The 127,294-nt window shown below is 45.0% G+C and overlaps 1 protein-coding gene across 1 annotated transcript; it reads right to left on the bottom strand.

Annotated features, from left to right (window-relative positions):
- Nucleotides 1-6,844: 6,844 nt before the first annotated feature.
- Nucleotides 6,845-69,315, bottom strand: EEPD1 (endonuclease/exonuclease/phosphatase family domain containing 1). Its single transcript, XM_079947598.1, has 7 exons — nt 67,586-69,315; nt 29,069-29,120; nt 19,603-19,713; nt 17,754-17,888; nt 16,726-16,858; nt 8,095-8,289; nt 6,845-7,323 (listed from the first exon to the last, which is right to left on the bottom strand). Exons 1-7 carry the CDS (start codon nt 68,434-68,436, stop codon nt 7,124-7,126), a joined length of 1,677 nt encoding a protein of 558 aa, XP_079803724.1. The 5' UTR covers nt 68,437-69,315; the 3' UTR covers nt 6,845-7,123.
- Between the last annotated feature and the right edge of the window lie 57,979 nt (nt 69,316-127,294).

The raw sequence follows: 127,294 nt of genomic DNA, 5'->3' as shown, positions 1-127,294 counted from the left end.
GACTTTCAAGGCTCAAGGAAATCCGTGCTTCTTAGCTGTGGCAATTGGAAGACTGCCTTGGAAAACCAGGACACTACAGGCAGCCTGGCTCCATGGGATGCAACTCTGGCCATAGTTTATAATCTTTATTCTGCATGTATACCCTTCAAAGGTCTGGTTGGGATCCGTTGGAACGTTCCAATAGTAGGTGGTGCAAAGATTAGGTTGTGTGAAAGTTCACAGGACAGTTGCAATAGTATGGTCCTGTTGACGTCAATGATTTTCCCCCCATATGCATTTCAATAACGGTGGAGTATATGTGAAATGGTAAAAAGTGCTTTCTCCCATTGTTCATAATACTCCATTAGAGAGCTCCGTAAGAGGATTTCTCACATATTTCAACACATTTTTTGAGCGTGCATCAAGAGGAAATAGGGAAGGAGAGTGTTTGAAATTGGATTTTCTTACAGTAAGATGCAGGTATCACAGATCATTACAATTCTGCCGAGCAAAATATCCATTTTCTCTACAGTGGTGCCTCGCAAGACGAAATTAATCCGTTCCGTGAGGCTCTTTGTATAGCGGTTTTTTCGTCTTGCGAAGCAAGCCCATTGATAGCTTAGCGGATTAGCGCTATTAGCGGTTTAGCGGCTTTTAGCGGATCAGCTGATAAGCAGCTTAGGGCTTAGGAAAAGGGGGGGGGAGGGAAAAAACCCTGCAGGAACTCGCAAGACATTTTCGTCTTGCGAAGCAAGCCCATAGGGAAATTCGTTTTGCGAAGTGCCTCCAAAACGGAAAACCCTTTCGTCTAACGGGTTTTCCGTCTTGCGAGGCGTTCGTCTTGCGGGGCACCACTGTATTGTGAAAATGCTTCATTGGCCATTAATCCATACAGGAAACGTGCAGATATATAAAGATATGTAATTCCTGGCCCTTATATGTATAATGCTTTTCTCAATACAGATATAACTTCATCGGCAGTGGCACAACCTTCCTTAGCAATTAATTTTCTACCTGCCAGGTACAACTGCTGGTTTCATCAGTTTAGCACCTCCTAGGTGCAGCCCCCAACTCCATCTGTTCTGCCTTTACACCAGCAGTCCCTCACCCTTAAAAAAAAATAACTGGCTCCTTTCCTTTGTTTACTGATCATTATATTGCCCTTTAGTAAGACCTGCCTCTGTGAAGCTTCTGTTCATGTTGCTGATGCTGGATGAAGGCATATCCTCATGCAGGACCAACAGCCGGAGTGGCCAGGGGTGGGGGCAGGAAGCAACAGGAAGTGCTCAGGATCCATCAAAAGCATTTTGGTGCTCAGGACCCATCTACAAGCACCATAAAGGCAGAACACATTTCTCTTCTGCATGTCCAGATCGCTCAAGTACCACAATGCCGTTTTTGTTTCTAAAAAAAAAAAGGTTTTCAATATATGAGGAACCCCAGAGGAATACAGTAGGGTAGAATCTCCAAATCCTTCCATTCTTCTACAGAGTTGCTTGCATATTTTTTTTTTTTTTAAAAAAAGACTGGAACTCATTGATGCAATAATGGCATAACCACCCACCATGAATTCAAGCACTGTGAAGACCACTCCTGTTTTAAAGTTATAAAAATTGGCTTATAATCTTATAGCCTGTCATGAAAATCTCATTTATCATCGGCAATGGAAAAAATTGAATATTTTCCAATTTAATAATATACGTTGAGCTAGATGCCTGGACGTAGTATTCTGCAATGGGGTGATGAAGTACAATTTTTAACCAAAATATTTTACAAAACATGGGCCTAGAACACATATGGCAGCCTCAATTTTCTATTCTTAATACAGTTTCTGTCTTTCATTCATTGAATTCAAGAGACTCCTCTTGCTGTAAGTGCATCTAACTCTCATACAGACGGTTCTGTTTTGAACAGATTCCTATTCCCCACAGCTGTTAGCTTTCATGTCTGCGTAAATCAGCTCCATAACTTAGTGGATGTCACATGGCCATACGATTAACACAAGTTAACACATCAGCAGCCTTATACATGTATTAATCAAAGGAACAGAGCCTCCACATCAGTATTTACTGGGTTTTTATAGCCATGTGGGCAATAGGTTGCAGGATATTGTACCAGAAGTTACAGCGCAGAGCATTAGTAACTTCATAGTATGCCGGGGTAACAACTTGAATGATAACATGTTTAGCGCATTAGCGGTTTGTACACTCCTGCCTCCTTGGATATTTACCGAATATGTTGATGTATAATTTTAATACAAAAGCCTTTGTCTCGAGAAGATTACTGAGTACTGTAAATAGCCGCAACAGTAATTATCTGTATTTCAACCAGCACAATGGTTCCTGTATACTATTTGTACCTACCTAAACCTTAGCTACACGAGGTGGATTCACACATTCATGTGCTGTACCTGATCTGTGGTCTTTTCTGTAGCATAGTTGCTGTTAACTTCTAAACAATTGTATACTGCCCCTCGTTTTAAAAAATCAAGAGCTGTTTACAACAATTAATTGCACATGTGGCAATGTGTTGCTGTTTATGGCACAGGCAGAAATCATCCTCATAAGACAAAACAGAATAACTATAGTACATAAAGGTGCAAACCCTGTGTTCTGTCAATGCGGTCATCTTATTTGCAGTCGACAGCGAGCCTTACCAAAAATTGCTAGTGCCATTTAAATGCTTACTATTCACTTCACATTATTCCTAACGTGTTACGATTAGTTCAGTGCAAGTCACAATTCTTGAAGTCAGCAAATCACTTGCCCAGCAAAAAAACCCCCACCTCAGGCGATTTTTCCAGCACCAATGTTGTTATATAAAGTGCTGTAGATTTGTAATGGTGCTTTTGTAAACCTTTTGGGATTTTTAAAAATTGTGACAACCTGTTGTTAAGTTCCAAAATAAATAAGGGTTGTATTGTATGTGTACGGGTCTCACCAGAAATTCTCACGCTGTTTACTTATAATTGACAAGACATCTTTGCTATTAGATCTGTAGCTCCTCTAAAATTTAATGGGGGGAAAACTTCAGAGTTTCAATAAAGAGAGCAATTATACCTGCGTTTTATTGGTGGAGAAACCTTATACTGCTAACTCAATGACAAGTGTCTCTAATAATAATAATAATAATAATAATAATAATAATAATAATAATATACCCTGCCCATCTGTCTGGGTTTCCGCAGCCACTCTCCGTACTCTTTACCAACAACAGCTGCCCTGTCATCTCTGCTTCATTCAAACATACAAATATGTCTCAGCAGCAAGTTTATTTCAGGCCACCTTAGTGCTTTGGTCCCCTGGGTGGCTATTGATTGATAAAAAATTAAATGAGTCTTAAGTACCAGCTATATGCCCTCGTCTGGATGAGCCCTCATCCCAAAACATGCTAAACCAGATCTGGTTAAGACTGATCTTCAGCAGAAGCTACGCAGTAGTAGAAAATAGTACAAGTTTCAGCTAAAAGAAATAGGTTCAGGTGTTGGCTCTGTGGAATTTGGAGATGTTCCTGATGAAGATTGAGGCTGATCCAACATAGTCGGAGTCTTTATATCCCTGATGGGTGTTGTAGTTCAACAGCATCTGTGGAGGACCAAAGGTTTCCCCGGCCTGCTTTAAAGAGTAAAAAGTTTTGGGTGGGATGGTGGCCCAATTCCGATTCCAAAAGGGCTGAGCTGTCACTTGGTAGCACTTTGCGGAAAAGCCTTATCTCAGACTCCAGCCACGGCAAATTCAGAGGCTGTAAAACCTCATGGGCCGAAATATCCTAGCTTGAGAGAAGCGTGGCCTGAGTTTCTTGCAGAATAATTTAGGTTATAACTCCATGTACAGTGGTACCCCGCAAGACGAACGCCTCGCAAGACTGAAAACCCGCTAGATGAAAGGGTTTTCCGTTTTGGAGGCGCTTCGCAAAACGAATTTCCCTATGGGCTTGCTTCGCAAGACGAAATGTCTTGCGAGTTCCTGCGGGTTTTTTCTCCTTTTTTCTCCTTTTCCTAAGCCGCTAAGCCGCTTATCAGCTGATCCGCTGATAAGCCGCTTAACAGCTGATCCACTAAAAGCCGCTAAACCGCTAATAGCGCTAATCCGCTAAGCTGTCAATGGGCTTGCTTCGCAAGACGAAAAAACCGCTATATGAAGAGCCTCACGGAACGGATTAATTTTGTCTTGCGAGGCACCACTGTATGCCAAATTCGCAAGTCCCTTACCTCACAAAGAATGTTGCTTCATGTTTCTAAAGCCTTTTAACAGAATATTTCAAGAGGAAAAATAATAATTGTGTTTGAAATGCTTTAAAACAAAACAATTTAGCCTCACATCCTGCCCCACTCTGAAATCTGAAATGGATTCTCTTGCCGGTTATCTAAAGCCTTTGGCCTGCTAATCTGTCATGCTTTCGCTTCATTTCAAGACATGAATCCTTTTCTATGAATATTCTCATCCGGTGTGTATCAGAAAGCATATTCGATTTTTCACAGGACCAAACCACCTACGACAGAAAGTTGGTTGTAGCTGCTCAAAAATGAAAAATGGGATGGATTAGAAAGGCAGATGAATACAAATGAAATGACAGGAACTAGTCCCACAAGCCTATGATTTCTGGGTGGCTGGTCCTAGGGGCTGTAGGATGTTTTAAATCTTCCCCTCTAGGGGCAGACACAGTGGTCTGACAACACAGCACTCCTCCATGCTACTATGAAAATATCTGCAGTTTTCAGAACTCTAGAGGCTGGTGGGAGCCTTGCCAAGGGAGATGTGGCGGTATGAGGGAGCAAGATCGGGAGGTGTGGATCTGAAGGATTCATAGCCTTCCAGGTCCCCTGACATGCATCCAAACCAGAGGGACAACCACACCAGACTGTCAGGAGCTTGTCCTACACTCGAGTAGGACCCTGGCAGAGACACATGCCCAACTGGCATGTTCTCTCCCTCCTAGTCGATCGTTCGGGAGCTTCAAAAGCTTTCTTCAGCCAGAACATCACAGCGACCAATGCCAACAGACATCGGCACACTTAGGGATCCACAGAGTCTTCGCAGCTTGTGTGACGGACCTCAGCAACTCAGCATTTTGGCTAATCAACTTTATTTACATATACATGAGCACTGCAACATGGCTCCCTCTCTCTCTAGTATCAGACAGCAAAGAGAGAAAACAAAGGACAATAGCGAAATGAGCACCGCACCCCATAGTCGCCTTTGACTGGACTTAACCATCCAAGGGGTCCTTTACCTTTACCTTAGTAATTTAGGAAGGAAAGTCTCTCATATGTCTCCAAGTTACTTTGCTAGAAAAGCTTCCGTTTTACCAAAATGGAAAAATCTTATCTTGGTGTATGGTTTTAACAGGAAGTTATTAGTCTGCAGATCTAAACACAAGGCTGTATTCTCAGCACCCTTACAAACCATTTTTGCATACCTGCCACTGATGGACATCTGAAGTGCATGCGTATCCAAAATATATTTTGTTGTTTTGCTTTTAAAATTTATCAGCTATGTTTCTAGAAGAACAGTGATATTCCGTGAAGTGAAATATGAAGTCAGAAGAACATTTCAGTAACACACAGTAAAAAGCATAGGGCAAATATTTATTTTCAAACAAGTCTTCACTTGCTTCCTATAATAAACAGATCAGGAACGGCTCTGGTGAGCTTGATTAGGAAAGAAACTTCAGAGGGCTGAGATCACTCAGGACCATTTTCCCCCATCAGTAAAACATGCTGTAGAAGAATCAAAGACCAAAGTTTCCAGTGTGAAACTTAGGAAAACTCTGGAGTTCAAATAAGTGAAGCTTCCTCCAAATGAGCCCTTTCCATTCAGGCCATTTTAATCTTGTGTTTATAAACTGTGTTTATGGAAGACAATCTTACTCGGCTACGAGTGATCACCAAAGAAGACTACAGGAATAATTCTGGAGGAGGTTAAGGGGTGATATGATAGCCATGTTCAAATATATAAAAGGATGTCACATAGAGGAGGGAGAAAGGTTGTTTTCTGCTGCTCCAGAGAAGCGGACACGGAGCAATGGTTCCAAACTACAAGAAAGAAGATTCCACCTAAACATTAGGAAGAACTTCCTGACAGTAAGAGCTGTTCGACAGTGGAATTTGCTGCCAAGGAGTGTGGTGGAGTCTCCTTCTTTGGAGGTCTTTAAGCAGAGGCTTGACAACCATATGTCAGGAGTGCTCTGATGGTGTTTCCTGCTTGGCAGGGGGTTGGACTCGATGGCCCTTGTGGTCTCTTCCAACTCTATGATTCTATGATTCTATGGAGTAGTATATTTACGCAGAGATCAATACTTTTGAAACATGCAGGTATTTTTCAAATGTTATGGTTTCAGCTATATAAAATAACAGCTTGCAGATGAGCTCTTATGAAAGCCTAAGTTCATTGGTGAAAGTTTATCCTTTTCCTTACAATGCCATACATGCTCTGGAGCAGGCACCCCCAAACTCAGCCTCCAGATGTTTTGGGACTACAACTCCCATCATCCCTAGCTAACAGGACCAGTGGTCAGGGATGATGGGAATTGTAGTCCCAAAACATCTGGAGGGCCGAGTTTGGGGCTGCCTGCTCTGGAGGGCTTGACTGGATAGATAACAGCTATTCAGGTTTCAGTTTCGCATGTAGATGGAACAAGTTTTTAGAGCAATCGCTTAAGCCAAGCTGCAGACTTGTGTGTTTCCTATTTTGTGAATACTCCCAACACATGTAAGTGATAGGATAGCAAACAGACAGTATTCACTACTCTATTTATCACTGAAATATACTACATATGCTATAAATTAATCTGCCCTTTCATGGGCTTCTCTTTATCTGTTATTGTGTGACATTTCATTAGAAATCAGAGAGGGAGATCATGACTGTACAGTATTAAAAAGTGCATTTTATTTGGAGTTGTCAGGTATCCAAGCACATCCGTGTCCACCAAGTCCCCGTAAAAAGTCACAAAACACAAAAGATGGGATACCCTAAAACATCCATTAAGGGACACAGAGGTGGGAATGGAAAAGGGAGATGTTAAAAGCAGAAGCTGATTCTTTTTAAATGAGAAAAAAGGCAGTTCTGGTTCACTGTCAGGCCTTGAGCAAAGGAATCTTCTGACCACCCCTTCTAGGGAAGGGCGTGGTTTGCATTTTCTTTCATCATCGCTCATGTTTTGCATTTGAGTCGCTGCATTCCACTATCACGCCATTTCCGTTCCGTGTTGTCTCCTTTCTGTTCCAGTCCCTCTCGGTGTAAAATTCAGCTAACACAGGGCAATGGCTTGAAGCAACTCCACCCCACGACCAGTTATCAGGGATCCAGGGGTTCGTAAGACCTTCTCTCACAACTGCCCAATGACCTGTGTAAAGAATAGTTTACAGAGGAGAAAGATAGGAGTGAATACTTGGGGGTAACCACCAATGGCATAAAGCAAAGGGTCTGGAATATGAATGTTGACCTTTGAGTGAATATATTTTAGGAGCATCTAATGGCTTTGCACCTAACTAGTTCCTCGGAGGACCACGAGGACACTCATGAAAACTGCTCATGCATTCAGAAGAAGATCATAAAGTGATAGAAAATAAAAAACCAACCCCCCAAAATGAGTGTATCACTGTTTCTTCTGCCTATAAAGGCATCTCCTAAAGGCAACTAATGCATTTCTTTAAAAATCAAGAGGAAATAGTACATTTCTAGGCACTCTTAAAAGTGACGTTTCTAATCTTTGTGGCCCTGAAGGAAGTCTTGACATAGGTAAACGTGTAAATTAAGGAGAGATGGGAATCTGCAAACATGGGGAAATATGTAGAAACAGACCCAGAGGAGCTGGGATGAGTTTCAGATCCCAGTTGTGTGCACGCTATTTTTATAAAGAGACAAATCTCTGCTTCATATGTTTAGTCCAACAAAAACAGATCAAACTCTGCAAACATACACCAATAATGAACATTGTATATGTCGCTTGTGAAGTGTAAAATAGGCTAGGAGAAGTTGACATGAAATTTGCCACTTAACAAGCCACATACAACCTTTTTGGCTATCAATCCAACCATTGTCATACACAATAAGGTCTTAAAAAATAATAATCAAAGCTTGATATTTTAAACTTCCTCCCAAAACGAAACCTTACCAGTGAAAACCTTTTTCAAGCTACGGCTGATCCAGATGTTATCCACGGACTTGGAGCCCTGAGGGTTCTTTGTGCTGATGTTTGTAAATGTGCTGGCGGGGACCAGAGGATGGAACTTCTCCTTTTTCAAGAGGTCGTGGTCGCTACTTTCGGGGGCTTGACTGAAGTCGCCTAAAATGATCATGTCTTTTTCTCCTAGGAGTGCGGAGAGCAAAAATAAATACATGAAGAGTTAAGTGATAGGATTGTGGAGGATGTCAAGAAAGCAGCTGTATCCTTGGTCCAGGACCTTTATTCCTCAGACTCTGTTTAAGGGTTGCTCGATCTTCTGGGTTCCTCAAGAAGCGGGTTAGACTAGGCCTACAACAGGAGTAGGAAGGTTGTAGTTTTCTAGGTGCTGCTGCACTGGGCAATGCTCGTTGGGTCTGCTGGAGTCCAACAGATTTCCCATGCCTGGCCCACAAAATACCCTCCCATTCTCTTATTCTTCTACCCTCAACTGCTCAAAGGTCTCTCCAACTCGGCCCATTTTTTCGTGTTGCTCCCCTGAGCATGAAACTTTTTCTGGGACTGTGGGTGTGAGGCCACCAACTCATCCATCAGATCTCTCCACAAAATCCACCTTTCCCCCAGCAAGACCTCCAGCTTCTAGCCTGCTGTTGTTACGTATTAATCATATTCCACATAGGTCTGAAGGCGATGTACCAAAAAACAGCCAAGAAGCCGTTAATGAGAGTGCAAAAAGTAACAGAAGGTGGATTTAAAAACGAAGACTCTGTGGACACTCATGGCAGAGGCCTATTTGTCCACCTGGGAAAGCCTGTGGGAGCAAAAATGTCCTTTCTGGAAAGTACAGATATTGGGCATTGTCACAACCTGACAGCAATTCTGCTCCACAGAACAGGGGCAGCTACGCTTCGGTGGGGCGTTCACATCTACAGTGGTTGCAGACCTCCCAAGTGTCCCTATTTTCCAGGGACAGTCCCAAATTTACAGAAGCTGTCCTGGTTTCTGATTTGATCCTGGAATGTCCCACTTTTCCTTAGGACGTCCCTATTTTCATTGGAGAAGTGTTGGAGGGTATGGAGTTATCTGACCCCCAAATCATCTGAAGGCAGCCCTGTACAGGGAAGCTTTTAAAAAAAGTTTAATGTGTTGTTATGTCTTTATATGTGTTGGAAGCACCCCAGTGTGGCTGGGGCAATCTAGTCTGTTGGGTGGGGTATAAATATTATTATTATTATTATTATTATTATTATTATTATTATTATTGAATAGAACATCAATATTTTCATCAGAAAAATGTTGGGAGGCTCCATGTGGTTGCTCCAAGACTTCATCAAGAACCAGTTTTATGTAGACCTTTAACCATCTACAATGCTATAAAAGAACAATAAGCTTCCATTTCCCAACTTTTAGATTGGTTTGACAGGTCTCATCACTAAAGTGTGCTTTGTACACCTCTAAGAACCAAACCTCTAAGAATATAAAAACTGTGGGACTTCCATTCTTGTTCCAAGTTACACAGGCCGCAAACACACCATACATGACCCCCCCCCCCAAAGCATGGGAACTGTAGTTTGCCTTATGGGACTACTATCCCCAGCAGTATAGTTCCCATGATTCTTTGGGATGTACGGTGTACACACACCATAGTTAGCTGAAGCCATGTATCCAAATAGCTCTTGACAAAGATCTGCTGAAATACTGTATGTCAGTTGATCAATTGCCCAACAAGCCCCTGAATTTTTAAGACAGACAGACAGACAGACAGACAGACAGACAGACAGACAGACAGACAGACACACACACACACACACACACACACACACATATCATCCTAACAGTGCAATCTACTCAAAAGTAGTCCCATTAAGCTTTATGGGGCTTCCTCCCTGGAAGGTGGGTATTGGATTGCAACCTGTGTGGCTCAACTCTCCTGTTTCAATTTATGGTGTCCCATGTGACCATACAGAGAATACATATTTTTAAAAATTCCCTCCAAAGGAGCACCACACATTGAAGACGTTTAAGAGTCAACTTTCTAGTAGCTACTTCTTCAATGCTTAAAACAACGTTGTCATAAATATTTGTAAGCTTCCTATAACTAAATACCTTTGGTATATCATTTTATACTTATTTTGCCTTTAGATTTCGACAGGATATATCTTTGCTAAATTTCTGTGTATAACTCCGTTCCTCCAACTGCAACACTGCGGCTGAATTCTAAGTGAGCCTGCTTTGTTTAAACTTGATCTTTCTGTATAATCTGTTGCCAACCATCTTTTCCCCCTCCGAGTTTCTTCATTTGTTCTGGGAGTTGACAGCGCTGGCCTTCTGCCTGGCAAGATGGAGCCTCATGCTCAGCTCCCAGACAACTCCAAACGACAAGCTCAATAAGGATGCCGAGCTGACAAAAACCAGAGCCTCAAAATTCGATGAACGTCCGTAATTAACATGCTAAGAATCCATAATACTGTGCATTGTGAAATGCACCCACGCAATGCAAATACTGACTTCTGCTCGCATGATACCAGGTGGCAAAGACTATTAGGTGCCTGTTTCGGAGGAAATTTATTGCTTTTTGAGCAGGATATATTTTTAGAATATCTCCTGTTGATTCATAAGGCTACAGGGGGAGTTAGGATGAAGGGCTGTAGCTCAGCGCTGAGAACAGCTGCTTTGCACACAGAAGGTGTCTGGTTCAAGCTCTAGCATCTCCCCATAGGGCAGGAGAAAGACGGCTGCCAGCCTGTTTCTGCAGCCACCTGCTGCCAGTCAGAGAAGCCAGTACATACTGAGCTCAGTTCAAGGCAGCTTCCTACGTTTCTGCTGCTATGCAGGCCTTCAACCAGCAGAGGGTGCTCCTATTCAACAGCACTATCTAGTATTACAAGAGCACAGCCATGCCATTGTAAACCTAGAGCTGCTTCAAATGCAAAAACTTCCAACGCCGATTGCATTTCTGTGCAGGCGGGAAGCATGCAAACCCTATTCAGATTTCTACAGGTGGCAAAACACACCTCTCTGTGTGCATGGGGTGCACGCTGCGAAATAAGAAGAATGTACAAAAATCCCTGCTGAATGCAACCAAACCTAAACCCAGGCCATAGCTGTCAACTTACAGATTTGAAAATAAGGGACCAGCAGCCTCGAAAATAAGGAATCAGCAGCCAAAAAAAAAAAAAAAAAAGGGATTTTCCTTAGCTTATACAGAAATCCGGCACTGATGGAGCCAGGCTGCTTTGGCTGCCACTGACTGTGTTTTGCAGGGGGTCGGACTAGATGATCCCAAGGGTCTACAACTCCAACCAAAGAAGAGGGGGAGACAAAACTGATGAACGACGTCGAGATGGCAAAGCTTACAGGCAGAATTAGAAACCAGGAAGAGGACCTCTTTAATAAAGAATGGGGAAAGGTTATAATTTAGTTGAAAAGCTATTGTAAAGAGTTACATACATTGGTAGGATTGACAGAAAACTTGTACAGTGGTGCCTCGCAAGACGAAATTAATCCGTTCCGCGAGTCTCTTTGTCTTGCGGTTTTTCCGTCTTGCAAAGCACGGCTATTAGCGGCTTAGCGGCTATTAACAGCTTAGCGGCTTAGCAGCTATTAGCGGCTTAGCGGCTATTAACGGCTTAGCGGCTATTAACGGCTTAGCGGCTTTAAGAAAAAGGAAACAAACTCGCAAGAACTCGCAAGACGTTTCGTCTTGCGAAGCAAGCCCATAGAGAAATTCGTCTTGTGGAACGACTCAAAAAACAGAAAACTCTTTCGTCTTGCGCCTTTTTCGTCTTGCAAGGCATTCGGCTTGCGAGGTACCACTGTAGTAAAAATTTGAACTATGGATGGACAAATAATTTATAAAAATAGAGCTATGAAAGGGATGCAAAGGAGGAAATCACTACATTATGCTCCACTGGTTGGAGGGTATGCTAAGCAACGCGTCAGGGCTGCCGTGGTCCTGGCGCGAGGAGTTCCATCAGCCCTTCCCCACCTGAGAGGGAGGGAGGCAGAGAGACTCTCGCCCACGCCGCCCGCGAGCCCAGCATGAGGCGGTTGTGGCGCTGTGGCGGCCGCTGAAGCACTGCCCTTCTGTCTCCCTCCCCATCCCCTCCTCTTCCTCCTCCCTCAGGCTGTCTCCTCAGCCACCGCCGCTTCCGTCTCCGTCTTCCCCTGGCAGCGCGGCGGAAGTCTCGCAAGAGAGGGGCTGCCTGCCTGCCCACCCGCCGCCACCCATCTCCTCATGACGCGCCCATGAGGGGGAAAAGGGAGAGACGGAGATGCGGCAGCTTGTGTGCGTACTCTCTCTCGCGGCAGCGGACCCCGAGCCGCTGCTTCCCTCCCGAGCCGGGTGAGCATGAAACCCAGGAAATGTAAGGGACATCATCAATAAGGCACAGCAGTGGGACACGTCGCTGGGGTAAGGGAGTTTCCCGCCAAATAAGGGATGGTTGACAGCTATGCCCCAGACTTGCATCTCTCTGCCCAGAGCGGCCAATGAAATGTCCATGAGAAGTCCAGAAACAGTAGGACAACTCCCCTCTCTGCATCCCACCTCTGTTCCTGCAGACAGTACACAGTCATAACTACAAACCACGGATAGCCTTACACTGCACTCCTTTTGGTTATCCTTTCCTGGACCTTTTCCAGCTCTAAATATCATTTCTGAGACACAGTGGCTGGAACCGTCCACTGTATTCCAAGTGTGCTCACGCTATACTTGCTACAAAGGCATTATGACGCCGCTCGTTTTATTTCTGACAGGTATGCGATTGCCACATGGGATTAAACTGTGCTTTCCAATACGGTTGGGCTTCTGTAGTCTAATCTTCCAATGTAAATATCCATCCAAAATTATTCTACTACAAAGTAAGACCAATGGGGAAGCCAGGGGGCGGAGGGGGGAACTAAGAAAAAAGAAATCAGTATTTGACTAAGGACCAGCAGGTAAGAGATTTGTCAATATCACATGGTCTGGTAAATATCCTATTGTCACAACACAGAGTCTTGAAAAGATCACAAAGATGTTAAATGAAAAGCGAAGGCACATAGCGGTTTTCAAACGATATGCACCCATTGCCTTTTCGCCTTCACAGTCTATAGGGCACCCATCATTTCATCTTAGGTTGGCTCCTCCTCAGTCGTTTTTTTTAAATTGTTTTAAAGGGAAAAAAGTGCTGGGACTCAGCATTAATTTGTTACAGTAAGTGTCACAATTTAAACATTTTGCAGGGGGAGCTGCTGGTACATTGTTGCCATAAGCAAAGGTAAAGGGACCCCTGACCATTAGGTCCCATGGGGTTGCGGCGCTCATCTCGCTTTATTGGCCGAGGGAGCCAGCGTACAGCTTCCGGGTCATGTGGCCAGCATGACTAAGCCGCTTCTGGCAAACCAGAGGAGCGCACGGAAACGCTGTTTACCTTCCTGCCGGAGTGGTACCTATTTATCTACATGCACTTTGACGTGCTTTCGAACTGCTAGGTTGGCAGGAGCAGGGACCAAACAATGGGAGCTCACCCCGTCGCGGGGATTTGAACCGCCAACCTTCTGATCAGCAAGTCCTAGGCTCTGTGGTTTAACCCACAGCGCCACCCGCGTCCCTTAAGTACCACCCCCTTTAAAAGTTCTGCTCCTCCTAACTCTAACCATGCACACCATTTGGCAATAGCAACTCCACATCCAACATGAGGCATGTAACGTGTGTGGAAATAATCAAGCAACATAAAGTATTTGTTTTCCAAGGTACCACGTCATCCTTGGGCCCCCCAAAAAGAGATCCCATCTCTCTGGGCTGTCAGATTAGACCAGGCATAGGCAAACTCGGCCCTCCAGATGTTTGGGGACTACAACTCCCATCATCCCTAGCTAACAGGACCAGTGGTCAGGGATGATGGGAATTGTAGTCCCAAAACATCTGGAGGGCAGAGTTTGCCTATGCCTGGATTAGACCGTTGAAGTTCTTGATGCTCCCCTACAAATGGGGTCTCAAGGTAAGGCTTGCCTTCATTGGAATTGGAGGTGGGTGAAATACAGAGTTCTTCGACACTGTAGGAGACTAATCAGATTAGAAAAAAAGATGTGGTTCCTCTTCTCTGGTCACTGATTGGGATCAGCTCCATCATATTTGATCAGATCTGGGCTGGCTCTTAGTAACAGCCAGTGTGGCCAAATTGATACACCTGGCTGACAGAAGGAGAGGTGGCTTTGTGGTGCATAAACGTATTATGTGACCCAGTCAGATGGGTGGAATATTTAGACATTAGCCAGAATAGCAGGGGGTTGGGGGCAAGGGCCCAAGGGGGGTGCAGGGGGTAGCTGCCCCCAATCCACAAATATTATTGAAAAGCATTGAAAGTGCTAAATTATCAGAGGTTCTGGATCACCACCCCCAGCAGGAGCCTGCTCCCCGCAATGTCCTATTGACAGTGGACTTTTACCTGTGATTTCCCAAGAAAAGCTCAGCAACTTTGATTGCCTAAAAAATGCTGAACAACCTTGGCCCCCCAAAAAATCCTGGCTACGTCCACCGGGGGGGGGGGGCAGCCACAAAATTGGGAGCAACCACCCTGCCCTGGGAATGTGAAAACAGGAAAGCATTTAAGCTAACTCGTTTCAATGTTCTCCCCTCAGCTATTTAAATAATTTTATTTAATTTCAAGATTTAAGCGCATTCCAGATCTGAAACGGGTATGTCCGTGTTATAGTGAAGAGTTAGAAATTGTACCAGGCGTGTTACTACAGTGTAATTTTTATAAATCGCCCTCACTGTATGGAATCAAACATTTTGCTTTTGGAAACTGAAGGTCTGTGGAATACAAATAAATTTGACTCCAGCTCTTGGGTGGGGGATGACAACTTGAAAATGCAACTTTGCAACCACCATCGCGCTAAGCGCCACTGTAGTCAGTGCAACTTTCTTCTGAGTAAATACACTTTGGACAGCGTTGAAAACCTCACAAACCTCAGAATGTTGCTGAGAGTGCTTCCATTTAACAGAAAGGACATTACTATTTTCAACTCCATTTGAACCAGAAAGAAATCAATACTTGCCTAATGGAGAAGAGAAAAACAATTCTGGGATCTGTTTTCTAACTTTAAAATAAATGTTAAAAAAAACACAACACAACACCAAAGGAGGTAGGCACTAATTAAATTGTGACACAGCGTACTTGACTTCAGCTCCAGCAGCTTCAGTCTTTCAAAGTATTGCTGAGTCCAAATCAGATCTGCAGAACTTTCTATACTTCCCGCTAAAAAAATATCACAACAGGGTAATCAAATCCAGCAAAACACAACTGATGCCTCGTAATTAAAAACAAAAATGACAAGTTGAGTATTTGTTAGCTGTACTCTTCACACACCTCTTCTGAAACTGGAGATGGGTGTTGATTCAGAATATTTTAAGCCGCTGACCTTGGAAAATTGAGCTAAGTCATCCAACATTTTTGGCCTTTGTTAAAGAGTAAACAAAAGTGCTGGTCACTCCTGTCCCCCAACAGAGGCCCAAGGGCTACATTTAACTACGGTGAAATCAGGATGGCTTTCCAGAATCTATATGCATCTAACTTAGCAGATTCAAGGTAAAAAAAAAGGGAATAGTTTAATTGCAATTGCTTATCAAAACTGTCATTGACAAGCACCATTTTGAAAAACCATTCTATCTTTTCCCTAACACTGGGGGGATGCTATTTTTAAAATGATGCCTCCTAAGACACATGGGTTTGCCATCTAAAAAGGAATACAACTTTTTTTTTTTTTTTTTGGAACAACTGTTCCTTCACATATTCAAATTTTATGCACATTTAATCAATGAATTGACTGCAATGTATGTGATTCATTGACTGGCTTTTTAAACTGGATACCAGTCTACTTGATGTAGGTCTTCTGATGATGCCAAAATGTCATCTCCCAGGTATTCCCAGGGACGCGGGTGGCGCTGTGGTTTAAACCACTGTGCCGCTTGGGCTAGCTGATCGGAAGGTCGGCGGTTCAAGTCCCCATGAAGGGGTGAGCTCCCATTGTTCAGTTCCAGCTCCTGCCAACATAGCAGTTTGAAAGCACATCAAAGTGCAAGTAGATAAATAGGTACCACTCTGGTGGGAAGGTAAACGGTGTCTCCATGCACTGCTCTGGTTTCACCAGAAGTGGCTTAGTCATGCTGCCCACCTGACCCAGAAAAACTGTCTGTGAAAGCGGACAAACGCCGGCTCCCTCAGCCAGTAAAGCGAGATGAGCGCTGCAACCCCAGAGTCATTCACGACTGGACTTAACTGTCAGGGGTCCCTTTACCTTTACCTTTAGGTATTCCCTACAAATCCAGCCTGCAAAAGGTAAAACATCTGATTGCAGGGGCTGTTTGGATCCAGCCTGCAAATGGGCAACTTCTAAAGGGCCTTGTGTCAAAAAAGCACCCCTCGCCGGGGAACTATTGTGGCATATGAAACTGCTGAGAATTGACACAGCTTTTGAAAATAAACAGTGCAATTCTGTGCATATCTACTCAAAAATAAATCCCACTTAACAGGTAAGTGTGTGCAGATTGCAGCTTAAGTAGATGAAGAGTCCCATCTGCTAGTTTTTATTGTTTTTAAGCAAACTGGTTGACGTTGAAGAAAAACACGGCCTTACCTTTCAGTGTTTCCTGCAGCGTCTGTGCAAAGGCTGCTAATTTATGACTATCGTGGTTTTTCACAGCATTTTCTCCCACTGAGGGCAAAGGCGTCAGATGAAGGTTAACCAGAGTTAGGTCATTCAATCCGACCTGGACAGGTGCAAGCAATGCGTTAGTATTAATTACATTTATTTGTTGCTTACTGCATAAAATGTCTTGAAGGAAATGCGGCAAGAGTGTCGGCAGCCACAAAACTCTGTCATCTAAGTTTCAAGAAAACTGCTTTTTGTGCCCAGTTATGACATGCACACACATTTGAATAACCCAGATTTGCTCCCTTAAGAAAGACGCCCTCAGACATCGATGCCAAACTTCAAACACAGCACCTTTAAAAAACATTCCCTTATTCACATTCACCCACCAGCAGTTACTATCAAGATGACCATCCCATATGTACAAAGAGACAAGTGTATTATTAAGCAATCAAAAGTAAATGGTTGTTCTGTTTGTACATATATGAGAAATGATATACAGTGGTACCTTGGTTTATGAACTTAATCCGTTCCGGAAGTCCATTCTTAAACCGAAACCGTTCTTAAACCGAGGCGCACTTTCCCTACTGAGGCCTCCCGCCACTGGTGCCCTTCCACCATTCGGATTCCGTTCTTAGACCGAGGTAAAGTTCTCAAAATCCCGGTTTTGCAGAATTTGTAAACCAAATCTTTCTGAAACAGGACTGTTTTTAAACCGAGGTACCACTGTATACTAATAACAATCTCCATTCTCCAGCATTGGCATCGATTTCTGGCGAGATCTTGTGAGATTTCACAGAAGTCACATGAGATCTCAATGGAACCTGCCGCCATGGCGCAACCCAGGTATGGGTTTGCCTCAAGCGGTGAAACAGGATGTGCCGCCCTTGGCTTGCGTTGACAGACCTTTGACCAAGCATGGCGCTTGAATTCTTCCCTCAAGGATGTAATGCAACTGAGAACATGCCCATGCTCTCGATTTCTTTCACTCAAGAACTTTTGCGCACCATTACCTTGAAATGTGCGACGTAAGGGTGAGGATACGTCTGCCTCCCATTGCCATTGGTGGGGGGGTTCTCATGGGAGATGGCATCCTTCAACTCTACCCCTGCTGTTGTGTCCCACAGGAAGCCAGAATATTCTACGCACTGAGAGGCAAAAGAAAGACAATCTGATATTCAAAAATATATAGATCCACTCACACTCTGATCCTTTCCTTTCCCCTCAGCCCGCTTAACAATGAGTTTCCAAAAATGAACTGAATTGACAGCAAGGATTAGTTGGGCATCCATAGCTGAATCCATGTACTGAATTTGTGGGTGGTATCTACTCTTAGTAAGGTAAAGGTAAAGGTAAAGTTACCCCGGACCATTAGGTCCAGTCGTGACCGACTCTGGGGTTGCGGTGCTCATCTCGCTTTATTGGCTGAGGGAGCCGACGTACAGCTTCCGGGTCATGTGGCCAGCATGACTAAGCCGCTTCTGGCGAACCAGAGCAGCGCACAGAAACGCCGTTTACCTTCCCGCCGGAGCGGTACCTATTTATCTACTTGCACTTTGATGTGCTTTCAAACTGCTAGGTTGGCAGGAGCTGGGACCAAGCAACGGGAGCTCACCCCATTGCAGGGATTCGAATTGCCAACCTTCTGATTGCCAAGTCCTAGGCTCTGTGGTTTAACCCACAGTGCCACCCGCGTCCCATCTACTCTTAGTAGACCCATTTAAATTTATGGACTTACATTAGCTGTATCTATTAACCTCAATGGGTCAACTCTGAGTAGGAGAGTGCTTACAACTGTAATCAGGGTGTTTGGGGTTTTTGTGTGTGTAAATGTATGCTTTTATTACCATCTCCAGAAGGACACCACATATTTATAATGTTATATTTACAATTCAACAGGATATCCTCTTATGCGCAGGTACTTTTTAATAGTTGTTTTCACATTGTCAGTGAGCCACTAGATTAGTCGTTTCGAAACCCATAAACAAATAAATATACTGTCTGGGTTTGTGGCTAGCAGGGACATTATACGCACAAATACATTTTATATTTAAAACGCATTGACAATAAAACTCTTTGCTTTCCTGGCACAAAACTTGCTGCAGTCGGACAGAAATAAGCATTTCCAAAATCAATAACAAGGTCCAGGAGAAAAGCCAGTTATGAGTAGTCAGCTCAAAGCAGAACTGAAATGCAGTCCTTGGCAAAAACAAAAACCATAGAAGCTTTTTGCTCAAAACAAGGGGTAGCTATGTCCTCAGCTGGACAAAAACACAATGTTATGGAAAGGTCACGGCATGCAGACTAGAGTACCGTATTTTTCGCCCTATAGGATGCACTTTTTCCTCTCCAAAAATTAAGGGGAAATGTGTGTGCGTCCTATGGAGCGAATGCAGGATCCTTGGCTTCAGCGATAGCGACGTGAAGCCTCCAAAGCGCAGAGGGAGTGCTCCCTCCGTGCTCTGGAGGCTTAGCGTTGCTTTCGCTGAAGCCTGGAGAGCGAGAGGGGTCAGTGCGCACCGACCCCTCTCGTTCTCCAGGCTTCAGGGATAGCCGCCTTAAGCCTGCGGAGCGCAGCGTGAGTTCCCGCTGCGCTCCGCAGGCTTTCGGTTCCTTTCGCTGAAGCCAGGAGAGTCTTGCTCTCCCGGCTTCAGCGAAAGGAACCCGAAGCCTGCAGAGCTCAGCGGGAACTCACGCTGCGCTCCGAAGGCTTCAGGGATAGCCACCAAGACACAAGTCAAGACAGCCACCGGGATTCCCCCGGCAGCCCCGAGAAGCTCTGGGAGAAGTTCTGATTTCCCCCTCTAAAAGCTAGGTTCACCTTATGGTCCGGTGCGCCTTATGGAGAGAAAAATACAGTACCTTGTGAGGCTGGCCTGAGGGCTTCTCGGAAACCGCTGTCTTCCAGCATCCTCGAGGGCCCTTCCATTTCCGGATGTTTGGCAGGGTTGGCTGGTTCAACTCCATGCAAAACTATAAAGGGACCAAGCAAACAAATAACAGCCATTACATATGGGGATACCTATCTTGTGAGAGAGGAGAGGATTAGCCCAGGCTACCTGGTGAAGAATATTCCCAAAAGCTTCATTTTTTTAGCTGGCTCACATCCCTTTTCTCCGTGCGCAATTTTTTCAGCATTGCTATCTTACGTTCGGCATTGCAGACCTTCATGTTGAAAGCAAACGGATAGCCTTTAAAATTGCCTTGATTTGCAAATTAACAGGAGGCCAAACCGTTTAAGGAAAATAAATAGGTGTAACAAAAGCTACAGGGGAGCGGGGAAGGAAGGAAGGCTTCACAGCAAGAGCATCAACGTCAGGGTTTTTTTTAAAATAAAAAACCCCCGATTCAACAAAATTCAAAACACTGGGGAGAAGAATAAAGCAACAAAGGCAACTCTACAGTTTTTCAGTGAAGCGGCGCTGCTTTATGCCAGGTAGAATGCCAGACTGAGGATTGTGACAAGACCTGCACAATCAGAACAAGCCGAAGAATAAAGCGTCTGTTATTTAAAATAAAAATGAAAATGAAAATGAATGCCCTCTCCATAGGAAGAGGAGCTGGCTAGTCTCCCTAGTGTTTCAGTCCAGGCTCTCTCTTTTTAAATTAAATTTTATTTAACATACCGTATTTTTTGCTCTATAAGACTCACTTTTTCCCTCCTAAAAAGTAAGGGGAAATGTGTGTGTGTCTTATGGAGCAAATGCAGGCTGCGCAGCTATCCCAGAAGCCAGAACAGCAAGAGGGATCGCTGCTTTCACTGCACAGCGATCCCTCCTGCTGTTTTGGCTTCTGGGATTCAGAATATTTTTTTTCTTGTTTTCCTCCTCCAAAAACAAGGTGCGTCTTATGGTCTGGTGCGTCTTATAGAGAGAAAAATACAGTAATTATTACAAAATACAAGCAAAATACATACAAATACATACATACATATATTTTTCAGATAAGCACACATATATAAAAAAGAACAAAAAAGAAAAATGAAAGAAAAGAAAAAGAAAAAATAAGAAGAAAAATTGGAAGAAGTTCTTCCAAATTTATTCTACAAATCTCAATAATAAAATTTCACTGATTGACTTCCATCGCTTACACTGCACTTCCTATATACATTTTAAGCAAATATGTATTTGTTATTCTGTATTTCCCCCCGTATTGTTTCTGGATTATATTTTTTGGTTTTTGTCTTATCAAATCAGTCAGCTTTGCTAATTCCAAGTATTCACATAATTTATTCAGCCATTCTTCTTTGCTTGGAACGTAATTCCAGGCTCATGCTCTCTGAACATCCCACCTGACCCTTTTTAAAAAGAGCTGGCTGCTAGCATATTGCGTATTGCTGACTGGGCTCAAAAATGGGTTTCTCAGTTAAGTCAGGAGGAGTCAGTGCTAAATGTTAGCCGCTATATTTCTAGTACCCATTTCTGGCAACATAAACCAAAGTCACCTCTCTTCTTAAGTCTGATAACCAGGACCGGGTTTATGCTGAACCAAAAGCTACCAATAAAAAATATAGACCTGGATTTCTCCTTTATTCACGTAAAGGGGGGGGGGGATTTCCACCAACTCCTGCCTTCACCTGGAGCCCCTCCCACAGCATATTCTACCCCATTCCCAAGGGCCCTCCAACTTTCAGAAGCCGATTTTCAAGGAGACCGCAGAGCAAAGAGAAAGAAAGGCTGAAAAGCACAGTTTCATGAATTGTGTTTTGTTGGTGGGAGGAAAGCAAGGATGCAAGCCAAGGTGAGAATTACTGGAATATTGTCATTAATGTACAGTGTGCTTTACACACAACGACACAACAAAGGAAAACATGTTCCTGCCCCAAAGATGTGTTGTCTGTTCTGTCCTATCCCATAATTGACGTGCAGTGCTAATGTTGATGGCTCCAAAAATAAAATAAAATAAAACATCTTGGAAAAATGATACAGGGACACATACTGGCACATCCTGAACTCTGTGAGGCAATGCTAGACATCCTTGGGAGTTACACTCAGCAGCAGTTTAGATCAGCATCGCTGACGCATTTCTGAACTTCAGGAGAGATTGTCGGCTGTTACAAAGTGAAATCTGCAGCCCTCCTGCACAAGAAGCATTGGCAGATTCAGGGAAACCTCAAAGTTTGTAGAAATAGCCCCCCCCCAAAAAAAAAACCATGGCAAAGGAAGCTGCGGGGAGCAGGGAATAAAAACAGCTCCATAAGAACTCATTCATTCATTCATTTATGCTTTTTAACAGCTTATTATTACAGCACATACACACACACGACACTTAGAAAACAAACTACAAAAGAAAACACAAAACAAATGATAAACATATATCCATAAATCCACAAGTATCTGCACACAGACTTACGTTATCCAATCTTTAATTCTTATTCTATTCTAATAAGACTTCCTCCCTCCTCAACGCGGGTCTGATTTTAAACTCGATAAACTGTTTCTTTCTCATTTCGTCTTTTCTACCCTTCTCTGTATGTTGTATTTGTAAACCGTAATTTGTTTTGCAAAAATAATTCGAAGCAAGTCCAGGTTTTAATTTGAGGGCACTGGTTTTCTTTAAATAATCTCTATATGTTCCCCACTCTTTTTGAATTTTTTGTTTAGACTTTCCCCTAACTGCATCCGTCATTTTTGCCAACTGAAGGTAATCAAATAATCTTTCTTGCCACTCTTTTTTCGTTGGCACTGTTTCACTTTTCCAGTTTTTTTTTGTTTTTTTTTGCAATTAGTATTCTTGCTGCGGATGAGCCCCATAAGAACTCAATAGTGTGGAATGCCAGGAGACAAGGAGGTAGAAGATTGAAAGTTAAGAGCAAGTCTTTGATTCTGTCGCCCCCAAACTCCTTCAGCCACACACTCAATGTAACACGCATGCCACTCGTCACCCCTCTAATATTTAATGGTTTTATGGTGCACAGAACAAAAGAAACATATTTGAGATAAGGCAGCTCCGTTGTAAATGGGAAAAGGGAATGTCTTTATCTTTATGGTGCAGGTGCCTGAAAAAGCATCCCAGAATACAAACCAAGAGACATTTGACTGCTTTCTCTCTCTCTCTCTCTCTCTCTCTCACCATCTGTCACTACCATGAAGCGCACTGACGGGCTAAACATCCAAAGACACTGGTCTGAACAACAGGCTGGCAATTTTGAAAAAAAATGGAGACCGGTTTGCTCACACTGAATGGAGAACGAAAGATGAATCGACGGATCCAGAAAAGAACATCTATTTCTGTCAGACAATATCAAAAGAGACTTTGATAGCTGTTTCTTAGCAGCAAAGAAAACTCCTTTTCAAATACCCTGTTAGGGAAATTTTTAATAGGATGTTCTTATTGTCAGAGGCCAGGATAGAGAAAGCGCGACAAAAGGAACTTTGGCTGTGTGGTTGGCTGGCATGCCAAAGGCCTCGTGTTCAACTCCTGCCAACTCCAGCTGAAATGATTGGGTAGCAGGTGATGCCAAACACCTTTCTGCCCGAGACCCTGGAAGGTCACTGCCAGGCAGGGTAGACAATAAGGGGCTAGATGGACAAGACTTTGACCACTTAGACCAGACGCAGCCAAAGTGGTGCCCTGGTTGGATGGCAAATCTCACCCTCCCTGATTATTAGCCAGGCTACCTGAGTCTGAGATGGAGCCCATTGGATCCGGAGAGTAAAATATTGATTAGTCCTTTCTAGACTATTAAAGCAGTTCTCAGAAAAGAAAAAGCTGACGGTCCTTTGTCCACCCCAAGATGGCTTTTTCCTAGCCAGCTGGAAAGCACAGACTTTTGTTTTCTTGGCTGGCTATATTCCAAATGCCAAAGTGTTCTTTGCCAGTTCTTACCCAACGCCTTTGCTATTTTATAGCCATCAACCATCGAAAGTCATTAAAGAAAGATCTTTCACTGCTAGATACACAAGAGCCTAGAGATGGCTATGTTTTCTCTTGATATCACACAATGGCACTCCTCTTATAATATCCTCGCATTTGTCATGCCCGGTGCAGTGAAGGTCAATATGACCTGACTTTACTCTTTATTTGCTTGTACACGTCTTGAGGTTCAAGCCTTAAATTAAAAGTGGGAGATTTATGTAGGCATTTGCAACGATGCAATTTCCTTGGGTCAACTGGGTTTAATTAATTTCAATTCGCTTCAACTTTGATAAACCAGCAAATTGCAGAAATCAAAGACAATGTGTACTCATTCGGTTAGTTTTGGCTGGATGACTAAACAATTAATCTTGGCTAGATGGAACATGCAAGCTAAGTGAATTACACAAGGCTGATGAGAGCATTTGCAATGTTTGCAAACTTTGAAGTTTTTCCTCATGTACTGCAATTTTTAAAAATTTGTTCTGTAATTTCTGCAGGAAAACTCACTCTCTTTCTCAGATAGGTACAAGAGGAAGGATTCCAGAGCTAATGCCAGTCATCTGCTGAAGAACAAGTTGGAAGTTCAACTCTTTAAGATCTCAGCTGAACTAGGGACAAGCTATGTTGTGTGGTTACTATACTGGGAGCCCTTTAGTTTAGAAAAACGGTGAGTAAGTCAGGAAATTGTAGAAGTGCAATTTTCCCCTCCATGTTATGGGGAAAGTGGATGGAAAGAAAATTTTCTCCCTTGTTCATAATGTAATAAGAATTTTAAAGTCTTAGATATATATTAAATGTTCACAAATGTACCAAGCAAACATAAATATATAAACCACATGTCTGCAGCAGCACAGGAAGACGGTCCTGAAACCATTTTGACTCCCAAGCTGACCAAATGTTTCTCTGCAAGGAGGGAGGAGGTGAAAAAAAAACCTTCCTTATTACAGGAATGTAGTAATCACCATTTCAAAGGATAACAGACTACCAGGAAAGGCAATCAGATAAGACATTATCAGATAACCTGCCAGACAGGAGATAAACAATGCACTCAGATTTCTGTTGTAGACCGCCCTTTCTGTGATGTAGGTATGATGTATCTGGGGGGTGGTCTTGAGCTACACCCTTTTCTGTGATATAGGTATGATGTTTCTGGGGGGTGGTCTTGGGTTACACCCCTTCTGTGATATATGTATGATGTATGGAGGGGTTGTCTTGAGCTCCAGGGCAGGGAATTTAAAATGTCTATATAAGGCCTTGTGCGCCATGGTTCGAGGTCCTCCTCCTTTCCTGCATGTGAGGGGAGCACCCTGTTGCAACAGATCAGTAAAGATCAGGCTTACTAGCTGCTTTGTTTCTCAATATTCTCTGGTTGGCCTCAGTTATTTTCTCCTACCAATAGGGAACCCACGTAAGGACTCTATACGGGCTCTTGGATACCCAATAAGGGAAAAAGGGCAGGTTTTTATTGTTTACAACAATAAGACTAGAACTTAAGGTCATTCAATGCAACACAACGCTGCAAGATTACGTGCAAAAAGTACTTCTCCTCTGGTTGGCATGACACAGTAAGCCAAACCATTGTTTACCAGGAGGGTGCAACTGTATAGGCTCCTCTTCGCTCTTCCTGAGTCCTTTGTACTTCCACCCTGCACCAAGCTAAGCCACGCTTTTGCTTAGCATATGGTCCAAACCTGGGCTTGTCCTTAAGCTCTCTCTTCACGACATACCCTGTCTGCATTATAAATACAATATATTTGTGAAGAAGACTGAGAAGCTGCCTAATCAGTCATTTTGTCCTTCCTGAGTGAAAGATGGTCACAAAACAAGGCTGGGAAAAGGAAAACCCTAGACTGGAAGTATCCCTGAGAATTGCTTCCGACAAATGAAAGTTTCAGTATAATTTCCCTCACAGTGAGGTGAGTGAAACCTAACGCAACGAGTCAACTTGAGCTCTCCGGTCAACTGTGATTCCGCTTCATATCTTTCTTGCTTTTTTGCATTTGGCATTCAACGGTTTGTTAAGCCTGAGACACATGCTTCAGCCTCGCTCGGTGAAACCTGCTTGGTCAGAAACACCCACAATAAAGGAGGGAAATTGTCTGGCTCCTGTAAAAGGTGCTGCTGCGACAACTGGCTGACAGACAGGCAACGGCTCTTCAAAGCAGTTACAACTATTGGCTTCTTCTGCCTGTTTGCTTTGGCAAATGTCGTTGTCAGTTCCAGCCACTGACCTCAGGGGCGATGAACTGAGAGGACATACTTTCCAAGGCTGTGTACAATTCAAAGTGTTGGTGCTGACCTTTAAAGCCCTAAATGGCCTCGGTCCAGTATATCTGAAGGAGCGTCTCCTCCCCCATCGTTCTGCCCGGACACTGAGGTCCAGCTCCGAGGGCCTTCTGGCGGTTCCCTCACTGCGAGAGGCCAAGTTGCAGGGAACCAGGCAGAGGGCCTTCTCGGTGGTGGCGCCCGCCCTGTGGAATGCCCTCCCATCGGATGTCAAGGCGATGGACAACTACCTGACATTCAGAAAACATCTGAAGGCAGCCCTGTTCAGGGAGGTTTTTAATATGTGACATTTTAGTGTATTTTTCATCTCTGTTGGAAGCCGCCCAGAGTGGCTGGGGAAACCCAGCCAGATGGGCGGGGTACAAATAATAAATTATTATTATTATTATTATTATTATTATTATTATTAAATAACACTGCTTCCCTTAACGAATTATGGGCACTGTACTTTGCAGAGGGTTGCTGGTTCACTGTAACTCTGTGAAGGGAAAACTACAGTGCCCAGAATTCTTTGAGGGAAAGATGTGCTTTAACAGTATAGAGTGTATGCAGTCCAAGTCCAGATTTGGCTATGTGAGTCGATAGCTCCAGCTGGCTCTGATTCCATTTAGCCTTGATGAACTCTTAGAAAAAGGAGTCGTTGGAAGACCAAAGAGAAGACAGTGATCACTTGGGGCGTGGGGGGAAGCACTTAAAAGCAGAGGTGGGGTTGAATGGAGAAGGCTTCTGTGGCTAGGAGATGCTAACTCATACCTACCATACTTTTCCGTGTATAAAACTATGTTATTATCTTTTAAAATCATGCTAAAAAGTGGGGATCGTCTTATACATGGGTAGTGCATAAGGTGGACGTTTGATTGGTTGCTGCTGCGGCTGTCAGTGGCTATTGTGCGTGTCATTCGTTGCTGCGACAATGGTTGATGTTGATTGGTCGACACGTGCAGGTGAGAAATTTTGGGCACCCCCCCCCCAAAGCTCAAAAACTCTGGGCAATCCTTCCCAAAAGAAGCTCAACAACTTTGCGCCATCTCCCCCCATTTTCTGAAATTTCATGGGGGGGACGTCTTATACACAGAAAAGTACAGCGCATTTAAGTTTTAAAGAAAAGCCGCAAAAAAATCAATTATTGTGGCAATAAAGCCTTGCTATGCACCAGTTCCCTTTCCCAAAGTTATTTATCTGTGCATGAATATATATGTTACACACAAGCATGCTGCGTGTGCAGAAAAAGTTACATGTTCTCTCAAAGAACTGCCAGGGCTTTGGCACTTTTGAGTCCGTAGAAAGGAGGAGTGTTATTTGGGCAGGGTATCGCTCTCTCTTCTGCTTAATAGTCATCGCATGAACAGTCTGCTTTGCTGTGAAAGTGATTTAGGACTAACAAAGATAACAATGGGTTTAATCACGATGAAACACTGATCTGGCTGAAATGTATGGAAGTTGATGTGCCGAGGGGACAAGAAAGCCACTGAGAGCGCATTTGTCGAATCTGTTATGTTCTATGCCAGACATGGGAGAAAGAAATGTTCCCTCAGAGCGAGGAAGCTGCGAAATCCATCCATCCTAAACTTGTTTTCACATGTCTATATTTTGTTAGGCGAAGGACAGAAAGCCAGCCAAACGATACAAAATAAGTTTTCGAAACTTTGCAAAAGACGCGCGCGCACACCCCAGTTCGTATATAAACGAATATACATTTATATTATACGCCGGCTCCCTCGGCCAATAAAGCGAGAGGAGCGCCGCAACCCCAGAGTCCTCTGTGACTGGACCTAATGGTCAGGGGTCCCTTTACCTTTACCCCGCCCATCTGGCTGGGTTTCCCCAGCCACTCTGGGCGGCTTCCAACAGAATATTAAAATACAATAGTTTATCACACATTAAAAGCTTCCCTAAACAGGGCTGCCTTCAGATGTCTTCTAAAAGTCTGGTAGTTGTTTTTCTCTTTGACATCTGGTGGGAGGGCGTTCCACAGGGAGGGTGCCACTACCGAGAAGGCCCTCTGCCTGGTTCCCTGTAACTTGGCTTCTCGCAGTGAAGGAACCGCCAGAAGGCCCTAGGAGCTGGACCTCAGTGTCTGGGTAGAACAATGTGGGTGGAGACGCTCCTTCAGGTATACTGGGCCGGGGCATAAGAATGAACCAAATTTCCTCTGGCACTGGCTGCATTCAGGTGTCATGCTAAACCATTGTTTAGCACTACAACAGTAAGTCTCAACAAGCCTTGAGGTTGTGCACTGTCTCCTCCCATCTGGCACAGCTATCAGAAGGAGATTAGTAATTTAGATTAACTACGGGACGCAGGTGGCGCTGTGGGTTAAAGCCTCAGCGCCTAGGACTTGCCGATTGAAAGGTCAGCGGTTTGAATCCCTGCGGCAGGGTGCGCTCCCGCTGCTCGGTCCCAGCGCCTGCCAACCTAGCAGTTCGAAAGCACCTCCGGGTGCAAGTAGATAAATAGGGACCGCTTACCAGCGGGAAGGTAAACGGCGTTTCCGTGTGCGGCTCTGGCTCGCCAGATGCAGCTTTGTCACGCTGGCCACGTGACCCGGAAGTGTCTCCGGACAGCGCTGGCCCCTGGCCTCTTAAGTGAGATGGGCGCACAACCCCAGAGTCTGTCAAGACTGGCCCGTACGGGCAGGGGTACCTTTACCTTTACCTTACAGTTTAACAGCTGGGATAGCTCAGTTGGTAGAGCCTGAGACTGTTAATCTCAGGTTCATGGATTCGAGCCCCACGTTGGGCAAAAGATTCCTACATTAGAGGGGTTGGACTAGATGACCCTCGTCATCTACAATTCTATGACTGTAACATGTTATCTGAAACTTAAACTGTGGCTATCTTAACCATGGTCTGTTGAAACAAGCCAGCTTCATAAACCATAGTTGGCCGGTTTCCACTAACCACAGTTAAGATGAACCAGTTTGTTCAGGTTCAGACAACGTCGCAAGTTGCTGCAAATCTAAAACAGAAATGAAAATGACCAAACTCCTTCTCACGGTTGCACAAAAGAGAAGAGCCCAAAGATCGCTACAGTCCATCCTTACTAGCATTATATCTGGTGCAATTTGTAGTATGAAGTGAACTGGATCCATACTATATGAATCGCAGTAGACAGGGAATCCTAGAGTTAAAGAAGAGTTGTGCTTGAAAAGATGTGTGCAAGCTCTACAAACAGGTGAAAATACCTTTTCCAGTGCATCTCTGTCCACCAGCTCCTGCACAGCCAAAAGCTTGATGCTAGAAGAGAAAAAACAGCAAAAGAAGTCATTTTAAAACCAAGTAAAAGTAGCTCCTGAAAGTCTGAAAACCCTTATATGGCATGCTAGTCAGCCATTTACAATGGTGCAGTCCCACGCAGTCATTAAATCCCCATCTATCTTGCAAAAGAATGATCTGCAAGAGCTTACGCTACTTCCCTGGACACAGCTGACTTTGACTGCTCTGATACAGTGTGCACAAGCAGGTTCTTGGCTGAGAACCCAGCTATCATACCAGAATGCTGCATGCAAGAACCAACAGAGCGAGGTGGGAGATGCTCTATTTACATCTGAAAGGCAGCTCCTTGACTGCTATGTTTGTTTGAAGAGCTGCCTTGCTAGATCAGCCAGAGGAGCAAAGTGGTGAAGCGTTTCTTTGTCAACCTTGGCTAACCAGGTGCTTCTGGGAAGTTCACAAGCAAGACGTGCAGAGGGCAAAACAACCCCTGTGATTTATCCTGAAATTCAGGTATTAATAGGTCTACCGTTTGAACCTAGAAGCTCTGTTTTGCTCTCACGGTTAATCAAAATGTATTCACCCCCTACAAATTTGCCTGATCCTTGTCTTTTGGGGTTTTTTAAAATTTATTTTTTTTTAAAAAAATTATTTAACATAATTGTTACAAAATATAAGCAAAACATATACACTTCACACATATACACTTCAAATAAGTACATATACATGAAAAAAGAAAAAAGGAAGAAAAAGAAAAAATAAGAAGAAAAATTGGAAGAATTTCTTCCAAATTTATTCTACAAATATCTCGATATGAAAATAATAAAAAAATTTCATTGACTGACTTCCATCGCTTACACTGCACTTCCTATATACATTTTAAGCAAGATTGTATCTGTTATTCCATATTTTCCCCATACAATCTCACACAAATATTCTAATCAATAAGTTTTCTAAATCTTTCATAAATCTATTCTAAACACAACCAACACCTTACATTTAATCCTTGTCTACATAAATAATCATTTAGACATTATTTCTGGATTATAGTTTTTGGTTTTTGTCTTATCAAATCAGTCAACTCTGCTAATTCCAAGTATTCGCAAGTGAAGAGTCACTCCAGCTACTGTTAACCAACAATTTTAGGGGTAATGGTTCACAAAAGCACATCATATGGTCCACAAAATCATAGACATGACGGTCAAGGGAGGAGGGCACTGCCACTGGAGTCCATAAATCTTCTCTTACATACCAGGAAACCTCTCCACCTGGCTTGGTATTGAGGGCCTGGACCTGGTGTTGGGCATAAGAGACAGACTGGGGATGCTGCTGAAGGCCATCTCTGGCACAGTGGTGGTGAACCCAGGGACAATTGGAGATGGGGGATGGAGTTGGACCAGCTTTGCCCCAGATGCCTCCCTAGGAGGGGAGCCCCCTTGGCTAAGGGGAGGGCAGCAGGGCAGCAGAGGCGGCTCCTTGGTGGGTGACACTGGGCTTGGAGTATTCAGCATTGTGGGGCTGAATACCCTTGTGGCAGCCCTCAAGGCATGTCCCTGGGATCTGGGCCTCCTCTCAGCCTGCTGGGGCCCTTCTCTGGGCTGCATTTTTCTTGGGATCCCATCTTCTCATTCCCCAGCCTACTGTGACCTTCCCTGTGGTTGTCCACTTCCAGCTTCCTGATAGCCTCTCACTTTCCTTCCTTTCCATGACATTTGCAATAGACTCAGGACACCCTGGAGGAGAAGGTACTTAGTCTGAGGCTGCTTCTAGATCCATCACCGCAGACACAGCGGTGTCCTCAGCAGCTGGGGTACTTTTTACCAGCTTGGGCTGGTAAGACAGCTAGGCTATTCCTGGATCTTGATAGTTTGACCACAGGTGTCCATGCACTGGTAGCCTCAACACTGGATTACTGCAATAGGCTCTTTATGTGGCTACTCTTGAGGTTAGTCCAGAGGCTACAGGTGCACTGGCAGAACAGCACCTAGGCTGCTTATGGAGACAGACTGACACCAGCATACAACACCTTGTTTGTGGGATCTGCATGGGCTCCCCATCTCCAGTTCTGCTTGAGAGACTGCCTTATGCCTTAAATACTCAGAAGGGCACAACAACGTGCAAGGGAGTTTCTCCTTCAAGTTCCTAACATACCAAAAGCTCGCGCCACAGTAATTTGGAGAAGGGCTTCCCCCGTTTCGTGGAACAGCATCTCTGCTCAGATAAGACAGGTGCTCACAATCTGCACTTTCCGGAAACAGCTGAAGACATTTTTTATTATTATTATTATTCAATTAGCTTTTCCAGCTGGGTGAAAAGGTTTCTGCCATAGATGTTTCTTTTATATGATTTGTAAACCCAACTTTGGTTGTTTTTCTCCTGTTTTAGAAAACTACTTTTAGTTGTTTTTATGCTAGGTTTGTAAATCACCCTAAGACTCAGCTGAAAGGCATTCCTGAATTTATAAAATACTATTAATGACAACAGCAGCTGTTATTGCATCCATTTGTCATTACCCGAATAGGCTGCTCTGTATAATTAAACCCATCTACAAAGTTGCCTAATAAAACCCCGATTGATTCTGGCAATCTTTTCTTATAATGGGTGCACGCAGATAGAGCCACATGCCCCAAAATGCTGTAGAAAGAGAAGCAGAGAGAGAGAAATGAGAGTTTGCCATTGACTTTAGCCCAACCCCTGTGCTGACTCATGAAAACACGAGGCTCGTAAAGAAGCGTAAGCACCAAGCGAGGATTTATAGCACTGCATAGGGAAGGAGAGATCGTTTATCTAAACGGCGCAAGGCAACCTGGCATCCATGGCTGGTGTAGAAAGCAGAACTGATTGGATATCCTCTGTGGTTTTTACAGGACATGCAGTGCAACTGATCTAAAAATAGGAGGCAGTTATTGCTGGCTGTCCAATAGATTACACTCCTCCAAGGGCTACAAAGGTTGACTTTAAAAAATAATAATTCTGCAATTATATTGACAGCCTTAGACAATAATCATCCACAGAACAGGCACAGTGTAGAGTCCAGAACTCAAATCCACATTGAGTTTCCAACTGGCAACTTAAGGAGGATCAGAAATTCCACCTGTGTGCCACCAGTCAACTGGGGTGAAATGGTGAGAAATGCAGGGAGACCAGTTGCACCAACAAGGAAGCCTAATATTTATTCTAGTAAGCCACAGCAGATCAGGTGGGTAACCTTTTGGCCCCTTTAAAGGCTTCTGGGTCAGGATTCCTCCGCGCTGTTCACTAATCAGAGCAACTAGCTCTCACTGCTGCCTCAGATTGCCTTGGCCTCACCTCCTAAACTCAACCGTAAGCCCAGTCTGCCAAGTTGCTGAAAGACAAGTTCATTCACACTTGGCCAGCTGGCTTCAACCCACCAAGGAACACGGTGTACCTGGAATGTACCAGAGAATCCACAGATACCCAAAGTCATTCTCGGCACAATATACTTGTTTGTTTCATCCTGGTCAGACGGACAGTTCCAAAGTTTTGACACAATGAGAACCCCTAAATTAAGGAAATCAAAGCAGCTCTCTCTGAGTACAAAATGAAGATACTTGTGTCCTGGCCTGGTACAAATGCGTTCAAGGGGAAGGAGTCAATAAGGGCCAAGAGAGAGAAGAATCCCCATTGAACTGGGAAGAACAGTGTTTTTCCCAATGTATGAAGGCAAGCAGCCTTCACACACCTGGCAGGTGCAAACATTATCTCCCAGTCTGCAAATACTTCATATCATCAGTTGTCACATGGTCATTTGCCTTTATCCACTATCAACCAGCTAATGGGAGAGGCAGGCATAGACACCTGCCAATGTTGTACCGACTGCAGAAGAGATCCTTAAACTCATTCATAAAAAGTAGGTGTAGACTTAAAAGCAACAACTGGGCTTCCTTACTGGATAACTGCAATCGGCTAACACAAGCCTATTGTCTTCCGTAGCTTTCAGGGACCAGGCTTGTAAGATTTCGTAGCCCCGTATCTGGTGGTACCAATGGCATACCATCGTCCAGAACAGAAGCTGTTCTTACAAGAAGCCACTGTATCTGCCCATCAACGAAAGGGCAGCCATTCATAGCTGAAAACGTTGCATGAGTGATGGATGAGAAAGAGATAAATCATGTCACTGAGCTTTGCATCAACGGGTAAGGGAAGAATAGAAATAAAGCCATCAGTTGGAAATATATTTTGAATATGGTGGGAAGTTTAGCAAAGGCGCCTAAGAAATTCACAATAGCCAACACAGTAACTCACTCATTTGACACTGGGAAAACAAACAAAGGCTTTCTGACAAAGATAATATATTGTCTGTGTCATGTTTCAACATGGCAACATAAAATTACTCACACATTTGTCACAATGCTAGGAGGGTTCTTAAGCCTGATAATGTATGAAGTGGAATTTGGGTTTTTTTTTCATCCATCCCTAAGTAACTTGTTCAACTGGCGATTGAGCCTGAGGTTATATGATGTCACATCAAACAATTCTTATCCCACACTTTCAAGGACATTTCCTCATCACTTTCCTTCCCGCAAAAAGCGGGGGTTGCAAGCAGGTTTGTTGTGCAACAACAGCAAATCCACTTAGAATCACCGAATCTTTAATTGAACAACATGACTTTCTCTGGATGCAATTAAACCTCTCAAAAAGTAGCAACAGTCTAGAAGCAGTTACACTCCCTGCCACACAGTTCCCATCATTTTTATTCTTCTTGGATCTTTGTTTCCATGGAAATGCAGGTTTAAAAAACCTACTGTCTCCTACACACACCCGGTAATGCAGATTGCATCAGTTAAAGAACTGAAAGTATGACTTTTTAATCCAGTACTAATAAATTTCTTCATAGCAAAAACAGGCAAAGGAGTTAACCATGACACAAGCAGTTAATATAATAAAGAGAAAAAGGAAGTTTTGGGGGGGTTTTGGGGGTGATACACTGAAGTTCAAATGAAATGGGGTGGCTTTTTGTAAGGCTGTCTGCAGCAGATGAATATTACCACTCCTTGAGTTCTTCCAACACATTTTGCCTAGGGCGGGTAGTGATGTGCTTCTCTGTCAGCTAACGAGGGATTTCTCCCATATTATACAGGCGCTGCCCATTTTGCACAGGGGCTCCATTCCCGCCTCCAGCACGTGTCAGCAGAACATGGATAAGCATTATCCCCCCCATTACATTGCCCCACGCCCTCGTTTTGCCTTTTTCCAGGTCCAAAAGGACACACGTGTCGGCTATTGCATGCCATTTGGACACACCTAAAATGGTTGCCATTTGTACTTAAACAATACCAGAAAGCCCCCAAGAATCTCTTTCTTCTGGAATTACAACAGTGCCTTATTTAACTTTGCCACAGGGAAAGCAGCACATAAGACCCCAACTATTCTGATGTTCATACTGTTATAGTTTTTTTGGCGGGGGGGCTCAAACCCTAGAAATTAATAAGTGGTAGGGTTTTGATTATTGGCGCACTGAATGGAAGGTAGGAGGCCAAGTGGAAAAGCACACACTAAGCTTCCTTCCAAGGGCCTCATCTGTGATAGAGGCATGAACGTGACAAAATGTGTTGATGGCCCATCTAAGAGGAGTCTTGGGCCGGGCAGACAGAGGGTGCCATGATGATGGGGTGTGTGTTTGAGGGGACAGGAAAAGAAAGCCTTTACAGAAAGGCATGCTGGGAAGAAGAGGGAGAGGACAAAGGGAGAGATCCATCTTGGGCAGGCTGGCTGAAGGCTGGCTGGGAAAGATGCTTTTGACTCCAGTGCTGCACTGCCATGGGGAAGAAGCCCCTCTTGAGATGACCATGCTGTAAGATCTGGACTCTCTGCATCTAAACTCAGGTGTAAATAAGTGAATAAAGCACATTTCTTGAAGCTACAACAGTCTCCGCCACACCTTCAATTCTCCAAAGGAGCACAGCCCCTGGTGAGAGCCCGGAACCCGCTGGAATCTTGCAACAGCTCGGCAAAGAGTGGGGGTGGCACCCAACTTTGGTAACTATACCTAACTACCCGCTACCCTAACTCGAACCCTCTTGAAGGATACAGAAAACAGAAGCGACTCCTTCCTCCTCTTCTTCCAAGCAGCTAAACCAAAGATCACCAACCATTCTTGGCCCATGGGAACATTTTGTTTTTCTGATTTTTGAGCATGTGCCATGGGTGCCACCCCCTTGCCCCATCAGCATGCCAAACACACACTGAATGTGCACACAAACTTCATTTTTCCAAAGGTAAAATGTTGTCGTTTAGTCGTGTCCGACTCTTCGTGACCCCATGGCCCTGAGCATACCAGGCACTCCTGTCTTCCACTGCCTCCCGCAGTTTGGTCAGACTCATGCTGGTAGCTTCGAGAACACTATCCAAGCATCTCGTCCTCTGTCGTCCCCTTCTCCTTGTGCCCTCCATCTTTCCCAACATCAGGTCTTTTCCAGGGAGTCTTCTCTTCTCATGAGGTGGGCAAAGTCTTGGAGCCTCAGCTTCACGATCTGTCCTTCCAGTGAGCACTCAGGGCTGATTTCCTTCAGAATGGATGGGTTTGATCTTCTTGCAGTCCATGGGACTCTCAAGAGTCTCCTCTAGCACCATAATTCAAAAGCATCAATTCTTCGGCGATCAGCCTTCTTTATGGTCCAGCTCTCACTTCCAAAGGTAAAATAAGAATGAGCAAACACACCAGAATTAATATGAACCTTGAAAAGCACCTCAGTGGGAAAGAGGCAGTGGGAAAGCATCCCTTTTCCAACTGAGTAGCTCTATGTACTTTTAAAGGGAGAAAACGGTAGCCACCCGAGGCTCCTCATGACCAAGGGGCAGTGACGGAAGAGGTGCGCCAGAGGCTTTATGGGTGCCAGGAGAAGAGCTCACGGGTACCCTTGCACCCACAGGCACCATTCCAGCAGCCCCTGTGCTATAAACACTAGCTGCAGGCATTGCTTTGGTTGGGTATGCCAAACTCTACAGGATAGGACAAAGTCTGCAGCAGTTTCAGTAAGCCTTAGTGCAGATAAGCAGACTTGCCACTGAGTGCAACTAGACCGCTGGCCAACTTGAGAGACGGCCGTTATGCCTCCTGGAAAGCAAAGGCAGTGTCTCCGCGACAACCTGAACATGCAGGGAACCACAGTGCCCAGGGCAAGAAATGGTGCGCTCTTAAGCAGAAGCACCCAAGTAATAAAGAAGAAAAAGAGGGATCATAAAAGCTAATTAGGAGTGCCAGAAGAGCACAATAAACTAATTTCCTGCATGTGCTGCTTGTTACGGGAGTTACATGTGTTGCATACACCTTCTAAATCAGGGGTCAGCAACCTTTTTCAGCCGTGGGCCGGTCCACTGTCCCTCAGACCTTGTTGGGGGCCGGACTATATTCTGGGGGCGGGGGAAAATGAACAAATTCCTATGCCCCACAAATAATCCAGAGATGCATTTTAAAATAAAAGGACACATTCTACTCATGTAAAAACACCAGGCAGGCCCCACAAATAACCCAGAGGTGCATTTTAAATAAAAGCACACATTCTAGTCATGTAAAACACGCTGATTCCCAAACCATCCGCGGGCTGGATTTAGAAGGCGATTGGGCCGGATCCAGCCCATGGGCCTTAGGTTGCCTAACGGTAAAGGTAAAGGGACCCCTGACCATTAGGTCCAGTCGTGACCGACTCTGGGGTTGCGGCGCTCATCTTGCTATATTGGCCGAGGGAGCCGGCGTACAGCTTCCGGGTCATGTGGCCAGTATGACTAAGCTGCTTCTGGCGAACCAGAGCAGTGCACAGAAACGCCATTTTCCTTCCCGCTGGAGCGGTACCATTTATCTACTTGCACTTTGACGTGCTTTCAAACTGCTAGTTTGGCAGGAGCAGGGACCGAGCAACGGGAGCTCACCCCATCGCGGGGATTCGAACCGCCAACCTTCTGATTGGCAAGTCCTAGACTCAGTGGTTTAACCCACAGCACCACCCGTGTGCTGTATTTAGGTTGCCTACCCCTGTTCTAAATCTTATTTCCAGCATGCAGTCTGATGAAAAGAACTGGCATTTAAAAACACATAGAATCATAGAATCATAGAGTTGTAAGAGACCACAAGGGCCATCGAGTCCAACCCCCTGCCAAGCAGGAAACACCATCAGAGCACTCCTGACATATGGTTGTCAAGCCTCTGCTTAAAGACCTCCAAAGAAGGAGACTCCACCACACTCCTTGGCAGCAAATTCCACTGTCGAACAGCTCTTACTGTCAGGAAGTTCTTCCTCATGTTTAGGTGGAATCTTCTTTCTTGTAGTTTGGAGCCATTGCTCCGTGTCCGCTTCTCTGGAGCAGCAGAAAACAACCTTTCTCCCTCCTCCATGTGACATCCTTTTATATTTGAACATGGCTATCATATCACCCCTTAACCTCCTCTTCTCCAGGCTAAACATGCCCAGCTCCCTTAGCCGTTCCTCATAAGGCATCGTTTCCAGGCCTTTGACCATTTTGGTTGCCCTCCTCTGGACACGTTCCAGTTTGTCCATGTCCTACTTGAACTGTGGTGCCCAGAACTGGACACAGTACTCCAGGTGAGGTCTGACCAGAGCAGAATACAGTGGCACTATTACTTCCCTGATATTGTTAAAGTTCTTTTGAAACAATGCATATACAGTAATCACTTTCAGCTTTTCCCGAGTTCAACATAGCTGACTCCCCACCTCATGAGCGAGCTTAGGATTCTAGCCGTGAGACCGGAGAAGATACAATGCTGGCAAGTAAAACAGGGAAGAGTCTTGGGGAGACATGTTTTGACTCCTTCAGTCCTCTGCTCAGCAGCATGAACTCCCCTTTACCTCCACGGATGGCCTCAGCTATGGTTTAGTAGATGTGCAGGCAGGCATTCCTAAGACTGCCTCCTGATTTGCAAACCATAGTTTCCAGACAGACGGCATCACACTGGAACTGGGCCTTGATCTGTCAATAGAGAATCCTTTCATAAAAACAAAATTCTAAATTCCTTTCTAATCTAACCCGTATTTGTTTGCTATTACGTGAACGGGGGGGGGGGGGGAGGATTAATCCCATCTTACTGTGCTCTAAAATAGTCTACTTGCAATTATGAAATAACCGCTCTATCGTTTTTTTAAAAGCAGGGTTTGTCCGGTTTTGCCAGACAGATTGGGGGATAACAGTCTTTGTGTGTCTTCTTACAGAGGCATTTACATTGGGTTTGGATGTGTCATTTAACTGATTAAAATAAAATAAAAATCCTCTCTATTAGAAGAGGTAAGGCCAGCATTCAAAACAAAGATCTGAAGGCCATAAAAACAATAGTTGGCTTACAACCTCCAGAAGACTGAGCATGATTATTTTGCAAATAAATAAGCTTTTCTGTTTGGCTCCTCCACTTTGTTCTTCTGAATTTCCCTTGCGGGTTACACTTTGATGCTTCTGAAATATCTTTTCCTCCCTCTGATTCTCCCTCACTGCCCCAATGGAAGGACTGGAGAGCCCTTTATTAAATTGTGTGATTTATTATTTTTAGAGGATGTGCAAATTTTGAAACACGGCCAGTGACGTCTCATCGTTCCTTCATATAAAACAAAGCTAAAAATAAAATTAAAGGGCTGTATGAGGAACTCAGGAATAGCAGGGATTGTTTCTCTTAGGAATTCACCATTTGAGGAGCTTAGTTTTGTGTGCTTGCCAAACGGCTTTAAACCCTGGAAGCAATCAAATGTAATTTAAGGTTGTCTAATTCCCTGCTTTTACAGAGCGCCTCAGCTAAATCCTAAATCCTATGGAGTCTTTCAGTGAGAAAACTTTCATCTTCTGTTAATTTTCAACAGTTTTACACTCCTTAGGCTATATTTTTGACCCACTTGCACATTACAGACTTTCAACTATATTTTCTTTTCTGTGACCTGAGTGCTGGGGACCATGACCATGAAAGGGACAGAGCGCGAAACTGCTGTTCATCTGATGCAACGTCAAGTGTGACGTTTTTCCCTGTGCATACACACTGTGGAGCCACCATCAATCAGTGCTTCCACACATATTTTCATGTGGATAACGAAACAATATAAAAATCAACTACAGCTTTATTGGTTACTAGTAGTTTCATACCTAGCACTGGCTGGGAATGCTAAGAAACAACAAAAAAACCAGTGTAGTTTTGAAAGGCTCAGTCTACGATATAGGTAGGCAAACTAAGGCCAGAGGGCCAAATCCGGCCCAATCACCTTCTCAATCCAGCCCGCGGATGGTCCAGGAATCAGCGTGTATTTACATGAGTAGAATGTGTTCTTTTATTTAAAATGCATATCTGGGTTATTTGTGGGGCATAGGAATTTGTTCACCCCCCCCAAAAAAAATATAGCTGGCCCCCAACAAGGTCTGAGGGACAGTGGACCGGCCCCCTGCTTAAAAAGTTTGCTGACCTCTGGTCTACAACCTTGATTCAAAATGGCACCCAACTGTGCCCAGACAAAGGACTCAGCTTATGAACATGTGACACCAGATGGCGCTGCAGAGCAGTGATCCATCGCCAATGGGATTTTGCATTGAGAGTTCCTATATAGTGTTTTTCCCTATAGTGTTTTTTTTTAATCAGTATAGATCCAGCCAAGGACCCAAACCTGTTCCCTGATCTCAGGAACTACCAGGCAAAGTTTGGTTACAATATCTGGAGAGGTGTCCAAATGCAGAGAGAACAAACAGACGACTTCCCAAAATATACGTCTGTAACAGCTTTTCAGTGTATTATGTATTTAACTCTATCACCAGTCCATTTCGTTGTCCCTGAGAGGGGGCAATGACAATAAAGATATTATTATATATTATTATTATTTCTCCGTTGTAATTTGTAACTGCAGGCACTTTCAAAGCCGCAATTTGTGATGGCATATGCCTTTTTCTTTTTAATGAGACCATGAACTCTTTTAGCTAGAACTTTCCAATTTTGCAAATGTCTCCCGAGTTTCATGTGGAAAGCTGCATGACTGTTAAAACCCACAATAGAGAAAATGAAGCTTGTGGCCTATACTTAGAGGACTATTCTAATTTTTAAAAACCACAAAATAAGCAATAGGACTTCTCCATTAGGAGGCAGATGTCGCCCTCCCCACAAGGAGAAGCTAGATGGTGCCATATGAAACTTCAAGCCGCAGGTCTGTTAGTAGCCAGAGCCCCACACAGACATTGCTCTGTGTACTACTGGCCAATATTGCCATGGCTTTAAATACCAAATGTCAAGTGCTTCCGATTTAAACATCAAGGACTGTCTCTCAGCTTTCTCTGTAATTCTAATCCACAGTAACATATAATTTTCTCCCAGGTCTGCAAGGAGGAAAATAGGTTGAATCGACATGGCCTTAGCCAAATGATGCCCCTTTTCTTTGTGGAGTTACACAAAGCAGGTCCTGCTAATTTTAATGTACAACACAGTGGCTCCAACTTAGGTTGCAACAAGAGGGAAAGAACAGCGATCGGCAGAGTTCTCCTATGCAAAGAAAACTCTGATGAATGGGGAGTTTCTCTCTGAGGTACACCATGGATAACCGCATTCAGAATAAATACATCTTTTGTTACATAGCTACGTTTGAAAGCCAGAGGTTCTGCAAAAATAGTTTGGGAACAACCACTAGCAATTGGGAATGTTCAAAATTGCTTCTACACAAATGCTACCTGATAAAATTGAAATTTGACGCCAGGGCACTTGGGATGTATGTATCTATAAAAAGGTAAAGGGACCCCTGACCATTAGGTCCAGTTGTGGCCGACTCTGGGGTTGCGGCGCTCATCTTGCTTTATTGGCAGAGGGAGCTGGCGTACAGCTTCCGGGTCATGTGGCCAGCATGACTAAGCCGCTTCTGGCGAACCAGAGCAGCACACGGAAACGCCGTTTACCTTCCCGCCGGAGTGGTACCTATTTATCTACTTGCACTTTGACGTGCTTTCGAACTGCTAGGTTGGCAGGAGCAGGGACCGAGCAACGGGAGCTCACCCCGTCGCAGGGATTTGAACCGCTGACCTTCGCAGGGATTTGAAGCGCCAAGCGTCGCAGCGATTTGAAGCGCCACCCATGTCCCTATTTCCCTATTTCCCAAGAGGCTATCTTTCTTGGGGTGCGGGAAGACATTTGAATATGCTTTCCCTCTCTGCAACATAAAATCCAGGAGAATATTTCATGTTTTGCTGATAGGCATATAGAAAAGAGGAATACACTTCAGAAACTGGTGGTTAGATGTCTTGTGCTAAGCCTGCCATGGGAAACTCCCTGGGCCTCTCAGACCATGCCGGTCCAAAAGTGATTGCTTTGCGTTGCTAGGCTGGCTTCCCTGCCCTCCCTTAGCTAAGCCTTCTTTTGCAGGTTAACCTCTTCTCCACAGGTACGCGGGTGCTGCTACGTTATGGTCGCTGTTGAAGGGCCGGAAAGGAATTTTCCTGTATTGGCAGGTTTTGCCTTCCCCGTAGCAAAACGTCACAACTTTGGCAGTTTCAGGTCTTGGGCAGAATTCTTTAGTCTATATTCCCTAAATGGGGGGGGGGGGTTTGAAGCGGTGACCCACGCCCCCACCTGCGGCAGCAATCCCAGGGTCCCCTGTTAAAGGGGTTGTTTTGAGGGGAGGCATTGGCCATACGCCGTTAGGTTGTCATTGCTCTCCCCTGTGACGATAGCAAAATGGTGGGGGGACTCTCTCTGCTTAAACAGACGTTCTCCAGAGCCAGCCCAATCCCCACATATCCTGGATAACCCTGATGTTCCCCAGATCCCCGGCTGGGGACTGGGATGGATAAACGCCCAATGCCTAAGCCAAGGTCTCCCTACATCTGAAATTTTTAATAAAGTTGTGGCCAAATTTTAATCCCATAACACATTGTCTTGAGGCATTATTCCACGTGGGTGTCGGGGGTCTCCGCCTGTCCGCGCAAAACTGAATCTTGCTGAGCTGTGGGAGCAAAGATCTGGCACTTTGGCTTGAAACGCTTTCGCCCTTGCTGAATGAAGTTCCCTTTATAACTTTTTACAGTATCATTGCTATGTTTGTGTAGTGATACTCCAGCATCAATATGCGTGTGTCATTCCTTTCCCACTTTGATAGGTTATCAGATTGGGCAGTCGGGAGACTCTCACCACAGGGGACTCAATCTCTTTATTACAGAGATAAATGCAGCAGTTGAACGAAGGGCAAGGTGAATGAATCATGAAAGACAACATGGAGAGCATAGGTCAGTGGACGGACTTTCCCTAGAAAGGTTTACACTACAAACTTATATTGGTTTTATATCATATCACCTTTCAGAGCTCCCTCCTAAGAATAGTGGGATTTGTAGTTTATTGGCAATGCTAAGGAATTTCTGTGCAAAGGAAGAACCCTATACCACAATCCGATTTCACTGAACTACTGTTTCCAGTATTCTCTAGAAAGAAAGAAAGAAAGAGAGGAAGAGAGGAAGGGAGGAAGGAAGGAAGGAAGGAAGGAAGGTACCCTGTTTTAGGTCTACAGTATAGATACATAGGGGGACGTGGGTGGCTAAACCACAGAGCCTAGGACTTGCCGATCAGAAGGTCGGCAGTTTGAATCCCCGCGACGGGGTGAGCTCTCGTTGCTCAGTCCCATCTCCTGCCAACCTAGCAGTTCGAAAGCATGTCAAAGTGCAAGTAGATAAATAGGTACCACTCCGGCGGGAAGGTAAATGGTGTTTCTGTGCGCTGCTCTGTTTCGCCAGAAGCGGCTTAGTCATGCTGGCCACATGACCCGGAAGCTGTACGCTGGCTTTACTTTACTCACTTTACTTACACAGGGAAATAGCACAAACACCAACTCTAGTGTGCAATTCCTATATTTACAAGATTTTATTTATTTTTGAGAAGTGGTGGAATCCATGTGGGCCTTATCACTTGATTTTGCCGATGTCACACAGCCCCATGAGCAGATTGGCAAACTGCTGCACTTGTGTAGCGCTTACTCATGCAAGTGGGAATCCCTGTCATCTGTCAGATGCAGATGTGACAGATTTCCTGCTCTCTGCACATCCTTTTATTACTTGCATGCCACACAAATCATGTGGTGGCATGTGGCAATGACTACCTGCATGGCTCAAATCAATTAGCCAACTGCAGGTATATTTATTGTGCTATGTCATTGATCATGACTAATTTGGGGGGAATGGGACCTAATTTCACTGCCTTCAAACTCTGGGAAACAAAACAGCCAGTGCCCCAACCCCAGAATCATTTTTCATTTCCCCTTGGTATGGTATGATGGCGCTCAATCTCAGCAGCTAAATCTCAGGCTTTCCTTCTGGCTCCTCTGTTTTCAGCCAGGCAGATGTTTGTTTCCAGACATTCCTGAAAAAGGAGGTAGCACTTTTCAGCAATAGTGGAGATACTCTGGATGAGAGGAAAATTATGTCTGTGATTGACACGGGCTGTGTCTTGTTGTACAGGTTATATAAAATAAAAAACATCTGTACACACAGCAAGGGAACTCCCACTGAGTGAGAGAGAAATTTCAAGTCCTGGAAAGCAATATAGTAATCAAAGGCTCAGAAGACAGAATGTAAACAAAATTCTCTCTCTTTTCTCTCTCATTTTAGGACGAAACATTTGAGATGAACTTTTTAAATTTAAGAAGGCATATCTGCCTTTCTAGAACCTCCACTGAAAGTTCATGCAACATATATGAACCACAATATATATAAACATGCCCACACAAATACAGTGGTGCCTCGCAAGACGAAATTAATTCGTTCCGCAAGTCTTTTTGTCTTGCGAGTTTTTCGTCTTGCGAAGCACGGTTTCCCATAGGAATGCATTGAAAATCAATCAATGCGTTCCTATGGAAACCGCCTTCAGACCAGGTCCGGGGACAGTCTGTCCCCCGACCTCTTCTGAAGGCCGGCGGGGGGGGGGGCGAAAGTCTTTGCTCCCCCCCGCCTGCCTTCCTGGGATAGCGGAGACTTCTCCGCTGTCCGGGGCGATCTTAAAATGCTGGCGGGCAGCAGCGCTGCCGCCCGCCAGCATTTTAAAATCGCCCCGGGACAGCGGATGAATTCCCGGACCTGTCCTGAAGGCTTGCAGTGGGAGGAGGGCTTTCCTCCCCACCGCCAACATTCAGAATGCTGTTCTGAATGTTGGCAGTGGGGAGGAAAAACCCTCCTCCCACCGCAAGCCCCGGGAACAGAGGAGAAGCCCTTCGCGCCTTGTCCTCTGTTCCCGGACCTCCCACCGCAAGCCTTAGGACAGGTTCGGGAACAGAGGAGAAGGCGCGCTGCGCTTCCCCGCTGTCTCCGGAGATTTCCCTATGGGCTTTCGTCTTGCGAAGCAAGCCCATAGGGAAATTCGTCTTGCGAAGCTGCTAAAAAATCGGAAAACCCTTTCGTCTTGCGGGTTTTTCGTTTAGCGAGGCATTCGTCTTGCGGGGCACCACTGTACTATAACTGGAGGTTTTTAGAATGGTTCCCATGCACCTCAAGGGCTCTTACCTTTTAACACAATTTACTTGCTTAAAATGTCCCAAAGATGGGTGACAACACTTAACTGAGGTTTGAACCAGCTGGGAACTTTAGAGAGCCGAACTGCCTGATGACACTGACGTTTTGCCAGAAGGGCTAGCCAAATAAGTCAAATTAAATCACCACATCATTTTACCTACTTGTTAACCCATCAACCATTTTTTCAGCAACACGACAAGGACACAGTTTTTGTCAAACCACGACCCACCCATTTATTGCAAACAGAGAATTCATTATAAATTCCTAAGTTTTAACCTGAGGTTTCCTGTTAATGATTTCTTTTTATGTCGGAGGAAGTACTACGAATTTCTCGCGAAGGAAACAAAAAATGGTGCAATGTGGCAATTGTGTGGTTTCTCTCTCTGCCTTTGCCCGGCTGTTGCTTTACCAGGCAGAACTGTAAAAACTGCCTGAGGACACTTTTCAGGCCTGTATGAACTTTGCTAAGAGTGAGTTTGTTGAACTCAAGTAACTCTAAGATGGGCAGAAATCCAGACAGACGTCTCAGAGGTTACTAGGATTCCTTGTGGAAGAAGAGGAACATGATTGTTTTGTTTCGGAACATGATTGTTTTGTTTCTAATGTACAAAGAACAATAATTTCTGAGAAGAGAAGTTCTGTGTCTGTGCCATGATAAGACAGTGTCTTCAAAAAATAAATCAAGAGTCTTCAGTTATTTTAATAACTTGAGCAACGCTAAAGGGACGATTTCTCCATAGAGCCAGGATGTTCCCCCAAGTTCTTTAGCCAAAGGGGGAAAAGCATGAACCCTTTTTTTTGACATCAAATAACCCCCCGAGTCTGCCAGTCCATTTCATTAGGCTACAAATTCCTTTTTCCTACCCAGAAAGATGGTCCATACTGTTCATTGCTATGCTGCCAACATGCTCAAATCCAGAACTCTAGTATGTTATTAGCACCGCCCTCAAATCCCTTAAAGGAAGATGTTGAAAAATCGAATTTAAGAGTCTTCTAAGCAGCATATTAAGTCTGGATGTAGGGAATACAGGTTCAAAGCCCAGCTAGAAAGTTCTTTGGATGTCCTTAGACTGAGGGATTTGCCCATATTGGAACAGAAAGTCCATCTGTTCCAACAAACCTTCCCTGACTCTTGCTATGTTTTTTTCTAGAATTTAATTCTACAAAATGGTATTTAGTTCCATTGCTCTGTATAGAAAGAGAGATACAAGTATAATATTTGTTATCTGATGTGTAAACCACTTACAGCAAGCAAAGCCAGTGTGGTACCCCCAGATCTTGTTGGACTACAATTCCCATCATCCCCGAACCAGCGGCCATGCCAGCAGTGGATGGTGGGGCAACATATGGATACCCACATTGGGTACCTCTGACTTAAGTGACTATTCTAGGAATATGCAGCATATAACTACGTGAAGCAAACAAGGATTCCCATTGGAAGTCAATCACACAGTGGGATCTGGGAGACCACCAACTGCTCCTACCCCATTGAGGGCTCAGCACCTCAGCAAAAGAGCAACAACTGCCTGGTGGTGCTTTGAGAACATCTGCCTAACACCTCAGCAACCAGGCCAGCAGTTCTTCTTTCACTGTGGTGGGGAAACACCACCTCTGTCGCCTTGGGCAGCAAGAAAATGGTTCTGTTTTATTTGGAGCAAGAGTTTCCATAGTTACACACGGCTCTTTTGCAGTGCTTGACCTCACCATGCAGCCAGCTAGACCACATATACCAGCACGCACACACCCCAGAGACCTCGCTTGATGTCCACAGGGTCTCCTCATCCTGACCAGATTAGGCTCAAAGTATTGCTGCAGCCAATTCTGTAAACCACTTTGAGGTTTCTTTTGTACAATCAAGCGGTCTAGAAACGTTATGAAATAAATAAATCAGCAATAGAATGAAGTCATGATGTGTGTTTGGTTGTGGTTGTGCGTGTGTGTGCCCACAACAGTTTTTCCGGTTTGCAAATATGCCCCTGGGCCCCAAAAAGTTGGCCACCTTAGACACACTCCCCAACCACTTCAAAATTGACCTGGCAAAGTTAGGAAATAGTGTGTGTGTGCATGTGTGAACACTGGTTCCCTTTCTGCTCAGGCCTGCCACTAACCAGACCACCCCACAATTCATGTCAAAATTGCGACACAAGAGAAACGTGTTTCCTCAAACGATTTTTTTCAATTTCAACTGCACCGAGGCAAACTGTTTGAAACAAAGCAGAGCAAAGTCCTCCATTGTCTTTACTCTGCTATTAAACAGAGACGTGATATAGAAATAATTTCCCCTTCTTCCTACTTGTAAAAGTATTAAACAAAGAAAATTTATGTTACAGATACTTAATGCGGCAGGAAAACTGGTCTTGCTGCAGCCCATTAACATAAGATGTTTACATGCGTGGGCTTGGTGGTGATGAGTGAACTCACAGCCAGTTGGTGTTAAAATCTCAGCAGGAAGAGCTGTTTTTAGATATCAAGCAACAGGGAAGGCAAATTAAAAAAGCATTGTTTTTTTAAAACAGAACAAAAGAAAGGGAAGGCCTTTTCTACAATGATTAAAATATCCTGTGGCATTTAAACCAGGATTTCCTATTTTAGGGAAATGGCACTGGGAGGGGGGAATGTTCACACAGAATAAAATTGCAGCATAGCTTTTATAAGAGAAACACTCTCTTCTGCCACAAAATCTTTAAGGACTGTAGTCATGGGTGCTCGCCCCTTGTTTCAACACCCAAGCAAGGGAAACAGAGTCTGACTTAAAAGCCTGTAGCACAAGTATGTTCACAAGCCATGGCTGGAAAGGAGGCTATGTCCTGTCAACCTTATTGGAAACTCTGCAAACCAGATAAATATTGTTGCATTCTCTGGCTACCTACAATTTATTTTTTCTTTGCAGAATAGCGAACTCAGCTGTCGAAGGGCAGGGATCTTAAAAATTGAAGGAAGATGATTTCCTAGCACTCAAAAGATGTGATTTAACTGTCGAGATCACAAGTCTCCGGTCACCACCCAACTTATCTTCTATAGGCCCAGGACACCATCTTAAATTAACCCCCAACTTTGGCAGTATGAAAACGATCACATTTCTTTCTACTTCTGCAGTCTGCCTCACAAGAGACCCAGCTGTTCAGCTGAGTAATCATTCACTGCCAGATTTTATATGGAGAAGCTGTAGTGTTTCCTCACCCAAGCAACGCTGTTCAACCCTGAAATCTGTTTTGCATCTAGCAGAGTCCAATGCAATGAGCACTCCATCGTAAGGCAGGAATGAATTGCAGACTTAGGAACTTGAGCACCATGCCCAGTGTCTTCTTTCTCCTTCATCTCACTGTTTTGTTGAACATCCAGTCTGAATAAGAACTGGAAGGCTTGCTCACTATTTTACGACATTTTAAGCCACTCACAGTGGCTGTAACCAGGATTCAATACATTTATTCGCTTTGATTGTGGGAGGCAGGGACTATTGTATGGAGGTGACAATTATTACTCACGTGTCTTTGATGTTAGTGGACTGTAAAGTACTGCAGATCTGGATTTTTTAAAATATCCAGCGCATTGTAAGGTAACTTTTTTTGCTGTGCAGGAAAGATCTATTGATTTGGCTGCAGCGGAGAGTAAGAATTCGTTGCAGTTTATCAGGCCAGGATTTTTTTTGCAGAATGGAAAACAGTTGGCAGGTTTCTTCCTTAGGGGATATTCATGTGCCACATATGAGCAAAATAGGAGGGTGAGATGAGGAGAAGGCAGGCTCCTGTGTTTCTGAGGGGCATCTGAATATTCATTTGCAAGTCTGCTGTACATCCCACCATTCTCCATCATTGACCGAACAACAACAATAGCAGCAGCAGTAGTAGCAGTCCCCGCTGTCTCCCCTTTCCCCTCTCTCACTGCTAACATTATTATCCTCCCAAGTCATAAATTGACAGTCAGCAGCTACAACAGGAGACCTCTACTGTGTTTCATTATTTGCATGAATGCTCCTGCATTCTCCTCAAGAGGAGAAATTCCATTTCGCTTGAATTCTGGTCTCTTTTTGCTGCTCTTCTAGGATATCATGAAGATGTAGGCGGGCGGGAATAATAGTGGGTAATCATTGCTCCAAGAAAGAGATTCAGAGAATGCTTAAGAAGCAATGTTCATGAAAGTTTTATCAGCATAACTACTGGCTATTAGAAAAAGAGCGGGGGGTGTTTGTGTCTGTTCAGGGCGAAGGTTTCGACAAAAAGCACAGAGCTGGAGCAAGCTTTTAGAACGCGTTCAATATTTATGCGTTTGTGGAACTGGTAAAAGGCCTCAATGTACAAGTTCCACTGAGGTCCCTTGACGATACTTGTGAAACAGACCACAGGTTGGAAGAAAATAATCAAGGCTGAGGTGGAACCAACAGCTGAGAATAACAGAATTAGGGGACCGCTTCTGTGGAAAATAACTTCCCTGTCCTGCGCACAAAAATGCCGCTCAAGCCAAGAGTGTCTGCTAAGGAAAATAACAATATTGTAAGGCAGCCCACTCCAAGCACCACAAACACATCTCTTAGTATTACAGCTCCCACAATTCTTTGGGGGAAACAGCAGAAAGGAAAGCGTTCTGAAAACAATTTAAAAGCCAGTCCTTAAAATCAATTTACCTTGGAGTAGACTCTGCCATCGAGACAATCTTGAGTAAGTTATTAAAGGTATATTTCCTTTGGCCTAAGGAGATGCTAAGTCTTGTTTCCCAATAATTGAGAAGGCTTAAAGCAATTATAAGGAACAATTCTGTTGGCATACATAATTTGCATGTATACCTGGAGGAAGTAAGAAATTACATGGCCTTTTCCAAGCTGGAAACCTGTCAGGATTGTCACAATGATAAAAGTGTTTTCATTCATACGGAGAGTGCTCGTGATTTTGTTTATACACTATTCTAGGCCAAGGAAACTCGTTCAAAATAAATACAAAAATGCTATCATCTCTCCAAAAGCATCGGTCAATACCAATCAAATTTCACTCCATGGTGCATGGATTTGCAAGAGGAGAAACAGCAAGAAGTCCTTTCGCTTTGTTCTCATTCACACATTGCTGATTCAAAAAACCTTTCTGTATTGATACCATTTTTGAAGATGAAGAAGTAAAATAAAGAGAGAAAAGTATCTTGCTCACTGACAGATCACAATGATGAAGAATCTGCGTGTGTCCTTCAGAGAAGATAGCCGGACCTCAGTGAAACAAGGCTCTGGGTTCACACTGGCTTAAAGCTTGAAAGCCTAGATCAGTGAGGGAGAAACTGTGGCCACCCCCACCAGACATTGTTGGACTCCAAATCCCATCAGTTCCAGCCAGAATGCCCAATAGTCAGGGATGATGTGAACTGCAACCCAACAACACCTGGAGGACCATAGATTTCCCATCCTTGGTTTAAAAACAGTCTAGGACTAGGTTGTCTGAAGAACTATCTGGCAAATGCCCCAGTTATTAGGATCATCACCAGAGATCCATCAGTACATCCATCTTCTCAAGAAAGGTGGCTGGCTACCAGCAACAGAAGCCTTCTCAATCGTGAACATCATCTGTGAACTTACTTCCTTTTATCCATTTACCTGGAGCCATGTTTCATGACTTTAAGGCATCAGCTTGCTTTTAATTATCTTGGTGATATTCTGAATAACATAATCTAGAAGGCCACAAGTTTTAGAATCATAGAATCATAGAATCATAGAGTTGGAAGAGACCACAAGGGCCATCGAGTCCAACCCCCTGCCAAGCAGGAAACACCATCAGAGCACTCCTGACATATGGTTGTCAAGCCTCTGCTTAAAGACCTCCAAAGAAGGAGACTCCACCACACTCCTTGGCAGCAAATTCCACTGTCAAACAGCTCTTACTGTCAGGAAGTTCTTCCTAATGTTTAGGTGGAATCCTCTTTCTCGTAGTTTGGAACCATTGCTCCGTGTCCGCTTCTCTGGAGCAGCAGAAAACAACCTTTCTCCCTCCTCTATGTGACATCCTTTTATATATTTGAACATGGCTATCATATCACCCCTTAACCTCCTCTTCTCCAGGCTAAACATGCCCAGCTCCCTTAGCCGTTCCTCATAAGGCATCGTTTCCAGGCCTTTGACCATTTTGGTTGCCCTCCTCTGGACACGTTCCAGTTTGTCAGTGTCCTTCTTGAACTATGGTGCCCAGAACTGGACACAGTACTCCAGGTGAGGTCTGACCAGAGCAGAATACAGTTTTGATACAATTCAAATGCATATTAATTGCTGCCCTTGTAATGAGTCATGAAACTGGCTTTGGGTTAATCAGAAAAGTACTCTTCATGGAACCTGGGGGAGAAGCATCCATTTGCAAACAGACAAGAATCTGTTTTGGATCTCCTTATGGCTTGGTTCCCAAGGAAAATAAGCAAAGCTTAACTGTTGCAATATCCATATATGAACAAGTGTTGTCTTAAGGATTTACACTCCCATTTCTATACTGCAAAAAAACAGAAGTCTCTAAACACAGTGAGGATTGTGCTGATGGATCCAAAGGTTCAAAACTGTAATCTCTGAACTATTTCGGCTTGTTGCTAAGTAAATATTTCAGTGCTATGCGGGTTATTTGCAGCCAAAACTGAAATATTCCACGCTGCCTGCAAGCCAGGGAGGCGTTTCAATGTAGAAGAGGGAGAGTCGGCTTTCAAAAACAGAATTGATTTGTAAATGCTGAAAATGGACCAATTTTAAAAGCTGAAGTGTCCATTAGGCTAAGCACACTACGGAGCAGGAAGTCAACCAAATCACAGTCCGTTCTTTGCGCTTTCCTCATCCCGTGAGCGCATGGAGTTGGCTCATACCAAGACCATTGGTCACGCTAGCTTAGCGGTAACTCCTCTGCCTGGCAGGGACATTGCAAGGTTTCAGGTAGAGCTCTCCCCAGGCCTGGTACCCAAGATTAACTGGAGATTATAGGAGCTGAATTATATGCACATAGAGTATGGGCTCTGCCTCTGAGCTCAAGGGCATTGGCCATATTCCACGACTAACTCTGAGTGGCTGGAGCTAGCCAACAATTTAATTTCCCACAATGCCCTCTACACAGCATCATCCGAGGCCATCATGGGAAATTAAAACAGTAGCTAAACCCAGGAGAAGCTCAGAGCCCTGAGTCAAATGGGGATTTTTAGAGGAGGAAACCCACAAATTGTCTGTATTGTTTTGTGATGTACTGGTTGGTTTTCCCCACTCCAGAGGTTCATTATAAGGTTACCAGATTTTTTTCAATGAATCCGGGGACACTTTTCAACTTCCTACTAAATAGATGGATTTTGTCAGGGGACAGATTTCTCCCAGGAAACGGGGACATCTTATTATATTATTATATTAGCCACCTTCAACACTTTGCTGTGGATCAGAAAGGCGGGATACAAATCTTAAAATAAATGAGTACAGCACTCAAAATGTGTTTGAATGACAGATTTGACAATGACATGCATTCCTTAACTGTCACCAGATCCTATGCCATTAAGTCACTACATATCTGCAGTCGTTTCTTCTTACATTATACAACAATATTGACTATGGACTGGCACAAATACTCCTCTTTCAGCTGCAGGAGCAGCTGAGTCCAGAAAGAATTTTGGTGGCTGGGCAGAGCAATTTCAGAGGCCCCAAGGCAGGCACTGACGGTGGGTCGTGCAAGGCCGCTGGGCTCCTGACCCCTGCCCAAGTACACCATGTGTTGATGCCAGCCCTGGAACCAGAAAATAAGAGAATAGAGTCAAGCAACAAGGGTGGGGCAGAAAAAGAGGGAAAATAAGCTTTCCTACATCGTTGTTGACAACAGCATGCTAGACTGGCTTCATCATAGCAATGGCATGCCCATGAATCTGGAGAAACAGGTTAGATGCCTTGCACTCATTTGAACAGCAAGACCTTAAGTATGTTAAACATTACTTTTCACAGCTAAGGTTGGCAGGTCTATTCCATAGCAACCCACAGGCTGCTTTTGAAAATAATGCTTCGTCATCTCTCAATGCATCCTCCTCCTGTATGTAGCCAGCATACATTTTCACACCTGCATTACAGGCTGATGACACCACAACTGCCCAAGTGGAATGCAACTGCTGCCGCTTCCCTGTTTAGAATTTAAGCAGTTGCCTTGCCAAGGGTTGATCATTTTTTCCAGCTTGTGGTTATAGTCACTACTGATAAATTACAGCAGTGAAATGTTTGGGTTTCAGCATAAGAGGCTAAAATATTTTTTAAAGTACAGTATTGAAGCTGAACGGGCTCTTCCAATGTTCAAAACAGATTATCATAGTGTTGGAATTGACCCCAGGGGTCATCTAGTCCAACCCCCTGCAATGCGAAACTTTCAACAAAAGTATGGTTACCAGATTTTTTCCAATGAATCCGGGAACCCTTTTTTAAATATTTTTTGAAGCTGAGTAGCAACAGGGAGTCAGTAGTGGGGATGGTGAGGCGAAAGACCCTGGGCCCAAGCACACATGCATATTGTATAAAGGTGCAAAGCCCTTCTTACGCACCCTGTGAAACATAAATGCACAGTTTTTTAAAAAACTGGGCAACGGCGCACCGCCCGTCCGTAACTCCCGAGCAGTTTCTCTGCTAGGCAAGGTGCAAAGCCCTTCTTTCGCACCCTGTGAAACATAAATATGCAGAGTTTTTAAAAACTGGACAACTGTGTGCCACCTGCCCATGACTCCAGAGCATCCCCCAAACTCCTGCCCCCTTCCCCCGTTGTTCTGACAGATTGGGGGAGGCTCGGGAGTTGCGGGCAGCCAGCCGTTGCCCAGTTTTTTTAAAAAAAACTCTGCGCATTTATGTTTCACAGGGTGCAAAGAAGGGCTTTGCATCTTGCCCGACAGAGAAACCACACGCCTTGCGCCCCTCCCGGGCAACGGCCACCCACCCGCAACTCCCAAGCCTCCCCCAATCTGTCACCTTCTGCAGTGGCAGTGGCAGTGGCAGTGGCAGTGGCAGTGAGCAGCTTCAGAAGCCAGCCAGAGCCAACTGTGTTACCAGGCTGGCTCTGGGCTGCTGAAGCTGCCGCTGCCATGTTTACTGGTGACAGATTTACAAATCTGGGAACATTTCGGGGACAGAATTTGTCCGGGGACAGATTTGCAAATCCAGGGACTGTCCCCGGGAACCGGGGACGTCTGGTAACCCTAAACTAAAGCATCCATGACAGAGGCCATCCAACCTCTGCATAAAAACCTCCGATGAGGGTGAGTCCCCAAACACCTGAGGGAGACTGTTCCCCTGTCAAACAGCTCTTACTGCCAGAAGGTTCCTCCTGATGCTTAGTCAAAATCTCCTTTCTTGTAACTTGAAGCCATTGTTTCAAATCCTGCTCTCCAGAGCAGGAGAAAACAAGCTTGCTCTGTCTTGCATGTGACAGCTCTTTAGATATTTGAAGATGGCTATCCTATCTCCATAAAGAAGGCTGATCGCCGAAGAATTGATGCTTTTGAATTATGGTGCTGGAGGAGACTCTTGAGAGTCCCCCGGAATGCAAGAAGATCAAACGTATCTATTCTTAAGGAAATCAGCCCTGAGTGCTCCCTGGAAGGACAGATCCTGAAGCCGAAGCTCCAGTACTTTGGCCATCTCATGAGAAGAGAAGACTCCCTGGAAAAGACCCCGATGTTGGGAAGGAGAAGGGGACGACAGAGGACGAGATGGCTGGACAGTGTTCTCGAAGCTACCAGCATGAGTTTGACCAAACTGCGGGAGGCAGTGGAAGACAGGAGTGTCTGGCGTGCTCTGATCCATGGGGTCACGAAGAGTCGGATACAACTAAACAACAACAATCCTATCTCCTCTCAGCCACTTCTTTACCAGGCTAAACGTACCCAACTCCCTCAACCATTTCCAGACCCTTGACCATCTTGCTTGGCGTCCTCTGCACACATTCCAGGTTGTCAACAACCTTCTTAAATTGTGGCGCCCAGAACTGGGCACGGGATTCCAGGTGTGGTCTGAACAAGGCAGAATAGAGTGGCACTGTTACTTCCCTTGATCAGAAGGGAACAATAGCTTCTGTCTAATGCAACAATTATTTCACATTAAAGATGGGGCAGATTTCTCTGTTGCAAAGGAACAGTAGTCACCATCACAATAGGGATGGGTTTGTTCCTGTAAAAAAAAAAAAAAGTCCCGTGATATAGAAGTTTTTCCACATCAGCAATTGCTGCATGTATGATGACAAGCCTCTTCAAGTTCAGAATGAGCACACAGAGCCAGCCCTGGCGAGGTCAATGACCAGGAATGACTGTGGGAAATCCTGGAACAGACCCAACCAGGCGAGAGGAGAGCGCACAACCGAGCGTGTATTTGGCAATCACAGGCATGTGATGAAAAGGGAGAAAGAAGCCTTACTACAACAATATTTCAGAGCGATCTACTCAGCTGCAGATTTAATAGACGCGTTTTTTCTTCTTCAACGAGTGAATCATTATAAGCTTCCAATTCCATTTGCATATAAAGTACAGCTCACAGAAGCACCTGGAACACCATTTTGTAGCAAAATCATCATTTTTAGCCAGAGCGGCAGTTCACAAGCAATCCATTTAACTCTTTTCAAGAATCAACAGATGAGATGCCTTGGAATTATTCTGCAATAGGGAAACACTTTTTATTTTATTTTATACATTTACTTTATTTATCAACTGCACTCAGTAAAAATAAAGTCCAGTCACAAACGACTCTGGGGTTGCGGCGCTCATCTTGCTTTATTGGCCGAGGGAGCCGGCGTACAGCCTCCGGGTCATGTGGCCAGCATGACTGAGCCGCTTCTGGCGAAACCAGAGCAGCGCATGGAAACGCCGTTTACCTTCCTGCCGGAGTGGTACCTATTTATCTACTTGCACTTTGACGTGCTTTCAAACTGCTAGGTTGGCAGGAGCTGGGACTGAACAACAGGAGCTTACCCCGTCGCGGGGATTCGAACCGCCGACCTTCTGATCGGTAAGTCCTAGGCTCAGTGGTTTAGACCACAGCACCACCATTACAAGGGACGCAGGTGGCGCTGTGGGTTAAAGCCTCAGCGCCTAGGACTTGCCGATCGAAAGGTCGGCGGTTCGAATCCCTGCGGCGGGGTGCGCTCCCGCTGCTCGGTCCCAGCGCCTGCCAACCTAGCAGTTCGAAAGCACCTCCGGGTGCAAGTAGATAAATAGGGACCGCTTACCAGCGGGAAGGTAAACGGCATTTCCGTGTGCGGCTCTGGCTCGCCAGAGCAGCGATGTCACGCTGGCCACGTGACCCGGAAGTGTCTCCGGACAGCGCTGGCCCCTGGCCTCTTAAGTGAGATGGGCGCACAACCCCAGAGTCTGTCAAGACTGGCCCGTACGGGCAGGGGTACCTTTACCTTTACCTTACCACCATTACAAATATAGGCCACCATAAAACACCCATATATATATAATTTAAAATATATACAGATAAGCAGCCATGTAAAATATGTAATAACGGGGATTTTCATTGGAGTTTCTTCCCAGTAAATCATGGGTAGGCAGTGGCGTAGCGTGGGTTGTCAGCACCCGGGGCAAGGCAAGTAATTTGCGCCCCCTAACCCATGGATTTGCGCCCCCTAACCCGTGGATTTCCCTAACCCCCAGATGTTGTGCCCGGTGCGGCCGGCCCCCCTGCACCCCCCACGCTACGCCACTGTGGCCCAGGGGCTGGATCCGGCCCAATCGCCTTCTAAATCTGGCCCATGGACGGTCTGGGAATCAGCGAGTTTTTACATGAGTAGAATGTGTGCTTTTATTTAAAATGCATCTCTGCGTTATCCCTTCAAAGTATTGTCCGGCCCCCCACAAGGTCTGAGGGACAGTGGACCGGCCCCCTGCTGAAAAAGTTTGCTGACCCCTGCGCTAAGAAATACTATCGATAACAAATCAGCGCTGCTATTCTCTGGTTTTGCTTGAGGGCATCTGGCTAGCTACTATGAGGGCCGGAGGGTGGGCTGGATGAAACTTAGGCCTGATCCAGCAGGATTCTTCTTGCTCTCTGAAAAAAAGTGTATAAGGATGCAATCCTATTCACATTGATCTGTGAATAAGGCCCCATGGAACTGACTTCTGCACTGACTTTACACTGTAAACTGCAATCCTAGGGGCCCGTTCCTGGGAGGGAGCCTCAGTTGGGACAGACTTCTGAAGAAACCTTGCACTCGATTCTGCTGTCAGGCTGCGATACAATGAACACTTCCCTTAGGGATTGAATGCCTAAGTCCTGTTAATAGTACAGGGTGCTTCCTACAAGCTTCTCCTTTTACAAAGGAACTATTCAGAGATGTTTGCCTTCACTAAAGTCATTGGATCTTAAGAGAGCAGGTAATTCTATCCTCAAGGCAACAAAGAATACGTCCTGCATCTTGAAGGAGAAGAGAGCAGAGCCCAAGAGAAAAGGAAGATCCTTCATCTATGTGACCTTACAAATAGAATTGCCCAGATTCTTTAAAAAAATTAATCAATTGTGCCGCCATATGAAACAACACATGAGGAGTTGCACTTCATACAAGTGAAGGAGAACCACAAATTAAATGCTTTATTAAGATCAAACAGGAAGAGGTCAGAAGGAGAACCAAGAGAGTATTTTTAAGAAACCTCTATGTGCAATCTTCTTACAGTAATCGGAATACTTGCAAAAGGGCAGACTGCTTTAAGGCAAAATAAACACTGTATTTTACAGAAACAGTCATTAGGGAAACGCAAAGCATGAGAAATCTATTTTTCTCTACAACTGTGTTTCATCTCCAGCAACGGTCATTCTGTTAAAAGCCTCCTCAAGCTGTCCTCACATCCTCACATGGTGTTCTGCAAGCGTGCTGTGACTATCCATTGCAGAACAGAGAAAAGTGAGTAAAGAGCAGGGGGAAATCAGATCTGTGTAACAATTGAAGTTTAAATGATACAACCTGCACTTTATATATATATATATATATAAATATTTATTGAGATTTTTTAAATACAAAATGCAAAAATAATAAACAATATGACATGAATCATAACACATTTTTCAAAAACTTCTTTGGACTCCCTCACATCTCCCACTCCCACTTACATCATTATGACCATTTTCCAGCAATTTATCATCTTGTTTACATTCTTAAATCTCGTTCAATTAATTTAATCTAATAATTCTCCAAAAGTTTTATATTTTCCTCAATCTCACTTATCGTCAAATTCAAATCTAATTCAATGGTAGGCAGTTATTTATGATCTAGCATCCTTCTTAGCCTTCTGCCAAATTACAATACTTTTGTAAATAAGTCTTGAATTTCTTCCAGTCTTCTTCAACCCTCTCTTCTCCCAGGTCTCGAATTCTACCAGTCATCTCGGCCAATTGCATATAGTCCATCAGCTGCATCTGCCACTCTTCCAGTGTGGGTAGATCTTGAGTTTTCCAGCTCTTAGCGATAAGTATCCTTGCTGCCGTTGTTGCATACATTAAAAATGTTCGGTCCTTCTTTAACACCTTCTGGCCGACAATGCCTAGATACAACCTGCACTTTGGGACTATTCCTTACTTCTAAAGTGCTCTGTATCCTTACATTTTTTCTGCTCTTGTTTCCAGGTGTAGGCCTGCCACACCAAAGCGTCCCGCTCTTGCCAGTGTTTCCACCCATTCTCTCTCGTCATTTCTCATGCCTTGAACTCCCTCCCAAACCACCAGTGCAGCAGCATCTCTCTCTCCCTTCAAATCCTTCACAGAAAAAAGGTTACGTTTTGAGCCCAGTCTTCATCTCCAACTGTGACAAATGATGCATTCGAGCCTTGCACCAGCGGTTCTCCCGCCGATGGAAGATTCTCTGTGGATTGTTGTGCCTTTGTCAACCTGCAAAAAGGCACTTTGCGGACAACTGGTTTAATGTGGACTGCACATGTCTTGAAACAGAGCTGTCCATTTGCCAGCCACAGACACCACTGCCTTAGAGCAGGGGGCGGCAAGGTTTACCTCGCCTGGGCCGGTTCATCCCTCCGTGGAGCAGACTGTGTGTGCGCCTGTGATTTCCGGCGTCGGCCTCTGCACAGACGTGATTTTCGGCATCAGCGCATGCGCAGACACGATTTCCGGTGCTGTGGAAGTGAGTCCTTGCATTGTGCTGGTTTAGCGCAGTGCGCGGGCACTCGCCAAGTGGGCGGCTCGGTTCAGGGGCGGCTCGTGGGCTGCTTAAACGACCCCCATGGGGCGCTTGTGGCCCATGGGCCTTAGGTTGCTGACCCCTGCCATAGAGGATGCAATGTGTGCTTCTGAGCATCTCCTGCTCCTTTCAGTGTAGCCATAGTCAGTTATCAGCAGCCAAACCCCTGGCATTCAGAAGCCAGACCGTTCCCACAGTGGACCGTGCCCAACTCGATCTTCTGATGGGTTCAGAACGACAAGGAGTGTTTTGAAACTGGTTAACTCACTTCAAACTGGTTTGCTTTATTTTGTTGATTTTTCATCCTTTCCTCTCAGGACCAGAGCTCCTTCCCAGGACTCAGAACAAAATAAGGGACCAAAAGCCATTATCTCCTTGACGTTATTTCCTTTTTGTGCTACAGATGTGTTCGTATGCATGCAGCCTTTGTTAAAGACATGCTAGTTCTGAGTTAGACGACTATTCTCTGGAACAGGTTGATGTTGCAAAGCATTTCCCCATAGCACAATGTCTGAGCTAAATTCCCCCTGTCGTCCGTGTTCCTAAAGAGATTATTCCTCTAAACACAGAGAAGTAGCCTAGCAGAAAGCGAGACCAGCTCGACAACAAGATGCTTTGTTCTTAAAGTCTCCCAATGAACAGGAGATGCCAAGACTGCAATGCAGAAGAGAAAGGGGGGAGAAAGAAATGCTTGAATTTTTGCAAAGCAAACCACAAGGGAAAGCAACCCTGTAATGCTGATATTGACAACGCCAGGAGGTTTCTACAACACATGAAGCACAATCCTGCTCATGTCTACTCTTATGTAACTGAGCTCAACCAAAGTTAGTGCCAGATCACGGTGTTTAGTGCTGCATCCTGAATAATCCACAAGAACATGGGAAGTTGCCTTACAATTAAGTCAGACCACTGATCCATCAGCGTTGTTTACACCCTGACTAGAGTTTTGAGACACAGGGGTCTTTCCCAGTCCTCCTGGAAGATGTTAAGGGTTGAGCCTTCTGCATGCCAAGCAGGTATTCTACCTGTTATGTACTGAGTTGAATTGGATCCAGATTGCAGCTGATTGGTCCTAGAACAATAGGATTCAGAATGCAGCAGTCTGATTGGTCCTAGAACAATAGGATTCAGAATGCAGCAGTCTGATTGGTCCTAGAACAATAGGATCCAGAATGCAGCAGTCTGATTGGTCCACAGGAGCCACCCAATCCAACTCCAGGTGGAAGTGAATCTTCAACCTGATTGGCCTACAGGAGAATCCCGGAATTAGCCAATCACGTGGGGCCCATTGTGTAAATAATGTATATAAAGCAGACATTTCGGGGGAACTTCCATTCCTTCTCACTAATATGAGCTGAATAAAGAGCATGAAATCCACACTCGACTCCGAGTATATTTCACTACCACTGAGCCACAGCCCTTGCCCCAAGAGTACGTTGAACAGAAGCTCTGCTATGCAAGCTTAGGTGCCGGCATCTGGCACAGAACTGGCTGCCTTTTCCCACCACGACAGGGCAAACCCTGCTGGCTCCAGAGGAGATGGCAGCAGCATTCCTTTCCTCCTCCCTGGTTCCTTTTGCACAGAGTAGAGGGACAAACCTAGGTTCGTTTGTCCTGGTTCCAGTTCATGGTTAAAGCAGAGAGATCTTAACCACAAGCCTGAGTTTCAAAGACGTAAGTTGCCCTGCACTGAGCAAAAAAGCCCAGAGGAAGGAACAGAGAAGCTACAGGCTCTTCTCTGCTTCCTCAGTCACAATAAGCCATACTCTATGCTTTCCAAGGTTCATGGACCACTTCAATACAGCATCCCAAGAATCTCAGACACTCTGTGCTAAAACACCAAGTCATTAGTGCTAAGGGTGAGAGAAAAAATTGGAAATGTGGAGAACCTTTTATTAAATTGCAAGGCATATTCCACTGGTTAGTTACCCAAGTTTTATATTTCCCAGCACAGATTTTTTCCCCCCAGTCTCCCATTCAGGGGTGCCAACTATAACGAAATATTATGGGGCCCCAGGTAAGCCCCGCCCAGCATAATCGATCACATGACACGGTGCACACACACCATTTGAATGGCAATGCCCATCAACTTGGGGGGCCCTGGCCCCCTCAAATATTTTATTGTGTTGGCTAAAGCCCCCACAGACCCTAGGAGTTGGCAGAATGTATTCAGAGTACAGCATGATTCTGTGTTTCGACACAGGGAAATCTGAAGGGTTGTTCTAAGTGTTTGTGTTTCCAGATTATCAGGGTTCCCACCTGCAACGCAGCTTCTAAGTGCATACAGGCCTCAGATTTCCTCTCTACAAGTTGTTTAAACACAGTCAGCCTCCCAGAGTGGCTGGGACAACCCAATCAGATGTGTGGGGTACAAATAATGACATTATTATTATTTTAGATTTTCAGAGCTTAGACTTGAAAAATGCTAAAACAAGAGTATTGTTATTTTTTATTGCATGCTTTTGGAGCTAATGATTTCTGTGTGTGCTCATGTTATTAGGGCTGTGCTTTTTCCTGCTCTTTTATTACAGCAGAATTTGTCTTGGATGTACTCCAGCGTATTATTAGAATGGGTACAGGAAAATATACAAGGAGATAAGGAAGAGATAAACAGACACACCTTACCATTCTGCCAAGCCACCAAGAGCTGAGCATACAAAAATAAACTAACAGAAGCACACAGTCTTTGTTGGTGCTTTCAAACATATATATTGTTGGATTAGCAGCAGAATCGGTCCATCGGTGCATGAACATCACTCCAGTACGGGGCCAGGAGAAAAGAGGTGCTCTGAAAGCAGCTCTCCATTGGCTGAGAATGTTCATTAGCCCAAGACTTGGAGGCTAGACAAGTTTCTAGGCATGATATTTGCAAAGGGAAGTTTGGGATGTGTGGGCCGACTATGTACGCAGCTTCCTCTCAGCTTCAAATAAAACTAGCAGTCCCAGGCCTTCTGAGTAAGACAACTACCACTCACAAAGCGTAAAGCTTTGCATTATTCAGCTTTTCTGCGAACATCGTTTTAATTATTCTTTAGTTTTCATCATTTTTTTCCTAATCTCAGGCTGCCCACAGCCCTGCCTAGATCCCACCCTGTGCGTTTTGTGGCAGGGATCCTTGCAGGGAGCAACTTGTTCATTTATCTCCCCCAGGAAATCTATTGCAATCTGGTGTCGCGATGAGATCCTACCCACTGGGTGTGTCATTTTGAAGCCCAAAAGATATAAGCAAGGGGAAGACAGCACACATTAGAAATACAGTGGTACCTCGGGTTAAGTACTTAATTTGTTCCAGAGGTCTGTACTTAACCTGAAACTGTTCTTAACTGAAGCACCACTTTAGCTAATGGGGCCTCCTGCTGCCGCTGCACCGCCGGAGCATGATTTCAGTTCTCATCCTGAAGCAAAGTTCTTAACCTGAGGTAATATTTCTGGGTTAGCGGAGTCTGTAACCTGAAGCGTCTGTAACCTGAAGTGCATATAACCCGAGGTACCACTGTACGCCCAACACAAGGAACACCAGCAATAAAATAAAATAAAAGCAAAAAGCGAAAGCCTCATTACCAACCACACATACAGTACATTTATTTGCACAAATGAGGGAGCCCTTTTTGAAAAGGGAGAGGGGGTCAATACTAACCCCCAAGGAGGGACAAAGGGTGCAGCTTTTTTGCTATCACAGCTTAAGGCAATGCCTACAATACACATTTTAAAACCAGTTTGAAATTTGCCTTGTTGTCATGGCTTGGAACACTGGACTGGGGTGTGTGGTTTTATAAACAGGCTTGAATCTCTGGCGGCATAGACACCATACATATAAAGCACGTGATCTCCCTCAAAGAACCTTGGGACCTGTAGTCTTCCCACTACAGAGCTATAATTCCCAGCACCCCTTTAAAAACTACAGTTCCCAAGGTTATTTTGGGGAAGTTGTGTGCTTTAACTGTAAGGCGTGTGTATATAGCCAAAGACTTTTTGGTCCTTGCACAAAACTGCCAGTGCTTGTTGTTCTTTAGAGGAAGCCAAAAATCATCCAAGCAGTTTTATATATGTGTTGAAATATGCCCTTAGGAATATCACTTGTAGAACAATCGACCACATAGTTATGGGAACGCTTCTGATCCACTAGTCAAATGGCTCACCATCACTTTTCGACAAGCCAGTCTCCATTCCAAATCCAATATGAGAAAAATAGGGGTAGAAGGGAAAAGTGGAAGTGCTTTCCTTTTTTAAAAACAAACAAGCAAACAAGCAAACAAACAAACCACAAATTCAAAGGACATCCACTATGATCTTTCTGAAGAAAGAAGATGCTGTTCACAGTCAAAGACGAATGCCACGCTCATCTTCAGAACGGAAAAATCAGAAAGCTCAGGAAGAGAGATTCAAAGGTTTACTGCAGGTCAATAGCACAGGTGACAACCTTGTCAACTGCCGCCTCAATAACCCCACCACAGACTAAGTGTTAAATACTGCTGCTACCAAAAAATGAAAAGGGGGGGGGAAGGAAAGTTAGGAACCCACCATTTAAAACAGAGGGAAATGATTTATTTCCAAAAATGGGGGAGAAAAAGACCGTGCTGTTTGTGAGAAGCTGGCATATTCATTCATAGGATAGAAGAAGCTTTTGAGAAGGATTAACACAATTGATGTGGCGGAGAACACTGAGCGTAAGAGGATTAAACAATTTATCGGCCTTCGCCAAGCCGGTCGCCTCCAGATGTTAGGGATTGCAACGGCTGTGCTGGCTGATGGGAGTTGCAGTCCAAAGCCTTTGGAGGGCACCGGCTTGGGGAAGGCTGCTCTGCATCACAGGAAGACAACCAAACCCTTCTGCGGGCTGTTCAGAAAAGTGAATGATTCCTTTTAGCCCAGGAGAGTAAATGGTGGTGCATGTTTTGTTTTCCCTGCTCAGCAGCAAGGCACCAAACCAGCTCAGGGAGATGCAGGATTCAAGCAAACTCATCTAAAGGTAAAAGGTAAAGGTAAAGGTACCCCTGCCCGTACGGGCCAGTCTTGACAGACTCTAGGGTTGTGCGCCCATCTCACTTAAGAGGCCAGGGGCCAGCGCTGTCCGGAGACACTTCCGGGTCACGTGGCCAGCGTGACATCGCTGCTCTGGCAAGCCAGAGCCACACACGGAAACGCCGTTTACCTTCCCGCTGGTAAGCAGTCCCTATTTATCTACTTGCACCCGGAGGTGCTTTCGAACTGCTAGGTTGGCAGGCGCTGGGACCGAGCAGCGGGAGCGCACCCCGCCGCAGGGATTCGAACCGCCGACCTTTCGATCGGCAAGTCCTAGGCACTGAGGCTTTAACCCACAGCGCCACCTGCGTCCCTCATCTAAAGGTAGCATATTGTAAAACAGACCAAATGCCTTGAGGGGCAGCTTGCTTCCTGAACCTAAGAATAACTGTATCAAATATGCATTAGCAATCAGCGCCAGCTGTTGCAAGAAAACGATAAAGAGAGACGTCGAGGCAGAACCGTGGGTTAAATATTACCATCACTTTCGTTGGGGTTTGCAGGAAAGGCAAGTGTGTTTGGGCCGAGGGGATCAAAGATCCCTTGTGTTTGTGTTCCCTCATGGCCAGAAAAGCTGCACCTACTGAAATTTCTGCACATCAGGATGTTGTGGGTGGCAAAGGAGCAGGTCCAGTAAGGGGGGGGGGGAGTAAAGAGATTCTCAACGCTCCAGACCGGAGTGAAGAACAATTGTAACCCAAGTAACCAAGACATTTTGGCATCTGAGGTAATCCACAAAATGGCACCTCCCTCCTTGCCAGGGAAGAAGGGGTGAGGGAAGACCTACCTAATGAACAAGGGAGGAGTAAATATCTACATTGGGGTCTGCTGCCCCTGTGGATCCTTCTGCCTGAGGTATTTTGCTTCACCTTGCCTCATAGGTGGGCTGGCTCTGCCAGTAACAATGATCAGAGGCAGGGTGAAACTTCTTATAGGTCAGGTTCTCTCCCCCCATGAAAATTGATGTCCTTTAATTAAATGGATCAAGGTGCCCCGTGTGCCCAGACCCTTCCATCTAAAAGTGAAAGGGCATGTTTCAGATGCTTCCCTCATGTCATGTTTCCCCGCTCACAGAAAGCCAGCATGTCAGGGAGAACAGTTCTGGCTTGTCTTGTTCCCTGACATGCTAGATTTGGATGTTTTTCATGGGGTGGGGCAATTTCCTTTCACTTGACACAGTACAGTATGGGAAGGGCTGTACAACATGACGGTTGAGCAACATGATCAACACTTCTGTTCCTAGGCACATTTACTTGGGAGTCAACTCCATTAAACCCAGTGGGACCTACTTCCAAAAAAAGTGTATGAACTCTGCTACCTGGCAAACAGCAGAAGGCTAGTCAGATTTGTTTGTAACCGACAATGAGGCTATTTGAGCACCATAAATTCAAGGGTAGTTGGTCTAAACTTTCCCTCCATTTACGCTGCTGTCCTAAGGTGTGGGAAACCCACAAGCAGTTGAAACTGCTTATCCAAATCCCAGCAGGTGCTTGTACTCCTCTGTCTGTTTTGTGGCTTAAAAAACAAAACACAATTTGCCAGGACTTCCATCTGAAATCCTAGAGTTGTTGACAGTTAACGTGGACAATGCTGATCTATATGGAACAATGGCCTAACTCATTTTAAAGTAGCATCTAATGTTTCTATAATGTTTCTATTATAGGCCCCGGGACACTCTCCCAGGGCCAGCTGATTGCAACATGAAGATCACAAAATATGTTCTTGCAGCTGCAAATCCCTTTGTTATTGGTTGATGATATGTAATTGAAACTTCTGAATCCTGTGCATGAGACTATCTGAACCTGCTTGCGACCCAGACCAGGAACTTTTGAAAAGGGGTGTGTTCCTCTGCTTCCCTGAAAGTTATCCAGGCAAGGACTGCTATGTGTATGTTTTTGATCACTCACGGCCCTGTGTTGCAAGGGAGGAAGATTGCAGCACAAGCTTCACCAATGTAAACACGAATTGCTCATTCCTTCCTTTTGGTCCAACCCACAGAAGCCTCTCAGCGCTCCAGCATGCTTCTGCTTGTGGGAAAACAAAACGTACCGCAATATGGTATATACCAAATGCAGAGTTTCATCTCTGCACTGTGGACATGTGAACAATGGCCATTACTCAAGTTCAGATTGCAGTGCAGGATGGGAAAAAAAGTTCTTTGGAAAAAATACAGTAAATCACAGGTCTGAAATCACTCCTATGAAAAATACCCCTTTAAGTCTTTGATGTGTGCTTTCTCCATCTAGGAACCAAGGCAACTTTACCAAATCAAGCTTTTCTGAAGAGAGAGGGGGGCTATTTTTCCACGAAAGAACAGAAAGAGAAAATGGGGTTGGACATGCAGCATTACTTCAGTTTCAAAATAATGAGGTCACTTCTCGCTGAACCTCCGATGAACACAGCACGGTTTTCAAGCAATGCTTGCCATGGCAACGCATATATACACAAATTCTTGCTCACGGTGCCTCTTTCTAAAGAAACTGCTAAGCGCAAGAAGTTGCAGCAATAAAGTACTCACTTCTTGTTCCTAATGACCATTCAAAACTCTTGACCAGACAAGCAAATCCTTGCCCTGGAGATTGCCTTGATTGAAACACATGGACTAGTAGACTGCCAGGACAATTTAAATTCGACAGGAAATTCTCATTGTCCGGAGGCCCACCTCCCTCATTCATTAGCCTTAAGACTGTTTTAAACACGAATGCTTCCATGCAAAGGTCCTGAGAGGGCACTTACCTGTGTTGTACACACAACGACAAAAACAAATTCAATTTGAGACCAGTGTGGACACTATCTGGCTATGGAATGCTGGCATGTTAACAGGTGAAATGGATGAGCCAGCACGCAAGATGTTATCCACACTTTGCGAACACCTACATGAGCACATGCTTTTCAGTGGCCTCTGCATGGTAGCTCTCATATTTTGGGGCTCCCAAGTCCGTGAGATATGCCCAAGACCTCCAAAATCTCAGGTTCAAATTTCATGAGAAGCTGGCTGCAGATCTGCATGTTTAATCCCGGATCTACCCAAACCACACAGAAAACAGACAGCAGGGGATCCAGATGAGACTAAAGGGGGGAAATCGGGTGAAGGGGAAGAAAAAACCTACACACCTCAAGTGTTTTTGCCGCACAACCAAGCTCACTTTCAGTAATGGGAAAAGAGACATCAGGAGACAAGACAACAAGGAGGAAACTGCGGACAGGAGAATGAGAATTATGCCCCCTCTGATTTTGGCTCCATCCAGCCACCTTTTGCTTTTTAAAAATTGTTAAGGAATTGCAGCAGATTCAGGCTTAAAGGCACAAATCTGCTAAGAGATAAGTAACAGAATGGGGGGCGTGGAAATATTCCTACTTATGTATACTGTTCTCGGTTGCCATTCATGGGACACTCGCCCAGATGAGTCAGTTTCCGAACTAAATACCACATATCTCAACAGCATTAGGTACCCAAAAAGGTTCAAATGGTAGGCTGTGGCATCAGGATGAAGCATACATAGCATCTCTGAATATGTCCAATGGGCATTATTTTGGGCCTATAGGCAAAGGTTAACAGGATTAGCTATGGGCTTACAGATAAACAGGGAGCAGTTGAGTTCAGTTTGTCCCATCATATTTTGTTTGAAAGCAGCGGTGGGGAACCTGTGGCTCTCCCAACATTGCTGGACTCCAGCTCCCATCAGGCCAGGCCAGCATGGCTAACTGTCAGGAATGATGGGAGCTGCAGTCTGGCAACATCACGAGGGCCAAAAGGTCCCCCATTCCTGGCTTGAACCAGGAGGTCATCACAAAGCCAAGGGAAGCATGAAACAAACAGGCGAAGGATAACTCCCCGCAGGTACTGCACAAGAGGTCCCATACCTGTTCTCCAGCAGCGTCATGCACACGACCTCTCGCACACCAGGATTGTTGGCTTTTTCGAGGGAACAGCTCTGCAGATTCCAGGTGGCCAGCCTCAGGACAGGCTTCCCATCCCGCACCCCACCAAACATCTCCACGGTGGGCCGCGTGGAGATAATCTGCGTGGGTCCTCCAGGAGGGAAATCCAAGTCCTCACTCTGGAGGCTCAGCGAGGTGGGGCTCGGGTGAGGCTTGACCATGAAGTTGAGGCCACCATTGGTATTCGTCGAAGGAGGCCTTGAGCGCTCGGCAAATATCTGGTGCCGGATTTTGTCCAAGAACGAAGAGTTGATGCAGTCCATCTTGACCATGTCCTCAATGTTCTTGAAGGGCCCGTGCTCTCGGCGGTACTCGACAATGCCGTTGGCTATTTTTTCCGTGACGCCACGGATGCTCATGAGCTGGGCAGGGGTGGCCGTGTTGATATTGATCTTCGCAGCTGAAAGGTGGTCAAGGTTCTGGTCCTTCCGCAAGGAGCTGGGCGAGTGCTGGGCCGAGTTCCCTTTGCTGCTCACGCAGATCTCAAACTTCACCTGCTCCAGCTTGGCAGCTCCGACCCCACTCACCAGGGCCAAGTCCTCCACCTTCTTGAAGCCCCCAATATACTCCCGGTATTCCACAATGCTCTGCGCAACCGTCCTGGTGACCCCGGGCAGAGTCATGAGCTCCTCCTCGGTGGCCGTGTTGATATTCAGCCTCTCCTGGTTCACGAGGATGTTGCTGAAGTTGCACGCCGCGCTAAATTTGCGGCTGTGGCACAGATCCGAGGGGTCTCTGGGGATGGAGCGGTGGCAGCCAAGGTTGCCCCCCATGCTGGCTTGCTTTAGCAGCGGTGCAATAATCCAAGGTCGCTCTGGAGGCGCTTGGTGGCTCTTAAGGAGACAGCTGGCCTGCACAACAGTAGCGTGGCACTCTGCACCGTCCAGGATTCCCTCCTTAGCAGGCAGGCAACATCAGAGGCAGAGGACCTTAAGCGTCTCATTCAAGAAACTGGCGACAAAATATTCCTCCTGGGAGGGAGGGAGGGACGGAGGCGGGCTGTAAACACCGGGCTCCAAAATCAAACTTGGCAAGCGGCTGGGATATTCGCAGGCTGCTGGACGGCACTCCAAGCGCAGGGCAAAGTTAAAAATATTCCAAATACACACAGACGCAGGCATGCGTGCCTGCAAACCGAGAAGGGCAGCCGCAAAAGCTGATGGTCAACGCGCCGGCTGCAAATTTGGGAGAACGCGCTTCTTGCTCCGGTTTCTGCCCCGGATCGGCGGCTGCAGCGCGGAGGGGGCGCGCAATCCCGGCGTCCCTTTGCCAAGAAAAGCAGCTGCGCTTAGCGGAGCATCGCGCCGGGCTGCAGCCGAGGCTCGGCAAGCCGTGCGCGCTTCCTTTCCTTGCGCGGCGTCCCCTCCTCACGTGCGGCTCCCTTTCCTTCCTCTCTGCCCGTTGCTTTTTGGCCAAGCCAGGAAGGAGGAGGAGAGATGGGGGGCGCTGGGAAGGGAAGCGCCGTCCTCCTCCGGAGGGCTTGTACCGCTCGGCCAACCACTCCCCCCGGGCGGCCCTATTCCGCTCCGGCTCCGACGAGATCCGCTGCGATCCTCCAGCCGCGCTCCGCTCCCTCCGCCGGCGCGCCCGGCTTGTTCTGAGCCGGGGATCAGCAAAGCGCCGCGGCCAAGGACCGGGCGCACGGCCCGCCCTCTCGGCAAGGCGGAGCCGGAGCCGCTGGGGCTGCTACCTTCGGGGGCGGAGAGTCGCCTCACGCCCAGCTGCGGGAGGGAGAAGCCAGCCTTTGCCTTCCACTTGTTCCCCAAGCCAGGAAGGAGCGCCTCATCCTCTCCCCTCGGGCCACCTCGCCGATTTTTACGCACGGCTTGACTGGGGCGCATCACTCCGAAGGCATGCGCTGGGAATGCGCGCGGCAAAGGCGCAAATCCCGCGGCTTCCAAAATAGAAGACTCACCTCTTTTTGTTATTGTGCTGCATGGTTAGAGCTACCAGTGTAGCTTCTATCTGGGCAGGGATTGCCCAACTTCTGTGGTCTGTGCTCTATTAATCTCTAGGCTGGATTACTGCAACGCGTTATAACAACAGCAACAATTTATTATTTGTACCCCGCCCATCTGGCTGGGTTTCCCCAGCCACTCTTATACATGGAGCTGCTTCTGAAGACGGTTCCGAAACTTCAGCTGGTGCTGAATAAAGCAACCAGGTTGCTCAGTTTGAACATATCACACTGATTCTGCCTCAACTGCACTTTCCAGGCTCTGTTTAAATGCTGGTTTTGACCTATAACGCCTTAAACGGCTCAGGACCAAGATACCTCCAGGACAGCCTCTCCCCAGATGAACTGAACCAGACCCTGCAACCATCATTTGGGACCCTTCTTTGCTTCCTCCTCCACAAAGAAGTCCAGAGGGTGGCAACACGAGAAAGGGCCTTTTCTGTGGTGGCTCCCTGCTTGTGGAATGCTCTTCCCAAGGAGGCTTGTCTAGCGCCCTCATTACATATCTTTAGGGGCCATGCAAAAACATTCCCATTCTCCCAGGCCTTTGGCTAATTAAATAATCTATGGCCTTTTAAACTGGGCAGGAGGGGGTATTGGTTTTCTTCATTATTATGGTATGCATTTTTGAGTTTTTGTATTGTAAACTGCTCTGTGATCTTCGGATGAAGGGCAGTACGGTGGTACCTCAGGTTACATAGGCTTCAGGTTACAGACGCTTCAGGTTACAGACTCCGCTAACCCAGAAATAGTACCTCGGGTTAAGAACTTTGCTTCATGGTGAGAACAGAAATCGGGCTCCGGCGGCGCGGCGGCAGTGGGATGCCCCACTAGCTAAAGTGGTGCTTCAGGTTAAGAACAGTTTCAGGTTAAGAACAGACCTCCGGAACGAATTAAGTACTTAACCCGAGGTACCACTGTATAGAAATTTAAATCAACAACAACAACAATAGAAGAAATAAATAACCAGTATTTATTTAAGCATAAAAAGGAAGCCACAAGTGCAAACAAAATAACAGGGTATTTGTTTCTTAACAGTTAAAGCTTTTGGGCCTTACTGAATAAAATCTAACCCCATCCAAAAACTTAACAACAAACTCTGAATTGGTACTACAGTGGCAGGTACACTTGGCTATTTCTAAGTCCTATGATTAATTTTGAAATGGGCAGAATGCAAATCTGTTTTGGAGACAGCGGTGTGGTTTCTTACCAATATCAAAGCCCCCAGCCTTGTGCTGGCTTGTGGTATAAATTAACTGAACCGTTTTATGCATTTATTTGTTTTTAGAGCTAGAAAGCCCCCCAAAAGAGAGAGACATTGGAACTCAATGCCACAAGGGGTTGTTTCCAAATCAGAATGCTCTACAAATATAATGTCTTCATGTCTGGATTCGGATCTGAATATCACTGAGCAGCTCTGGGAAAGCAGTTGTGCACCAGCCTAACCTACCCCCACCTGTTCATTGGAAGGTTAAAATGAAATAACCTCACCTATGATGCCCTGAGCTTCTTGGACAAAGAGCAGAGTGCAGATGTGATTTGTAATCATTATCAATAGGCGCATTCAGATTAACATCTGGTGCGGTGAAATCATTCCAGGGTGAATTTTTGGAATGGGAGTGATTACTCATGTGCATATGGTGTCACATAGCAAAGAAGTCTCAGGTTGCAGCTGACTCCTTCTGGTTCCCGTTACACCTTACAAAGAAATTCCTGGTGAGGTTTCCTGTTTGTTAAGAACTACAGTACGACTCTGGAGTACTTATCATTCTTCTCTGGATGTCCAAAGATGAAGCTTATATTTTTCATTACGCATTTCCTTTTCAGGTCCCCTGCCAAGCGGAAGCAACAATAACGAGAAGTTGTAAATATATATAAAAAAATTCTTGGCATTCCGTCAGAAAATGTGGTGCAGGAAAAAAATGTGAGTGGGAAAATGAGTTATAATACTTCACATTTGTTATGCAATACTCTGCCTTTTCAAAGCATTGAGTAGATACAAGCTAATTAATAGCATTCTAAAGCTATGCTAATTGAATTTAGTAGTCTTTCCACAAGGGAATTGCACTTAATTACTTGGGGGGGGGGCAGTTTGTGTTTTATATAGTTTCAGCATTTGAATTGCAGCCTTTGGACTGGTTTATTGGCATTCATCAGCACTTTGAAGTTAAAGAGCTAATACCATAATTTAGAAATCAACATGTTTTCCGGTAACCTGGGATAGAGAAGGCAGCTTCCCGATCTCAAAAAACAAATATAATTTTGAATACCTATATCTTGATGTGTCTGTGCAGGATCTGCACCTTATTGTGCTTGGAGCTGAGTAGGGAATCAAGGCTGTAATATAAGCACAATCACCAGACTTAACACATACACAAAATGTGTATGTTTTGCCCCCTGGGAGTACCGTATTTTTCGCTCCATAAGGCGCACCTGACCATAAGGCGCGCCTAGTTTTTAGAGGGGGAAATCAAGAAAAAAAAAATTATTTCCCCAGCCCCAAAGAGCAACAGACAGGCTGCGAGCAACCTGTCCGTTTCTCCCAGAGCTTCTCGGGGCTGCCGGGGGAAGCCCGGGTTCCCCCCCCCCCAGACCCACAGAGCAAAGCCAGCAGGATCCCGCTCGCTGTCCTGGCTTCCTCTTTAGCCGCGCGCAACCTCTCCGGCCGGGAGAAGCTGCGCACAGCTATGGCAGAAGCCAAGACAGCCAGCGGGATGGTTCCGCTCGCTGTCCTGGCTGCTTTAGCAGTGTGCAGCCTCTCCCGGCCAGAGAGGCTGCGCACAGCTAAGGCAGCACCCTTTAAGGAGCGTGCGGCTCCTGCGGGCTTTTCTCCTCGGGGAAAAGCCCCCAAGAGCGGTGCGCTCTTTAAAGGGTGCGCGGCTCCTGCGGGCTTTTCTATGAGGAGGGAGAAGGGACTGACTGGCCGCGTCAGTCCCTTCTCCCTCCTGGGGAAAAGCCCGCAAGAGCTGCGCGGAGCTTTTGTGCGTCTCTTGCGTCTCCTGCCTGCCTCCCCCCTGCACTCGCCCCATAAGGCGCACACACATTTTCCCTTACTTTTTAGGAGAGAAACAGTGTGTCTTATGGAGTGAAAAATACGGTATTTGGGAAGGAGATGTGAGCTCTAGGACCCTGCTAGTGCCCTTGCATCTCCTTCTCCAAGCCTGGCGAGGGCTAGGGGGCATCAAATTTTGACCTTGTACAGGATGCCATGGCACCCAAGTCTACCACTGCTTGCACCCTCCTGGAGTCTTTTTGCCCGAGTAAAATGTGTTCTTGAACTCCGATAACGCTTCTTGCTTCTCTGGGTAGAGGATGGGGGGGCGGGGCGGGAAGAGTATGGGTGTGTGTAGAAACTAACATATTGTAAAAAAGTAAAATTTACATTTCTTGCTTGCCCACTTCTGCTTCTGTTCCTGCCCACCAAATACGTGTGGACCCCTCGCCCCCCAAGGTTGCCCACCCCATGGCTATTAGAACAACTTAACAGTACCGTAAGTCTGAAAATTGTGCAATAACAAAGCATAACAAAACATAGCAAAGTAATAAGGCCCATCTCTACATTCTTAACTATTGTTGGTTTCACATTTGACAGATACCTTCTACCAAGAGAACTTTAAATGTTTCCCTATTGTTAGTTATGTGAGGGGAATTTCCTGATCTGGACCTTGTGCAAAGTATGAAATCAATAAGCTCTCCACACCCAGAAAGTTCAAAGTTCTACTGCAAACTGTCTTTAAACTTGTTACAAAAAAAGTTGTAAGTACAAATCAACACATTGCTCTTAAACAGCTAGCACTGCAGTCCAGTATTTTTTTGTTAAGTTCCTTACTTGTTAATATAGCCCAAGAATTATTCTCTCTCTGGTCCCAGAAAGAGATTCAGATAATTCAAGTTGCTTGTTCAATATAGTGGCAGCTTCTGAGAGAGAAACTCCCAGGGATGAGTCATCACTGAACATAAACACTGAAGTGAAGACTCCACCCTCCCTTGTTGCAGTTTTCGTTGCAGAAGCATCTCTGTAAAACGGACATTCTGCAAATGCAATACTCCACTAACACAACCAGTGATGCAAGGCAGTTGAGAAATCACCATTACTGGGCAAAGCTCCTGGAATATTGCATCCTAACTGACTCTCTTCAGATGACAGCTCAAAGGAATTGAGAAGACAGCTCAGATGCAGCAACATCCATAAAAACGTTCGTATCTTTTGTTGATCTGGCCTATCAACTGATCAGCTAGTTCTCAGAAACTGATGCGTTTCTTACTTAAGTCTTTTCCCAGCAGTTAACAATGTTACATAAAAGAAAAGAAAGCTAAAGGAGCCTTTAGGTATTATTCCACAACTTACCCATTCGATTCAAATCCACACTTGAATTTTATGCTTGGTAGTATGTGCAGTTAGCTTATCTCCCAGCTATACTGTGAAAATAACAACAAAAGTTGTTTAGAGATGAGTTATTATTATTATTTTTACTTTTTTATACCACCCTTCATCTGAAGATCACAGTTAGGCTCAAAAACCAAGGAAGAGTCTTGTGGCACCTTAAAGACTAACCAATTTCCCAGTACAATTCAAAGTGTTGGTGCTGACCTTTAAAGCCCTAAACAGCCTCGGTCCCGTATACCTGAAGGAGTGTCTCCACCCCCATCGTTCTACCCGGACACTGAGGTCCAGCACCGAGGGCCTTCTGGTGGTTCCCTCCCTGCGAGAAGCCAAGTTACAGGGAACCAGGCAGAGGGCCTTCTCGGTAGTGGTGCCCTCCCTGTGGAACGCCCTCCCATCAGATGTCAAAGAGAAGAACAACTACCAGACTTTTAGAAGACATCTGAAGGCAGCCCTATTTATGGAAGCTTTTAATGTGTGATAGACTATTGTATTTTAATATTCTGTTGGAAGCCGCCCAGAGTGGCTGGGGAAACCCAGCCAGATGGGCAGGGTATAAATAAATAAACAAACAAACAAATAAATAAATAAATAAATAAATAAATAAATAAATTATTATTATTATTAATGGTTAGTCATGTTAGTCTGCTCATCAGTGACTACTAAGCTTTGCAGTTTCATGCTTCTGAATGGCCGTTGCTGGAACCTTTGGGGTGCGGAGATAACTCTTGTACTCAGGTCCTCTTGAGAATTTCCCACAGGTCAGCTACTGTGAGAACAGGATTCTGGACTAGATGGGCCTTGGGCCTGATCCAGCAGGCTTTTCTTATGTTACTATGTTGCCCTGAAGTTTAACACAAGAACCAGGTTCTTGAGACCTCCCCATGACTGGAGTTGCATTGCGATGGCAGTTTGGGCAGATCTATGCCAGCGGTTCTGAAAGAGTTTGATGTGCCACCCTAGTATGGCAGAAGAGAATGGCAAGCGTGGCAGGAAGATTCAAGGGCAATCAAAGAAACATTTAAACATTTCAGTCTAGTCTAGTTTCAAAATAATTCTGGGGGATATACAACCAGAAACTGTATCCACACCTGTCTTCCAGAGCATTGGCAATTCTTCTACAGTTCTCCGTGAAAACATTGTTTTGAACAGGGATTTTCAACTCTGACAAATGTGAAAGATCAGAAAAGAGAAAGGCTTCCTTGTGTTGATGATGAAATGAGAGTTTGTCTCAAATTAGACCTAATGTAAATGAGATTACCTGGTAAAAGCAAGCTCACACCATTCATTGAGCTTGTATAGATACTAAAGGTACATATGTAAGAGGCTTGTTTATGATGATGTTTTGGGAGTGTTTCATGTGCTTATGTAGCTGCATTGTTTTATAGTTCCTTGATGTCCCATAATCATTTTATAAAAGTAGTTGTCTTCTATGTCATAAATTAATTGCTGTTAAAAGTTGTTCCTTTTTGCTTTCCCGTGTATTTCTTATCAATAAAAACATTTGGTGCTCTGCAAGCAAATTTGTATTCTGAAAGTGTGGCCTGGAGAAAAAAAATGAGAACCACTGGTCTAAGTTTAATAATAATAATAATAATAATAATAATAATAATAATAATAATATTTATACCCCACCCTCCCCAGCCAAGACCGGGCTCAGGGGGGCTAACACCAGGTATAAAAACAATTGATTAAAATACAACTTAAAAACAAGATTAAAATACAACATTAAAATGCAGCCTCATTTCAGTAGAAACTCAAATCAAAAACATTTTGGGGGTGAAAATGTCAACTCTTCACCAAGGCCAACTATCCAGACTGGTCCTATGTGGGCCAGAAAAAAGCCAGGGAAGTCCCCAAATAGGAGTTCCATCACAGAAGGAGAAAGGAGAAAGGAAAGGGTGGGGGGGGGGGGTCAAGTTGATTCCAAGCCAAAGGCCAGGCAGAACAACACTATCTTACAAGCCCTGTGGAAAGAAATCAGATCCCGCAGGGCCTTGGTCTCATGAGATAGAGTGTTCCACCAGGCTGGAGCCAGTGTTGAAAAGGCCCTGGCCCTGGTTGAGGCTAATCTGACTTCCTTAGGGCCCAGGATTTCTAGGGTGTTGCTATTTATGGACCTTAGGGTCCTCCACGGGGCATACCAGGAGAGGCGGTCCCGTAGGTACGAGGGTCCTAAAGGAGTAGGAATGCTGAGAAGCCCTTTAGGCTGGTGGGAGGTTCACATTCAGCTCACAGAACTGAGTTTCTGTGGCAGCAGTGGGAGAACCTTTTCAGCTGAAGAGCTGCGTGAGCCTGGATGCATCCCCCTCAGGGATGACACCCAAGGCGCTCCACCCCCACCGCACCCCCCCTTCCTCTGCCACGGTCTTGGGGTCCAGAGGGAAAAAATGGGCAGAGTGAGAGATACGACCCTTTATTTTGTTCCTGCATGGAGCCCATAGCTTGAGCCTCTTGCAACAGATTTTTAAAATAATGTTTTTGTTTTGTTTAGTCGTTTAGTCGTGTCCGACTCTTCGTGACCCCATGGACCAGAGAACGCCAGGCACTCCTGTCCTCCACTGCCCCCCGCAGCTTGGTCAGACTCATGCTGGTAACCTCAAAAACACTATCCAACCATCTCGTCCTCTGTCGCCCCCTTCTCCTTGTGCCCTCCATCTTTCCCAACATCAGGGTCTTCTCCAGGGAGTCTTCTCTTCTCATGAGGTGGCCAAAGTACTGGAGCCTCAGCTTCAGGATCTGTCCTTCCAGTGAGCACTCAGGGCTGATTTCCTTCAGAATGGAGAGGTTTGATCTTCTTGCAGTCCATGGGACTCTCAAGAGTCTCCTCCAGCACCATAATTCAAAAGCATCAATTCTTCGGCGATCTTTTAAAATAATAATTTTTATTAAATATTTTCTTGGTTTACAAAAGTACGTGCACTGTCTCTTTGCCGCATTGCACCTCTTATGAGCTCAGTTTTGGGCCGCCGACAAAGATATGCAGAAAACTCCTCCTGCAGACATAAACGCTCTCTGCACAGCTGTAATAGTTCTCAGTCTGCCATTCTGGAGCAGGGCTGCTCATCCAAGTGGTGAAGACTTTCGAGAGCCATTTAGGTTTCCAAACTGTGGTAAAGGCTGAAGCACTTTTCATGCATAGATCTCAGCAGCAGAAGCTTCTCGGTGTAAGTAACATTAGTTACTTAGGAGAGTGCTTTGAATAATAGGTGCTGTTTTGGAGCCGGAATGAAGGGGGAATTGCTTCTCCAAAATTGAATTTCTTCTCCCTGCCGCTTCTGCAGCAAAGGCTGCAGACACATAGGAATATGCCCCATTAAACATCTTGGGACTTCTTAGTAAATATACATAAGAGTTGCACTGCACCTCGTAGCATATTGCTATGCTGAAAAATTAATTCAATAAAATCCCTAGGGCCGGAGCAGGAAATCTAGGGGCCACATGCAGCCCTCGGGCATCTCTGTCTAGTGCCCAGGACACCTGAGCCATGCCCATAGCTGTCAACTTACAGATTTGAAAATAAGGGACCAGCATCCTCGAAAATAAGGGATCAGCAGCCAAAATAAGGGATTTTAGTCAACCAGCTGAAAGACGAAGTTAAAAGGGACCGGATAATTTTGGAGAGCAGCACCGGCTTTTAGCCCTACGTTTCCAGAGGTTGCTGCTCAAGGCACCAGCCGATGAAACACTGCAATTAATAACTACAAGCAGCAACCACTTTTCGTGCAAAACGAAGTCCAAGTTATGAAGATGCTGCTGCAGTTCTGTATCTTTTCTCTTGTGCTCCAGGATGGTGGCGTAAAGGCCCGAGGCTCCCGCCAATCCCGGCAGGGAGGGGTTCCTTGGGACCGAGGCTAGTGAGCGGAGTCCGGAGGGGGGGCAGGCCGGGCAGCCAAGCAACCCAGTTGGAGCCTCCCTCCTCCCTGGCCAGCAGGCAGGGAGGGAGGGAGAGGAGATGCTTCCTTTGAAACACGGGAAATTTACGGGACATCATCAATCTGGGACAGCAGCGGGACATGGCGCTGGGATAAAGGAGTTTCCCGCCAAATAAGGGACAGTTGACAGCTATGGCCATGCCCTGTAAGCCAAAGCCACACCTCTCACTGTCTCTGTTCTACATTCTCAAGTGCTTTTGCCAGGCTGGAATGTGTCTTTGATCTGCAGAAGTGCCTCTTGCTTACATTGATAGTTGTGCTTTGGTGTGTGGGAGGAGCAAGCCAGCAGTAAATTGCACAATGCATATTGCAGTTAACACTTTATTAGCAAGAACCTGATCAGCACAGACTTGGCAGAGTGCCAGGCCTAATGAGCACAGCAGGTGCTCCCTGGTAGGTATTCCCCCATGAAACAGTTGCTGAGACTGAAAGTTCCCACCTCCCCATAGCTGCTTAAGACCCCTCCTCTCCAGGCCTTTTCCCAAGCAATCAGAGACTGTGTCCATGCGTCACCAATCTCTCCTCCTCTCCTTTTAGGCCTCTACTAGTTCTGGGAGGCTGGGGTGGGGTGGGGAAGCTGGTTGCAGCAGGAGGGGGAGACACCTGTGACTCTTCACCAGCCGGACTCATGTCTTGACCTTCCTCATCCCATTCTCCAGATTCGGCTGCTATCTCTGATTCCGGACTTCTCTCTGCCACAGACTCTCCCAGCTCACTAAACCTTGTTACATCTTCTTACCAGACTTCTCCCTGTGACCACTCCTTGTCGTCTCACCATCACTCCTGGGGCTCTGAGCTTTCTTCCCTTGGTGGTTCCTCAGTTGGTGCTTCCTACCATTCTTCTGTGTCCAACCAGTCCATGATTCATGTGTGTATGTGTGTGTGTGTGTGTGTGTGTGTGTGTGTGTGTGTTACCCACTCGCTGGATCATCACCTTGTTGTGATGAGTGGGCTTGCACGTTTCTGTGACCCTTGTGAGCAAAGCCATCAGGAATCTCGTACTCCCAGCAAGGTCACCTAAGGCGGTAAGGTCAAAGGGGAGAAGCTAAACAAAGAATGATCCAAGAAGTCCTCAATGGCAGAACAGGCGGATGATAACAAGCGGTATGAAGGCAGATGAAGGCTGCAGCAGAAAAGGATCAAACAGTCGTCATGATTTCTCATGCCATCAGAATAGAACCTTACTGAGAAGACGGTGCATTGGTCAGCATGCACTGATCTACACACATACAACTAATTCACACACAGGTGTCTTCCAAAAATGCATCCCATCCCAAACCCCAGAAGTCCCATGGCAATCGGCAAATGGTAACAGCGGCAGGACTGTGAAATCTGGAAACCCCTAGTCACGAACCAGCACATGGGCGGTGGATACAGATTCAGTCGTTCTGACTCAAGGAATGAGGCAGTTGAGCAGCTTGGCAGCTGTATTCATGACTGAGCAGCTCTTTTTAGGATCCACTCTGCTCACCTTGAAAAGGGGGAGGGGCTAGAAAAGGCGCCCTAAACATAGTCTGCCTCCCTTTTTCCCTGACTGGAAAGACTGTTTAAAGGCAAGTTTTAAAAAATGTTGTATAAACACCGACAACTGGGAAACGCTGGCCTGTGAGCGCTCCAGTTGGAGAACAGCCGTTACCAAAGGTGTCGTGGGCTTTGAAGACATTCGAACTCAGGATGAAAAGGGAGAAAGGAAGGTACGCTTGGCAAACCCTCACCGTGATCAACTCCCGCCCAGAAACCAATGTCCCCACTGTGGAAGGACGTGTGGATCCAGAACTGGCCTCCACAGTCACTTATGGGCTCATTGTTAAAACCGTGTTCATGGAAGACAATCTTACTCGGCTACAAGAGATAGAAGAAGAAGAAGAAGAAGAAGAAGAAGAAGAAGAAGAAGAAGAAGAAGAAGAAGTCTCTCTGTGTCTCTCTGTATGTGTTTGTTTAGGAGTTGTAAAAACCTCTGGTGTTTGCATAGCTTGACTGTAGCCTATTCTACAAAGGTTAGGGTCACATGCATTGCTCTGTCTACTTTTGTCTTTAGCCCCCCCCCCCCCCCCCCGTGGCCCCTGGACAGCTACACTTGGTAGCATGCAGCCCTCCGAATGAAGAACGTTCTGTGCGCTGCCTACCCGTTTCCTATCAATAAGGTGTTCTTCTCATGCGGTTAGATTTAAATCTCCATTTGTCACAATGGGTTTCTGCGAACAGCATTGGAAGGTTGGGATAAATATATCTGAGTGAGAAGGAATGACTCAGTTAGCTGGTTCAATCTACAACTCCTGTGCAAGAAAAAACAAACCCAAAACAATATTCTTCACCAGGGAAAGTAGAATGTTGCAAAATTCATAAATAATGGGAAAGTTCATAATTATTTCTTCTGTTTTTACTCTTTTGCAAAATTTATTCTGCTTTTGGCAGGTGGGGGGGGGAGGGTACTGGGAATGTTATTCAGCAATCTGTTAAATTTCACCAGGGCCCCAAAATTTTGAAGCATACCTCTGCAACCATGAAGGGTAGAATCTTCCTTTAAAAATAACAGGGATTTCCAGGAAAGAGCACAAAACAAAAATGAAAGTATCGTCCTACTACAGGTCAATATGAGGTGGCTGCCCACCTTAAAAAACTTTCCTTAGCGTGAATGACATTGAACCAGATAGGACTTGCCCTGGAACAGGGAATAGGGCCATGCTCACATTTCTGTTTATGGTGAGCTCACTAAGTTTCCAATGCTGGATTTGTAAATCTGTGTTCGTGTGACGTTATCCAAACTGCATCGGTGTCCGGTACTTGGTCATAAGATACTTCTTTTTGATACGTTGTTTCTCAGACTACCTTCACGATAATTGGAGTTCCTTAAGCTGTTCCTGGTTCGTCTCTGGCCGAGGTGTGAGTGCCTTTGCATAGGGTAAAGGCATCGCTGCCCTGTCAACACCCCCACCCACCCAGTGTGGACCCAAACAGAAACAACTCTGACACTATTTAAGCCAGCCTTGCTCAACCTGTGGGTCCCCAGATGTTGTTGAACTACAACTCCCATCACCCCTAGCTAGCAAGGCCAGAGCTCAGGGATGATGGGAGTTGTAGTCCAACAACATCTGGGGACCCACAGGTTGAGAACCACTGTTTGATGTTGAATGGGGGGCGGGGCTGTGAAATGCTGGGTTGGGTGTGTGGAAACGGGACAACGACAGCAGCTTCACTGCACTGTAAAGTGGTCATGTGAACACAGTCTCGGACTGTAGCAGAGCCATCTCAGCAGCTGCTGCTAGACTTTGGAGCTCTTTCCCTGGAGAAGCCCGACTGGCTCCCTTCTTGTTGTCTTTCCACTGGCAGGCAAAGACCTTCTTGTTCCAACAGCCTATGGGGAACTGACTGCCTTTATTGTGGGGAGCGGGGCTGGGGCTGTGCTGTTTTTGTTTCGCTTGTAAGCTTTTCATATATCTTATATCTATATCATAGAATCATAAAATTGTAGAGTTTGGAGGGATCCTGAGTTTCATCTAGTAGTCCAACTGCCTACAGTGCAGGAATCCTGCCCACAGCCATCCCTGGGATGTGTATACACACACACACACCAGCCTTTCTCAACCTGTGGGTCCCCAGATGTTGTTGGACTACAACTCCCATCACCCCTAGCTAGCAAGGCCAGAGCTCAGGGATGATGGGAGTTGTAGTCCAACAACATCTGGGGACCCACAGGTTGAGAACCACTGACATACATGCACACACATGCACACGTCTATTAATGTTTAATTGTTTTTTAATGATTGTTTTCCCCAGCCTCATGTTTTTAGCCTTTCCATTGTTCAGTCCCAGCTTCTTCCCATCTAGCAGTTCAAAAGAACGTCAAAGTGCAAGTAGATAAATAGGTACCACTCCACCGGGAAGATAAACGGTGTTTCCATGTGCTGCTCTGGTTCACCAGAAGCGGCTTAGTCATGCTGGCCACATGACCCGGAAGCTGTATGCCGGCTCCCATGGCCAATAAAGCAAGATGAGCACCGCAACCCCAGAGTCGTCCATGACTAGACTTAACGGTCAGTGGTACCTTTACCTTTATTTTATCTGTAAGCTGTCATGAGTCCCATCATGGAAAAAGATGAGGTGGTGGTGATGATGATGTTGATAATGATAATGATATAATCAGTGGAGCACGTCCGTCAGAAGATGGAGAGGAATCCAGCGGAAGGGATTGTTGACATCTTTTCGGCAGCAGCTGTTTCTCTGCACGCCTTCGCAATGTTTCTTGCACAGTCTTTGATTGGCTCATCGTTCCCAGCACACCGGGAAGTGTGATAAAAGGATAACCTTTCTAACAGGTAAATCAGTCAGCTGAGTTGACTGAGAGAACAGGTATTACTCGATTGCGGTATTTCCTTGTGATTCATCTTGTTAACATAGGCCTGGTTCTCACTGGGGAAGCAAGCTTCTGTCCGAAACCACAGATGAAAGTAACCTGCTTTGTTAGTAGTATACAGTGCCGGTTTTCAAGACCACTTGAAAACCACTTATTTTTATTGTGGCTTACACAAAGATGGCCAGTGGTCTGCCCACAGACCCCAAAATCCTCCAGGATTTTGGACAGGGGTTCTCCCTAGTCATGCCTGGAGGTGCTACAGATGCACGCTGGGGCTTTTACAGACATCATGTGCTGCGCTCCTGATCCACAGGTAAAACTGCGATGGAGTTCACAGTGGTTCATTTTTAAGTGCTTAATTGTGACCCTGCCTTGTGAAAGATGATCTCAAAATGCAGCTCAAAGGTAATCCCGGCTGGGAAAGAAGAAAAACACTCCACCAAAGGCCCTGTTGTTTGCAAGGAAATATTTAAAATTGCTGGAGTTTAATTAAGGCAGTGATTAATCTTATGATTGTATCAAAATAATTCTATTGTAGTATCATACTGAGAATTGCACAAATGATATTGTAGGGGAAGTGCAGCCACAATCATTGCTTTAATGCCTGCTCAGTCATTCAAACAGCATGCTAATGGTGTTCATTGCTTATGCACATGCTATACCTATGAGCTGCAGTGTTACAACTCATGATGGATCTCTGCGGTGGCTTCCTGAGTTGTCTCATCATGTTGTACATGAAGCATCATTCACTAGTTTGCTAATTTTATGGCACACCTTGTTCTGTCTCTGCGTTCGTTCTTAACCTGAAACTGTTCTTAACCTGAGGTACCACTTTAGCTAATGGGGCCTGACGCTGCGCGATTTCTGCTCGCATCCTGAAGCAAAGTTCTTAACCCAAGGTACTATTTCTGGGATAGTGGAGTCTGTAACCTGAAGCGTCTGTAACCTGAAGCGTCTGTAACCCAAGATACCACTGTACATTAAAACATCAGTCATTAAAAACTTCCCTAAACAGGGCTGCCTTCAGATGTCTTCTAAAAGTCTGATAGTTGTATATTTCCTTTGACATCTGGTGGGAGGGTGTTCCACAGGGCGGGTGCCACTACCGAGAAGGCCCTCTGCCTGCTTCCCTGTAACCTCACTTCTCGCAGGGAGGGAACCGCCAGAAGGCCCTCAGTGCTGGACCTCAGTTTCTGGGCTGAACGATGGGGGTGGAGACGCTCCTTCAAGTATACTGGGCCAAGGTACAACTTTGTTTACAGCCGATCTGTCTTTTGTGATGCAATCTCCTTGGGGCATAAGCCTGAGCAGTGTTCATGGAGTTCCTGGGCTGGCCCTTCTCAGCCTCATTGATGTGGACCAAAGGAAAGCAAAGTAATATGTTTGGCCCCAGCTTGGCCATAGGAGTTGCTGGAAGGCACCATCCAACGAGGGCCATAGCTAGGGGGTGGTGAGGTGGGCCCCTGCCAGGGCCGCAGGTGAGGGGGGCATGCAAAATCGGCTTTAAACTATGTCCATAAAGATGCCTATAAATTAAAATCTTGATTATTGCCTCATAAGAAAAGGTTTTAAATAGAGGGTGAATTGAAGGGGGGGGGTTGGAGGAGAGGCAGAAAGAAGAGTTAATTTGTCAGTGGCTGGGGGCGTAATCTGGATCTGCCAGGGGCGCAAGATCACCTAGCTAGGACTCTGCATCCAACCGTCTTAAGGTAAAGGTAAAGGTACCCCTGCCCGTACGGGCCAGTCTTGACAGACTCTGGGGTTGTGCGCCCATCTCACTTAAGAGGCCAGGGGCCAGCGCTGTCCGGAGACACTTCCGGGTCACGTGGCCAGCGTGACATCGCTGCTCTGGTGAGCCAGAGCCGCACACGGAAACGCCGTTTACCTTCCCGCTGGTAAGCGGTCCCTATTTATCTACTTGCACCCAGAGGTGCTTTCGAACTGCTAGGTTGGCAGGCGCTGGGACCGAGCAGCGGGAGCGCACCCCGCCGCAGGGATTCGAACCGCCGACCTTTCGATCGGCAAGTCCTAGGCGCTGAGGCTTTAACCCACAGCGCCAACCGTCTTAGGGACTCCCAATTTGTGTAGGGTTTCCTCCTGAGCCTTTTCTTCTCCCAAATATGTCTCGCAAGGCAGCAGAGGTTTAGCACCAGAGTTTTCTTCTAGATGGGCTCCCTTCCCAGGTTGACAAGCCCCATCTGCCCCTCACGTCCCTCTACAGTACATGCAGAAACTGCCTTCTTGGTCATTTGGCCCCCTATTGATCTCAACTGCTTAACCCACCAGAGCCTGTCTTCCCAGGTAGGGGAAATCCCTAGCTCACTGCGGGTTCGAAACCCATCAGCTACCCTCACCTGGTTCAGCCAGCCAGTCAAAAAGCCATTCCCGGGGTGTGACTGCTGTCACATGCTGACAGCATCTAGGAGCTACAGGTGAGGCAGAGCACAAGGCAGGGCAATGGTGGGCAAGCTGACCCAGAAAGAGCATGATGTGTCTCCCACCAGAGGTACTATAGCTCCCCCAACACCCCACACACCCCTTTCATTTGTGCCCTGTGTCATAAGGTAGGTATACATTGGCTCCCAGTACATTTCTGTGCACAATTCAAAGTGTTGGTGTTGACCTTCAAAGCCCTAAATGACCTCGGCCCAGGATACCTGAAGGAGCATCTCCACCCCCATCGTTCTGCCTGGACACTGAGGTCCAGCGCCGAGGGCCTTCTGGCAGTTCCCTCGCTGCGAGAAGCAAAGCTACAGGGAACCAGGCAGAGGGCCTTCTCGGTAGTGGCACCTGCCCTGTGGAACATCCTCCCACCAGATGTCAAAGAGAAAAACAACTATCTCATGTTTAGAAGACATCTGAAGACAGCCCTGTTCAGGGAAGTTTTTAATGTGTGACATTTTAAGGTATTTTTAATCTTTGTTGGAAGCCACCCAGAGTGGCTGGGGAAATCCAGCCAGATGGGCGGGGTACAAATAAATTATGATGATGATGATGATGATGATGATGATGATGAATGGCAGACATGTCTTCACAGAGGCAAAAACTCTGTGAAAGTCCCTTCTGGCCCTGTTAACCAGTGACCCTAATGCCCAGCAAAGGTACTAGAACAAAAGGGTATTAGAAGCACGAGGTCCAAATGGTCCCATCTGTGAACAGGCAGCTGCTTTTAAGCCCCCTGGCCCCATGAAATCTCTTACATGATCCCACAGCCCTCTTGTGGGATCATGCAAGTATCCGCCAGCGACATTGAAGTATCCTCCTGCCTTGCAGAGTCGCCTTGACGCAGAATTCCCAGAATCAGCATGAGTCTCGCAAATTTGGGCATAGTCCATTCAACATTGCATAAATGTTTCATCATTTGGAAAGTGAGGCAGGAGCTGGGCAGAATTCCATTTAGCAAACGCAAAACATTGCGCCACTTGAGATTTTGATTAAAAAAAAGGAAAGGTTCTGCAAACTCTTCTGAACCTGGATAGAAAATCATTTTGGAGTAGCTTCAAGAGAAGCAAGAGGGGAGACTCGGGAACTGTATACTGTGGTACCTTGGTTCTCAAACTTAATCCATTCCGGAAGTCTGTTCCAAAACCAAAGCGTTTCAAAACCAAGGCGCGCTTTACCAAAGAAAGCAATGAAAAATGGATTAATTCATTCCAGACTTTTAAAATCAGCAATTTAACATGAATTTTACTATCTAATGAGACCATTAATCCATAAAATGAAAGCAATAAACAATGTACTGCAGTCACACAATCGATCAGTAGCTGAACTGGGTTCCACACAGTTACAGAAACAAAACAGAAAAGAGCCGCAAAAACAAAAATCAGAATAAATAGCAAAAACAGACAGACCTCAGAGTAACACTCAAAACGGAAGTGAGGCACTCAAAACGGAGCAAGGAAAAAGGTTCGCAAACTGGAACACTTACTTCTCAGTTTGCGTTGTTTGGGTTCCAAGTTGTTTGAGTACTAAGGCATTTTTAGAACCAAGGTACCACTGTATTTGTAATAGTTAGAGTGCTGAGCTTTGGACTACTGTATATGGAACTTGCCGAACTGACTGGGAGACTCCGAGACCAGAGAGAAGAGATGGTGGAAGAAGATTGGAAGAAGTTTAAGGAATATTTGAAAAAATATGTTAATATTTAAATCTTAGAATAGCTTTGGAAGTGGATATAGGTGGCAGGGTTAGAAGTAGAAGATAATGTCTTTTATAAGTGATAAAATGTGGTTTTTTATGGTTAAAGTAAGTGTGGGGGGAAAAAAGATGGTTAGAAATTATGATCTATGTAAACTGCTAAAGATGAAGTAAAATGAAAATCAGATAGGTGGGACTTGGGAAAGCCCACTTAACAATGTTTAGGATGGTTTGGGTGCAACAGTGGTAAAAAAAAGGCCAATCCCTCCTCTATGAGATCTCAATCCTTGCCTCTTTGAAAACAGGAAGACGATATGACAATTCTAAGATACTTTCAAATATTATATATGACCAAGGGCAACAGAATATGAATAGCTATTTACAATTTTTTTTCTGGCTTGTAACCCCTCAAAATGGCGACAGCCCACTGGCCAGGGCTAGTGATTCAATTCTACTGCATGCCACCTCAATCTCTGATAGGTGTGAGATTCCAGGGTTCATTTTTCCTTTTGGCATGTGGCACAGTGGAGACTATAGTGACTTTATGATGCACGGCTTATTTCCACATATATACAACCTAAGCATCCGACGGAGGGGTTCACAGCATTATCACCCCCAATGTTTCTCCCACAGGCACAGCCTTGGGTTCAAGCACAAATCAAACATTTCTCTGTCTCCCCAGCTTGCTGCTTTACTTCTAGATCACATCCTTGCCCCTTTCAGCTCTTAACTCAGGCTTCATCCTTTTAACTATCTCTGAGTTGAGGGAGGGATTTGCCCCCACCCATTTTTCGTCTCACACAGAGCCCTTTCCTTTGTTCTCTTAATGGCCCATCACGCAGGTGACCGCCTCAACGCAGGAAGCTAGCCTGCCTTATATTATAACACTTGCTGGATCCAGGGGTTCGAAGGGGTTCAACTCCCTCCCCTCACTGCCTCAGCTCATAACAATACATTTGGGCAGTGGAAACAAGGTTTGTCAAGGAGTTTACAGGCCACTATTCACAGGGCTTGCCGATCGAAAGGTCGGCGGTTCGAATCCCTGCGGCGGGGTGCGCTCCCGCTGCTCGGTCCCAGCGCCTGCCAACCTAGCAGTTCGAAAGCACCTCCGGGTGCAAGTAGATAAATAGGGACCGCTTACCAGCGGGAAGGTAAACGGCGTTTCCGCTGCCAGAGCAGCGATGTCACGCTGGCCACGTGACCCGGAAGTGTCTCCGGACAGCGCTGGCCCCTGGCCTCTTAAGTGAGATGGGCGCACAACCCCAGAGTCTGTCAAGACTGGCCCGTACGGGCAGGGGTACCTTTACCTTTACCTTTATTCACAGGGAATGGGCATTTGACTTGGCAGGTCAGAAAATGTGAAGGCTGCCCATGTCTGGCTAGACGTAATCTGGACAAATGATAAGATGTGAGCATATGAAAAGCAAAAAACGACCCTCCTTTTGGTGGAGCAAAATATGGGAACCATATTACCTTATGTTACATCTAAAGCAATATATTTCATGAGCACTCTGAGAAGTAACGGTATATACATGAGTCAGTTAGTATATTTAGTTTTACTGTAGCGGCTGATTCCTTGCCTCACTGGGAGGCTGCACAGTCAAAGCAGGAAGCCTTACATTCCAGTAAGACCTATGGAATGAGATAAGCTCCATTCCTATCCTCGGATGCAACACTCCCTCTAATAGCAAACTAACGTGGTGCGTGCCAACAGAAATGGAGCCAAAATGGGTTGGGAGGCCTCATTTTGTTCAGGGGAACCCCTGGGTTTCCAGAAGTACAAAAGAAAACTGGGTGTGTGGATTGAGCCCCTTGCAGATTATATCAACCTGAAGCTGGCTGACTGATTTGCTGCCACCGTGAAAATGAACAATCCTGACAGGAGGTGAATCTGACAACACTGGCTTCAATTCAATTTTTTGTCTGTAGCCAAAGGCCTTCACAATGAACAGTACAGGGCAAAAAGCAAAACATTCCTCTGAAATCACGCAGCATGTGTCTATAATTTAGCATAACATCTAAAATCACAATGCATTAACATAACCAGACTAAGCTTCTTCGCTGCCAGAGAAAATTTGGCTCCCAGATGTGGCATTTGTAGGCATTTACTGGCTAAGAGTTCAACCATCACTTCCTTGGGGGGATCGATCTGAGAACCAATAGAGAACAGATTTTTTAAAAAAATTCTCTGGGACCGTATATCAACATATCGTGCATGATATCCTCAAATTGATGGCATCTGTAAATGTATTTTCCCCTTTCCATGTGTGGAAAGGGCATCTGACAACCCTGGGTTACTATTACAGGTCTCTACACGAGCCTCCTTCTTATTTAAAAATTAAAAACAAAGCAGGAGCACCACATTGGGGGGGGAATATTGGGACACAGAGGGGGATATTATGAGCCACACAGAACATGTGGTCTTGGGTTGGTGGGTTTTGACTGAGGAGAAGGAAGGCCTTATGTTCTCGTTTTTGTTGTTGTTAGAGCGTTTATTAGTTTTCCAGTAAAAAACATCCAATTAACATATTAAATCATAATCTAATAAAAATAAAAAACTAAAATAAAAAAGGTCAAATTGTCTTCAGAATTGTAATTTTGATTTTGCGACTTCCCACAGTCTGAACCTCATAGCATATCCAAATCTCAGTCCTGCCTCTCATTGATATTTCCATATTTCCATATCTTGATTCATAGAATCATAGAGTTGGAAGAGACCACAAGGGCCATCGAGTCCAACCCCCTGCCAAGCAGGAAACATCATCAGAGCACTCCTGACATATGGTTGTCAAGCCTCTGCTTAAAGACCTCCAAAGAAGGAGACTCCACCACACTCCTTGGCAGCAAATTCCACTGTCGAACAGCACTTACTGTCAGGAAGTTCTTCCTAATGTTTAGGTGGAATCTTCTTTCTTGTAGTTTGGAGCCATTGCTCCGTGTCCGCTTCTCTGGAGCAGCAGAAAACAACCTTTCTCCCTCCTCTATGTGACATCCTTTTATATATTTGAACATGGCTATCATATCACCCCTTAACCTCCTCTTCTCCAGGCTAAACATGCCCAGCTCCCTTAGCCGTTCCTCATAAGGCATCGTTTCCAGGCCTTTGACCATTTTGGTTGCCCTCCTCTGGACACGTTCCAGTTTGTCAGTGTCCTTCTTGAACTGTGGTGCCCAGAACTGGACACAGTACTCCAGGTGAGGTCTGACCAGAGCAGAATACAGTGGCACTATTACTTCCCTTGATCTAGATGCTATACTCCTATTGATGCAGCCCAGAATTGCATTGGCTTTTTTAGCTGCTGCGTCACACTGTTGGCTCATGTCAAGTTTGTGGTCAACCAAGACTCCTAGATCCTTTTCACATGTACTGCTCTCAAGCCAGGTGCTTTTATCTCTCCAACCTTCTTGATGGCCTTATGTTCTCGATTAGACAAATTCATGGCGGTTGAGGCCTTCAATGTCTGCCAGACATGATGGCTGTGTTCTGCCTCCACTGTTGGAGGCTGTGTGCTTTGGAGGGCTCCTGTGCTTAAGTCCTGCTTGCATGTTTCCCTCAGGTATCAGGTTGGCCACTGTGAGAACAGAATGCTGGACTAGATGGCTTTGGCCTGACCCAGCAGCCTCTTCTCATTCTTTTATAAAAAAGGAGGAGAGCGGAGGTCTGAATTGTGGAGAACAGAGAAGTTCTCCCCTTTCCACATTGACTTCAGTTGCTTTGGAAAGAGGACCGGGATGCTAACTATCCCCTCATTCATTTGTATTATCTCATGTGCCTCCTTTCCTTCCAACCCACCTCAGGTGAAGACCACTGCCTTAAGCCGTGAGTCACTTAGGCCGTGAGAACCTATGACTCTGATTACGTCAAAAGGACCTTCTGAAAAGTCCCTTAGGCCATTCACCTTTCGCTGAAGTTGAGGGCAACCCTGAACTTCAAGTCCTTGGAAATGCTGGTCCAACTTGTTCCCCTGCTAATGTGTGAACTCTCGTAACACCATCCTCTGTGCTGCCTGCATTATGTAACCTGGGTCCAGTTTAGCCAGCTTTGCCTCTGTGTAGGTGGCGACATTTCAGGAACGGCAAAATAGGAGGTTAACCTGCCAAGTGGTTCAGCAGCATTCAGGGTAAACTGGGGCTGTGAAACTGAGCGTTGTGAGGGTGGATTTGCTTGATCGTTTTGGCAAACATCTTGATCCAGAGTCCTAGGTGCATTCATGTCATGGTGGGATACCAGTCCTTGTAAGGAGTCCCATTTTATTTCTTCAAGTACTCTTTACTTGAAATCAAAGAGGTCAGTTGTCTTGGGCAGAACCTTGCCAGGAATGCATTGGAGTTGCCCAGAGTGCTTGCCGGATGAGGCTGAGATGCTGAAACATGCAACTTGTGTTTCATTTGGACCACTCTAATATCCACAATGTAAATTTCATCAGCAGATATTTGAGTGAGAAAGAATCCTGTACGATACAGGGAAGCACTTGAGAACAATGGGAGCTAGGAATTAGGCCTTGTAAAATCCTCTCCAAAAGAAGATTGTCTCGCTTGCCTTCCAAGTGTTGCATCATTTTATCTAGTGATCCATAATAACAGTCCAAATACTGTATTGCTCTTAGAAATCTGCTCCAATAAACTGAGGCCATGCACTTGGAAGGTCTGTAGCAGTTGTCGGTTGTTGATCCTTTGCGCAGGGTTATATATGGGACAAAGGAAACAAGCTAGTTTCAGACTCTGGGCTGATCCAGACTTGCTGGGAAAATGCGGACTTCCACTTTTTATTTTCACCCTGGAACGGGCAACCTTGGCCCATGGCTCAGACATTGGAGTGGTCAAGGGAAGTAGCAGGTGTAGCCTTGACCTCAACTTGGCCCTATAGATGCAGCCCTTTGCCTTCTCCCCTATAAGTGATTGGGATCCATTTGGTGCCACACTTGGGAACAAGGAAGCCTCTTCTGATCTTGGGTGGCCCCACCAAGCAGGGCACTGGTAGGAGATGCTGTGCCGCTCCCTTACGAGACAGAGAGTTTTTCCTCCACACACATCCCACCTAGCATAATAATTAGGGTTGCCATATTTCAAAGAGTGAAAATCCAGAAAAGTTGCAAAATATCCAAAAGAAATGAAGTTTCTTACCTATTTTTTCAGGAAAATTGCCCAAAACCCCACATCTCCGATATGGATTGCCACACGCCCGGAATTCCCTGGACATTTTTGCCAATTTCTGGAAATTACGCCCGGACACCATTTCCAAAGGACGAATCCCATATGGCAGCCCTAATAATGATAGGCATTTTGATGGTTAGTAAGAAATGTGAAATCCTTCAGACTGTAAAAGACACAGCTTCAAGGTGGACTCTATGGGTCACTCGTTCACGCTGAGCAGTGTTTGCACACCCTAACAGTCCAATGGACTTCAGGTACTAAATAAAAGCAATAAGCATGGTGTAATTTGGCCCCAAGATTATGATCAGCTGTGGAATGAACTGTGCATTTCTTTGATTTTGTATGGCACTGGGTGAGGAAGATATTTTTTTAACCATACTGTACCTCTAAGCATAGGGACGCGGGTGGCGCTGTGGGTAAAAGCCTCAGCGCCTAGGGCTTGCCGATCGAAAGGTCGGCGGTTCGAATCCCCGCGGCGGGGTGCGCTCCCACTGCTCGGTCCCAGCGCCTGCCAACCTAGCAGTTCGAAAGCACCCCCGGGTGCAAGTAGATAAATAGGGACCACTTACTGGCGGGAAGGTAAACGGCGTTTCCGTGTGTGGCTCTGGCTCGCCAGATGCAGCTTTGTCACGCTGGCCACGTGACCCGGAAGTGTCTCCGGACAGCGCTGGCCCCCGGCCTCTTGAGTGAGATGGGCGCACAACCCCAGAGTCTGTCAAGACTGGCCCGTACGGGCAGGGGTACCTTTACCTTTACCTTTTACCTCTAAGCATAATCTTGTCTGTTGCAATTGTACATTATACAATTATCATTGTTAGTATCTTAAACTACACACACACACACTGTGGCATCATCACGGTTGTGATAACAGAAACTAGTAATGGAGCAACGATGCAGCGGGTGACTGTACTGTACATACAATGCTTGCATAATGCATCACTTATCGCTGAAGCTCTTAGGAGAGTACACAATGTTTTATACTTTTTATGTTATTTATCTTCCTATTAGCCTGTGTTGTTTGATTAATAGTGAAACCGCACCACACAATTATCACACATTACTGCTGTGATTCATAACAGCGTTACCCAAAGCCCTGTCTTCACACTCACAGGTTTTTTTTAAAAAAAATTTTTTTAAGCCAGGTGGATTCCAAGGGAGCAGAGATCAAACTCGTTCAATGTCCTGGAAAGCCCCAGGATTGTTTTAGATTATACTGTGTGACTCGCAGGTGAATTCCAAATATAGGAAAAAGGTGAAGGTAAAGGACCACTGGAAGGTGAAGTCCAGTCAAAGGCGACTATGGGGCTGCAGCACTCATCTCGCGTTCAGGCCGATGGAGCCATCGTTTGTCCACAGACAGCTTTCCAGGTCATGTGGCCAGCATGACTAAACCGCTTCTGGCAAACTGGAAACCATGACGAATGCCAGAGGGCATGGAAACGCTGTTTACCTTCCCACCACAGTGGTACCTCTTTATCTACTTGCACTGGCATGCTTTCAAACTGCTAGGTTGGCAGAAGCTGGGACAGAGCAATGGGAGCTCACCCCATCGCGGGGATTCAAACTGCCGACCTTCTGATCGGCAAGCCCAAGCGGCTCAGTGGTTTAGATCACAGCGCCACCCACATCCCAATTCTAAATATAGTTAGTATGGGGTGCTCTAACTCACTACAGGAACAGGTAGGTAGCCGTGTTGGTCTGCCATAGTCAAAACAAAATAAAAGGAAAAAAATTCCTTCCAGTAGCACCTTAAAGACCAACTAAGCTAGTTCTAGGTATGAGCTTTCGTGTGCATGCACACTTCTGTGTATCTGAAGAAGTGTGCATGCACACGAAAGCTCATACCTAGAACTAACTTAGTTAGTCTTTAAGGTGCTACTGGAAGGAATTTTTTTCCTTTTATTTTGTTTTCACTACAGGAAGACGGCACAGACTACAGTTGGGTCATTTTCAATATGGAATCTGCTCTTTGTGAAGCTGCTTTGGAGAGATAATTTTAGTTAAATGGAAGGTACCCAAACAATCTTCTATCAGCTTCAAGCTGAGGAACTGCTAAATAATTCAAACCTGCGCATGCTGGAAACTAGAGAGATGGGCAAAATCGATCAGGGCTGTAAGTGTTTTGTTGGCTGAAGACCTAATTCACATGCTTAACCTTACAGATCTGATGAGCCTTATTGACTTCCCTGAACATCACTTCAGTTAGTAAGTACTTTGTTGATAAAAGGCCTCTGCTGGAAAGACTGCTGCCCCTTAGAACCTTGTGTGCTGTAAAACAGTCTTCCAGATCACTCAGAACATTGTTTTTTTAAACACAAGCAGAAGAATTTGGAAAATAATCTCACTTTAGTGTCTCTGATGGGCGGAAGGCCCTGTATAGCAGGCAATAAAGGGATGTGGCCCATGTTTCCATTTCTGAATAGATAACACATTAAAATGCAATAGGTTAAAATTACCATTCAATTGCTCGCACTTAGCCAGGAAATAATTTCCAATATGAAAAAGGCTTTTAACTTCTTCAGAAAGTTTCAGAAGTTACACACTAGCATTTTTTTCATCTCTGGCGTGGTGTGCATAATCCCAATTCATGCTGTTGGGCCAATTTTGCAATATATGGGGGTAGGAATAGGTGAATCTGTCCATTTTCAAAACCTGTGAAACAGCCTTTAAGTTGAAAGGTTTAATCCTCGTTGATAATAATAATTTTATTATTTATACCCCGCCCATCTGGCTGGGTTGCCCCACGAAATCTCTGTTGGGATGGGTAGGATAGGATAAAGGTAAAGGTAAAGGGACCCCTGACCATTAGGTCCAGTCGTGACTGACTCTGGGGTTGCGGTGCTCATCTCACTTTACTGGCCGAGGGAGCCGGCGTACAGCTTCCGGGTCATGTGGCCAGCATGACTAAGCTGCTTCTGGTGAACCAGAGCAGTGCACGGAAACGCTGTTTACCTTCACGCCGGAGCGGTACCTATTTATCTACTTGCACTTGATGTGCTTTCGAATTCCTAGGTTGGCAGGAGCAGGGACCAAGCAACGGGAGCTCACCCCGTCGCGGGGATTTGAACCGCCGACCTTCTGATCGGCAATTCCTAGGCTCTGTGGTTTAACCCACAGTGCCACCCGCGTCCATAGGATAGGATACTATTTATTAATTATCCTTCCTCTTACACACTTGAGTGAGATTAACATCCAGTTAGCACAGTTGACATATCTGCCATCCTTTGCAGCATCAAATGTGGAAGCTCAGAGACTCAGGCTGGGCCAGACACCATCTCTCTGCATAACCTACAGGGTGGCGATGAGGAGAAGATTCTGGGACAGGAGCCTATTGTCCCTAATCCCAGAGGGGCCCCAGAACCGAATTTAGTTCACATTGCTTAAAGATTTTGGGTCAGGTAGACCCAATTTGAGTCACATGATTCAAACTGATTTTTATTTTGTATATATTTCAACATTCCCAAAGTTTGAGAGTCAGTAGCACAGATTTTGTAAAGGTGTGGCAATCTGTTGTGGAACAACTCTATTGAAGAGCGTAACAGGGGTTACCCAGACCTCGTTGCTGGTTGTTCAGGGGTCCCCATGACAGTTCAAGCTTCAGGGCCCCCCAAATGTAGGTCTGCCACTGTACTGGGGAGGAGGGTTGGGACTTGGAAGTCATTTTGAGCTCTTAGGACGAAGGACAGGATAAAAATATAATAAAAAATACTTCCTGGCTCGAAAACGTGTTTCATCACCAATTGCTTGAAAGCTTTATGTCACAACAACTTTTCTCTTTAAGTGCTTGCTCAATTCCTGTTTTCTGGGTAACTCCAAAGCTTATTCTAGAATTGTCAACTTTAGTCCAGTACAGTCATACCTTAGAAGTCAAACGGAATCCATTCCGGAAGTCCATTTGACTTCCAAAACGTTTGGAAACCAAAATGCAGGTTCTGATTGGCTTCAGGAAGCTCCTGCAGCCAATTGAAAGCCATGGAAGCCGTGCCAGACGTTCGGCTTCCGAAAATCGTTCGAAAACCGGAACACTCACTTCTGGTTTTTGATCGTTCAGGAGCTGAAATGTACAAGTTCCAAGGTGTTTGGCAACCAAGGTAGGACTATATTATTGTTTCTTCCTGAGCATGGGTAGGGAGTCTTTGGCACTCCAGATGTTGCTGAACTGCAATTTTCATCAGCCCCAGCAAGCATATCTGTTTTAAGTATAGCAGTTGTGTGCTTTCGAACTGCTAGGCTGGCAGGAGCAGGGACTGAGCAACGGGAGCTCACCCCATTGCGGGGATTCAAACCGCCGACCTTCTGATCGGCAAGCCCAAGAGGCTCAGTGGTTTAACCCACAGCGCCACCCGCGTCCCTGCCATGTACCGGTAATTAAATTGGTACTAATGTCTCTGAATCGGAACCTAGGCATCACTGTGAATGGGGCAACTCACTTACGCAGTTGTGTCGTCTTTGCTTACTCTACACAGACAGGTGCAACATCGCTAGAAGGCAGGAATATCCATCCTTTTGGTGCTTTTGTTTTCCTGGTCAGACCTCTATATCTGAATGAAATGGAAGGTTAACAAAAGGTATTTGTGCAAATCAGGCAAACACCCCCCCCCCCCGGGCTGCTTCTTTTTACATCACTTTCTCCAGTTAAGCATCTCTCATGAATGGGTGGATTCCAAGCACCTGAAGCTGGCAGATTACAAGAGCCAATGTCTGATGCGACTTGATGCAAAGATATTTGAGTGATTCCTGGAGTCATGGATCTTGAGTCGGGACTTTATGAAGATGGGTGTGGGCGGGGATGACTTACCGTATTTTTTGCTCTATAAGACTCACTTTTTCCCTCCTAAAAAGTAAGGGGAAATGTGTGTGCGTCTTATGGAGCGAATGCAGGCTGCGCAGCTATCCCAGAAGCCAGAACAGCAAGAGGGATTGCTGCTTTCACTGCGCAGCGCTCCCTCTTGCTGTTCTGGCTTCTGAGATTCAGAATATTTTTTTTCTTGTTTGCCTCCTCCCAAAACTAGGTGCGTCTTGTGGTCTGGTGCATCTTATAGAGCGAAAAATACGGTAATAGAGAAGGGGAGCCTATTCCAGGAACGTGGAATGGAGAAAGCAAAATGTATGGTGATGAAGTAAAAGGGATAAAGTAAAAGTTAGCTTCCCCCACCCCCCACCCCAAAGGCATTACTAACCGTAGCATTACTCAGAGTGTGTAAACAGGACTCCCCTCTCAGGAAACCCAGTTGACTCACCCTAACCATTGTCTGCTCCCCATTTAATCAACACCCATTGTTTACTCCCCTTTCCCAGGGGGCTAAGTGAATTTGTGCCACACACCCTGACATCACTGGCTCCTACAGGAACTAGTATAGCAATTCATTCATGGCTGAGGTGAGGCTCGCAGTGCATACTCTCAATTGCTATGCTGTGTTTGCACCAGTTGGGATAATATTACTTCAGGCACTCATTTGCCTGCAGAAAATGTGGCCATGAGATTAGTCTGACATCATTCAGGTGCATAACTGAATCATAGAATTGTAGGGCTGGAAGGGACCCCAGGGCCATCCTGCATCCAATCTGAAACCGCACCAGACCCTGTTTAGCTTTGCAAATGTGCTGGCAGTTTTATTGCTGCACCGCTGGCAAACAGTACCTTGAGTTTTGTTCTGTCACTTCATTCCCCAAAGAATGGGAGGCTGAAAGCTTTAAAGTGATCCAACAGTCTCATTTTCCAGATTATATAATATCTGTTTAATCTTTTATGTAACCAGCACAGGGATTATGTTCATGTGAGTGACTATGAGCGGGATTCCTTCTGTCCTAGGCGAGTGTGGGTGGGTGATACTTGCAGAATGCGGACATGAATGATCTGAAAACCGTACTAAACTAGTAGGCAGGCAACTCCTTCGGGTAAGAAGGAGCTGGTTAGGACTGGGGGTTAATCTGCATGTCCCATTTGCATGTAATTAACATCCTGTGAAGCAGGCAGCTTGATTTTGAAGAAAATGGATCCTTGAAAGAGTAGCAAGAGGGAGTCCAGCCCCTATTTGTTTCCCCCACCAGTGGCTTCCTTCCTGCCGCTAATTCTAGATCAATATTTTTGAGGTAAACAGCATGGGACTATGCAAAGGGGGAGCAGTTTAGGAGTAAGTTTCTAAGGGAAAGCAGCTGGTAGGGGAAAAGGTTTGACCACCCCATCCTTTCTTCCGATTTCCTCATGGAAAACGGGCTCCTCTGGATGACACATTGCCAGGGGAACACAGCTGTCAGGCTCTGAAAGCAGCACACAGGGGAAAGAATGCAGGTAACTACAGAACACCATATAAACTATACAGATAAATCAATTTCTGTTTTACGCAGTTTCCAAAGTTCAGATGTGAACTAGCTATGCACAAGAGAAAAGGCATTGACTACATAGAGCTTTTACCACAACCAAGAGGTATATAAATATTGCAAAATAAATAAAATAAATAGATTAGTATGGTTCGTGAGCCCCAAGGTCTGCAGAACCCCCCCCCCCAAAAAAAAGTTTTTGGGAAAACTGAGTGGAACCCCAAAGCCCAGTAAGGACTGACTGTTATGTACTGAAGTTCTCACCCTGGGCCAGCAGGGGGATACTATAGATAGTTATGCAAATGAAGGATCGAAAAGTGACGTTCAGTGATTGGATAGTTTTGTATGCAAATGAAGGATCGAAAAGTGACGTTCAGTGATTGGATAGTTTTAGAACGTTGCAACAGTTACAATTGTTCTGTAGCTCTATATAAGCAGGCTGACTGAGCTCCTCAGCCAGTTCTGTTCCAGCTTACAAAATAAAGAGCTGCTTTGGAGAAATCACTGTGTCGTCTGCTATGTCAACCCACAACTTAACACTGACCATGCTCATTGTGGCCCCCAAACTCTGGCTGACCATTGAAGGAGGGGAGAATTAGAAAGGGAATGGAATTGGAAGGGAATGGAACAAAGTATTCTGGGGTGGGGCATGATTATCTGAAAGAAGGTATGGCTGGCTGGAACCCTGAGCACTGCACATTTCTGTTATAGGTTCCACTTGTAGCATGTAATACATGAATTTGATGCAACACAGTTGAACTTGCAAAACATCACTCTACAAGCTAGATAAAGGCAGCTCTTTAGTAGAATGAAGTTTTAAGTCGGTGACTTACTGCGCTGCATATTGATGACATATAAACAACCCAGACAAAACAGAGGCCATAAAAATCAAGGCTGAAGGAGTTAAGGCAGAAACGGGGATGCCAGGCTATGTATGGCAGCAACTTTGGCCTAATTAAAACCAGCAGGATTTATTTCCCCATCAGTATGTTTAGGAGCAGGTATTAGCTGGTTCAATCAATGCAGAAGCAGCACATCAAACATTGCAGCCTTCTCATCAGACGTTTGCTTTCGTGCATCTTAATCACCTGGCCATAAATAAAAATTAAGTTTCACTGGATTCAGTGGATAGGTTGAAAGAGATGTGGCCTGATGTCAGGATGCTGTCAGCGGCTCCCGACTGGTTGCCCAGAAAAGTATAAAGACAAGGAATGGTTTCTTACAATCCTTTTTAATCTCAGTCTTTACAGAGAGAGGGTCTTTACAAGGTCAGACACGGCAGCAGGGTGGCAGAGAATGGCACATTCCCATTTTGCTTCAGATGGGAAAACAAGATGTGCCACCCCTGAAAATTGCATGCAGAAATGTGCCATTTGGGTGAAATTTGTACTAAAATGCTGATGATGTTTCACGAGGACTTTAAAAACCCCAAACTTAACTGATGTGCAAATGTGAAAAATTGAACTTGATTGGAGAAATAAGAAACAGAGAAACTGAAACTGACAGATCGCTCCATCCGTATTTCTAATAACAGTTTCTTCCTTGATGCCAACCTCCTCTTTGATAAGGGAACAGAAAGGGGAGTATGCAGAGAAATACATAAGTCCGTGTTGAACTTTTAAACCCCAGAACATTTGAGTGGATCTGAAATTAGGTCAGGAATGCACCCAACTACACCATGTAGGATAAAAAGGCATAGAGAGGATAAAGTATTTGCTTACAGAGCGGAAATGGAACAGAGAACTGGCATGTATTAAGTGGATGGAAACCATGCATTGCCATCGAGCGGCAAGGAAATGATTCTGAACGACACGGGGCTTCAGTTTCCCTTCTTTTATGCCTTGGAGGGTCCAAGGGTATAGACTGAAGTACATGAGGCCCTGCACTACCTTGTTGAAGGTATTCAAAGGCAAGTGCTTACCTGCACCACCTTTGATTCTGTGATGAAAGAAAGGCAGGATATAAATGTTAGAAAATACATGAAATCTTGTAGCACGCTGAAGGCAAATTAGGTTGGAAAAGCTTCCCTTGAAGCAGGTTTGCTAAGGGGGCAAGAACAGCACCGGATGACTTAGGAACAAGTAATAATAATAATAATAATAATAATAATAATAATAATAATAATTTATTATTTGTACCCCACCCATCTGACTGGGTTGCCCCAGCCACTCTAGGTGGCTTCCAATATATATAAAAAAACATAAAGGTAAAGGTAAAGGTGAAGGGACCCCTGACAGTAAAGTCCAGTAGCGAACGATTCTGGGGTTGCGGTGCTCATCTCACTTTACTGGCCGAGGGAGCTGACGTTTGTCCAAAGACAGTTTTTCCAGGTCATGTGGCCAGCATGACTAAGCTGCTTCTGGTGAAACTAGAGCAGTGCATGGAAACGTCGTTTACCTTCCCGTCAGAGCAGTACCTATTTATCTACTTGAACTTTGATGTGCTTTTGAACTGCTAGGTTGGCAGGAGCTGGGACCGAGAAACAGGAGCTCACCCTGTCACGGGGATTCGAACCACCAACCTTCCGATCGGCAAGTGCTAGGCTCAGTGGTTTAACCCACAGTGCCACCCATGTCCCCATACAGTGGTGCCCCGCAAGACGAATGCCTCGCAAGACGAAAAACTCGCTAGACAAAAGGGTTTTCCGAGGTGCTTCGCAAGACGAATTTCCCTATGGGCTTGCTTCGCAAGACGAAAACGTCTTGCGGGTTTGCTTCCTTTTTCTTAAAGCCGTTAATACCCGGGGAATCCGCGCTCCGCAAGACGAAAAAATCGCAAGACGAAGCAACTCGCGGAACGAATTAATTTCGTCTTGCGAGGCACCACTGTATAAAAAACACAACAAAACCTTAAACCTTAAAAAGCTGCCTTCAGATGTCTTCTAAAGGTTGTATGGTTACATATCTCCTTGACATCTGATGGGAGGGCATTCCACAGGGTGGGTGCCATTAACAAGAAGGCCCTCTGCCTGGTTCCCTGCAGCTTCACCTCTCGCTGTGAACACTAATGTGTTTCACTGCCAGGTTCTGGGAAATCTACCTACAGCGGTTAATATTTTCCGCTAGAACAGCTTGTGTGCTGAAGGCATTTTCCATGCCCATCACAAGGCCTTCCCAACCAGGAAAAGATGAGATGTTTTGCTTCCAAAGGCAAGTAACAAGACGTTGCTCTGGTCCCCCACATTTTCCACACATGGAAGCGGGACAGCCAGACCAACCGTTGAATGTTCCTTCAACACTGATGGGATGGCAGCAAGCTGGCTGAAGGGATGCAAGGCACGGGCCATGTGGCACACGCAGCTCTGGCATCCAACAGAGAGAAATGGTTGTGGGACCTCAGAAGGAATGGGCACGAGGCAGCGCCGGCCTGTCCATGAGGCAGACTGAGGTAGCCGTCTCAGGCGGCCGAAACCAAGGGGCACCTCTGTGCCACAACTTCTTGAGATCTTGCCGGAACGCAGAAGTCACAGTCAGGCAACCACGATAAGCGAGGCTTTGGTAGGGGCAGCAATGAGTGGCCAAACAACATCTTCCTTTTTCACTTTGGGTGGCAAAATGGGACAGGCCACCCCTGCCACTCAGGCTGCTGTTGCTGCCTCTTCTTTCTTTCTTTCTTTCTTTCTTTCTTTCTTTCTTTCTTTCTCTCTCTCTCTCTCTCTCTCTCTCTCTCTCTCTCTCTCTCTCACACACACACACACACACACACACACACACATACACACCCTGTACGTAGCATCCACAGCCTGAGGCAGTTATCTCACTGCCTATTGACCTGATTCCCAACACACCCTTCTTCATGGAGTACACACGAATTCCTTTAAATATATTTACCACACAAATATTTTTCTTCCACTCTGCTCTTTAGAGATTTTACTGTTCTGATATATTAGCCCCTGTTGTTTTTCATGTTAATTTTATGCTTTCAAAATGAATTTGAAATAGTGTGTGTGTGTGTTTTTCAATTTTTGTAAGCTGCCCTGGGAGATGAATATATATGTGTGTATATACGCAATAAATAAAAATAAGATTTCTTCTCAGCCATAAGGACTATATTTAGAGCTTTTGCTTCTGGTATTACTTTTTTAAAAATTAAAAAAAAATATCAGATATTGAAGCTGGCCTTTTCTGAATGGTAGGATTTGTTTATTAAATTGTAAGTTATCATACACTTCTTTCAATGTCTCAATAAGGCACCTGAATACAGCACAAGAAATATGTAATTTAATTTACATTTAACGAAACCAGCCATTATTTAACTGGTTGACAGTCCAATTTTCTCTCTCTTTTCAATTAAAAAATGTAGCCCTTCAAGGCTTGATGCATCTTTCAACAAGCAAAAAACAGCGAAGCAAAATTTAAGTTGGCCGTATCATCAACAGCAGCGAGTGACAATAATATAACCCACAGCAGGAGTAACGCAGGCCTGTGATTCATTTTCTTAAAGGCACTAAAAAATGCCTTAAATATATAAATAACTCTGCCTCATGCCGTTTCCAAAACTCCGGAAGATCTGAGCGACTCTACACTGCACTGGGGAGCTCAAGGCAATTGAATTGAAGGTCTGCCCCTTGCCTCTCAAAGAAGGTGGAAAGCATTCCGTTTTTAATAACAGTGGCGTCTGAAAGCAATTTAAACAGCAGCCTCTTAATCTGGGCTGCATGCCCTTTGCTTCTGATTCTGTTTAATTTACACCCTTCGACCACTGCAAAAAGAAAAAAGAGGTTCTCCGGGGATTTAAACCTCTTTTTTTATATTCTGCCTAAATGCTCTTTTAAATCCGTGGGGAGACATGTCAGAAAATGCTAACGTTCTCATTAGATAAGAGGGGGGAAATATTCTGCTCCAAATTGCCTTGTGGCATTTATTGACCTATTTTTAACAAAACACGCCCCCCCACCCCCACTGTTCTATTTCCTCTTCTGCAGACCTGGATTAGCATCTGGGTATCTTGCTAGAGTCCTTGCACCCTGGCAGGGGCCCCACCTCTCTGATGTCTTGACTACATCTTCTGGCGGTCGTGTTTCTGAAGCCTCCAACATCCCCTCCCCATTGTACTTGCAAGTGAGGGGGCTTCCCTGCTGCTGGCACTGCAATGGACAGGGAGTCATAGAATCCTAGAGTTGGAAGAGACCACAAGGGCCATCGAGTCCAACCCCCTGCCAAGCAGGAAACACCATCAGAGCACTCCTGACATATGGTTGTCAAGCCTCTGCTTAAAGACCTCCAAAGAAGGAGACTCCACCACACTCCTTGGCAGCAAATTCCACTGTCGAACAGCTCTTACTGTCAGGAAGTTCTTCCTAATGTTTAGGAGTCAAGGGTCAGTTTGGCCCCAGTCCGTACCCGATGGCTGCCACGTTTTGTTTCCCATAGCACTGTGGGCATGAATGGGGGAGAAATTAGATTCAGTCTGCATTTAAAGTCAAACTTACTAAATTCGCAATATGTAGACAGAAACACAGCCACCTTTCAAAATTTGCACTTCTCTGAATTTTGTAGTGCAGTTTCCCAGCCAAATCATGTACCCCCCCCCCCAAGTGTATACACTATGGCTGTAGCTCCCCAAATTCCTTTCCCCATGGACCACTTGAACATTGCTGATGGTCCATTTATATAACAATAACAATAACAATAACAATAACAATAACAATAACAATAACAATAACAATAATAATAATAATTTATTATTATTATTTGTACCTCGCCCATCTGGCTGGGCTTCTGGGCGGCTTCCAAAAAAAAAAATTAATTATTTTTCTTGCTGTTGTAGCAACAGTAATGCACTGTGCCAGGTGCTGTATGATTTGAAGTTGTATTTTTATTGCTCATTTTATTTTTTAGATTGTATTTTATCACATAAGGCTTCTCTCACCCACTAGCAGCCCTGAAATAAAATAATTGTTCTCCTGCAAGTGTCCCCCAGGAAAGCAACAGAGAGCATCAATCCCAGGGAAAAGGATGAAGAGGAATTTCATCATACTCTCTTTTCATTATGTTTCATCAATTACATCCTCTAGTTGCAGAGACAGATTTCTTTCCTCCAGCAGACATGGTGTTTCGATATTTTAGAATATGGAATATATTCTCGATCCCCAGAATAAGAAGAAGGTACATTTTTCTATGGCAAAATTTGCTTCCAGGTTATTCTTCATATATTGAGTGCCCCTTAGCTCTTCGAAGTACCCTGCCATACTCACCACAATAGCGGCTAAAGGGGGATTATTTTCAGGACCCCTGAAATAGCAAAGAGCAAAAGCTACAGAAGCCACACAGGAATCCAGGTGCAGTCCAAACGTACCACAACCGCAGAGCAAAAAAACATTCTTTGCATGCGTATGATTTTGCTTATTTAAGCAAGGTGTTCGTTATAAGTAGATAACACTCCTGAACTCAAGATAACTCCACATTCAACATGTGTGCTTGATACCAACCATTACTGCGTACACAAAACACACATTCACACTTTGTCTTGGTGTCTTGGGGACAGGGTTGCAGAAGTCATGGTGTTCTAGATATACATTTGAAAGCCAAAAATGAAAATGTGATAAGGAGGAAGACTGGCTGGCTGGCTTTGACTTTTCTCCTTTCTTCATGCCAAATTCTCCACCTACCCTTTGTTTAGATTTCTTGATCCTTTTGCGTGGACAGGCAGAGTCCCCCAAGCCCTGGGCAGCCACCGTGTGGAATAATGACTCAAGACAACGTGCTATGGGATTAAAATTGGCCACAACTTTATTATGTTTCAGATGTAGGTAGACCTTGGCTTAGGCATTGAGCGTTTATCCCTCCCAGTCCCCCGCAGTGGATCTGGGGAACATCAGCGTTATCCAGTGTGTGTGTGGGGGGGACTGGCTCTGGAGAACATATGTTCAAGCAGAGAGAGCCCGCCCCCATTATGCCGCCGTTGCAGGGGAGAGCAATGACAACCTCTCGGCGTACGGCTAAATACGCCTAAATATGGCGTACGGCTAAATAACCCCTTTAAAGGGGAACCCTGGTATCGCCACCGCAAAGAGGAGGGGGGCGTGGGTCACTGCCGCATGCCCTCCCCCATTTAGGGAAGATAGACTAAAGGATTCCACCCAAGGCCTGATACCACTAAAGTTGTGGCGTTTGGCTACGGGAAAGGCAAACCTGCCAATACAGGAGAATTCCTTTCCAGCCCTTCAACAGCGACCTTGATGTAGCAGCGCCCGCGTTCCTGTAGAAAAAAGGTTAACCTGCAAAAGAAGTCTTAACTGAGGGTGGGTAGGGTGGGAGAAGCTCTGGAGCCAACTGGCGATTCCCAGGTAAGATCCTCCCCCTAGTGTGTGGGCAGGTGGTCTCTCCCCCTACCTGGCCTGATCACCTTGGCAACGCCTCCCCAGGTGGAATTGGGCAACTGGCTGAGGTAACTGGAGACCTCCAGGTATCCCACCTGGGGAAGGCGAAGCCAAGCCTGTGCTAATGGTGCCGCAGAGGGTCCAGGGGGCTGAGTGCGACCATGCAAAGGGCGCCCCCCATTTAATGTGGGGAGTGGTCATTCCTGTTCTGCACTCTTACATCAGCCTCCCGCTCCCCTGCGCAGGATACCTGTCTCTTAGCTTCTCTTTGCTCTAGAAACCCTCTCTAGTCCTCTGCTAGAGGTTTAAATTCTCTCCAAACTGACCACATTTTCTTCTCACATCTAATCCAGGGAGCACACTGGTTAATTCCCAAAGAAACTCAACGTTCAGAACAACTGCATCACTTGCAGCCAGTCTCAGTGCAATATAATACTGTATAGATGATTTGTAGTTTTGCGCATTACTGGGTTTTACTTTACAGATAACCCAAGGACAGCCTTGTGGAATCTCAGAGGCTGCTTTCAATATACACAGCCACTCACCTGGTGTGTTTGGTTTGTGGTCTTAAGAACTGAATTAGGACCAGAGATGATATTTAATGCTGTAAGTGACCTTTTAAGAAGCGACATTGCCTTTCAGAGAGTTGCCTTTGGGGCTGGGGGGAGGAAACCAACAAATGTTCTGTTTAAACCAGAAATGCTTTTAGAGCAATAAAAGATCAAGCGACGGGGAGGAACGCAAATCACATTTCACTGCTATTCCTTGTGGTGTAGTAATGCTATTGCTTTTATTGTTGTTTAGTCGTTTAGTCGTGTCCGACTCTTCGTGACCCCACGGACCAGAGCACGCCAGGCACTCCTGTCTTCCACTGCCTCCCGCAGTTTGGTCAAACTCATGTTTGTAGCTTCGAGAACACTGTCCCACCATCTCATCCTCCGTCGTCCCCTTCTCCTTGTGGCCTCCGTCTTTCCCAACACCAGGGTCTTTTCCAGGGAGTCTTCTCTTCTCATGAGGTGGCCAAAGTACTGGAGCCTCAGCTTCAGGATCTGTCCTTCCAGTGAGCACTCCGGGCTGATTTCCTTCAGAATGGATAGGTTTGATCTTCTTGCAGTCCATGGGACTCTCAAGAGTCTCCTCCAGCACCAGAATTCAAAAGCATCAATTCTTGGGCGATCAGCCTTCTTTATGGTCCAGCTCTCACTTCCATACATCACTACTGAGAAAACCATGGCTTTAACTATATGGACCTTTGTCGGCAAGGTGATGTCTCTGTTTTTTAAGATGCTGTCTAGGTTTGTCATCGCTTTTCTCCCAAGAAGCAGGCGTCTTTTAATTTCATGACTGATGTCACCATCCTCAGTGATCATGGAAGCCAAGAAAGTAAAACCTCTCACTGCTTCCATTTCTTCCCCTTCTATTTGCCAGGAGGTGATGGGACCAGTGCCATGATCTTAGTTTTTTTGATGTTGAGCTTCATACCATATTTTGCGCTCTCCTCTTTCACCCTCATTAAAGGTTCTTTAATTCCTCCTCACTTTCTGCCATCAATGTTGTGTCATCTGCATATCTGAGGTTATTGATATTTCTTCCGGCAATCTTAATTCCGGTTTGGGATTCATCTAGTCCAGCCTTTCGCATGATGTATTCTGCATATAAGTTAAATAAGCTATTGCTTTCTGTGTTTCTGATTAAGGGAAGATGATGTTTTGCAAAGCCTGTGAGGTCTTTGCAGCTGCTGGATACGGGCATATCTCTTCAGGAAGTCACCACATCTCAAAGCGCCACACAGCTGGCAGCTTCTGCAACAAATATACCTAGCTTTCCAGAGTCCCTGCTGCTGTTCCTGAAATCAAGGCCAGTGGAGGGGGGGCCTTGGAATAATCCCCATCTGCCATGTAGTTTGCTGGGAAGCAACACAGGAAACATAAACTCAACATGTTGTGCTGAAAGACTCAGAAATGCAGTTTCTAAGACTCCATTACCTTGCATGCTTTCCACTACAAGAAGTTGGCTCTCACAACAGAATCCGACTACATTTGCTCTGACGTTCTCTGCCTTCTGCTTGTTCTTGCTTACTGGGTTTTGCCGCCCCTCGGGCTGTATGAGCCTGTTGCTTAGCATCCTGTTTTATGAGCATCTTAAAATGCTTCACACTATTGTTTGCATGCCAGTCTTAGGGCTGGGCTGCTTCAGCGGGAGAGAAGCGCTGTGTAGCCTGGAACGATCAGCTCTTCTTGCACGCAGTGGCAGCAGCAATATCTGATCTGCAGGATTCCAGTTAGAATGAGGTTTTGAATAGTGCAACAAAATGAGGTGGGAGAAATCTGCCCCACTTCATAGCCATGCTATTTTAGGCACAGTTAATACTCTGAGACCAACACATGCCTGCTCTGATTTCCAGCTTTGCATGCCGTTAAAAGGCATACGAAAAGAGCCTCGAGTTGGCACAGACTCATGATCAAAAGCCAGTGTGGATAAGGCCCTCTCAAGGGTTAATGCACACAACGTTGAGAGCTAGAGAAATGCCATTCACTATTGATTTTCCCTCCCTCTGTTCGGAATCAGGACATTGCATCCGAGCTGTGTTTGCACTGCAAAATCTTCTTCCTCTGCCAAGTGGCAGGCCAAACCTAGTGTGATTATTGCTCAGTGCTAAGAGGATCTGCAATGTGCAGGTCAGACATGGGAAATTAAAAACGGGGTCTGAATGTAGAATGTTTGACAGTGTGTTCGACGCATAGCAGCCTTGGGGGATAAGGGCTTGCTTCTAATAATATCACCTTGCATTAATCTCCAGACTATTTTGAGGAGACTGGAGTGCTAGAGGAATCCGTAGAGGAAAGGCAGGCTTTTCAGACGCTGCTGGGCTTGTCAATGCACTCGCTCGTAGGAGGTAAAAAATAAGAGGGTGCGCAAGGCATAATTAGTGCTTGTTAATATTAGGTACAATCCATCAGGGAGTGAGTTAGCCAAGAAAAGGTATTGCTTGTTAATTAACTGCAGGAGCAGCTTCCATGCTTTTCAACTCGGCTGAACTAGATTTCAGCAGTGACAAAATATGATGGCCTGGGATCTGACTAGATCTTTAGGTGACCCAATTCCTAGTGTATGTCTAGTGGGATTGTTACCTTCAAACAGCAGGCCTAAATCTGCATCAACTGGGCCCTCTGCAACATCTGCCACCACTTGAGTCCCACAATGGCCGTATTGACAACACCAGCCTCAAGGCATCCCTACCTCCTGTCTGCTAGGAGAGTTTGGACTTGATATCCCACCTTTCATTCCCCTTAAGGAGTCTCAAAGCGGCTAAAAATCTCCTTTCCCTTCCTCCCCCACAACAAACACTCTGTGAAGTGAGTGGGGCTGAGAGACTTCAGAGAAGTATTACTAGCCCAAGGTCACCCAGCAGCTGCATGTGGAGGAGCAGGGAAGCGAACCCGGTTCACCAGATTACGAGTACACCGCTCTTAACCACTACACCACACTGGCTCTCTAGGAAGTTACCTAATGGCTGCGTAGCTAAACCCATTCCAGCACTGGATTTAGGGTGTTGCAGGCAGTAGTCCCCATGTTGGGGAATATGCACTACACTAATAAAAATGCAAGGTATCATTAATGTATCCCTTTTGTTGTTGCTGTTGAAATTATATTTTGACAGACTTGTACTTTGATTGATTGATGATGATGATAATGCAACAAACAAACAAAAAACAGAACAAAAACACACTACCTAAATACTTCCATTAAGGGGTCTTATTGAGACAGTGATAGAGCGGATAATTTAAAGAAATGCTAACACACCAGAATCATAATGGAATTAAATAAATAAATAGGCATACTCTTAACATATGGCTCTATTGATTACCTTTTGTATCATAGATAAACTGAAGCGTTAGACCACGATCCTATACAAACTTACTACAGAGGAGACCTGGATAGGATTGTGCTTTTAACCAACCAACCAACCAGACAGATCAAAACTTGCAGCCTTAATTTTTATCATTCAGTTCCACAAGTAGCACAATCCTGAACATGACTGCTCAGAAGCAAGTCCCATTGATCTCTATGCAACTTACTGCCTAGTAAATGTGTTTAGGATTGCAGCCAAAGGATCTGCCCAGCATTCCAATATTATATCCTTCCACCAGCCAACTCTTGGGACAGACACATTCCTAATGCAGCCGACACTGAGCATCTGTTTACCAGGCTGCAGTTAAAATTAGGAGCCTCTGTCACAACACAGCTAACCACAGCTTGTTTCTTTCTAGAATGTGTGAAAATGCAGTTATTTTTTTCCTGAAATTTGTCATGTGCATTTTCCCAACCCTGAAAATAACCCAGCCGAGAACAGGGAGTTCTGGCCTTAGTTCAGAACAACTGGCATACATGGAGGTGTAAATCAAACTAAATCTGTTATTCCTTTCCTACATGCAGGGGCACCACCAGCCAAGCTGCTGACATGAGAGCAACTAGGGCATCTGCTTAAGGCCACTAAGGCAACACTGTCAATGGCACTTTCTGCCAGGCCAGACTCCTGGATGACCTCTCTGTGGCGGGAGGGCTCCTTTTCTGCAATGACATGATGAGCTCGCAAGCCTTGAGCCCTTCCTCTCGTGCCACCTAGGCCATACAACTACCTGTGGGGAAAGGGTCCTTAATGGGGGTATGTCCCCACATCCTAACACCCCCGTTTGCCATCTTTGTGTGTGAAATAGAAAGAGGAGCTGGGAGGATTCTCTAGCGAGAAAACATTTGTTACTGTTAAATCTCTGGCCACCGTATTTTTTGCTCTATAAGATGCACCAGACCATAAGACGCACCTAGTTTCTGGAAGAAGAAAACAAGAAAAAAAAAATCTGAATCCCAGGAAATAGGACAGCAAGCGGGATTGCTGCGCAGTGATTCCGCTTGCTGTCCTGACTTATGGGATAGCCACGCGTAGCCTCTCCCGGGCAGCAGAATGAAGGCTCCCCTTGCCCAAGAGAGGCTGCGTGCAGCTAAGCAAGAAGCCAGGACAGCCAGCGGGATCACAAGCAGCGATCCCACTGGCTGTCCTGGCTTATGGGATAATCGCGCGCGGCCTCTCCCGGGAAAGGGGAGCCTTCATCCCCTGCCCGGGAGAGGCTGCCTGTGGCTAAGGCTCCCCCAAGAGCCACACACACGCTCCACGCGGCTCTTTAAAGGGAGCGCTGAGCAGAGCCTCCCGCCTGCATTCACTCCATAAGACGCACACACACTTCCCCTTACTTTTTAGGAGGGGAAAGGTGTGCCTTATAGAGTGAAAAGTATGGTAGACACCAAGGAGAGCTCAGTTGGTAGAGACTGAGACTCTTATTTTCAGGGTCGTGGGTTCGAATCGCATGATGAACAAGAGATTCCTGCATTGAAGGGGGTTGAACTCAAAGACCCTCATGGCCCCTTTCCAGAGCTATAGTTCTGTGATGGGACACAGCACAAACAATAAGCCTTTATGGCAGGCATAGGCAAACTCGGCCCTCCAGATGTTTTGGGACTACATCTCCCATCGTCCCTGGCTAACAGGACCAGTGGTCAGGGATGATGGGAATTGTAGTCTCAAAACATCTGGAGGGCCGAGTTTCCCTATGCCTGCTTTATGGCATCACAACCAAGGGAGCACTTTTTGCCATTTAATTTCTGCTGCAGGTATGTCCACAATAAAACCTAAAGATGGAAAGCTGGCAGAGATAACAGTTGTGCAAGGTTTCGATTTTGGCAGGCAAAATCGAAACTAGAAACAGAACTGCTAGAACCCAATACTAAGAATTTATCAAGAATGTATAACTTGCTGTTGAAGTGGAATACAATAGATGAGACAGTGAAATCAGCTATGGTTAAATGGGCACAGGACATAGGTCATGACATTATGTTTGCTGACTGGGAGCAGTTATGGACCACAGGTATTAAATTCATGGCATGTAATGCCCTACGAGAAAACATTATGAAAATGATTTACAGGTAGTACATGACCCCAGTCAAGCTTGCGAAGATTTACCATTTGCCCAATAACAAATGTTGGAAATGTAAAGAGACTGAAGGTACCTTTTTCCACCTTTGGTGGACCTGCCCAAAGATTAAGGCCTTCTGGGAAATGATTTATAATGAGATTAAGAAAGTGCTTAAGTGCACCTTTAACAAGAAACCAGAGGCATTTCTCTTGGGTATGGTCGACCAGCTGGTGCCGAAGAAGGATAAGAATTTCTTTTTGTACGCTACTACGGCAGCAAGGATTCTTCTAGCAAAGTATTGGAAGACACAAGAGTTACCCACGCTGGAGGAATGGCAGGCAAAAGTGATTGACTTTATGGGACTGGCAGAAATGACCGGCAGAATCCGCGACCAAGAGAAAGAGACTGTGGAAGAAGACTGGAAGAAGTTTAAGACGTATCTCAAGAATTATTATAAAATTGAGGAGTGCTAAAATGCTGAGGGAAAGGAAGACGTAGAATTGCAGCGGTAAACTGTGTTTGATTTCAGGGTGGAATTGAAAAGGAGAATGAATTTATATTTAATTGGCTAAGAAGGGTTGCTGAACAATTGTTTAAAATTAAGGATGCAAAAAGGGGAAGGTATGGGGAAGTCCGGGAAAAGAGGTTTATGGAAATAAGGTAAAGAAAATATGACTTTTTGTGTTTGTTTTTTATGTTGTTTTTGTGTATGTTAAAAATTTGGAAATCAATAAAAATTTTATTAAAAAAAAATAACAGTTGTGCAAGGTTTTTTTTGGGGGGGGCTTGCATTTTTAAATATTTTTTATTAACAATTTCAACATAACAAAATATCAAAACATATCATATTCATTATTTTCCCCCTTCCCCCCCACCTCCCCAACAAACCCTCCCTCCCTCTCCCCAGACTTCCCTCCGCTCCTCTCTCTGATTTTTCAACACATATTGTTCTCTGCATACTGTAAAATTGTATAAATCAGTATATTATCTGTCTACTACATTAACCATAATAAATTTGTGCATGTTTATTCAAAACCTGCCAAGGAGTCCAGTTCATTTTGTTGTCTTTTTAGATAGTTTGCAAAAAGTTCCCATTCTTCTTTGAAGTCAGAGTTGTCCTTATCTCGCAGTTTGTATGTCAGTTTAGCCAGTTCTGCATAATTCATCAATTTCTCTTGCCACTGTTCTTTTGTCGGGGTTTCCTCATTCTTCCATCCTTGTGCTATCAAGACTCTTGCTGCAACAGTTGCGCAAGGTTGACACAGTGCCAGGTTAAACTGGAACCACAAGGAGATGTTTTCCTCTTCAACTTGGTTTGCCACCCGCAATAGAATTGTTCAGTTCTGCGTTTACAAGCACATTGTTGCAGCTGAGCATGGGAATCTTTCACTCTGGCAGGGTCTGGGTACCAATGTCTGGGTGCACATTGCAAAGGATTTGTGAACTTGTTGTTTAGTCATTTAGTCGTGTCTGACTCTTCGTGACCCCATGGACCAAAGCACGCCAGGCACTCCTGTCTTCCACTGCCTCCCGCCGTTTGGTCAAACTCATGTTTGTAGCTTTGAGAACACTGTCCCACCATCTCGTCCTCTGTCGTCCCCTTCTTCTTGTGCCCTCCATCTTTCCCAACATCAGGGTCTTTTCCAGGGAGTCTTCTCTTCTCATGAGGTGGCCAAAGTATTGGAGCCTCAGCTTCAGGATCTGTCCTTCCAGTGAGCACTCAGGGCTGATTTCCTTAAGAATGGATAGGTTTGATCTTCTTGCAGTCCATGGGACTCTCAAGAGTCAAGCTGAACAGCCTGCTGGTACATGTAGCATTTGCACTGTGATTAAAAAGTGTGATTGAAGGATGTCCAATTGGGCAAGATCGTGCATGTACCAGTCTGGCTAGACCAGGATCCTAGTGGATAGGATGGTCAGATCTTTTCATATATATATATATATATAATATTTATTCAGATTTTGAAAGTTACAAAAAAGAACAATAAAAAAGAAAAATAACAAAGACATAAAAAATACACACAGACAATTAAAAAAGAACAGATCAGACCTTTACATAGCTTTCTTTCTTTTGCTTATTTCCTTGACCTCCTCACACCTCCCTTTTTTGTATTCTAGTTCAATTAGGTGTTTCAGCAAATCCTTTCCAGCTTTGTTTTTATCCTAATAATTTATCTTAATATATTGTATTTCTCATCTTTCACCAATTAATAAATCAATTTTAACCTAATCCTTTATATCATTTCTGCTAAAACTACATTACTTCATTCCAACAACCTTCTAACATTCCTTAATTTTACAGTGTTTCTGTAAATAAACTTTGAATTTTTTCCAATCTTCTTCCACCAACTCTTCACCTTGGTCTCGGATTCTGCCAGTCACTTCCACCAGTTCCATATAGTCCATCACTTTCATCTGCCATTCTTCCCGGGTGGGTAAATCTTGTGTCTTCCAATACTTCGCGATGAGTATTCTTGCTGCTGTTGTTGCATACATAAAAAAAGTTCTGTCCTTCTTTGGCACCAATTGGCCAGGATGGTCAGATCTTTTCCCAGGTTTCAGAAACTAGGACTGCTGAGATTCCAACAGATTTCCTGGAGATATCAGAATGTTGCCTGTCAGAGGAACGATAACTATACCATAAGTTTACCATTTGTAAGTGACATAGAAACAATAAATGATCCTAATGCACCTGTTGCCAGTTTTTGCTGTGACCAGATATAACTCTGATCATTTATCTTCCATGAGATGCAGGTGGATATACATTTGTTGGCAAGGAAATGGTGTTGTTGTTCCTACTAAACACAGGGCGCTTTTGTAAAACAAGCTTTGTGGATGAAAGTCGGAGAGTAACCCTGCGTCGTGGAGAAAGGCGTCATGGAAACTGGTGTTGGCCAAAGTTTTCAAATGCTGCTGGCCGTCCTGTCAGGGATGCCTTTACCACTGTGATTGTCAAGAAGAAAGTGGCTGTTGTCTTGGCTGTAAAGAGCAGAAGGTACAACGCCACAAGCAAACAATCTTAATGACAGGCCTAAAAGAATTCAAGCTTTTGCGTTACACTGTCTTTTATCCATTAGAAGGAAAAGGTGGTAGAATTTAAGAAGTGTACGTCACAAAACATGACTGAAAAATAGTCTAAACACAGCTGAGAAAGAGGTATCTGCAGTTCCAGTTGTCTGAACAGATATCCCAGAATGCAATTAAGTCCAAAATGTTAGAGAAAGCTGCCCTAGCTAGGGTTTAAGACCACCTGTACCCATTTGTACCAACCTGGACCCTGCGATCCTCATCTGAGGCTCTTCTTTGTGTGTGCCCCTCCACAAGAGGTTCAGAGGGGGGGGGGGGCAACACAAGAACGGGCCTTTTCTGTGGTGGCTCCCCATATTGCTGAAATATACTCGGAGTCGAGAGTGGATTTCATGCTCTTTATTCAGCTCATAGTGGTGAGGAGGAATGGAAGTTCCCCCAGAATGTCTGCCTTATATACATTATTTGCACAATGGGCCCCACGTGATTGGCTAATTCCAGGATTCTCCTGTAGGCCAATCAGGTTGTGGATTCCCTTCCACCTGGAGCTGGATTGGGTGGCTCCTGTGGACCAATCAGACTGCTGCATTCTGGATCCTATTGTTCTAGGACCAATCAGACTGCTGCCTTTTGGATCCTATTCAACTCAATACATAACACTTGCCTGGTGCCTTTGTTACATATCTTTAGGTGCCAGGCAAAAATATTCCTCTTCCCCCAGGCCTTGGGCTAGTTCAGACATAGGCAAACTCGGCCCTCCAGATGTTTTGGGACTACAACTCCCATCATCCCTAGCTAACAGGACCAGTGGTCAGGGATGATGGGAATTGTAGTCCCAAAACATCTGGAGGGCCGGGTTTGACTATGCCTGGGCTAGTTAAACAATCTATGGCTTTTTAAACCGGGGTGGTGGTAGTGGTATTGTTTTTGTTCATTATTATGGTATATATTTTTGTGTTTTTATATTGTATAAAATTGCCTTGTGATCCTCAGATGAAGGGGAGGCATAGAAATTTAAATACTACTACTATTACTAATTATAATCAGTACTTTTTTCAGGGGGTACTTAAGGGTACTAAGTACAACACCTCTTTTTGTTGTCAAAAAGTGTGGTGCTTACTGTAACAACTTTCTAGAAAAAAAGCACTGCTACTACTACTACTACTAATATTATATTAGTTTCCTTGCCAAGTGATTAATTAGCAAACATAAATAAATGTGGCACTTTACCAACATTTCACTATAGATGCCTTTTCGATGCATTCAGGTGTTAGATAACCGACAAATCCAACAGGCAAAATATACCATGTGTTGAAAAGGAATACAATTTTCTAGAATTTTATTCCTTGTTATAGTAACATACCAGGGGTGTGAAACCCACTGCGTTCTAAACCTTTCACTAGGCAATTTAAAGCGCTGGTAATGATTTTTAAAGCCCCAGCTGATTTGAGACCAGGTTACTTGAAGGCCTGACTTCACCCAAAAGCCCCATTTTTGAGGTCCTTCTGGTGTGCTGTGGGGTTTTTTGTAGCGGGGTCACATCCATAGAACTCTGTTCCAGTTTGAATTTAAAACTTTTATCATTCAGGCTTTTATGCTATTTATTTATAGCTGTTTTCCCATAATTTTAAGGATTCTACTCAAGCAGCTGTTACTGTGCTATGTTGTTTTGCGATGGTATGATTTCATTGGGCTGTGTTGTTTGGATTCCTTAATGTTTATCGCTGACTGCTATTTTTAAAAACTGCACCAAAGTTGTGACCTTTTATTTTAATGATGTTGCTTTATATTGCTGTTTTTGCGTGTGAGCGTTACTGTGTAAGGAAAGTTTCATAAAAGGGGAGTAGAAATTTGTTAAAGAAATAGACGGTGTCAAGAAAGACTTAGAATAAGGCAGAGCTCTATTATCTTAAGTAAAAATAGCATTCTAAGTATGCCATGATTTCCAGCTGCTTAAAATTGGCCAACACTAATTAACCTACCAATTAAAGTTTGCACCCCTAGCAGTGACACATTAACCTTTTATCACGATCTAAGACATTAATATGCTACTACTTCGCTGTATTTATTTTAAGCTCCTGAGTAAGGGGCAAAGCCCTCATGCCAGACTTATACAGCATTTTAAGCAGCAAAGAAAGCCAAGTATTTCATGTGGGTTGTTGCTGACTTGTTAAAGACGGTGTTCGATTGTTGTATTTTTTTAAAATGGAAGCTGGAATGTCAGGCTAACTAGACCTTGGAAACTCTGGCAAGCATAGCTTATGCTCATCACAAATGGTATGGAGACATTGGGCTGGATCCAGAGGAACTTTCAACATCAGTTGTTGCACCTATAATGATGATGATGATGATGATGATGATGATGATGATTTATACCCCACCCATCTGGCTGGGTTTCCCCAGCCACTCTGGGCGGCTTCCAACAGAACACCAAAATACAATAACCCATTAAACATTAAAAGCTTCCCTAAAGAGGGCTGCCTTCAGATGTCTTCTAAAAGTTTGGTAGTTGTTTTTCTCTTTGACATCTGGTGGGAGGGTGTTCCACAGGGCGGGTGCCACTACCGAGAAGGCCCTCTGCCTGGTTCCCTGTAACTTGGCTTCTCGCAGTGAGGGAACCACCAGAAGACCCTCGGCGCTGGACCTCAGTGTCCGGGCAGAACAATGGAGGTGGAGACGCTCCTTCAGGTATACTGGACCGAGGCCGTTTAGGGCTTTAAAGGTCAGCACCAACACTTTGAATTGTGCTCAGAAACGTACTGGGAGCCAATGTAAGTCTTTCAAGACCAGTGTTATATGCTCTCGGCGGCCACTCCCAGTAATCAGTCTGGCAGCTGGATTCTGGATTAGTTGTAGTTTCCGGGTCACCTTCAAAGGTAGCCCCACATAAAGTGCATTGCAGTAATCCAAGCGAGAGATAACTAGAGCATGCACCACTCTGGCAAGACAGTCTGCGGGCAGGTAGGGTCTCATCCTGCATAGCAGATGGAGCTGATAAACAGCTGCACTGGACACAGAATTAACCGGCGCCTCCATGGACAGCTGTGAATCCAGAATGACTCCCAGACGGCGCACCTGGTCCTTCAGGGGCACAGTGACTCCATTCAGGACCAGGGACCACCTATTATCTGCAGCGGACTCTAGTTTAAAATGTCACATCTAACAGCAGGCCCATTTTTATCTACATCTTCTAGAAAGAGCACAGATGGAAAAACCACATTGCTAGTCGCAGACTAGACAATTAGGAATAAGTGGTTCCTTTCAAAATTGCAGTGTTTGCTATGAACGCTTGTTTGGTTTCCACCTTGTGGGCAGAAATAACATGCAATAGGTATTGCAAATATGTGAATATCAGGAGAAAGTGTCCTAAAATGCTAGTGATTTCTTTTTTTTTGAGGCCTTAAAAAACCCACAAACATGTAGGAATGGGGTGAACTGAATTTAAGAGTGGAAAAATAAAGGCTGAGGGGAAATGAAATTAACATATTCGCTACACCTAACCCCAGACCCAATGCACTGATGTTCCACTACAATGGCCCATGTTAAGTTCCACATATTATTTACTTGTATATAAGTTGGTGGTCTCTGGAGCACATATACTGACTTATATTTTAGGGTTGCCATATTTCAAAAAGTAACCAGCAGGACACCCCGATAGTTGTTGAGCTTTCTTTTTACAAAAACACCAGAAAAACCACGTGATTTTTCAATTGACTTCCCTAAGACCCAGGCGCACCCCCCTGTCTTTGAAATCCCAGTAATGTCTGCGAAAATCCGGACCTATGGCGAGGCCATGGCCAGTTCCCATTTTACAGATGAGGGGGGAAATGTACAGCTAAAAAACTAAGGGAAGGTGGGTTGATCAAGGTCATAGCTGTCAAGTGTCCCTTATTTGAAGGGACAGTCCCTTATTCCAGCGCCATGTCCCGCTGCTGTCCCTTATTGATAGATGTCCCTTAAATGTCCCTTAAATTATGTTCCTTAAATTTCAAAGGAAGCAGCTCCTCTCCCTCCCTCCCTGCCGGCCAGGGAGGAGGGAGGCTCCAACTGTGTTGCTTGGCTGTGTTGCTCACCCAATAAGAAGTCTAAGAACAACTGGGGAGTGAAGCTTGCATGCCTTGTGTGTGGCTAGTTAATGCAAGCTGAGGAGGTTTTTGAATGCTGGACGCCATTTTGTTGCACGTGCTGCTGCAAACTTTGCAGTGCAAAGCCAGGCCGGGGAGCCATCTTAAGTTGAGGCTGCATAGGCCTTGTGGTGCATGTGATTCAGATTCTATTCAGTTGAACCTCTGGTTACAAAGTTGGTTGGACAGTGTTCTCGAAGCTACCAGCATGAGTTTGACCAGACTGCAGGAGGACAGGAAGACTGGAGTGCTTGGAACAGGTGAGGCTGCAGGTCCCTTATTTTGGCTGCTGGTCCCTTATTTTCCAATCTGTAAGTTGACAGCTATGATCAAGGTAGTTCAGGGACATTAAAGCTCCACTTCTGGTGGAAGAAATGACCTTGATATTTCTGCTAGATGGTGATGTTTTGTGCCACGCTCAGGTGACATTGTCTCCCAGGCTTAGTGCGCAAAACGGACTAAAATATATGTACCATTCCTTCCCACCTACCCATGGATTTTTAGCTTACCCACTGAGGACTTTATTTGGGTCAAAGAGTTCATTAATGTTCACTTCCTTACCCCTCTCCACTATTATAAAAGGAAGCAGATGTTTTTCATTGCTGATAATGAAATATCCAGATATTCAGCAGCTCGATAGGCTTTCCTTAGGATTGAACTGACCCACCCCTTAGTTAGTCCCATTCTCAGGTTCTACAGATTTGGACGTGCAAATTTACCCACCAGCTGTTTCTTGGCATGGAGCAATGGAAGAAATAATGCTTATGCATTTGTGCATACTTCTTGTGGAGTAATAACAGCCAACAGAAGAAAAGGAAACACAGAGAAAGCATTAGTGCACATTTAAATAATAACATTAATACAACGCCTTCCTTTGCTGTGCAAAGCTGTGCACATTTTCAACTTTCAAAAACACTTTGTTCTGTGCAGTTTTCTGTAGTATAGAAAGAAAATGTGCCCCCAAAATACTTATTGGCTGTCAAGAAGCCATAGCTTCAAGAATTTAAACCTAGGTGTTTCTAAAGCACATTTGTTTTTCTTCACAAATAAGCCCCATTAAATTCCAGTGCAAAGTTCTTGGTAAGTATGTTTTGAAATATTGAGAAAGGATGGAAATATTAAGCTTGAAAGAGTTGACCTCTAGTCCAGGGGTAGGCAACCTAAGGCCCGTGGGCTGGATCCGGCCCGATCGCCTTCTCAATCCGGCCCGCAGACGGTCCGGGAATCAGCATGTTTTTACATGAGTAGAATGTGTGTGTTTATTTAAAATGCATCTCTGGGTTATTTGTAGGGCATAGGAATTTGTTCATGTTTTTTCCCCCAAAATATAGTCTGGCCGCCCACATGGTCTGAGGGACGGTGGACCAGCTCACAGCTGAAAAAGGTTGCTGACCCCTGCTCTGGTCTTTGCTTTTTCCATTCTGTCCTCTTCAGCTGGCAGTTTCCTCTTAGCTCAGGGTTTTCTAATCTGTGTCTGCCAGCCTGGTTAGATATTTGCTCACCTGCAGTTCCGCTGCTTTACTCCTGTCTCCAGAAGAGCAAAGAAAGGTTTTAAGAGGACAGGACATTGGTTAAGCTAGTATTGTTACTACTGTGAGCTCACAAGACAAGCTGAACACATAGTGATTTTTTTTTTTTTTTTTTTGAGTGCCAAAGCTGTTATCTTGGGGGGTTAGAAGCTTGACCTAAAGTCAATTGTTTTGTTTTGAAACCTAGTGGAATCTCCTTGTTTGATAAATGCTGATACTTCATTACTTAAGAGTGATGAGCCACAACATTCTGAAAATTTGATATTATTTCTGTAATAATTTTGGTATATATACCTTGACACAACTTTGTTAATATATTCAGACACTTTTATCTGGGTGTTTATTGTTCTTCTCTTTTTATGCTTATGTACAGTGCTTTTTTTCTTTAAAAAATGTTTAGGGGTACTCTCATTTTCCTACCCATATTGAAATACTGCCCCTCAATGAGGCCAAACTTAGATTCACAAAATGTTTAGGGGTAGGCGTACCCCTGTGACCCCCTCCCCAGAAAAAGCACTGCTTATGTACAGTGGTACCTCGCAAGACGAATTCCTCGCTAGACGAAAAACAAGCAAGACGAAAGGGTTTTTCATTTCTTGAGTTGCTTCGCAAGACGATTTTCCTTATGGGCTTGCTTCGCAAGACGAAAACGTCTTGCGGGTTTGCTTCCTTTTTCTTAAAGCCGTTAATACCCAGGGAATCCGCGCTCCGCAAGACGAAAAAATCACAAGGCGAAGCAACTCGCAGAATGAATTAATTTCGTCTTGCAAGGCACCACTGTAAATGTTTCATGCTGTGTGCTCTAATGTAAACAAAGATATACCTCAATGCCGCCATGTTAAGCAGTTTAGAGTTGAAAAATTATAAACACTACATTACAAAAAATAAAATAAAATGAGATATTATTGCTGAACAATGTGAATTTAAGGATAAAAATACTGGTCAGAAATTGTGCAGCCTTAGAAACCACAGAGCATCCTTCCATCGCAACCTTCCTTTGTGGCAGGAAGTCTCCCCCTGGCTTCTCCTCTTCTCCATTGGAACAACTCGGAGAAAAATCCTTTGGGTAAGATTCTTTGCGTGGACAGGCGGAGTCCCCAGATCCCGAGTGGTCCCCCCCGTCATGTGGAATAACGACTCTAGACAACGCGCTATGGGATTAAATTGGCCACAACTTTATTAAATTTCAAATGTGGGTAGACCTTGGCTCAGGCATTGGGCGTTCTCCCTCCCTAGTCCCCAGCCGGGGACCTAGGGAGCATCAGGGTTATCCAGTGTGTGTGGGGGGGATGGGCCGGCTCTGGAGAACATATGTTCAAGCAGAGATAGCCGCCCCCGTTACGCCGCCGCAGGGGAGAGCAATGACGACCTTTCGGCGCACGGCCAAAGCCTCCCTTCAAAAACCCCTTTAACGGGGAACCCTGGTATCGCCGCCGCAAAGAGGAAGAGGGACTAAAGGATTCCGCCCAAGGCCTGATACCGCCAAAGTTGTGATGTTTTGCTACGGGAAAGGCGAAACCTGCCAATGCAGGGAAATTCCTTTCCGGCCCTTTAACAGCGACCTTATCGTAGCAGCGCCTGCATACCTGTGGAGAAAGGTTAACCTGCAAAACCTATGAAGAAAAGATAACCTGCAAAAGAAGGCATTAACTGAGGGTGGGTAGGGTGGGAGAAGCTCTGGAGCCAAGTGAGGATTAACAATTAAGATCCACCCTCTATTGTGTGGGCAAGTAATCCCTCCCCCTACCTGGCCTGGTTTCCCTGGCAACGCTTCCCCCAGGTGGGATTGGACAACTCACTGGGGTAGGCGGGGACCTCCAGGTATCCCACCTGAGGGAAGGCAAAGCCTATGCTGATGGGGCCACTCCAGATCCAGGGCTGCACGCGTCCCCGCAAAGGGCGCCCCCCGTTTTAAGTGGGGAGCGGTCATTAATGGAAGTCTACTTCCAGCTCCTTACAACTCCTTGAAATCTTCAGAAATGTGATTTTGCTTTTTATCAGTAATAATATGCTTCTGTACCAGTAACGCTAGTGTGTTTGATCTAAGCTCTCATACCATAACTTGTTATGTTATAAATATGAGCTTTGCCCCCTTCTCAGATAGCGAAAACTAAGCAGGAGCGATTCTCTTCTTTTGTTATTTTTGCTATTAGTAGTCTCTTGGTTGTCAGATCCAAACCAGTTACACCCCTGTGCACAGTGGTCTTGGGGGAGGGCAACACTATGGTCAGTCTCTTTAGTATTGAGGGAGCTATTTCTGGCCGCCAAAAGCACCAACTCAGCCAGGAGTGACATTACCTTTTCTAAAAAGGTAAAGGTAAAGGTACCCCTGCCTGTACGGGCCAGTCGTGTCTGACTCTAGGGTTGCGCACTCATCTCGCTCAAGAGGCCGGGAGCCGGCGCTGTCCGGAGACACTTCCGGGTCACATGGCCAGCATGACTAAGCAGCATCTGGTGAGCCAGCACCAGCGCCACACACGGAAACGCTGTTTACCTTCCCGCTATAAAGCGGTACCTATTTATCTACTTGCACTTAGGGGTGCTTTCGAACTGCTAGGTGGGCAGGAGCTGGGACCGGACAGGAGCTCACCCTGCCACGGGGATTCAAACCGCCAACCTTGTGATCAGCAAGTCCTAGGCACTGAGGTTTTACCCACAGCGCCACCCACATCCCCAAACTAGACCTTTTCTAGTTTGGTGTTAATTTCCTCCACTGTTCTTGTTCAAATCCATCAAGCTTCAAGGTTCTCAGGCAGGGTGGAAAGAGAAAGAACTTGCCCATGTGAAGACCACCTGGTGGAAATCCTTACACATATGGTTCTTAATTGTAAACTACATGCTGATCTCCGTCAGCAATTTCTAGATCAACTCTGCATCCCCAAGTGGAAGCCAGAGTTGGAGGTCATACATTTTCTATTACTGGGGAATGATCAGAGGCTCACCAAGTTAGTGGCTAAATATCTCTATTTGGTTTTTTGTCGTCGAAATACACTCCAGACGTCTGATCTCCCTGGAGACCAAGAGATGTGACGATAGACTGCTCTGCCTCCTTTCTTTTAGCAAATGTTTTGTGCCACTGGGGGAAGTGGTAATTCTGTATTGATTTGTTTTGGATGTTGTACGTGATGCCAATAAAAGGTTTGATGAGGATGATTCTCTTTTACACTGTATTCCAAATGGTCCAGCTGATAGGTCCAGCTGCTAGGTCAATTCTCGTAATAGTATTTAAGAAAATATGTCTTCATCTGCAAAGGCTGTTGTTGCTTTACAAAGGAATAATTTTCTAAAGGAATTCCTCATTGTACAATGGGACAGCTGCCAAACTGTAGAAGTAATCACTTTCCTAGCAACTTGCTCACGTTAGCCAAACCCCTAGCATATTGTAAAATGTTAATATATGGAGCTCTTCTCTTTATCATTCAAAATATAATGTAATTATTTATTCAGCTATTCTCCAAACTAACTCTCTAAGAATTTTCGGTCAGGAAGGGAAATAAATCCCAAACCTTCACGAGAATAAAAATATTTGCGTTATGGTGCCCCACAATGTTTCCTCCCAGACAAAGGAAGAAGAAACGCTGATCCAATTCAAGTGCATTTTTTATTTCTGTGTGTAAACAGGATGCACTTAAATTTCAATCAATCATATTTGTTTGTAATGGCACAGGGCATTAGCACAAAGTTGCCTTCACCATAAATCTAATATGCCTCCCCTAAATAGATCCTCATCAGTTTTGCAATGACTTTGTTTTGCTTTACGTTTTCTCGTCACGTCTCAGGAAATACAGAGAATGGGAGGGTGGGTGTGCCAGGAATGGGTGGGGTAGGGGGGGTGATTTATTATGTATTTTCTGTTAAGATACTTTTATGAGCCCCCCGCCACTAATCCCTATTTCTAAATAAATAAATAATAATAAATTGCTTTTCAAGTATTTCTGCAGAATTCCATGTGAGAAAGAGCTGTGCTACTAGTTTAGGCAGGGAATCTGGAATGTACAATTCCTCTAAGATATTTCAGAGGAAAACAAATAAACTTGCCAATTTCTTGCAAAGCAAGTCTTAGGACTGGAGATCTAGGTAGGCAAACTAAGGCCTGGGGGCCGGATGCGGCCCAGTCGCTGCCTAAATCCGGCCCGTGGATGGTCCGGGAATCAGCGTGGTTTTTTTCTTTTTTTCAGTACCCCGCTTTTTGGATTTTTTTTTAAAATAATATTTATTACTTTTAAAACTTACAAAAAAGAAAGAGAAGAAAAATGACAAAAAGAAAAAAACAACAAGAAAGGAAAAAAACAATACAATACAATATATAAACAATACAAAACACAACATTGACACATTGACCTAAACAAAACAAAACAAACAATTTAAAAAGATACATCATACCATTTCAATAGTCTATCTTTCATACCCTTGTTTCCTCGACCTCCTCTCACCTCCCTTTTTGTATTCCACTTCTATTAATTGTTTCAGCAATTCCTTTCCATCTTTCTTTATTTTCTGTCATATAAATATCTTAACTTATTTTTACCCTACCCTTATTTTCCATTAATACTATAATGCTTATTTATGCTTAACTCCTTATAACATTTCTACTAAAGCCATAAGATTTCATTCCAACATTTTTCTAACACTCAGTAATTTTACAATATTTCTATTTCTGAAAATAAACTTTAAACTTTTTCCAATCTTCTTCCACCATCTCTTCTCCCTGGTCTCGGATACTGCCAGTCATTCGTCAATTCCAAATAGTCCATCAACCTGGTGATCTTCTGTCCGAAGCTCTTAACTCTTTTCCAAGTCCCTTCTGCAGGTCTTCTTCATATTTATACATGCACTTTACTTTGTCTTCTACTGATCTTGTTCTTATTTTCCTTCCTTTGATACTGAAGAGCAGATCTTGGGGAAGCTCCAACCTAGCAATGCTTTTATTCCTTCTCGACAGGTCAACCAAATCTCCATGGTTAAATCTAAAATCCATAAGGTATTTCAGGACATGTTTCAAAATTCCTCCAAATCCAAAAGCCCCCACAGCTCCAATCTCCTCACGACCCAAGTGCAAATCCCAAAAGTCAGTAAATCCCTGCATGAAGGGATCTATCCAACTTTCCTTCTCCAGTCCAGGCAGGGCTCCGATCCTCAAAATCTGACTTTTTCTAAATTCAATCATAAAAGGCCTCAACTTATAGTCCTCAATTTGCCTCTGTAAGGCTGGGGCTCCCACTTGTATTACTTTAGGTTCAACAACAGCAACTTTCTCCTTCGCCTTCTCGACAATTTGCCCTGTCAAAGTAGATTCCTGTATCAGATCCTGAATAATTTCTGTATTGATGTTCACTTTTTGTCCCAAATTAGTCACTTTTTGTCCCAAGTTAGTCACTTTTTGTCCCAAGTTATCAATTTTAGTAGTCATGACATCTGTCTTCTTGTGGAGTTGTTCCAACGAGTGACTTATCTTGCATAATGCAATCACTAAAGCTTCTTCTGTCGACATTCTCAAATAGTCCAAGGTCAATCCCTGATTCTCACAGTCTCTTATCTTGTAGCTGGTTCCCCCAGCTCAGCTCTTATAACTGTTATAAGGAAATCAGCGTGTTTTTACATGAGTCGAATGTGTGCTTTTCTTTAAAATGCATCTCTAGGTTATTTGTGAAGCATAGGAATTTGTTCATTTTTATTTTTATTTTCCAAAATATAGTCCGGCCCCCCACAAGGTCTGAGGGACAGTGGACCGGCCCCCTGCTGAAAAAGTTTGCTGACCCCTGGCTTAGACCTGGGCAGGCTCACGTAAAAAACATATCCAAGAGCAAAGGCTTAGAAAGATCTCTGCCTGTTCTAGGAAGCTGCTTTTTAGTTAAGGCAAACAGTACGGCACCAGATAGGCCACTGATCCTAACTTAATCAAGCTGATATTGTTTTAAAATTGATTTATGATTTATGTTGGGGGGATGCCAGGAAACAAGGAATTATGTTCACATGTTGGTGGGAGTGTGAATATGTGCAATTTTTTATTTTTTATTTTTTTGGCAAAGGGTGTTTAAGAAGATAACAGAAATCACTGGGTTAAAGCTGACCAAAAGTCCAGAGGTAGCATTATTATCAATTTACGATGGGGTGGGAGGATCACAGGCTATGAAAGACTTGATCACAAGTTTATTGAGAGCTGCACGAATTATTGTAGCCAGGAAGTGGAAGGGGCAAGCAGAATATAAAATGGAAGAATGGTATAAAGAGGTGTGGGATTGTAGCTATTAACGATAAATTAACATGTAAGACAGGGAATACACAGGAGAAATGATTTTCAGGAGATATGGATATATTCTTTGCAGAATTTGTACTATTAAAACAGAATAGGGTTAAACCATTGCGAAAGGTGTTGAAATTTTGGGAGGGTGGATAGTTACAATGGCATGGTCTCAGGGGTGGAGTCCACATTTTTATTCTTATTTACTTAAGATTATTACTTGGTCAAAATTAAATAAATAAATAAATTGGGGGGGGGGGGGATTTTATGCAATTGGTTAAAACCAGCTATAGAAATAATGATTATGTAGCAACTGTATAGACCAGGGGCCAGCAACCGTTGTTTAACCGGCCCATGGACCCCCGCCACCCACTTGGTTGGCTCCCGTGTGCCGCGCTAAACCAGCACGGAGTAGAGTGGGGACCGCCTTCCGTGACACTGGCCACCTTCCCATTGGCTGTAGGAAGCTGCTGCAGCCAATGGGAAGCTGCTCACACCTCCTCCGCACTGGAAGGAGCGATAGAAATAGTGTTTGTGCGTGTGTGTGTGCGCACTCCAGCTCACCATGGTGTCTGCAGGACCGTGAACTGACCAAAGCCACAAAAACTTTGCTGACCCCTGGTATAGACATTGACAATCGGCCGCATAGTCCGCAAAGGGCAGCAATTCCAGATCAATATGCCTTGGGACAAATTGGGTACAGTAGCATGCATAATTATTTTAAGGTCTTTCAACGCATTTGGTCGCTCGCTATCTCTGCTTCCTTGTGAGCTCATGCTGTCCCCTTTTCAAACGAGACAGTGCGGGATTCTGTAGGGAATCTATGTGGCAAGCAGGGCCATAACTCAATAGTGGAGCTCATAATTTGCTTGCAGAAATTACCAGGTTCTATGCCTGAATACTGGAATCTCCAGTTTAAAGGATCAGGTATATATTTATATATATATATTACTTATGTATTTTTATTTATAAGATCTCTTATTTGCCCTTCAACGTAAGGTCCTAGACAGGGATAACAGAGAAATCTGTTTCAGATTTAAAGGTGAGTCTTCCTAATTTTCACCTTTTCAAAATGATGCACAAATCAAAATGCAACTGTCTTTTGAAATTCTCACTTCTCTGAATTGTGCAATGCAGCTGTCTAGCCAAGTAATATGTAGAAAAATGCATGTATTTGT

This window comes from Podarcis cretensis (assembly GCF_951804945.1).
Source record: "Podarcis cretensis genome assembly, chromosome: 12".
Classification (NCBI taxonomy): Eukaryota; Metazoa; Chordata; class Lepidosauria; order Squamata; family Lacertidae; genus Podarcis; species Podarcis cretensis.
This window is presented reverse-complemented; position numbering and strand designations above follow the sequence as displayed.

What these genes read in the sequence shown, in the direction of transcription:
- EEPD1 (XM_079947598.1), bottom strand. Translation starts at nt 68,436, where the DNA reads ATGGGGGGCAACCTTGGCTGCCACCGCTCCATCCCCAGAGACCCCTCG. An exon ending in ATGACGCTGCTGGAGAACAG is followed by an intron (nt 29,121 to 67,585) that starts GTATGGGACCTC and finishes TTTCTCTTCTAG; the next exon opens with CATCAAGCTTTTGGCTGTGC. An exon ending in ACAGAGATGCACTGGAAAAG is followed by an intron (nt 19,714 to 29,068) that starts GTATTTTCACCT and finishes GTCCCTTTATAG; the next exon opens with TTTTGCATGGAGTTGAACCA.